Below are 144,179 nucleotides of genomic sequence, written 5' to 3'. Positions count from 1 at the left end.
AGCTGGCAAGTGACCGGGCCAACGCGTCGAGCGCACACAAGCAGAAGGGCCCCACGCAGCACTCAGCGAGTGTGGAGGGGTGAGCTTTGGTGCAAGTGGAGCTCGGGGCTGGGGCTTCTCAAACCCCGGTGTACAGCTTCGAGGGTCACTCGTGGGCCGCACGGTCAGCGTCTCGTGGCCTTTTCAAGATGGCGTGCCCCACGCTTCCGGTCGCCTCCACGGGTCTCAGCTCTGCAGGGACTGTGGATCGGGCAGGTAGAAGGCAGGCAAGCTTGATCTCGTCGATCTCTGTCGCTCGAGTTCCGGCGGGAACTGCAACAAAGCAAGGGTCGAGGGCTGGATGGTGCCTGTTTGCACAGGGTGGTCACTCCTTGACCACAAGGGAGATTCTTCAGTCTTCTCACGTCGTGTAGAAAGTCGAAGGGTCCAGATTTCGTTTCTTATGTTTCTTCAGGATGATCTGAGGTCCGTTGGGACTGCTCCCCCTCTTATTCGAATCTAGGGGGTTGGACATCCTGCTAGGTCCCCTCCTATGGGTGGGACCCAGGAGGGGGGTGGTTACACCCCTCTCCTTTGATCCTGGCCGCGCTGGGACAGGGGCTGGGAGGCCCCAGAACCGGTTTGGCCGGATCCTGCAAGGGGCAGCCTTGTGCTCCCCAGGCAGTGTCTGGTTTCATTGAAACCTCCCTACTCCAATCCACTATCTCCTGTCTGGGGTGGTTTGACACCGCCCTGTGACAGGAAACTCTTTGTCCAGGCCTCCTCTGCCGGGTTTCGGTCAGCAGCAGGAGGTCAGACCCGTGTCTGTGGCAGGGGCATCCATTTTGTGGATCTGAGGCTCATTTTAAATCAACCGCGTTTCAGTAAAGTAACATGTCTTCTCCCTCTAGAAGGGTGGAATGCTATCCCCGTCGCCAGAACTGGCGAGGGGATAGTATTCCAATTCGTATGACACCTTACACGACATGTTTTGATAAAGCCAAACCAAAGTTGCTATATAACCGCGAGGATTATAATGCGCTTAAGAGTATATGGTATGGCATTATCCCGGATCAGCTTAGGGAGTTGTTCCCGACAGCTGCAGACAGGCTCAGCTCATGCCAGAGCACCATCTCACATAAAACCACGCACTCTGCCTCCAGGATTGATGAGGCCTTCCATAGGAGTGGCTTACAGGCTATATATGTGTCCAGATATAGGTTTAGATATAGGTATACTATATCTAAGCAAGGGGTGATTACACCCACTTGCCCCAGCTGAGTGATCAGCCAGTTGTGTCAATTTAAGAACCAGCCAGGGGTGGCAAAAGCTATGCTTCAGCCCCTGGTAGGCCTTGGTGGCACCTATGCCCTGGGCACCTATAGTGCATGGTACAGGGGCTGACAAGGAGTCCATTTCCAATTGTGGTATGTACCTATAGCACATGTATTACAAATTTAGAGAGAGAACAGCAGGCTGGGGGTCTGATTAGCAGGCCCACAGCCTCAGTAAGTCGTAAACCAGTGAAGCAAAAAGCAAAAATTGGGGTGACCATAGGATAGCAGACCCTACTCTCCTACAATGACACATGACAACACATGACACATGATGACACATGACACCACATGACACATGACAACACATTACGACACATGACAACACATGATGACACGTGACACCACATGACACATGATGACACATGATGACAAATGACACATGACGACACACCACATGACACCACAAGATACCACATGACACATGATAACACATGACACCACATGACACCACATGACACATGACACCACATGACACCACATGACAAGACATGACACATGATGACACATGATGACACATGACACCACATGATGAGACATGATGACACATGACACCACATGAAACCACATGACACCACATGACACCACATGACACCACATGACCACATGATGACACATGATGACACATGACGACACATGACACATGATGACACATGACACCACATGACAAATGACACCACATGACGACACATGATGATACATGACGACACATAATGACTCATGACGACACATGACACATGATGACACATGACACCACATGACACATGCCAACACATGACGACACATGACGATACATGATGACACGTGACACCACATGACAAATGGCACCACATGACGACACATGATGATACATGATGACACATGACGACACATGACGACACATGACACATGATGACACATGATACCACATGACACACAATGACACATGATGACACATGACACCACATGACTACACATGACGACACATGCCGACACACGACAACACATGACACCACATGACACATGATGACACATGACGACAAATGACACATGACTACACAACACCACATGACACCACAAGATACCACATGACACATGATAACACATGACACCACATGACACATGACACCACATGACACAACATGACACATGATGACACATGATGACACATGATGACACATGATGACACATGATGACACATGATGACACATGATGACACATGACACCTCATGACCCACATGACACATGATGACACATAATGACACATGACACCACATGACCCACATGTCCCACAAGACACATGATGAAACCACATGACGCATGACAACACACGACGACACATGATGACACATGATGACACATGACACCACATGACAAATGACACCACATGACGACACATGATGATACTTGACGACACATGACAACACATGACGACACATGACACATGATGACACGTGATACCACATGACACATGATGACACATGATGACACATGACAACACATGACAACACATGACACCACATGACACATGATGACACATGACGACAAATGACACATGACACAACACCACATGACACCAAAAGATACCACATGACACATGATAACACATGCCACCACATGACACCACATGACACATGACACCACATGACACCACATGACACATGATGACACATGACGACACATGACACCACATGACACCACATGACACCACATGACACCACATGACAACACATGATGACACATGATGACACATGACGACACATGACACATGATGACACATGACACCACATGATAAATGACACCACATGACGACACATGATGATACATGATGACACATGATGACACATGACGACACATGACACATGATGACACATGACACCACATGACACATGACAACACATGACGACACATGACGACACATGACGACACATGATGACACGTGACACCACATGACAAATAGCACCACATGACGACACATGATGATACATGATGACGCATGACGACACATGATGACACATGACACATGATGACACATGATACCACATGACACATGATGACACATGACACCACATGACGACACATGACAGCACATGCCGACACATGACAACACATGACACCACATGACACCACATGACACATGATGACACATGACGACAAATGACACATGACGACACAACACCACATGACACCACAAGATACCACATGACACATGATAACACATGACACCACATGACACCACATGACACATGACACCACATGACACCACGACACCACATGACACATGATGACACATGACACCACATGATGACACATGATGACACATGACACCACATGAAACCACATGACACCACATGACACCACATGACACCACATGATGACACATGACACATGATGACACATGACACCACATGATACCACATGATGACACATGACACCACATGAAACCACATGACACCACATGACACCACATGACACCACATGATGACACATGATGACACATGACAACACATGACAACAAATGACACACGATGACACATGAAACCACATGACACCACATGATACCACATGACACCACATGACACATGATGACACATGATGACACATGATGACACATGATGACACATGACACCTCATGACCCACATGACACATGATGACACATGATGACACATGACACCACATGACCCACATGACCCACAAGACACATGATGACACATGACAACACATGACACATGGTGACACATGACACCACATGACGCATGACAACACACGATGACACATGATGACACATGATGACACATGACACCACATGACAAATGACACCACATGACGACAAATGATGATACTTGACGACACATGACAACACATGACGACACATGACACATGATGACACATGATACCACATGACACATAATGCCACATGATGACACATGATGACACATGACACCACATGACGACACATGACGACACATGACAACACATAACAACACATGACACCACATGACACATGATGACACATGACAACAAATGACACATGACACAACACCACATGACACCACAAGATACCACATGACACATGATAACACATGCCACCACATGCCACCACATGCCACCACATGACACATGATGACACATGACGACACATGACACCACATGACACCACATGACACCACATGACACCACATGATGACACATGATGACACATGACGACACATGACACATGATGACACATGACACCACATGACAAATGACACCACATAACGACACATGATGATACATGACGACACATGATGACACATGACACCACATGACACATGACAACACATGAAGACACATGAAGACACATGATGACACGTGACACCACATGACAAATGGCACCACATGACGACACATGATGATACATGATGACACATGACGACACATGACGACAAATGACACATGATGACACATGATACCACATGACACATGATGACACATGATGACACATGACACCACATGACGACACATGACGACACATGCCGACACATGGCAACACATGACACCACATGACACCACATGACACCACATGACACATGATGACACATGATGACAAATGACACATGACGACACAACACCACATGACACCACAAGATACCACATGACACATGATAACACATGACACCACATGACACCACATGACACATGACACCACATGACACCACATGACACATGATGACACATGATGACACATAACACCACATGATGACACATGATGACACATGACACCACATGAAACCACATGACACCACATGACACCACATGACACCTTATGATGACACATGATGACACATGACGACACATGACACATGATGACACATGACACCACATGACAAATGACACCACATGACGACACATGATGATACATGACGACACATGTTGACACATGACGACACATGACACATGATGACATATGACACCACATGACACATGACAACACATGACGACACATGACAACACATGATGACACGTGACACCACATGACAAATTGCACCACATGACGACACATGATGATACATGATGACACATGACGACACATGACGACACATGACACATGATGACACACGATACCCCATGACACATGATGACACATGATGACACATGACACCACATGACGACACATGATGACACATGACAACACATGCCGACACATGACAACACATGACACCACATGACACATGATGACACATGACGACAAATGACACATGACGACACAACACCACATGACACCACAAGATACCACATGACACATGATAACACATGACACCACATGACACCACATGACACATGACACCACATGACACCACATGACACCACATGACACATGATGACACATGATGACACATGATGACACATGACACCTCATGACCCACATGACACATGATGACACATGATGACACATGACACCACATGAGCCACATGACCCACAAGACACATGATGACACATGACAACACATGACACATGATGACACATGACACCACATGATGCATGACAACACACGACGACACATGACGACACATGATGACACATGACACCACATGACAAATGACACCACATGACGACACATGATGATACTTGATGACACATGACAACACATGACGACACATGACACATGATGACACGTGATACCACATGACACATGATGACACATGATGACACATGATGACGCATGACACCACATGACGACACATGACGACACATGACATAATCTGTTTCTGGCCCCTACCTTGCACTGTAATTCAGGAATCACCACCGCTGTTTGGCGGGTCCGGGTTACCGGGAGGTTGTGGGTTCAGTGCCATCTTAGTTTGGGAGGAAGCGCGAGCGCCATCTTTGAGCGTCCAGGTCACCTGGGACGCCGAGACAACGCTATTTAGGGCGAGCTGACCGGAAAGTGAGCCTGCTTAGTGTCCTTGAGGGCGAGAATTTCACTGGTGCCTCGCTGCTGTTCGCGCTGGTCGCGCGCTATTCTGCCCAGTTAATTTTTAACATTTCCCGTTTTTCGGATTTTTGTTACTTTTAATTTTTGCCTTCTTCCCTGCTTTTAATCTGTTTCTGGCCCCTACCTTGCACTGTAATTCAGGAATCACCACCGCTGTTTGGCGGGTCCGGGTTACCGGGAGGTTGTGGGTTCAGCGCCATCTTAGTTTGGGAGGAAGCGCGAGCGCCATCTTTGAGCGTCCAGGTCCCTGGGACGCCGAGACGACGCTATTTAATGCTCGCTGGTAGCGCGCAGCGGTAACGTGCAGCGGAGCGCCTTCCCTGCGCCTGAGTCGTGCCAGAGTCCTGCCCGTCTGCGCTCGTCCGCGTCTCGGAGGCGGACGAGGCCGGACTCTGGCTCTTGGCTCCATCATCTTGTACTGGGTCCCTGCTGTCTGCCTGCCTAATGGTTGACTTCCAGCTGTTCCAGGATGATTTCGTATAGCGCTGCTACCTTGTTTGCTTTGCGCCCCCCACGCTCTGACTGTTTGTCTCTTTTCCCCGGTGGTCGCCGACTAGGCAAGGGTTGCCCCGTGTGCAACTGGCGCCCTACTTTAACATCTATTCGTGTTCTATCTACCCCTCCTTTGCATTGTCATTGCGCGTTGCTTAATACTAGGTCCCTACCTCACCATACCTCGGACATATGGGATCTTCTCGCGCACTCCAAGACCTCTTGCTTATTCTTAACGGAGACTTGGTTGGGAGTGGGTTCGGAACCCGATATTGCCTGTGCTATTCCGCCTAATTATTCCATCTTAAGTAAGGATAGAACTGAGGGAAGAGGAGGCGGGGTGGCTCTGATAGTGGACAAGGCCTTTGATTGCTCCTCCTTTACGGTGGACAACATTGCCGGATGTGAAGCCTTAGGTTTTACGCTCCGCCTATCGGCGTCTCAGACCTGTACCGGGATTCTCCTCTACAGACCCCCTGGACCCATCGGGTCCTTTTTTGAGGATCTACAGTCGGCTTTATCAGTACCATGCATGCGTTCTGTTCATTGCTTGCTATTAGGTGATTTAAATCTGCACATGGACTGTCTAACCAATGCTGAAGCCGCCAAGCTCCGAGACATCATGGCGATGTTAGGGCTAGCCCCTTTTATTCACAGCCCCACTCACGTGAAAGGCCACACATTAGGTGTGATCTTTTCCTCCATGCCTATTGAGGTGTCCCCCCCACTCCCGGTCCTTTGGTCAGATCATTATCTTATAAACTTTGCCTTAGTGCTTGAGTCTAAGCCTAGCCAAAGGGCTCTGAAGGAAGGGTCCCGGCAATCTAGAGCCTTCCACCTAGTGACAGCAGATATGCTTTCTGATGCTCTCTGCCAATACCCGTGTCAACTGACAGGGGTTCTGGAACCCGACTTAATCCTGGTCCAGAACTGGATGCAGGCAAGATTCGAGGAGCTGGCCCCATTGAGGTCAGCTAGAACAGCCCCTCATCTTGATTCTGCTCCTTGGTTTTCCTCCACTCTACGCACAATGCGACAAGACTGCAAAAAGTTGGAAAGGCGTTGGCGGCGCAAGTACGATCTTGTGGAGAAAACGAAATACCGCAACGCTATAAAGTCATACCATAAACAGATTGCTGCAGCTAAAAAGAACTATCTCGAGCAGAGAATTGACAAAGCCGATAATACGAGCCGGGAACTCTTTAGGATTGTGAAGGAGTTTGTCAATCCTGTCGTAGGAACCCCTGTTCATTCACATACTGAAGAATGGATCAAACAGCTTGCAGACTTTTTTGTGGCTAAAATCTTAAAGATTCAGGACACTTTCCCATCTGTGGATCCTCGAACGGCTGACGCTGTTTCAGGGGGTAAGTCGAACCATATAGCTCCCTTACAAGCTGAATCCGGGCCCTTACTATCTGTCTTTCCCCAGTTGTCCTGTGAAACATCGCTCGAGCTGCTATCCCGGCTGCAATCTTGCTCGCCTCTGGATGCCTTTCCGGCGAAATGCTTGGGCAGGGTGGCCTCAGCTGTGAACAGCTTGCTGAACCCCCTGCTTAATCTATCATTGAGCTCAGGGGTGGTTCCGCGACAATGGAAACACGCACTTATTCTGCCGTTGATTAAGAAGCCTCTGCTCGACCCCCTGCAGTGGGCTAACTACAGACCGATCTCCCTCCTCCCTGCTCTGGCGAAGGTGTTGGAGAAACATGTTCAGCATACTCTGACCACCTTTATTGAGAACAACAAACTGCTGCATGACTCCCAGTCTGGCTTTCGTGCAAACTACAGCACGGAGACAGCTCTGGTAGAGGTCACCGACGCCATCAGGGAGACGCTCGATCACGGGGGAAAGGCTATGTTAGTCATGTTGGACCTGTCGGCGGCGTTCAACACCGTCCCACACGCAGGTCTCCTTTCAAGACTCAGGGAGATTGGTCTGCGAGGGACGGTGTTGGACTGGTTTCAATCCTTTCTTGCCGACCGCCGACAGGTGATCTGGGCTCCGCCGTTCTCGGCTGAAATGCCTTCGCTGGAGGTGGGGGTGCCTCAAGGCTCTATCTTGAGCCCCACCATCTTCAACATATATATGGCTCCTCTAGCAGAGGTAGCGGAGGCGTTTGGGGCCCGGGTCATCTCATACGCTGATGACACCCAGCTCCTGTTCACCTGCAGGAAGGGAGAGGTCTTCAACGGCGGCAGAATCAAAGACTGTCTGAGTGCAGTCTTTGCGTGGTTTCAGCGGCACAGCCTGAAATGCAACTCAGACAAGTCTGAGCTGCTCTTTTTCGGCTGTGCCCCTGATCCGGGTTGGAAGACTTGGTGGCCCCAGGACATGTTCCCCCCAGAGAAACCATCTTCTCAGGTAAAAAATCTTGGAGTGGTGTTTGACGATGATCTTTCTTTCTGTCCACACATTCTGGGATTATCAGGGAAATGCTTCGGCATCCTTAAGATGCTTAGGAAATTCCTCCCTCTGCTTTCATTGCAGTATCGTAGGAATGTAGTCCAGGCGCTTGTGGGATCCCGCCTGGACTATGCAAATGCGCTTTTTGCAGGCCTACCTAAGTATCTGTTATCCAGACTGCAAATTGTCCAGAATTCGGCGGCCAGAGCCATCTATGGCCTGCCCAGGAGCGCCAGCGCCTCTGCGCTACTAGCTAGGTTGCACTGGCTGCCAATCTCTGGTAGAATCAGATTTAAACTCCTCACTCTGGCGTTTAAAGCCCTTCATGCGATTGGTCCCAACTATCTTAGGAAGCGTATTGCTTTCTATGTGCCACGGAGGTCGCTGCGGTCAGCGGACTTGGCCAAAATGGAGGTGCCTGTGGTCAAACGTGTCCGGATGGGAGGCCGATCCTTCCAACACGTGACAGCTTGTTTGTGGAACGAGCTCCCACTTTCTCTTCGGAAAGCGAACCACCTCCTGGCTTTTAGGAAGGAGTTGAAGACTCTGCCCTTCACTAAGTAATCCACTGCGACTGTAGTGTGTATGGCTTTGGTTTCTTGTCTCTCTGGGCCTCTTTGCTAAAGCGCCGGGACACCCTTTTGGGGTAGCCGTGCGCTCAAAAAGTACGGCTTAACATTAACATTAACATTAACATGACAACACATGACACCACATGACACATGATGACACATGACGACAAATGACACATGACACAACACCACATGACACCACAAGATACCACATGACACATGATAACACATGCCACCACATGACACCACATGACACATGACACCACATGACACCACATGACACATGATGACACATGACGACACATGACACCACATGACACCACATGACACCACATTACACCACATGACACCACGTGATGACACATGATGACACATGACGACACATGACACATGAGGACACATGACACCACATGACAAATGACACCACATGACGACACATGATGATACATGACGACACATGATGACACATGACACCACATGACGCATGACAACACATGACGACACATGATGACACGTGACACCACATGACAAATGGCACCACATGACGACACATGATGATACATGATGACACATGACGACACATGATGACACATGACACATGATGACACATGATACCACATGACACATGATGACACATGATGACACATGACACCACATGACGACACATGACGACACATGACAACACATGACACCACATGACACCACATGACACATGATGACACATGATGACAAATGACACATGACGACACAACACCACATGACACCACAAGATACCTCATGACACATGATAACACATGACACCACATGACACCACATGACACATGACACCACATGACACAACATGACACCACATGACACATGATGACACATGATGACACATGACACCACATGATGACACATGATGACACATGACACCACATGAAACCACATGACACCACATGATACCACATGACACCACATGATGACACATGACGACACATGACACATGATGACACATGACACCACATGATACCACATGACACCACATGCCACCACATGATGACACATGATGACACATGACGACACATGACACACGATGACACATGAAACCACATGACACCACATGATACCACATGACACCACATTACACATGATGACACATGATGACACATGATGACACATGACACCTCATGACCCCCATGACACATGATGACACATGATGACACATGACACCACATGACCCACATGACCCACAAGACACATGATGACAAATGACAACACATGACACCACATGACCCACATGACACATGATGACGCATGACAACACATGGCGACACATGACGACACATGACGACACATAATGACACATGACACCACATGACAAATGGCACCACATGATGACACATGATGATACATGACGACACATAATGACACATGATAATACATGACACATGACGAAACATGACACCACATGACACATGATGACACATGACACCACATGACAACACATGATGACATATGACAAAACATGATGACACATAACACCACATGTGTGAGAAGTTGGCCTGATATGTAGTGTTTCCAATTCTGGAACCACTTGGTATAAGTCCAAACAAACCCCAAAGATGTCTGGTTGTAAGTCAACCTTGTTAGACAAGCTATCCTAGTGGTAGCATGGACTAAGCAGCCTTAAAGGCTAAACTTAAGAGGTTGTGTTATGCGAGCTGTTTTACCACATACAATCCTGCAATCAAATGAAAGGACACCACACAAGTATATATTATAAAAATATATGTATTTATTTCTAAATTACTCCCCAGTACTCTTTATGAGGAAAGGGGCACAAGCGTTAAATCAAAAGCACAGTATAACATACAAAGTTGCACAATTTTGGATGAGGGCCGGTGGCCACTTAAACCATATACTAAAAAAGTGGTATAAGAGATACCAATCGAACAGTGGTTAGGCCTAGGGCCTAGTGAATCGCTGGGAGCAGTCAGGACTAGCAATGCTGAAGTCGGGAGTAGCCCACAGGACTCGGGTGCAGCACGGAAAGTGCGGCTTGCACCAATGCAATGTCAATGGTGCGTAAAAGTTACACAAAGTTAGTTTAAGGACACTTCCGCTGAACCTAGAGGAACAAAACTTAAGACACAGACCCTAGAGGTGTGGACCAGTGTAAGAACACAGGCGTTGCAATGTTACCTCACCCACAGGAAGTGGGTGCACAGGGTCGAAGTGGCGTCGGGTTTTGACACGCAGGTTCTTGGCGCTTGAAGCTGAAGATGCTGCAGGCGATGTGAAGGAGAAGTGTCCGGTGGATCCAAGGGTGGATCTGAAGTGGTGAAGACCTGAAAGCAGAGGGGACAATGTTCAAAGTCACTGACCAGTGACCACCGTGGAACCAGATTGGAACCAGGCAAAGTCGGGTGCAAACAGGTGATGAGGTGTTGCTTCTCTCTGCAGCCACGTGGACACGAAGAGGTCAAGGACGTCCAGGAGTCGATCACGAGCTGTACCTCGAAGGCTCTAGCTGATGGCGGTGTCAACATCTCGATTGAAGCAAACAAGCCTTGGCTAATGCAAGCCACGGGGAAAGTGAAAAAGGCTTATTACTCAAACCAGCAAGGTCAGAGTGGGTACTCCTTTCTACAGGAGCGAGGGCAGGTCTGGAGCAACCAGACCCACAGTGTAAATCGTAGGTTTTGTTGCCAAGATGGCCGCTGACCACGTGACCAGCGGCCAGGATGGCGAGTCGAGTGGCACAAAACAAAAGGGCGCCACGCAGATCGTGGAGATGCTGGAGGGCCGATCTTTGGTGCAAATGCTGCTCGGTTGTGGGGCTTCTTAAACCCCAAAGCACAGAGTCGAGGGTGCCTCGGGTGCTGCGCAGTCAGCGTCTCGGGGGTCTTTCAAGATGGCCGCTCCCACGTCTCTCGGTGCCTCCACGGGTGCCTTCTTTGCAGGGACTGTGAATCGGGCTGGGAGAAGTCTGAGAAGCTGGGTCTTGTCAGGCTCTGCACTCAGGCTCTGGCGGGAGGCGGCGGCAAAGCAGACGACGAGGTGCTGGGTGATGCCTGTGTTCACAGGGTGGCCCCTCCTAGGCCACAAGGGAGATGCTCTTCAGTCTTCTGTTCATCAGAATGTCGAAGTCCAGTCGTCTTCTTAGTTTAAAGTTGATTTCTGGATGATCTGAGTTGCATTGGCACTGCTCCCACTCTTATTCCAATCTGAGGGGTGGATCTCCTGCTAGGTCCCTCCCCTATGGGTGGGACCAGGAAGGGGGGTGGTTATACCCCCTTTCCTTTGTCCAGGTCTCACTGGAGCTGGGGCTGGGCTGCCCCAGAACCGGTTTGACCGGATTATGCAAGGGGAAGCCCTGTGCTCCCCAGGCACTGTCTGGTTTCATTCAAACCTCCCTGCTACAATCCACTATCTCCTGTCTGGGGTGGTGTCACACCTCCCTGTGACAGGAAATCCTTTGTCCAGGCCTCCTCTGCTGAGTTTCGGTCAGCAGCAGGAGATCAGACATGTGTCTGTGGCAGAAGCATCCATTTTGTGGATCTGAGGCTCTTTTAAAAATCAACCGCGTTTTAGCAAAAGTAACATGTCGTCCCCTCTAGAGGGGTGGAATGCTACCCCCGTCGCCAGGACTGGCGAGGGGGTAGTATTCCAAATCGTATGACACCTTACACGACATGTTTTGATAAAGCCAAACCAAAGTTGACATATAACCGCGAGGATTATAATGCACTTAATAGTATATGGTTTGGCATTATCCCGGAACAGCTAAGGGAATTGGTCCCGACAGCTGCAGACAGGCTCAGCTCATGCTAGAGCACCATCTCACATTAAACCACGCACTCTGCCTTCAGGATTGTTAAGGCCTGCCATAGGAGTGGCTCACAGGTTTATATGTGTCCAGATAGGTTTAGATATAGGCATACTATATCTAAGCAAGGGGTGATTACAACACCTTGCCCCAGCTGAGTGATCAGCCAGTTGTGTCAATTTTAGATAGCCAGCCAGGGGTGGCAAAAGATATGCTGCAGCCCCTGGTAGGCCTTGGATGCACCTATGCCCTGGGCACCTATAGTGCTCTGTACAGGGGCTGATAAGGTGACCCAAGCCAATCTAGTTATGCACCTAGGGTACATGGAATCCATTTTACAGAGAGAGCAGATAGCCTGGGGCCCTGATTAGCAGGGAACGAGGCCAACTAAGTCGAAAACCAGCTAAACACAAGGCAAAAAATCTGGGGTAACCATAGTCAGGTAGCCACCTTCCTACACAACCCCCCCCCCCCCCAAACGAAAGGAGATAAGGCTATCCTTGTCCAGGTAAGCCTTTATTGCCTGAGTGGCCATATAAGGAAGTACCTGCACTAGCATGGGTACCCCCTGTCTCATGGTCCACTAAGCAGTCCCTCACCCTTGGGGTATCAGAGGGTCTCCACCACAGGGAATCACTACCTTGGGTGTGTCTTTGCAAGTTAGAAGGCTGGTTTGGATATGGAGTTTTGAAGTGAGGCTCCACTAATTTAGGACTCAGCTTCCTCCAATTATCTTCCACCATGTGTGCCCTTCTCTCTTCAACTGAGTTGCACTGTGCTCTCAGGGTCAACCTCTGGCTACCTAAAGCTGGAGGCTGGGTCCCTCTGTTTGGCTTGCTGGAAGGACAGTTCAGTTTTGGGCCCTTTGGGTCCCAGGTTTGGCTGTGCCTAACAGAATCCATCTGTGGGAGGTCCCTAACTACTTTTAAGGGGGCTCCCTCAGGAGTTTTTAAAGTTTTCACCTCACTAGGCCTACTAGTTTTGGTGCCCCTAATCTGTTGATGGGGGTGCTTTATTTGACAGGGGGCCCTCTGGGTCTCACTGTCCTTCTTGTCCTCTGCAGCCCTGGGCTGACTAAGGCAAGGTAGAGAGGGGCAGGTTACCTGCTCCAGACGACTGGATCCCACCTGGGAAGGGTCCACTGCCATCAGATGCTCTGTCAGGCCAGGCCTAACAACCTCTGGGGCAGTTCCTTCATCAGGGGTAAGATCAGTTCCCTGAGGAGGCTGATCCTGTCCTACTGTCTGGTGAGGGGGAGATTTCTCTTCCTCCTCCATGCTCTCAGTTTGGGTGGAGTGATCCATCATTTCAGGCTTCACAACACACATATCTGTTTGAGTTTGGGCTGTGGCCATCACAGCCCCACCAACCTTTTCAGGAGGAGACTCAGTTTGGGTTTCTGCTGTTATCATAACAGCTTTGCTATTCTGTTTTGGAAGAGCTTCTGGTAAAGATGGGGCAGAGAGTTGCTCAGCCCTACCAACCCTTTCAGGAAGGACATCTTGGGTTGGGGCTGTAGCTATTACAGCCCCACTAACCTTTCCATTGGAGTTTACCATTCTAGAATGGATTTCCTGTTCAACCTCAGCCCAGGCTGAGATTTCTAAATCATTACCCAGTAGACAGTCTACAGGCAAGTTTGGTGACACTGCCACTCTCTTTGGGCCAATGACACCTCCCCAGCTGAGACTTACGACTGCCATGGGATGATTTGTTTGGATGCCATCAATGTTTGTTACCTGGTGTGAGAAGTTGGCCTGATATGTAGTGTTTCCAATTCTGGAACCACTGGGTATCAGTCCAAACAAACCCCAAAGATGTCAGGTTGTAAGTCAACCTTGTAGACAAGCTATCCTAGTGGTAGCATGGACTAAGCAGCCTTAAAGGCTTAACTTAAGAGGTCGTGTTAAGCGAGCTGTTTTACCACATACAATCCTGTAATCAAATGAAAGGACACCACACAAGTATATATTATAAAAATATATGTATTTATTTCTAAATTACTCCCCAGTACTCTTTATGAGGAAAGGGGCACAAGCGTTAAATCAAAAGCACTGTTACACATATAAAGTTGCACGTTTATGGATGAGGGCGGGTGGCCACTCAGACCATATATTAAAAAAGTGGTATAAGTAACACTTATCGAACAATGGTTAGGCCTAGGGCCTAGAGATTCGCTGGGAGCAGTCAGGACAAGCAATGAAGAAGTCGGGAGTAGCCCACAGGAGACGGGTGCAGCACGGAAAGTGCGGCGCGCACCAATGCACTGTCAATGGTGCGTAAAAGTCAGTTAAAGTGAATTAAAAGATACTTCCGCTGAACCTAGGAACACAAAACTTTAGACACAGACCCTAGAGGTGTGTACCAGTGTAAAGACACCGGCGTTGCAAAGTTACCTCACCCACAGGCCGTGGGTGCACAGGGTCGAAGTGGCGTCGGGTTCTGTCACGCAGGTTCTTGGTGCTTGGAGCTGTTGCAGCTGCAGGCGCTGTGAAGCAGAAGTGTCCGGTGCGATCCAAGGGTGGATCGAAGTAGAAAAGTACCTGAAAGCAGAGGGGACAGAGTCTGGGTCACTCAGCAGTGACCAGGGTGGAACCAGGACGGAACCAGGCAATGTCGGGCGCAATCAGGCGGTTGTCGATAGGCTTCTCTCCGCTGTCACGTGGGCTCTGGGGCATCTGCGACGTCCAGGAGCAGGTCACGATCTGTCCCACGTAGGCTCTCGCCGTCAGCACCATCGGCTTCAAGATTGCAGCAAACAGCACTTGGCAAAAGCAATCCACGCGGAACCGGGAGATTGCTTATCACTCGAACCAGGAGGGTCAGAGTGGGTGCTCCTTTTTACAGGAGCTGGTGCAGATCTGGAGCAACCAGAAAAGCAAGTCGGATTTCAAAGTTCGTCGGCACAGGGGCCACAAGCCAGCTGGCAAGTGACCGGGCCAACGCGTCGAGCGCACACAAGCAGAAGGGCCCCACGCAGCACTCGTCGAGTGTGGAGGGGTGAGCTTTGGTGCAAGTGGAGCTCGGGGCTGGGGCTTCTCAAACCCGGGTGTACAGCTTCGAGGGTCACTCGTGGGCCGCACGGTCAGCGTCTCGTGGCCTTTTCAAGATGGCGTGCCCCACGCTTCCGGTCGCCTCCACGGGTCTCAGCTCTGCAGGGACTGTGGATCGGGCAGGTAGAAGGCAGGCAAGCTTGATCTCGTCGATCTCTGTTGCTCGAGTTCCGGCGGGAACTGCAACAAAGCAAGGGTCGAGGGCTGGATGGTGCCTGCTTGCACAGGGTGGTCACTCCTTGACCACAAGGGAGATTCTTCAGTCTTCTCACGTCGTGTAGAAAGTCGAAGGGTCCAGATTTCGTTTCTTATGTTTCTTCAGGATGATCTGAGGTCCGTTGGGACTGCTCCCCCTCTTATTCGAATCTGGGGGATTGGACATCCTGCTAGGTCCCCTCCTATGGGTGGGACCCAGGAAGGGGGTGGTTACACCCCTCTCCTTTGATCCTGGCCGCGCTGGGACAGGGGCTGGGAGGCCCCAGAACCGGTTTGGCCGGATCCTGCAAGGGGCAGCCTTGTGCTCCCCAGGCAGTGTCTGGTTTCTTTGAAACCTCCCTACTCCAATCCACTATCTCCTGTCTGGGGTGGTTTGACACCGCCCTGTGACAGGAAACTCTTTGTCCAGGCCTCCTCTGCCGGGTTTCGGTCAGCAGCAGGAGGCCAGACCCGTGTCTGTGGCAGGGGCATCCATTTTGTGGATCTGAGGCTCATTTTAAATCAACCGCGTTTCAGTAAAGTAACATGTCTTCTCCCTCTAGAAGGGTGGAATGCTACCCCCGTCGCCAGAACTGGCGAGGGGGTAGTATTCCAATTCGTATGACACCTTACACGACATGTTTTGATAAAGCCAAACCAAAGTTGCTATATAACCGCGAGGATTATAAGGCGCTTAAGAGTATATGGTATGGCATTATCCCGGATCAGCTTAGGGAGTTGTTCCCGACAGCTGCAGACAGGCTCAGCTCATGCCAGAGCACCATCTCACATAAAACCACGCACTCTGCCTCCAGGATTGATGAGGCCTTCCATAGGAGTGGCTTACAGGCTATATATGTGTCCAGATATAGGTTTAGATATAGGTATACTATATCTAAGCAAGGGGTGATTACACCCACTTGCCCCAGCTGAGTGATCAGCCAGTTGTGTCAATTTAAGAACCAGCCAGGGGTGGCAAAAGCTATGCTTCAGCCCCTGGTAGGCCTTGGCGGCACCTATGCCCTGGGCACCTATAGTGCATGGTACAGGGGCTGACAAGGAGTCCATTTCCAATTGTGGTATGTACCTATAGCACATGTATTATAAATTTAGAGAGAGAACAGCAGGCTGGGGGTCTGATTAGCAGGCCCACAGCCTCAGTAAGTCGAAAACCAGTGAAGCAAAAAGCAAAAATTGGGGTGACCATAGGATAGCAGACCCTACTCTCCTACATAACCCCCCCCCAAACGCAGGGACATTAAACTTAACCTTGACCAGATAAGTCTTCATGTTCTAAGTGGAAGTACCTGGAGAGACCATCTGCATTACCATGGTCAGTCCCTGGGCGGTGCTCCACTGTAAAGTCCATCCCCTGTAGGGAAATGGACCACCTGAGCAGTTTGGGATTTTCACCCTTCATCTGATTTAGCCACAAGAGGGGCTTATGGTCTGTCTGAATTAGGAAGTGAGTACCAAACAAGTATGGCCTCAACTTCTTCAGGGCCCAAACCACAGCAAAGGCCTCCCTCTCAATAGCTGACTGTAGGAAGGTGGCTACCTGACTATGGTTACCCCAGATTTTTGCCCTGTGTTTAGCTGGTTTTCGACTTAGTTGGCCTGGTTCCCTGCTAATCAGGGCCCCAGGCTATCTGCTCTCTCTGTAAAATGGATTCCATGTACCCTAGGTGCATAACTAGATTGGCTTGGGTCACCTTATCAGCCCCTGTACAGAGCACTATAGGTGCCCAGGGCATAGGTGCATCCAAGGCCTACCAGGGGCTGCAGCATATCTTTTGCCACCCCTGGCTGGCTATCTAAATTGACACAACTGGCTGATCACTCAGCTGGGGCAAGTGGGTGTAATCACCCCTTGCTTAGATATAGTATACCTATATCTAAACCTATATCTGGACACATATATAGCCTGTAAGCCACTCCTATGGAAGGCCTCATCAATCCTGGAGGCAGAGTGCGTGGTTTTATGTGAGATGGTGCTCTGGCGTGAGCTGAGCCTGTCTGCAGCTGTCGGGAACAACTCCCTAAGCTGATCCGGGATAATGCCATACCATATACTCTTAAGCGCATTATAATCCTCGCGGTTATATAGCAACTTTGGTTTGGCTTTATCAAAACATGTCGTGTAAGGTGTCATACGAATTGGAATACTATCCCCTCGCCAGTTCTGGCGACGGGGATAGCATTCCACCCTTCTAGAGGGAGAAGACATGTTACTTTACTGAAACGCGGTTGATTTAAAATGAGCCTCAGATCCACAAAATGGATGCCCCTGCCACAGACACGGGTCTGACCTCCTGCTGCTGACCGAAACCCGGCAGAGGAGGCCTGGACAAAGAGTTTCCTGTCACAGGGCGGTGTCAAACCACCCCAGACAGGAGATAGTGGATTGGAGTAGGGAGGTTTCAATGAAACCAGACACTGCCTGGGGAGCACAAGGCTGCCCCTTGCAGGATCCGGCCAAACCGGTTCTGGGGCCTCCCAGCCCCTGTCCCAGCGCGGCCAGGATCAAAGGAGAGGGGTGTAACCACCCCCTTCCTGGGTCCCACCCATAGGAGGGGACCTAGCAGGATGTCCAACCCCCTAGATTCGAATAAGAGGGGGAGCAGTCCCAACGGACCTCAGATCATCCTGAAGAAACATAAGAAACGAAATCTGGACCCTTCGACTTTCTACACGACGTGAGAAGACTGAAGAATCTCCCTTGTGGTCAAGGAGTGACCACCCTGTGCAAACAGGCACCATCCAGCCCTCGACCCTTGCTTTGTTGCAGTTCCCGCCGGAACTCGAGCGACAGAGATCGACGAGATCAAGCTTGCCTGCCTTCTACCTGCCCGATCCACAGTCCCTGCAGAGCTGAGACCCGTGGAGGCGACCGGAAGCGTGGGGCACGCCATCTTGAAAAGGCCACGAGACGCTGACCGTGCGGCCCACGAGTGACCCTCGAAGCTGTACAACGGGGTTTGAGAAGCCCCAGCCCCGAGCTCCACTTGCACCAAAGCTCACCCCTCCACACTCGCTGAGTGCTGCGTGGGGCCCTTCTGCTTGTGTGCGCTCGACGCGTTGGCCCGGTCACTTGCCAGCTGGCTTGTGGCCCCTGTGCCGACGAACTTCGAAATACGACTTGCTTTTCTGGTTGCTCCAGATCTGCACCAGCTCCTGTGAAAAGGAGCACCCACTCTGACCCTCCTGGTTCGAGTGATAAGCAATCTCCCGGTTCCGCGTGGATTGCTTTTGCCAAGTGCTGTTTGCTACAATCTTCAAGCCGACGGCGCTGACGGCGAGAGCCTACGTGGGACAGATCGTGACCTGCTCCTGGACGTCGCAGATGCCCCAGAGCCCACGTGACAGCGGAGAGAAGCCTATCGACAACCGCCTGATTGCGCCCGACATTGCCTGGTTCCGTCCTGGTTCCACCCTGGTCACTGCTGAGTGACCCAGACTCTGTCCCCTCTGCTTTCAGGTACTTTTCTACATCGATCCACCCTTGGATCGCACCGGACACTTCTGCTTCACAGCGCCTGCAGCTGCAACAGCTCCAAGCACCCAGAACCTGCGTGACAGAACCCGACGCCACTTCGACCCTGTGCACCCACGGCCTGTGGGTGAGGTAACTTTGCAACGCCGGTGTCTTTACACTGGTACACACCTCTAGGGTCTGTGTCTAAAGTTTTGTGTTCCTAGGTTCAGCGGAAGTATCTTTTTATTCACTTTAACTGACTTTTACGCACCATTGACAGTGCATTGGTGCGCGCTGCACTTTCCGTGCTGCATCCGTCTCCTGTGGGCTACTCCCGACTTCTTCATTGCTTGTCCTGACTGCTCCCAGCGAATCTCTAGGCCCTAGGCCTAACCATTGTTCGTAAAGTGTTACTTATACCACTTTTTTGGATATATGGTCTGAGTGGCCCCCCCGCCCTCAGCCATAATTGTGCCAACTTTCTATGTGTAACAGTGCTTTTGATTTAACGCTTGTGCCCCTTTCCTCATAAAGAGTACTGGGGAGTAATTTAGTAATAAATACATATATTTTTATAATATATACTTGTGTGGTGTCCTTTCATTTGATTACAGGATTGTATGTGGTAAAACAAGCTCGCTTAACACGACCTCTTAAGTTAAGCCTTTAAGGCTGCTTAGTCCATGCTACCACTAGGATAGCTTGTCTACAAGGTTGACTTACAACCTGACATCTTTGGGGTTTGTTTGGACTGATAACCAGTGGTTCCAGAATTGGAAACACTACCTATCAGGCCAACTTCTCACATTGGTGTGCAGCGGTGCGGATTTGAGCTTGCTGTTTGTTTTACCATTGCAATCTTTATCAAATTGAAAGATCACATCAAGTACCTCTAGGTACATATAAATCAAAAGCTTAGCATATTAAGTTCTACTGAACTTAGTAGTTGTAGATTAAAGGGATTAGCACACCCTGACTACAACTCACTAGCAAGGTACAGTAGGAAACCACTTAGTGTAGGTAAGTGCACCACTTACACCTCACTAGCAGTCATGTCTGATACAGAAAGAGCCTCAGGCTCTGCTCCTGTAATAGTTGATCCTATAGGGACAACATCCAGATATGACAACCTTAGCCACAAAGACCTGAGTGCCTTGTGCACAGCCAGGGGGCTAAAAAAGGGCAGAGGCCCTACCATTCCTTCCCTAATAGCTCTCCTAGAAAAGGATGACCTAGACAAGGTGAGTCAGACTCCCTTAGAAACAGAGGAAGGGATAAACTCCCCTGAGAATGAGGATCTTCAAGAAGATGTAGTGGAGGAGGAAGAAGAAGAGGAAGGCTCTGATGTAGATGAGCCTGAAGATCAGGATCAGGTGGGAAACCAGGTACAGGTTGCCAGGCTTAACCAGGCCAACTTGGACCTACATGGGAATGGAGGGGGCCAGCACCACTCCAGATCTCATAACCAAATTCTCCCAGGTAATAGAAGGGAGAGATCTCTGTCAAGGGACTCTCACCTTTCTAGTGCCTCAAGAGAATCTCAAAGAGGGATGACTCCCTCCCAGAGAAAAGAGCATAGGGCCAGGATGAGGGCTGTCCAACTCCAAATAGAAAGGGAAGAGGTAGCCTTGGCTCAAGCTAAACTTGCTTTAGCAAGAGAAAAAAAATTGTGTGGCTTAGATGCCACTGGTGGCAGCAAAGTTCCTAAAGAAAAAGCCAGGTCCTATGATAGTAGAAACCTGACAAAGATTGTGCCCCCCTATCAGGAAGGGGATGACATCCACAAATGGATGACTGCTCTGGAGAGAGCCTGCATGGTACAGCAGGTTCCTGAGGAACAGTGGGCAGCAATCTTATGGTACTCCTTTTCAGAGAAAGGGAGGGATAGGCTCCTCACTGTCAGACATGAGGATGCCAGCAATTACAAAGTCCTGAAGAGTGTTCTGATAGATGGGTTTGGCTTAACCACTGAACAATACAGGTTAAAGTTCAGAGATACCCAGAAGACACAGACTCAGGACTGGACTGATTTTGTTGATTGTGCAACTAAGGCTCTGGAGGGTTGGCTGAATGGCAGCAAAGTACATGACTTTACAGGATTGTATAATTTGATTATGAGGGAGCAGATCCTTAGTAATTGTCAGAACCAGCTCTTACACCAGCACCTGGTGGACTCAGATTTGACCTCTCCCCAAGAATTGGGAAAGAGGGCAGATAAATGGGTCAGAACCAGGATTAGGCCTAAGAATCAGGACAATAACCAGAAGAAGGAGTCTACCAAGCCTCAAGATAAGGGTGGGGATAAAAGTAAAGAAAACACTTCCCCAGGGCCCCAAAACTCCAAGAAGGGGGGTGGGTCCCAAGACACTTCTTCAACAGAGAAAAAGCCTTATTGCCATGCCTGTAAACAGGTTGGGCATTACAAAACAGACAGCTGTTGTCCCAAGAATGGCAATAAAGAAAACATACCTCCAAAGCCAGCTCCAACACCTCCTGTTACTGTCAGCAGTAATACCCCAGGAAGTGGGAGCACACCCAGGAATCTGGGTGGGTTTACTTTTGGAGCCCAGGAGGACCCTGGCCTATCCAGGTCCCCATCCCCAAATAATCTTGTCTATGAGACTGGCATGGGGTTTGCCAACTTCTCTGTTTGCCCAAATACCTTGAGCAAATATAGACAGGAACCCATCATCAATGGTTTGAAAGTTGAAGCTTTTAGAGACACAGGGGCTAGCATCACCATGGTGGCTGACTGTATAGTCCCCTCTAAGCAACTTTTACCAGGTGCCACATACCAGGTAACAAACATTGATGGCATCCAAACCAATCATCCCATGGCAGTAGTAAGTCTCAGCTGGGGAGGTGTCATTGGCCCAAAGAGAGTGGCAGTGTCACCAAACTTGCCTGTAGACTGTCTACTGGGTAATGATTTGGAAATCTCAGCCTGGGCTGAGGTTGAACAGGAAATCCATTCTAGAATGGTAAATTCCAATGGAAAGGTTAGTGGGGCTGTACTGGCTATGGCCCCAATTCAAGATGTCCTTCCTGAAAAGGTTGGTAGGGCTGAGCAACTCTCTGCCCCATCTTTACCAGAAGCTCTTCCCAGACAGAATAGCAAAGCTGTTATGATAACAGCAGAAACCCAAACTGAGTCTCCTCCTGAAAAGGTTGGTGGGGCTGTGATGGCCACAGCCCAAACTCAAACAGATATGTGTGTTGTGAAGCCTGAAATGATGGATCACTCCACCCAAACTGAGAGCATGGAGGAGGAAGAGAAATCTCCCCCTCACCAGACAGTAGGACAGGATCAGCCTCCTCAGGGAACTGATCTTACCCCTGATGAAGGAACTGCCCCAGAGGTTGTTAGGCCTGGCCTGACAGAGCCTCTGATGGCAGTGGACCCTTCTCAGGTGGGATCCAGTCTGGAGCAGGTAACCTGCCCCTCTCTACCTGGCCTCGGTCAGCCCAGGGCTGTAGAGGACAAGAAGGACAGTGAGACCCAGAGGGCCCCCTGTCAAATAAAGCACCCCCATCAACAGATTAGGGGCACCAAAACTAGTAGGCCTAGTAAGGTGAAAACTTTAAAAACTCCTGAGGGAGCCCCCTTAAAAACAGTTAGGGACCTCCCACAGATGGATTCTGTTGGGCACAGCCAAACCTGGGACCCAAAGGGCCCAAACCTGAACTGTCCCTCCAGCAAGCCAAACAGAGGGACCCAGCCTCCAGCTTTAGGTAGCCAGAGGTTGACCCTGAGAGCTCAGTGCAACTCAGTTGAAGAAAGAAAGGCACATATGGTGGAAGATAATTGGAGGAAGTTGAGCCCAAAATTAGTGGAGCCACACTTCAATACTCCATATCCAAACCAGCCTTTAACTTTGCATAAACACACCCAAGGTAGTGATTCCCTATGGTGGAGACCCTCTAATACCCCTAGGGTGAGGGACTGCTTAGTGGACCATGAGACAGGGGGTACCCATGCTAGTGCAGGTACTTCCTTATATGGCCACTCAGGCAATAAAGGCTTACCTGGCCAAGGAGAGCCTTATCTCCTTTCGTTTGGGGGGGGGTTATGTAGGAAGGTGGCTACCTGACTATGGTTACCCCAGATTTTTGCCCTGTGTTTAGCTGGTTTTCGACTTAGTTGGCCTGGTTCCCTGCTAATCAGGGCCCCAGGCTATCTGCTCTCTCTGTAAAATGGATTCCATGTACCCTAGGTGCATAACTAGATTGGCTTGGGTCACCTTATCAGCCCCTGTACAGAGCACTATAGGTGCCCAGGGCATAGGTGCATCCAAGGCCTACCAGGGGCTGCAGCATATCTTTTGCCACCCCTGGCTGGCTATCTAAATTGACACAACTGGCTGATCACTCAGCTGGGGCAAGTGGGTGTAATCACCCCTTGCTTAGATATAGTATACCTATATCTAAACCTATATCTGGACACATATATAGCCTGTAAGCCACTCCTATGGAAGGCCTCATCAATCCTGGAGGCAGAGTGCGTGGTTTTATGTGAGATGGTGCTCTGGCGTGAGCTGAGCCTGTCTGCAGCTGTCGGGAACAACTCCCTAAGCTGATCCGGGATAATGCCATACCATATACTCTTAAGCGCATTATAATCCTCGCGGTTATATAGCAACTTTGGTTTGGCTTTATCAAAACATGTCGTGTAAGGTGTCATACGAATTGGAATACTATCCCCTCGCCAGTTCTGGCGACGGGGATAGCATTCCACCCTTCTAGAGGGAGAAGACATGTTACTTTACTGAAACGCGGTTGATTTAAAATGAGCCTCAGATCCACAAAATGGATGCCCCTGCCACAGACACGGGTCTGACCTCCTGCTGCTGACCGAAACCCGGCAGAGGAGGCCTGGACAAAGAGTTTCCTGTCACAGGGCGGTGTCAAACCACCCCAGACAGGAGATAGTGGATTGGAGTAGGGAGGTTTCAATGAAACCAGACACTGCCTGGGGAGCACAAGGCTGCCCCTTGCAGGATCCGGCCAAACCGGTTCTGGGGCCTCCCAGCCCCTGTCCCAGCGCGGCCAGGATCAAAGGAGAGGGGTGTAACCACCCCCTTCCTGGGTCCCACCCATAGGAGGGGACCTAGCAGGATGTCCAACCCCCTAGATTCGAATAAGAGGGGGAGCAGTCCCAACGGACCTCAGATCATCCTGAAGAAACATAAGAAACGAAATCTGGACCCTTCGACTTTCTACACGACGTGAGAAGACTGAAGAATCTCCCTTGTGGTCAAGGAGTGACCACCCTGTGCAAACAGGCACCATCCAGCCCTCGACCCTTGCTTTGTTGCAGTTCCCGCCGGAACTCGAGCGACAGAGATCGACGAGATCAAGCTTGCCTGCCTTCTACCTGCCCGATCCACAGTCCCTGCAGAGCTGAGACCCGTGGAGGCGACCGGAAGCGTGGGGCACGCCATCTTGAAAAGGCCACGAGACGCTGACCGTGCGGCCCACGAGTGACCCTCGAAGCTGTACAACGGGGTTTGAGAAGCCCCAGCCCCGAGCTCCACTTGCACCAAAGCTCACCCCTCCACACTCGCTGAGTGCTGCGTGGGGCCCTTCTGCTTGTGTGCGCTCGACGCGTTGGCCCGGTCACTTGCCAGCTGGCTTGTGGCCCCTGTGCCGACGAACTTCGAAATACGACTTGCTTTTCTGGTTGCTCCAGATCTGCACCAGCTCCTGTGAAAAGGAGCACCCACTCTGACCCTCCTGGTTCGAGTGATAAGCAATCTCCCGGTTCCGCGTGGATTGCTTTTGCCAAGTGCTGTTTGCTACAATCTTCAAGCCGACGGCGCTGACGGCGAGAGCCTACGTGGGACAGATCGTGACCTGCTCCTGGACGTCGCAGATGCCCCAGAGCCCACGTGACAGCGGAGAGAAGCCTATCGACAACCGCCTGATTGCGCCCGACATTGCCTGGTTCCGTCCTGGTTCCACCCTGGTCACTGCTGAGTGACCCAGACTCTGTCCCCTCTGCTTTCAGGTACTTTTCTACATCGATCCACCCTTGGATCGCACCGGACACTTCTGCTTCACAGCGCCTGCAGCTGCAACAGCTCCAAGCACCCAGAACCTGCGTGACAGAACCCGACGCCACTTCGACCCTGTGCACCCACGGCCTGTGGGTGAGGTAACTTTGCAACGCCGGTGTCTTTACACTGGTACACACCTCTAGGGTCTGTGTCTAAAGTTTTGTGTTCCTAGGTTCAGCGGAAGTATCTTTTTATTCACTTTAACTGACTTTTACGCACCATTGACAGTGCATTGGTGCGCGCTGCACTTTCCGTGCTGCATCCGTCTCCTGTGGGCTACTCCCGACTTCTTCATTGCTTGTCCTGACTGCTCCCAGCGAATCTCTAGGCCCTAGGCCTAACCATTGTTCGTAAAGTGTTACTTATACCACTTTTTTGGATATATGGTCTGAGTGGCCCCCCCGCCCTCAGCCATAATTGTGCCAACTTTCTATGTGTAACAGTGCTTTTGATTTAACGCTTGTGCCCCTTTCCTCATAAAGAGTACTGGGGAGTAATTTAGTAATAAATACATATATTTTTATAATATATACTTGTGTGGTGTCCTTTCATTTGATTACAGGATTGTATGTGGTAAAACAAGCTCGCTTAACACGACCTCTTAAGTTAAGCCTTTAAGGCTGCTTAGTCCATGCTACCACTAGGATAGCTTGTCTACAAGGTTGACTTACAACCTGACATCTTTGGGGTTTGTTTGGACTGATAACCAGTGGTTCCAGAATTGGAAACACTACCTATCAGGCCAACTTCTCACACTGACCAACGTTTCTCCCTGGGGGTCAGCCTTCTGCTAATAAAAGCAATGGGCTGGTCTTGACCATCTTGATTAAGTTGTGAAAGCACAGCTCCCACCCCCAACTCAGAAGCATCTGTCTGTACAATGAACTGTTTGGAGTAGTCAGGACTCTTCAGGATAGGTGCAGAGCACATGGCCTTCTTCAGGTCATCAAATGCCTTTTGACAGCTAACTGTCCACTGAACCTTTTTGGGCATCTTCTTGGATGTCAAGTCATTCAATGGTGTCACAATGGACCCATAGTTCTTTACAAATTTTCTGTAATACCCAGTCAGGCCCAAGAAGGCTCTGACTTGTGTCTGGGTAGTTGGAGGAGTCCAGTCCTGTATGGTCTGGATCTTGCTCTCCAGTGGTTGAACTTGACCCCCACCTACTAGGTGGCCCAAGTACACAACCTTGCTCTGCCCTATCTGGCACTTAGTAGCCTTGATAGTCAGGCCTGCCTTTTGCAGGGCCTCCAGAACCTTCTTCAGGTGGATCAGGTGATCCTCCCAGGTGGAGCTAAAGACAGCAATATCATCTAGATATGCTGCGCAAAAGTCATCCAACCCAGCAAGGACTTGGTTCACCAACCTTTGGAAAGTGGCAGGTGCATTCTTCAAACCAAAGGGCATTACCACAAACTGATAATGTCCACTAGGGGTAGAGAATGCTGTTTTGGCTTTTGACTCTTCAGCTAGTCTGATTTGCCAGTAGCCAGCTGTCAAATCAAATGTGCTCAGAAACTTGGCAGAAGCCAATTTATCAATGAGCTCATCTGCTCTTGGAATGGGATGAGCATCTGTCCTAGTGACAGCATTGAGACCTCTGTAGTCCACACAAAACCTCATTTCTCTCTTCCCATCTTTGGTATGAGGTTTTGGCACAAGGACCACTGGGCTAGCCCATGGGCTCTCTGATGGCTCAATCACTCCAAGCTCCAACATCTTTTGCACCTCAGCCTTTATACAATCCCTGACATGGTCAGGTTGCCTGTAGATCTTATTCTTCACAGGCAGATTGTCACCAGTATCCACCTCATGGGTGCACCAGTTAGTCTGACTGGGTGTGAGTGAAAACAAATGTCTGTGGGCCTGCAACACCTGTCTGCAGTCCACCTGTTGCTGCTCAGTGAGGCTGCCTGCCAAGGCTACTCCATCAACTGAACCATCATCAGGGTTCTGGGAAAGCAGGTCTGGGAGAGGGTCACTCTCTTCCTCCTGTTCCCCATCTGTGGCCATGAGGAGACTCATGTCCTCCCTGTCAACAAATGCTTTCAAACGATTGACATGGAGCACCCTGTGGGGGCTCCTAGGGGTGCCAAAGTCAACCACATAGGTGACTTCTCCCTTTTTCTCAATGATAGGGTAGGGTCCAGTCCATTTGTCCTGGAGAGCTGCTGGCCCCACTGGGTCCAACACCCACACCTTCTGCCCTGGCTGGTACTCAACCAGAACAGCCTTTTGGTCATGCCAGGCTTTCTGTAATTCCTGACTTGCCTCAAGGTTTTTGGATGCTCTCTCCATGTATTCAGCCATCCTGGAGCGGAGACCAAGTACATAGTCCACAATGTCTAGTTTAGGCTTTTTGAGAGGTAACTCCCATCCTTCCTTCACCAAACTCAATGGACCTCTTACAGGGTGGCCAAACAAAAGTTCAAAAGGGCTGTAGCCAACCCCCTTCTGTGGGACCTCTCTGTAAGCAAAGAGCAAGCAGGGTAAAAGGATGTCCCATTTCCGCCTAAGCTTCTCTGGTAAACCTTTTATCATTCCCTTTAGGGTCTTGTTGAATCTTTCCACAAGCCCATTGCACTGTGGATGGTAGGGTGTGGTAAATGTAGGAGAGTAGGGTCTGCAATCCTATGATCACCCAGATTTTTTGCTTTTGTTTCACTGGTTTACGACTTTCTCTGGCTGTGGGCCTGCCATTCAGACCCACAGCCTGGCTGTTCTCTTTCTAAATTACGAGATGTACCCTAGGTGCATTTACCAATTGGTACTGGGCCACCTTATCAGACCCTGTAACCCAGGGCGTAGGTGTACCCAGGGCCGCCAGGGGCTGCAGCATGTATTGTGCCACCCCTGGCTGGCCTCCTAAATTTGACACAACTGGCTGCATGACAGCTGGGGCAAAGTCGTGTAATCACCCTTTGCTTTAGATATAGTAGCTCTATATCTAACCCTCCAATGGACACCCGAGTTCCTATCAGTCACTCCTATGGCAGGCCTTGACAATCCTGAAGGCAGAGTGCATGGGCTCGTGCGAACTAAGCTCTGGCCCGAGCCGAGCCCGGTTGCAGCTTGCGGAATCAAGACCCAATGGCTGTTCCATGATAACGCGTACCATATCAGTAAACTTCGGTGTCGCGTTATCAAGACATGTCGAGTAAGGTGTCATACGAATCGGGATGCTGCCCTCTCACCAACTCTGGCGACGAGGTTAGCATTCCGCCCTTCTAGAGGGACGCGACATGTACGTAACTGTGAACCCCGGTTAAAGTTAACGAAAGCCTCAGCTCCACAAAATGGATGCTGCCACCACAGACACAAGTCTGACCTCCTGCTGCTGGGAGTCCTTCCAGCGAGGAGCACTTGGACAAAGGGTTTCCTGTCGAGGGCGGTGTTCGCACCGTCCCAGACAGGGTTTGTGTATTCTGGGTAGGTAGGGCTTTTGCGAGAAGGTGACTGCGGAGTGGCACCCCGGTGCTCACTACGCATCTGCCGGTTAGAACCAGTTCCAGGGGCGACAGCCCTGGCCTGGGGAAAGTCCGGCAGGGGAGAGGGGTGTAACTACCCCCCTTCCTGGTCCCACCCTTAGGGCAGGACCTAGTCATGTACCCACCCCTTTCTTTAGGATAAAGGCCGGAGCGGGGACCCTTCCAAATTAGATCATCTTTGAATCAAGAATACTTTCTACGAAAGGACTTCAAGACTCTTCTTAAGATTTCTCCCTTGTGACTAAGGAGTAGTCACCCTGCATCAGCGGGCACCATCTAAGAACTCTGCGGTTTGCTGTAAGTCCTTCCTCAAGGAATCCGACGGCCCAGCTCGACGAGAAACCGGCTTCCCTGGCACCTCTGACCTCTACCCACGTCATCAGCTCAGCTGTGATCTGTGGGTGCGACGAGACCTCGAGGGACCGGCCATCATCAGAACCTGCACGCTCTTAAAAACCAGCACGACCATCGAGGTAACTCTCTGGTGAGTGCTCTGGGGTCCGAGAAGCCCCGACCCTGAGCCGCTCTAGCACCGAAGTGCAGTCTCCCAGCATCTCCACGATCTGCGTGGGGCCCTTCTGCTCGCTGCTCAGCACGTTGTCTGGTCACTAGCCGCTGGCTTGTGCCCTTCTGTGACGACGACCAAGAATCAACACTGCCGGTCTGGTTGCTCCGGACTGGCCCCTGCTTCCATCTTTTGAGAAGCACCCCGGACCCTCCTGGTCCACCCAAGACGCCGACAGCGACATCCGTCGTGGGACAGCTCGCACCTCCACCGTGGTCGCCGACAACGCCTCCTGGTCCGTGAGACTGCAGAGCCTAGCGTCGCCCACTCACCTGGTCGAGGTGACGGCCAACTGGTGCCTTCCTGGTACCCTCTGACTACTGGCTAGTAGTACGAACTTGGTCCCCTCTGCTTTCAGGTTTCATCAATCTCTACGAACTATACACCACTGGTTGCCGGCCAGCAACTCCTTTTCTTCCGGCTCCTGGCTCGTCAGCGAAGACCCCGACGCCTGTAAGACTTGTGCAGCCGCAGCCCTCGTGGCTAGGTAACTCGGCATTTCGGTGCCTGCATAGCCTCCTTACTCTAGGGTCCCGAGTCCCTCGCTTCCGACTTGCCTTAACCTTTCCGTGTCCTCGGACACTTGTCTTTAAACTGTGCACTTGAAGTATTTGCTAAAGAGATTTGGTTTGTGCTTAGTACCCTGTCCTCATAAAGAGTACAGGGCTGTTGTGATTCTTAATAAATATACTGTTTATTTTCATAACACTTGTGTGGTGTCCTTTCACTGGGTGTTCAAGGGGTACATGTGTGGTAAACAGCTGGCTTAACGCGCCCTCTCGAGTCTTTAGCCTTAGACTGCTCGTATCCACGCTACTAGGATAGCTGGTCTATAGGTTGACTTACAACCAAACACCATAAGGGTCGTTGGAACGATACATAGCGGTCGCTAGAATAGCGAACGTTGCATATCGGGCCAACTTCTCACATTGGTGAGCAGCGGTTGGGATTTGAGCTTGCTGTTGTTTTACCACACGTATCCTGAGAATATCTTGTTGAAAGATCGCACAAGTACTGTTAGTACATATAACTAAAGCTTAGAATACTCTGAGTTCTACTGAACCAGCTGTTGTAGCTCCTCAAGGCTTAGCACACCTTGGCTACAACTCTTAGCAAGGGAAAAGTAGGTAAACACATAGTGTAGGTAGGTGCATCACTTACACCACACTAGAAGCAGTATGTCGGTCACAGGAGGAAACATCGAGTCTCCCCTGGTGTCAGTTGACCCTCCACAGGTCATCCCGTCAAGATATACTGCGCTTAACTTCCATGAGTTACGACAAGTATGTACCTCTAGGAAAATTAAGCAAGGGGCTAACCCCACCACCTCCTTTCTGATTGGTCTCCTAGAGACTTATGATGCCAGGAAGGCTGAGAAGCTTCTTAGCCCTTCTAATCCAGAAGGAGACATGCCTCCCCTCGAGGGAACCCGGGACGATCCTGACCTCATTCACCTCGCAACCGAGAACGGGGATGTGGAGGAGGATGAGGATGAGGATCTCTCTGGGGACGAGGCAGATAAGGGACAGGTAGAAGTCGTCAGACTAACACGGTCCAACTTAAGCAGACACGATAGTAGTACTGGGGGAACCCCGGCGCTACTGTCGGTTCCGCTTAACATGGGGAATGGACGAGCCAGATCTCTATCAAGAGGCTCTGGCAGATCCCTTCATACCAACGGCTCTCACAACTCTTCTCAAAGAGGGATGACGTCCCCTCAGAGGAGAGTGTACGAAGCGAAGGAAAGGGCAGCTAATCTACGGATCGAAAGGGAAGAACTTGCCCTGGCCAAGGAAAAGCTTGCTTTTGCTAGAGAGCAACAGTTAAGTGGGGCAGTCCCCACTGGTGGCAGCAATGTACCTAGTAATAGGGAAAAGAGTTTTGATACGAAGCACCTTGGGAAGATAGTGCCCCCCTTTAAACAAGGGGATGACATCCACAAATGGATTACTGCTTTGGAGAGGGCTTGCACTGTGCAAGGCGTTCCCCAGAGTCAGTGGGCAGCTATCTTGTGGCTCTCCTTTGAAGGTAAAGGAAGAGACAAGCTCCTCACCACAAGGGTAGAGGACGCTAACAATTACCAAGTCTTGAAGAATACACTCGTTGAAGGGTTCGGCCTAACCACTGAGCAGTACAGGGTGCTGTTCAGGGATACCCAGAAAACGCAGTCTCAAGATTGGTCTGATTTTGTCGATTGTGCCACTAAGGCTTTTGAGGGCTGGTTGCTGGGCAGTAAGGTTACTGATTACAAAGGATTGTATAATTTGATGATGAGAGAACAAATTTTAAACAATTGTCAGAACCAGTTGTTGCATCAGCATCTTGTCGACTCGGATCTGACCTCTCCTCAAGAATTGGGGCAGAAGGCAGACAAATGGGTTCGTACGAGAGTTAAACAGAACCAGGGCCAGAATCAAGGTGGTCAGAAGAAAGCAGACCAGAAGGGTAAAGATTCTAAGGGGGAACAAAATGACCAGAAGTCTTCGACAGGTCCCCAACAACCCAAAGAGGGTGGGGGTCAGGCTCCCCAAAAGAAGAAAGAAGGCCAATCCAAACGATGGTGCCAGTACTGTAAAAGTAAATCTCACTGGTTTAGTGAGTGCACCAAGAAAGGAGGAGGGCAGACTCCTGCCACTGCAGCCCCTAAGGCACCTGTGCCCCCTAGTACAGTCAGCAGTGGTAGTGCGCCTCCCAAGGGTTTAGTAGGGTTAACCCTGGGTTCTGAGGGGCGTGACAACTTAGTTGGCACACTCACTCAGGCTGTCCTTGTCAGTACAGGGGACGTGGACGTGTCCCCTGACGTAAGCCCCAATACTTTGGGCAAATACCGACAGACGCCTTTTATCAATGGAAAGATGGCTCAGGCCTATAGGGACACTTGTGCCAGCGTCACCATGGTGACGCCTAACTTCGTGGACCCTGGACAGATCATGCCAGGTACAGAATTCCTGGTGACCAATGCCAGCAATGTCACTACCAATCACAGTATGGCAATTGTAGCTTTCTCCTGGGGAGGGGTAACTGGCCAAAAGAAGGTTGTAGTTAGTCCAGACCTCCCAGTGGATTGTTTGTTGGGCAATGATTTGGAGTCATCACAATGGTCAGAAGTGGAGCACCGGACTCACATGGAAATGTTAGGGTTGCCAGCACATGTGTTCGCTGTGACTAGGTCACAGGTCAGGAAATGCCCCACTGAACAGGTGCTGGATCCTGGAACAACGGACCAGACACCTACCAAGAAAAAGAGCAGTAGGGTTAAGGCGGCGCCTTCCCCCTTGCCCCAGGTCGAGGATCAAGTCTCAGAGGAGGCTGACCTACAGGAATTGAGAGAAACTGAGCCGAGGGAGTTCGAACTTGATCAAGTTGAATTCTTGGGCTCAGGGGGACCCTCAAGGGAAGACCTGGGGAAGGACCAGTTAGACTGCCCTTCTCTTGAACCCCTCAGACAGCAGGCTGCTGCTGAGGCTGCTGGGAACGCCACAGGTACCCACAAGGTATACTGGGAAGATGGACTCCTGTACACTGAGTCAAGAGACCCCAAGCCTGGCATGACCAGGAGGCTGGTCGTCCCCTTGTCTCAGCGTGGTTTCCTACTTACCTTGGCCCACGAGATTCCCTTAGCAGGTCACTTAGGCCAGACGAAAACGTGGGACAGGCTTGTCTCGCACTTTCACTGGCCTCACATGAACGAAGATACCAAGGAGTTTTGCCGCTCCTGTGTCACTTGCCAAGCCAGTGGTAAGTCAGGTGGCACGACAAAGGCCCCCCTTATACCAATGCCTGTGGTGGGGGTGCCCTTTGAACGGGTGGGGATCGACATCGTCGGTCCCATGGAACCACCGACAGCATCAGGGCACAAGTTTATACTGGTGGTAGTGGATCATGCCACCAGGTATCCTGAAGCTATTCCCCTTAGGACCACTACAGCACCTGTCGTGGCAAGAGCCCTAGTTGGAGTGTTCTCCAGGGTGGGCTTTCCTAAGGAGGTCGTCTCTGACAGAGGTGCAAACTTTATGTCGAGCTACTTAACTGCTATGTGGAAGGAATGTGGTGTCAACTACAAATTCACTACACCCTATCATCCACAATGCAATGGGCTTGTTGAGAGATTCAACAGGACCCTAAAAGGGATGATTCATGGACTACCGGAAAAGCTTCGGCGTAGATGGGACGTCCTGATCCCCTGCCTCTTGTTCGCCTACAGAGAAGTCCCACAAAAGGGGGTTGGCTACAGCCCTTTTGAACTTTTGTACGGGCATCCTGTAAGAGGACCCCTGTGTTTGGTGAAGGAAGGATGGGAGAGACCTCTCAAAAAGCCGGCAACCAACATAGTGGACTATGTGCTCGGTCTCCGCTCGCGGATGGCTGAGTACATGGAAAAGGCATCCGAAAACCTTAAGGCCAGCCAAGAACTCCAAAAAGCTTGGCATGACCAAAAGGCTGTCTTGACTGTTTACCAGCCCGGACAGAAGGTGTGGGTGTTGGAGCCAGTGGCCCCAGCAGCACTCAAGGACAAATGGTCCGGGCCCCACACCATCCTGGAGAAAAAGGGAGAGGTCACCTACCTGGTCGACCTGGGAACTCCCCGGAGCCCCCACAGGGTGCTTCATGTCAACAGGTTAAAAGCATATGTCGACAGGAAGGACATGAGTTTGCTCATGGCCATAGATAAAGGACAGGAGGAGGAGAGTGACCCTCTCCCCGACCTGCTCTCTCAGAATCCTGACGATGGCTCGGTAGATGGTGTTGTCTTTTGCGGCAGCCTCTCCGACCATCAGCAGAGCGACTGTAAACAGGTTCTTCAGTCGTTCCGACATCTGTTTTCTCTGACACCCAGTCAGACCGATTGGTGCACCCATGAGGTCGACACTGGTGACAGCTTGCCCGTAAAGAGTAAAATCTACAGGCAGCCTGATCACGTCAGAGACTGCATCAAAAGTGAAGTGCAGAAAATGTTGGAGCTGGGAGTCATTGAACCCTCGGATAGCCCTTGGGCTAGTCCCGTAGTTCTAGTGCCGAAACCTCACACCCAGGGTGGTAAGAGAGAGATGCGGTTTTGCGTAGACTACAGGGGTCTCAATGCAGTCACTAAGACTGACGCCCACCCAATACCAAGGGCAGACGAGCTTATCGATAGATTGGCTTCGGCCAACTACTTAAGTACGTTTGACCTGACAGCTGGGTATTGGCAAATCAGGTTAGCTGAGGACGCCAAGCCTAAGACAGCATTTTCAACCCCTGGTGGGCATTACCAGTTCGTGGTGATGCCTGAAAAATGCACCTGCCACCTTCCAACGGTTGGTGAATCATGTCCTTACTGGGCTGGATGACTTCTGTGCGGCATATCTTGACGATATTGCTGTCTTTAGCTCCACCTGGGAGGATCACCTGGTCCACCTGCGGAAGACGTTAGAGGCACTGCAAGCAGCAGGTCTCACTATCAAGGCCACCAAGTGCCAGATAGGGCAGACACAGGTTGTATACCTGGGCCACCTTGTCGGTGGAGGTCAGGTTCAGCCACTGGAGAGCAAGATACAGTCAATCAGGGACTGGGCTCCTCCAACCACCCAGACTCAGGTTCGAGCTTTCTTGGGCCTGACTGGTTACTACAGGAAGTTTGTCAGGAACTATGGTTCCATCGTGACACCATTAAACGAACTGACAAGTAAGAAAATGCCAAAAAAGGTTCAGTGGACAGCGAGCTGTCAAAAAGCATTCGATGACCTAAAGCAGGCCATGTGCACGGCACCTATCCTCAAGAGTCCGGACTACTCCAAACCATTCATTGTCCAAACAGATGCTTCTGAGTTGGGTGTGGGAGCTGTTCTTTCTCAACTGAATTTTGATGGTCAAGACCAGCCCATTGCTTTTATAAGCAGACGGCTGACCCCTAGAGAGAAGAATTGGTCAGCTATTGAGAGGGAGGCCTTTGCTGTGGTTTGGGCCCTGAAGAAGCTGAGGCCATACTTGTTTGGCACTCACTTCAAGATTCAGACCGACCATAAGCCCCTCTTGTGGCTAAATCAGATGAAGGGTGAAAACCCCAAACTGCTTAGGTGGTCCATTTCCCTACAGGGGATGGACTTCACAGTGGAACATAGACCTGGTACTGATCATGGCAATGCCGATGGGCTCTCCAGATATTTCCACTTAGAACAAGAAGACTTACCTGGTCAAGGTTAGTTAGTTGTTCCGACGTTTGGGGGGGGGTCATGTAGGAGAGTAGGGTCTGCAATCCTATGATCACCCAGATTTTTTGCTTTTGTTTCACTGGTTTACGACTTTCTCTGGCTGTGGGCCTGCCATTCAGACCCACAGCCTGGCTGTTCTCTTTCTAAATTACGAGATGTACCCTAGGTGCATTTACCAATTGGTACTGGGCCACCTTATCAGACCCTGTAACCCAGGGCGTAGGTGTACCCAGGGCCGCCAGGGGCTGCAGCATGTATTGTGCCACCCCTGGCTGGCCTCCTAAATTTGACACAACTGGCTGCATGACAGCTGGGGCAAAGTCGTGTAATCACCCTTTGCTTTAGATATAGTAGCTCTATATCTAACCCTCCAATGGACACCCGAGTTCCTATCAGTCACTCCTATGGCAGGCCTTGACAATCCTGAAGGCAGAGTGCATGGGCTCGTGCGAACTAAGCTCTGGCCCGAGCCGAGCCCGGTTGCAGCTTGCGGAATCAAGACCCAATGGCTGTTCCATGATAACGCGTACCATATCAGTAAACTTCGGTGTCGCGTTATCAAGACATGTCGAGTAAGGTGTCATACGAATCGGGATGCTGCCCTCTCACCAACTCTGGCGACGAGGTTAGCATTCCGCCCTTCTAGAGGGACGCGACATGTACGTAACTGTGAACCCCGGTTAAAGTTAACGAAAGCCTCAGCTCCACAAAATGGATGCTGCCACCACAGACACAAGTCTGACCTCCTGCTGCTGGGAGTCCTTCCAGCGAGGAGCACTTGGACAAAGGGTTTCCTGTCGAGGGCGGTGTTCGCACCGTCCCAGACAGGGTTTGTGTATTCTGGGTAGGTAGGGCTTTTGCGAGAAGGTGACTGCGGAGTGGCACCCCGGTGCTCACTACGCATCTGCCGGTTAGAACCAGTTCCAGGGGCGACAGCCCTGGCCTGGGGAAAGTCCGGCAGGGGAGAGGGGTGTAACTACCCCCCTTCCTGGTCCCACCCTTAGGGCAGGACCTAGTCATGTACCCACCCCTTTCTTTAGGATAAAGGCCGGAGCGGGGACCCTTCCAAATTAGATCATCTTTGAATCAAGAATACTTTCTACGAAAGGACTTCAAGACTCTTCTTAAGATTTCTCCCTTGTGACTAAGGAGTAGTCACCCTGCATCAGCGGGCACCATCTAAGAACTCTGCGGTTTGCTGTAAGTCCTTCCTCAAGGAATCCGACGGCCCAGCTCGACGAGAAACCGGCTTCCCTGGCACCTCTGACCTCTACCCACGTCGTCAGCTCAGCTGTGATCTGTGGGTGCGGCGAGACCTCGAGGGACCGGCCATCATCAGAACCTGCACGCTCTTAAAAACCAGCACGACCATCGAGGTAACTCTCTGGTGAGTGCTCTGGGGTCCGAGAAGCCCCGACCCTGAGCCGCTCTAGCACCGAAGTGCAGTCTCCCAGCATCTCCACGATCTGCGTGGGGCCCTTCTGCTCGCTGCTCAGCACGTTGTCTGGTCACTAGCCGCTGGCTTGTGCCCTTCTGTGACGACGACCAAGAATCAACACTGCCGGTCTGGTTGCTCCGGACTGGCCCCTGCTTCCATCTTTTGAGAAGCACCCCGGACCCTCCTGGTCCACCCAAGACGCCGACAGCGACATCCGTCGTGGGACAGCTCGCACCTCCACCGTGGTCGCCGACAACGCCTCCTGGTCCGTGAGACTGCAGAGCCTAGCGTCGCCCACTCACCTGGTCGAGGTGACGGCCAACTGGTGCCTTCCTGGTACCCTCTGACTACTGGCTAGTAGTACGAACTTGGTCCCCTCTGCTTTCAGGTTTCATCAATCTCTACGAACTATACACCACTGGTTGCCGGCCAGCAACTCCTTTTCTTCCGGCTCCTGGCTCGTCAGCGAAGACCCCGACGCCTGTAAGACTTGTGCAGCCGCAGCCCTCGTGGCTAGGTAACTCGGCATTTCGGTGCCTGCATAGCCTCCTTACTCTAGGGTCCCGAGTCCCTCGCTTCCGACTTGCCTTAACCTTTCCGTGTCCTCGGACACTTGTCTTTAAACTGTGCACTTGAAGTATTTGCTAAAGAGATTTGGTTTGTGCTTAGTACCCTGTCCTCATAAAGAGTACAGGGCTGTTGTGATTCTTAATAAATATACTGTTTATTTTCATAACACTTGTGTGGTGTCCTTTCACTGGGTGTTCAAGGGGTACATGTGTGGTAAACAGCTGGCTTAACGCGCCCTCTCGAGTCTTTAGCCTTAGACTGCTCGTATCCACGCTACTAGGATAGCTGGTCTATAGGTTGACTTACAACCAAACACCATAAGGGTCGTTGGAACGATACATAGCGGTCGCTAGAATAGCGAACGTTGCATATCGGGCCAACTTCTCACAGTAAACTTATAGTTTACTCCACACTCTTTCCACATTGCTTTTAAGTATCCAGACATAAAGTTGGCACCTCTGTCTGAAAGAACCTCCTTTGGAAAGCCCACTCTTGAGAAAACTGCAATGAGGGCCTTTGCCACCACAGGAGCTGTGGTGGTCCTCAGGGGAATTGCTTCTGGGTACCTGGTGGCATGATCCACTACCAGCAGTATAAATCTGTGCCCAGATGCTGTTTGAGGATCCATGGGACCCACAATGTCTATTCCAACTCTTTCAAAGGGTACCCCCACCACAGGTAGTGGTATCAGGGGGGCCTTTGTTGTGCCACCTGACTTGCCACTGGCTTGGCAAGTGACACAGGAGCGACAAAACTCCTTGACATCTTCTGACATGTGAGGCCAGTGAAAGTGTGGAACAAGCCTGTCCCAAGTCTTGTTCTGGCCTAAGTGTCCTGCAAGGGGAATATCATGGGCCAAGGTAAGAAGGAAGCCCCTAAACTTCAAAGGTATAACCAACCTCCTGGTTGTGCCAGGCTTGGGGTCTCTAGCCTCTGAATAAAGGAGTCCTTCATCCCAATACACTCTATGGGTACCTTGAGCATTCCCTGCAGCCTCAGCAGCAGCTTGCTGTCTGAGGGGTTCAAGTGAAGGGCAATCTAATTGGGCCTGCCCCAGGTCTGCCCTTGAGGGTCCCCCTGTCCCCAGAAACTCAACCTGATCAGGTTCAAGCTCCTCTGAGACAGTCTCCTCTTGGACTGCAGAATCAGTTTCCTGTGAAACCTGATCCTCAACCTGGGGCAAGTGGGAAGGCACAGCCTTAACCCTCTTGCTCCTTCTCTTGGGTTGTGGTTGGTCTATTGTTTCAAGATCCACCACTGGTTCAGGAAGGCACTTCTTAGCCTGAGACCTTGTCACTGCAAGGACATGAGCTGAAATCCCTAGCATTTCTGCATGAGTCCTGTACTCCACTTCTGACCAAACTGAGCTTTCAAGATCATTGCCTAACAGACAGTCTACTGGGAGGTCTGCACTCACAACAACTTTCTTTAGGCTATCTACCCCTCCCCAGGAGAAGTTCACAACAGCCACACTATGGGAAGTAGTGGAGTTGCTTGCATTGGTCACTAGGTAACTTTCACCTAGTACAATCTGTCCAGGGTCCACAAAGCCAGGTGTCACCATTGTGACACTGGCACAAGTGTCCCTGTAGGCCTGAGCCAGTTTCTCATTAATTAAGGGAGTCTGCCTATATTTGCCCAGGTTACTGGGGCTTACTGCAGTGGGCAAAGATAAGTCCACATCATATAGGAGAACTGCCTGTGTGGGGATTCTGACTAGGCCAGATTCCACCTCAGTACCCAGGGTCAACCCTACTAAACCCTTTGGCTGTGTACCACCACTGCTGACTGTACTAGGGGGTGCAGTTGCTTTAGGAGCTGCAGTGGTGGGGACTGGATTTTTCTTAGTGCATTCACTGCCCCAGTGTGAAACTGATTTGCAGGTATTACACCAAGGTTTCTTTGGGCCATCATTCTTCTTTTTCTTGTTTCCATTTTGGGAACCCCCCTCCTTATTGCTAGTTTGGGGGCCTGAAGACTTCTGGTCCTTTTCTTTATCTTTCTGATTCCCACCCTTCTGGTCTGTTTTCTTCTGGTCACCTTGGTTCTGGTTTTTCTGCTTAATCCTTGTTCTGACCCATTTGTCTGCCTTCTTTCCCAATTCTTGGGGAGAGGTCAAATCAGAGTCAACAAGGTATTGATGCAACAGCTGGTTCTGACAGTTATTAAGGATCTGCTCTCTCATCATAAGATTGTACAATCCTGTATAGTCTGAAACTTTACTTCCCTGCAGCCAACCCTCCAGAGCCTTAGTGGCACAATCTACAAAATCAGTCCAGTCCTGAGTCTGTGCTTTTTGGGTGTCTCTGAACAACAACCTGTATTGCTCAGTGGTTAGGCCAAACCCTTCAATAAGAGCACTCTTCAGAACAGAGTAGTTTTTGGCATCCTCAGGTCTAACAGTGAGGAGCCTGTCCCTCCCTTTCTCAGAAAAGGAGTACCATAAAATTGCTGCCCACTGATCCTCAGGGACCTGCTGTACCATGCAGGCCCTCTCAAGAGCAGTCATCCATTTGTGGATATCATCCCCTTCCTTGTAGGGGGGTACAATTTTTGTCAGGTTTCTATTATCATAGGCCCTGTCTTTTTCTTTAGGAACTTTGCTGCCACCAGTGGCATCTAAGCCACACAATTTTTTCTCTCTTGCTAAAGCAAGTTTAGCTTGAGCCAAGGCTACCTCTTCCCTTTCTATTTGGAGTTGGACAGCCCTCATCCTGGCCCTATGCTCTTTTCTCTGGGAGGAAGTCATTCCTCTTTGAGATTCTCTTGAGGCACTAGAAAGATGAGAATCCCTTGATAGAGATCTCACCCTCCTATTACCTGGGAGAATTTGGTTATGAGATCTGGAGTGGTGCTGGCCCTCTCCATTCCCATGTAGGTCCAAGTTGGCCTGGTTAAGCCTGGCAACCTGTACCTGGTTTCCCCCCTGATCCTGATCTTCAGGCTCATCTAAATCAGAGCCTTCTTCTTCTTCTTCCTCCTCCACTACATCATCTTGAAGATCCTCATTCTCAGGGGAGTTTATCCCTTCCTCTGTTTCTAAGGGAGTCTGACTCACCTTATCTAGGTCATCCTTTTCTAGGAGAGCTACTAGGGAAGGAATGGTAGGGCCTCTGCCCTTTTTTAGCCCCCTGGCTGTGCACAAGGCACTCAGGTCTTTGTGGCTAAGGTTGTCATATCTGGATGTTGTCCCTATAGGATCAACTATTACAGGAGCAGAGCCTGAAGCTCTACCTGTATCAGACATGACTGCTAGTGAGGTGTAAGTGGTGCACTTACCTACACTAAGTGGTTTCCTACTGTACCTTGCTAGTAAGTTGTAGTCAGGGTGTGCTAATCCCTTTAATCTACAACTACTAAGTTCAGTAGAACTTAATATGCTAAGCTTTTGATTTATATGTACCTAGAGGTACTTGATGTGATCTTTCAATTTGATAAAGATTGCAATGGTAAAACAAACAGCAAGCTCAAATCCGCACCGATGCACACCAATGTGAGAAGTTGGCCTGATATGTAGTGTTTCCAATTCTGGAACCACTGGGTATCAGTCCAAACAAACCCCAAAGATGTCAGGTTGTAAGTCAACCTTGTAGACAAGCTATCCTAGTGGTAGCATGGACTAAGCAGCCTTAAAGGCTTAACTTAAGAGGTCGTGTTAAGCGAGCTGTTTTACCACATACAATCCTGTAATCAAATGAAAGGACACCACACAAGTATATATTATAAAAATATATGTATTTATTTCTAAATTACTCCCCAGTACTCTTTATGAGGAAAGGGGCACAAGCGTTAAATCAAAAGCACTGTTACACATATAAAGTTGCACGTTTATGGATGAGGGCGGGTGGCCACTCAGACCATATATTAAAAAAGTGGTATAAGTAACACTTATCGAACAATGGTTAGGCCTAGGGCCTAGAGATTCGCTGGGAGCAGTCAGGACAAGCAATGAAGAAGTCGGGAGTAGCCCACAGGAGACGGGTGCAGCACGGAAAGTGCGGCGCGCACCAATGCACTGTCAATGGTGCGTAAAAGTCAATTAAAGTGAATTAAAAGATACTTCCGCTGAACCTAGGAACACAAAACTTTAGACACAGACCCTAGAGGTGTGTACCAGTGTAAAGACACCGGCGTTGCAAAGTTACCTCACCCACAGGCCGTGGGTGCACAGGGTCGAAGTGGCGTCGGGTTCTGTCACGCAGGTTCTTGGTGCTTGGAGCTGTTGCAGCTGCAGGCGCTGTGAAGCAGAAGTGTCCGGTGCGATCCAAGGGTGGATCGAAGTAGAAAAGTACCTGAAAGCAGAGGGGACAGAGTCTGGGTCACTCAGCAGTGACCAGGGTGGAACCAGGACGGAACCAGGCAATGTCGGGCGCAATCAGGTGGTTGTTGATAGGCTTCTCTCCGCTGTCACGTGGGCTCTGGGGCATCTGCGACGTCCAGGAGCAGGTCACGATCTGTCCCACGTAGGCTCTCGCCGTCAGCACCGTCGGCTTCAAGATTGCAGCAAACAGCACTTGGCAAAAGCAATCCACACGGAACCGGGAGATTGCTTATCACTCGAACCAGGAGGGTCAGAGTGGGTGCTCCTTTTTACAGGAGCTGGTGCAGATCTGGAGCAACCAGAAAAGCAAGTCGGATTTCAAAGTTCGTCGGCACAGGGGCCACAAGCCAGCTGGCAAGTGACTGGGCCAACGCGTCAAGCGCACACAAGCAGAAGGGCCCCACGCAGCACTCGTCGAGTGTGGAGGGGTGAGCTTTGGTGCAAGTGGAGCTCGGGGCTGGGGCTTCTCAAACCCCGGTGTACAGCTTCGAGGGTCACTCGTGGGCCGCACGGTCAGCGTCTCGTGGCCTTTTCAAGATGGCGTGCCCCACGCTTCCGGTCGCCTCCACGGGTCTCAGCTCTGCAGGGACTGTGGATCGAGCAGGTAGAAGGCAGGCAAGCTTGATCTCGTCGATCTCTGTCGCTCGAGTTCCGGCGGGAACTGCAACAAAGCAAGGGTCGAGGGCTGGATGGTGCCTGCTTGCACAGGGTGGTCACTCCTTGACCACAAGGGAGATTCTTCAGTCTTCTCACGTCGTGTAGAAAGTCGAAGGGTCCAGATTTCGTTTCTTATGTTTCTTCAGGATGATCTGAGGTCCGTTGGGACTGCTCCCCCTCTTATTCGAATCTGGGGGGTTGGACATCCTGCTAGGTCCCCTCCTATGGGTGGGACCCAGGAAGGGGGTGGTTACACCCCTCTCCTTTGATCCTGGCCGCGCTGGGACAGGGGCTGGGAGGCCCCAGAACCGGTTTGGCCGGATCCTGCAAGGGGCAGCCTTGTGCTCCCCAGGCAGTGTCTGGTTTCTTTGAAACCTCCCTACTCCAATCCACTATCTCCTGTCTGGGGTGGTTTGACACCGCCCTGTGACAGGAAACTCTTTGTCCAGGCCTCCTCTGCCGGGTTTCGGTCAGCAGCAGGAGGCCAGACCCGTGTCTGTGGCAGGGGCATCCATTTTGTGGATCTGAGGCTCATTTTAAATCAACCGCGTTTCAGTAAAGTAACATGTCTTCTCCCTCTAGAAGGGTGGAATGCTACCCCCGTCGCCAGAACTGGCGAGGGGGTAGTATTCCAATTCGTATGACACCTTACACGACATGTTTTGATAAAGCCAAACCAAAGTTGCTATATAACCGCGAGGATTATAAGGCGCTTAAGAGTATATGGTATGGCATTATCCCGGATCAGCTTAGGGAGTTGTTCCCGACAGCTGCAGACAGGCTCAGCTCATGCCAGAGCACCATCTCACATAAAACCACGCACTCTGCCTCCAGGATTGATGAGGCCTTCCATAGGAGTGGCTTACAGGCTATATATGTGTCCAGATATAGGTTTAGATATAGGTATACTATATCTAAGCAAGGGGTGATTACACCCACTTGCCCCAGCTGAGTGATCAGCCAGTTGTGTCAATTTAAGAACCAGCCAGGGGTGGCAAAAGCTATGCTTCAGCCCCTGGTAGGCCTTGGTGGCACCTATGCCCTGGGCACCTATAGTGCATGGTACAGGGGCTGACAAGGAGTCCATTTCCAATTGTGGTATGTACCTATAGCACATGTATTATAAATTTAGAGAGAGAACAGCAGGCTGGGGGTCTGATTAGCAGGCCCACAGCCTCAGTAAGTCGAAAACCAGTGAAGCAAAAAGCAAAAATTGGGGTGACCATAGGATAGCAGACCCTACTCTCCTACACCTGGTATGTGGCACCAGGTAAAAGTTGCTTAGAGGGGACTATACAGTCAGCCACCATGGTGATGCTAGCCCCTGTGTCTCTAAAGGCTTCAACTTTCAAACCATTGATGATGGGTTCTTGTCTATATTTGCTCAAGGTGTTTGGGCAAACAGAGAAGTTGGCAAACCCCATGCCAGTCTCATGAACAAGATCATTGGGTGATGGGGACCAGGATAGGCCAGGGTCCCCCTGGGCTCCAAAAGTAAACCCACCCAGATTCCTCGGTGTGCTCCCACTTCCTGGGGGATTACTGCTGACAGTAACAGGAGGTGTTGGAGCTGGCTTTGGAGGTATGTTTTCTTTATTGCCATTCTTGGGACAACAGCTGTCTGTTTTGTAATGCCCAACCTGTTTACAGGCATGACAATAAGGCTTTTTCTCTGTTGAAGAAGTGTCGCGGGGCCCACCCTTTTCATTGGAATTTTGGGGCCCTGGGGAAGTCTTTTCTTTACTTTTATCCCCACCCTTATCTTGAGGCTTGGTAGACTCCTTCTTCTGGTTATTGTCCTGATTCTTAGGCCTAATCCTGGTTCTGACCCATTTATCTGCCCTCTTTCCCAATTCTTGGGGAGAGGTCAAATCTGAGTCCACCAGGTGCTGGTGTAAGAGCTGGTTCTGACAATTACTTAGGATCTGCTCCCTCATAATCAAATTATACAATCCTGTGAAGTCATGTACTTTGCTGCCATTTAGCCAACCCTCCAGAGCCTTAGTTGCACAATCAACAAAATCAGTCCAGTCCTGAGTCTGTGTCTTCTGGGTGTCTCTGAACTTTAACCTGTACTGTTCAGTGGTTAAGCCAAACCCATCTATTAGAACACTCTTCAGGACTTTGTAATTACTGGCATCCTCATGTCTGACAGTGAGGAGCCTATCTCTCCCTTTCTCTGAAAAGGAGTATGTAGGAGAGTAGGGTCTGCTATCCTATGGTCACCCCAATTTTTGCTTTTTGCTTCACTGGTTTTCGACTTACTGAGGCTGTGGGCCTGCTAATCAGACCCCCAGCCTGCTGTTCTCTCTCTAAATTTATAATACATGTGCTATAGGTACATACCACAATTGGAAATGGACTCCTTATCAGTCCCTGTACCATGCACTATAGGTGCTCAGGACATAGGTGCCACCAAGGCCTACCAGGGGCTGAAGCATAGCTTTTGCCACCCCTGGCTGGTTCTTAAATTGACACAACTGGCTGATCACTCAGCTGGGGCAAGTGGGTGTAATCACCCCTTGCTTAGATATAGTATACCTATATCTAAACCTATATCTGGACACATATATTGCCTGTAAGCCACTCCTATGGAAGGCCTCATCAATCCTGGAGGCAGAGTGCGTGGTTTTATGTGAGATGGCGCTCTGGCATGAGCTGAGCCCGTCTGCAGCTGTCGGGAACAACTCCCTAAGCTGATCCGGGATAATGCCATACCATATACTCTTAAGCGCCTTATAATCCTCGCGGTTATATAGCAACTTTGGTTTGGCTTTATCAAAACATGTCGTGTAAGGTGTCATACGAATTGGAATACTACCCCCTTGCCAGTTCTGGCGACGGGGGTAGCATTCCACCCTTCTAGAGGGAGAAGACATGTTACTTTACTGAAACGCGGTTGATTTAAAATGAGCCTCAGATCCACAAAATGGATGCCCCTGCTACAGACACGGGTCTGGCCTCCTGCTGCTGACCGAAACCCGGCAGAGGAGGCCTGGACAAAGAGTTTCCTGTCACAGGGCGGTGTCAAACCACCCCAGACAGGAGATAGTGGATTGGAGTAGGGAGGTTTCAATGAAACCAGACACTGCCTGGGGAGCACAAGGCTGCCCCTTGCATAATCCGGCCAAACCGGTTCTGGGGCCTTCCAGCCCCTGTCCCAGCGCGGCCAGGATCAAAGGAGAGGGGTTTAACCACCCCCTTCCTGGGTCCCACCCATAGGAGGGGACCTAGCAGGATGTCCAACCCCCGAGATTCGAATAAGAGGGGGAGCAGTCCCAATGGAAAGCAGATCATCCTGAAGAAACATAAGAAACGAATTCTGGACCCTTCGACTTTCTACACGACGTGAGAAGACTGAAGAATCTCCCTTGTGGTCAAGGAGTGACCACCCTGTGCAAACAGGCACCATCCAGCCCTCGACCCTTGCTTTGTTGCAGTTCCCGCCGGAACTCGAGCGACAGAGATCGACGAGACCAAGCTTGCCTGCCTTCTACCTGCCCGATCCACAGTCCCTGCAGAGCTGAGACCCGTGGAGGCGACCGGAAGCGTGGGGCACGCCATCTTGAAAAGGCCACGAGACGCTGACCGTGCAGCCCACGAGTGATCCTCGAAGCTGTGCACAGGGGTTTGAGAAGCCCCAGCCCCGAGCTCCACTTGCACCAAAGCTCACCCCTCCACACTTGACGAGTGCTGCGTGGGGCCCTTCTGCTTGTGTGGTCTCGACGCGTTGGCCCGGTCACTTGCCAGCTGGCTTGTGGCCCCTGTGCCGACGAAACTTGAAATACGACTCGCTTTTCTGGTTGCTCCAAATCTGCACCAGATCCTGTGAAAAGGAGCCCCTACTCTGACCCTCCTGGTCCGAGTGATAAGCAATCTCCCGGTTCCGCGTGGATTGCCTTTGCCAAGTGCTGTTTGCTGCAATCTTGAAGCCGACGGTGCTGACGGCGAGAGCCTACGTGGGACAGATCGTGACCTGCTCCTGGACGTCGCAGATGCCCCAGAGCCCACGTGACAGCGGAGAGAAGCCTATCGACAACCGCCTGATTGCGCCTGACATTGCCTGGTTCCGTCCTGGTTCCACCCTGGTCACTGCTGAGTGACCCAGACTCTGTCCCCTCTGCTTTCAGGTACTTTTCTACTTTGATCCACCCTTGGATCGCACCGGACACTTCTGCTTCACAGCGCCTGCAGCTGCAACAGCTTCAAGCACCAAGAACCTGCGTGACAGAACCCGACGCCACTTCGACCCTGTGCACCCACGGCCTGTGGGTGAGGTAACATTGCAACGCCGGTGTCTATACACTGGTACACACCTCTAGGGTCTGTGACTAAAGTTTTGTGTTCCTAGGTTCAGCGGAAGTATCTTTTAATTCACTTTAACTGACTTTTACGCACCATTGACAGTGCATTGGTGCGCGCCGCACTTTCCGTGCTGCACCCGTCTCCTGTGGGCTACTCCCGACTTCATCATTGCTAGTCCTGACTGCTCCCAGCGAATCTCTAGGCCCTAGGCCTAACCATTGTTCGATAAGTGTTACTTATACCATTTTTTTAGTATATGGTCTGAGTGGCCACCCGCCCTCATCCATAATTGTGCAACTTTATATGTGTAACAGTGCTTTTTGATTTAACGCTTGTGCCCCTTTCCTCATAAAGAGTACTGGGGAGTAATTTAGAAATAAATACATATATTTTTATAATATATACTTGTGTGGTGTCCTTTCATTTGATTACAGGATTGTATGTGGTAAAACAGCTCGCTTAACACGACCTCTTAAGTTAAGCCTTTAAGGCTGCTTAGTCCATGCTACCACTAGGATAGCTTGTCTAACAAGGTTGACTTACAACCAGACATCTCTGGGGTTTGTTTGGACTGATACCAAGTGGTTCCAGAATTGGAAACACTACATATCAGGCCAACTTCTCACATTGGTGTGCAGCGGTGCGGATTTGAGCTTGCTGTTTGTTTTACCATTGCAATCTTTACATCAAATTGAAAGATCACATCAAGTACCTCTAGGTACATATAAATCAAAAGCTTAGCATATTAAGTTCTACTGAACTTAGTAGTTGTAGATTAAAGGGATTAGCACACCCTGACTACAACTCACTAGCAAGGTACAGTAGGAAAACACTCAGTGTAGGTAAGTGCATCACTTACACCTCACTAGCAGTCATGTCTGATACAGGTAGAGCCTCAGGCTCTGCTCCTGTAATAGTTGATCCTATAGGGACAACATCCAGATATGACAACCTTAGCCACAAAGACCTGAGTGCCTTGTGCACAGCCAGGGGGCTAAAAAAGGGCAGAGGCCCTACCATTCCTTCCCTAGTAGCTCTCCTAGAAAAGGATGACCTAGATAAGGTGAGCCAGGCTCCCTTAGAATCAGGTGAAGGAATAAACTCCCCTGAGAATGAGAATCTTCCAGATGAAGTAGTAGAGGAGGAGGAGGAAGAAGAAGACTCTGATTTAGAAGAGCCTGAAGATCAGGATCAGGGGGGAAACCAGGTACAGGTTGCCAGGCTTAACCAGGCCAACTTGGACCTATATGAGAATGGAGAGGGCCAGCACCACTCCAGATCTCATAACCAAATTCTCCCAGGCAACAGGAGGGTGAGATATCTATCAGGGGACTCTCATCTTTCTAGTGCCTCAAGAGAATCTCAAAGAGGGATGACTTCCTCCCAGAGAAAAGAGCATAGGGCCAGAATGAGGGCTGTCCAACTCCAGATAGAGAGGGAGGAGGTAGCTCTGGCTCAAGCTAAACTTACCTTGGCTCAAGCTAAACTTACCTTGGCTAGGGAACAGAAATTAAGTGGCTTAGATGCCACTGGTGGCAGCAAAGTTCCTAAAGAAAAAGACAGGGCCTGTGACAATACAAACCTGACAAAAATTGTGCCCCCCTACAAGGAAGGGGATGATATCCACAAATGGATGACTGCTCTTGAGAGGGCCTGCATGGTACAGCAGGTCCCTGAGGATCAGTGGGCAGCAATTTTATGGTACTCCTTTTCTGAGAAAGGGAGGGACAGGCTCCTCACTGTTAGACCTGAGGATGCCAAAAACTACTCTGTTCTGAAGAGTGCTCTTATTGAAGGGTTTGGCCTAACCACTGAGCAATACAGGTTGTTGTTCAGAGACACCCAAAAAGCACAGACTCAGGACTGGACTGATTTTGTAGATTGTGCCACTAAGGCTCTGGAGGGTTGGCTGCAGGGAAGTAAAGTTTCAGACTATACAGGATTGTACAATCTTATGATGAGAGAGCAGATCCTTAATAACTGTCAGAACCAGCTGTTGCATCAATACCTTGTTGACTCTGATTTGACCTCTCCCCAAGAATTGGGAAAGAAGGCAGACAAATGGGTCAGAACAAGGATTAAGCAGAAAAACCAGAACCAAGGTGACCAGAAGAAAACAGACCAGAAGGGTGGGAATCAGAAAGATAAAGAAAAGGACCAGAAGTCTTCAGGCCCCCAAACTAGCAATAAGGAGGGGGGTTCCCAAAATAGAAACAAGAAAAAGAAGAATGATGGCCCAAAGAAACCTTGGTGTAATACCTGCAAATCAGTTTCACACTGGGGCAGTGAATGCACTAAGAAAAATCCAGTCCCCACCACTGCAGCTCCTAAAGCGCCTGCACCCCCTAGTACAGTTAACAGTGGTGGTACACAGCCAAAGGTTTTAGTAGGGTTGACCCTGGGTACTGAGGTGGAATCTGGCCTAGTCAGAATCCCCACACAGGCAGTTCTCCTATATGATGTGGACTTATCTTTGCCCACTGCAGTAAGCCCCAGTAACCTGGGCAAATATAGGCAGACTCCCTTAATTAATGAGAAACTGGCTCAGGCCTACAGGGACACTTGTGCCAGTGTCACAATGGTGACACCTGGCTTTGTGGACCCTGGACAGATTGTACTAGGTGAAAGTTACCTAGTGACCAATGCAAGCAACTCCACTACTTCCCATAGTGTGGCTGTTGTGAACTTCTCCTGGGGAGGGGTAGATGGCCTAAAGAAAGTTGTTGTGAGTGCAGACCTCCCAGTAGACTGTCTGTTAGGCAATGATCTTGAAAGCTCAGTTTGGTCAGAAGTGGAGTACAGGACTCATGCAGAAATGCTAGGGATTTCAGCTCATGTCCTTGCAGTGACAAGGTCTCAGGCTAAGAAGTGCCTTCCTGAACCAGTGGTGGATCTTGAAACAATAGACCAACCACAACCCAAGAGGAGGAGCAAGAGGGTTAAGGCTGTGCCTTCCCACTTGCCCCAGGTTGAGGATCAAGTTTCACAGGAAACTGATTCTGCAGTCCAAGAGGAGACTGTCTCAGAGGAGCTTGAACCTGATCAGGTTGAGTTTCTGGGGACAGGGGGACCCTCAAGGGCAGACCTGGGGCAGGCCCAATTAGATTGCCCTTCACTTGAACCCCTCAGACAGCAAGCTGCTGCTGAGGCTGCAGGGAATGCTCAAGGTACCCATAAGGTGTATTGGGATGAAGGACTCCTTTATTCAGAGGCTAGAGACCCCAAGCCTGGCACAACCAGGAGGTTGGTTATACCTTTGAAGTTTAGGGGATTCCTTCTTACCTTGGCCCATGATATTCCCCTTGCAGGACACTTAGGCCAGAATAAGACTTGGGACAGGCTTGTTCCACACTTTCACTGGCCTCACATGTCAGAAAATGTCAAGGAGTTTTGTCGCTCCTGTGTCACTTGCCAAGCCAGTGGTAAGTCAGGTGGCACAACAAAGGCCCCCCTGATACCACTACCTGTGGTGGGGGTACCCTTTGAAAGAGTTGGAATAGACATTGTGGGTCCCATGGATCCTCCAACAGCATCTGGGCACAGATTTATACTGGTGGTAGTGGATCATGCCACCAGGTATCCAGAGGCAATTCCCCTGAGGACCACCACAGCTCCTGTGGTGGCAAAGGCCGTCATTGCAGTTTTCTCAAGAGTGGGCTTTCCAAAGGAGGTTCTTTCAGACAGAGGTACTAACTTTATGTCTGGATACTTAAAAGCAATGTGGAAAGAGTGTGGAGTAAACTATAAGTTTACCACACCCTACCATCCACAGTGCAATGGGCTTGTGGAAAGGTTCAACAAGACCCTAAAGGGAATGATAAAAGGTTTACCAGAGAAGCTTAGGCGGAAATGGGACATCCTTTTACCCTGCTTGCTCTTTGCTTACAGAGAGGTCCCACAGAAGGGGGTTGGCTACAGCCCTTTTGAACTTTTGTTTGGCCACCCTGTAAGAGGTCCATTGAGTTTGGTGAAGGAAGGATGGGAGTTACCTCTCAAAAAGCCTAAACTAGACATTGTGGACTATGTACTTGGTCTCCGCTCCAGGATGGCTGAATACATGGAGAGAGCATCCAAAAACCTTGAGGCAAGTCAGGAATTACAGAAAGCCTGGCATGACCAAAAGGCTGTTCTGGTTGAGTACCAGCCAGGGCAGAAGGTGTGGGTGTTGGACCCAGTGGGGCCAGCAGCTCTCCAGGACCAATGGACTGGACCCTACCCTATCATTGAAAAGAAGGGAGAAGTCACCTACTTGGTTGACTTTGGTACCCCTAGGAGCCCCCACAGGGTGCTCCATGTAAATCGTTTGAAAGCATTTGTTGACAGGGAGGACATGAGTCTCCTCATGGCCACAGATGGGGAACAGGAGGAAGAGAGTGACCCTCTCCCAGACTTGCTTTCCCAGAACCCTGATGATGGTTCAGTTGATGGAGTAGCCTTGGCAGGCAGCCTCACTGAGCAGCAACAGGTGGACTGCAGACAGGTGTTGCAGGCCCACAGACATTTGTTTTCACTCACACCCAGTCAGACTAACTGGTGCACCCATGAGGTGGACACTGGTGACAATCTGCCTGTGAAGAATAAGATCTACAGGCAACCTGACCATGTCAGGGATTGTATAAAGGCTGAGGTGCAAAAGATGTTGGAGCTTGGAGTGATTGAGCCATCAGAGAGCCCATGGGCTAGCCCAGTGGTCCTTGTGCCAAAACCTCATACCAAAGATGGGAAGAGAGAAATGAGGTTTTGTGTGGACTACAGAGGTCTCAATGCTGTCACTAGGACAGATGCTCATCCCATTCCAAGAGCAGATGAGCTCATTGATAAATTGGCTTCTGCCAAGTTTCTGAGCACATTTGATTTGACAGCTGGCTACTGGCAAATCAGACTAGCTGAGGAGTCAAAAGCCAAAACAGCATTCTCTACCCCTAGTGGACATTATCAGTTTGTGGTAATGCCCTTTGGTTTGAAGAATGCACCTGCCACCTTCCAAAGGTTGGTGAATCAAGTCCTTGCTGGGCTGGATGACTTTTGTGCAGCATATCTAGATGATATTGCTGTCTTTAGCTCCACCTGGGAGGATCACCGGATCCACCTGAAGAAGGTTCTGGAGGCCCTGCAAAAGGCAGGCCTGACTATCAAGGCTACTAAGTGCCAGATAGGGCAGAGCAAGGTTGTGTACTTGGGCCACCTAGTAGGTGGGGGTCAAGTTCAACCACTGGAGAGCAAGATCCAGACCATACAGGACTGGGCTCCTCCAACTACCCAGACACAAGTCAGAGCCTTCTTGGGCCTGACTGGGTATTACAGAAAATTTGTAAAGAACTATGGGTCCATTGTGACACCATTGAATGACTTGACATCCAAGAAGATGCCCAAAAAGGTTCAGTGGACAGTTAGCTGTCAAAAGGCATTTGATGACCTGAAGAAGGCCATGTGCTCTGCACCTATCCTGAAGAGTCCTGACTACTCCAAACAGTTCATTGTACAGACAGATGCTTCTGAGTTGGGGGTGGGAGCTGTGCTTTCACAACTTAATCAAGATGGTCAAGACCAGCCCATTGCTTTTATTAGCAGAAGGCTGACCCCCAGGGAGAAACGTTGGTCAGCTATTGAGAGGGAGGCCTTTGCTGTGGTTTGGGCCCTGAAGAAGTTGAGGCCATACTTGTTTGGTACTCACTTCCTAATTCAGACAGACCATAAGCCCCTCTTGTGGCTAAATCAGATGAAGGGTGAAAATCCCAAACTGCTCAGGTGGTCCATTTCCCTACAGGGGATGGACTTTACAGTGGAGCACCGCCCAGGGACTGACCATGGTAATGCAGATGGTCTCTCCAGGTACTTCCACTTAGAACATGAAGACTTATCTGGTCAAGGTTAAGTTTAATGTCCCTGCGTTTGGGGGGGGGGGTTATGTAGGAGAGTAGGGTCTGCTATCCTATGGTCACCCCAATTTTTGCTTTTTGCTTCACTGGTTTTCGACTTACTGAGGCTGTGGGCCTGCTAATCAGACCCCCAGCCTGCTGTTCTCTCTCTAAATTTATAATACATGTGCTATAGGTACATACCACAATTGGAAATGGACTCCTTGTCAGCCCCTGTACCATGCACTATAGGTGCTCAGGGCATAGGTGCCACCAAGGCCTACCAGGGGCTGAAGCATAGCTTTTGCCACCCCTGGCTGGTTCTTAAATTGACACAACTGGCTGATCACTCAGCTGGGGCAAGTGGGTGTAATCACCCCTTGCTTAGATATAGTATACCTATATCTAAACCTATATCTGGACACATATATAGCCTGTAAGCCCCTCCTATGGAAGGCCTCATCAATCCTGGAGGCAGAGTGCGTGGTTTTATGTGAGATGGCGCTCTGGCATGAGCTGAGCCCGTCTGCAGCTGTCGGGAACAACTCCCTAAGCTGATCCGGGATAATGCCATACCATATACTCTTAAGCGCCTTATAATCCTCGCAGTTATATAGCAACTTTGGTTTGGCTTTATCAAAACATGTCATGTAAGGTGTCATACGAATTGGAATACTACCCCCTCGCCAGTTCTGGCGACGGGGGTAGCATTCCACCCTTCTAGAGGGAGAAGACATGTTACTTTTCTGAAACGCGGTTGATTTAAAATGAGCCTCAGATCCACAAAATGGATGCCCCTGCTACAGACACGGGTCTGGCCTCCTGCTGCTGACCGAAACCCGGCAGAGGAGGCCTGAACAAAGAGTTTCCTGTCACAGGGCGGTGTCAAACCACCCCAGACAGGAGATAGTGGATTGGAGTAGGGAGGTTTCAATGAAACCAGACACTGCCTGGGGAGCACAAGGCTGCCCCTTGCATAATCCGGCCAAACCGGTTCTGGGGCCTTCCAGCCCCTGTCCCAGCGCGGCCAGGATCAAAGGAGAGGGGTGTAACCACCCCCTTCCTGGGTCCCACCCATAGGAGGGGACCTAGCAGGATGTCCAACCCCCGAGATTCGAATAAGAGGGGGAGCAGTCCCAATGGAAAGCAGATCATCCTGAAGAAACATAAGAAACGAATTCTGGACCCTTCGACTTTCTACACGACGTGAGAAGACTGAAGAATCTCCCTTGTGGTCAAGGAGTGACCACCCTGTGCAAACAGGCACCATCCAGCCCTCGACCCTTGCTTTGTTGCAGTTCCTGCCGGAACTCGAGCGACAGAGATCGACGAGACCAAGCTTGCCTGCCTTCTACCTGCCCGATCCACAGTCCCTGCAGAGCTGAGACCCGTGGAGGCGACCGGAAGCGTGGGGCACGCCATCTTGAAAAGGCCACGAGACGCTGACCGTGCAGCCCACGAGTGATCCTCGAAGCTGTGCACAGGGGTTTGAGAAGCCCCAGCCCCGAGCTCCACTTGCACTAAAGCTCACCCCTCCACACTCGACGAGTGCTGCGTGGGGCCCTTCTGCTTGTGTGGTCTCGACGCGTTGGCCCGGTCACTTGCCAGCTGGCTTGTGGCCCCTGTGCCGACGAAACTTGAAATACGACTCGCTTTTCTGGTTGCTCCAGATCTGCACCAGCTCCTGTGAAAAGGAGCCCCTACTCTGACCCTCCTGGTCCGAGTGATAAGCAATCTCCCGGTTCCGCGTGGATTGCCTTTGCCAAGTGCTGTTTGCTGCAATCTTGAAGCCGACGGTGCTGACGGCGAGACCCTACGTGGGACAGATCGTGACCTGCTCCTGGACGTCGCAGATGCCCCAGAGCCCACGTGACAGCGGAGAGAAGCCTATCAACAACCGCCTGATTGGGCCCGACATTGCCTGGTTCCGTCCTGGTTCCACCCTGGTCACTGCTGAGTGACCCAGACTCTGTCCCCTCTGCTTTCAGGTACTTTTCTACTTCGATCCACCCTTGGATTGCACCGGACACTTCTGCTTCACAGCGCCTGCAGCTGCAACAGCTTCAAGCACCAAGAACCTGCGTGACAGAACCCGACGCCACTTCGACCCTGTGCACCCACGGCCTGTGGGTGAGGTAACATTGCAACGCCGGTGTCTATACACTGGTACACACCTCTAGGGTCTGTGACTAAAGTTTTGTGTTCCTAGGTTCAGCGGAAGTATCTTTTAATTCACTTTAACTGACTTTTACGCACCATTGACAGTGCATTGGTACGCGCCGCACTTTCCGTGCTGCACCCGTCTCCTGTGGGCTACTCCCGACTTCATCATTGCTAGTGTTGACTGCTCCCAGCGAATCTCTAGGCCCTAGGCCTAACCATTGTTCGATAAGTGTTACTTATACCATTTTTTTAGTATATGGTCTGAGTGGCCACCCGCCCTCATCCATAATTGTGCAACTTTATATGTGTAACAGTGCTTTTTGATTTAACGCTTGTGCCCCTTTCCTCATAAAGAGTACTGGGGAGTAATTTAGAAATAAATACATATATTTTTATAATATATACTTGTGTGGTGTCCTTTCATTTGATTACAGGATTGTATGTGGTAAAACAGCTCGCTTAACACGACCTCTTAAGTTAAGCCTTTAAGGCTGCTTAGTCCATGCTACCACTAGGATAGCTTGTCTAACAAGGTTGACTTACAACCAGACATCTCTGGGGTTTGTTTGGACTGATACCAAGTGGTTCCAGAATTGGAAACACCACATATCAGGCCAACTTCTCACAGAGTACCATAGGATTGCTGCCCACTGTTCCTCAGGAACCTGCTGTACCATGCAGGCTCTCTCAAGAGCAGTCATCCATTTGTGGATGTCATCCCCTTCCTTGTAGGGGGACACAATCTTTGTCAGGTTTCTACTATCATAGGACCTGGGTTTTTCTTTAGGAACTTTGCTGCCACCAGTGGCATCTAAGCCACTCAATTTCTGCTCCCTTGCCAAGGTAAGTTTAGCTTGAGCCAAGGTAAGCTTAGCTGGAGCCAGGGCTACCTCCTCCCTCTCTATCTGGAGTTGGACAGCCCTCATTCTGGCCCTATGCTCTTTCCTCTGGGAGGGAGTCATCCCTCTCTGAGATTCTCTTGAGGCACTAGAAAGATGAGAGTCCCCTGATTGAGATCTCACCCTCCTGTTACCTGGGAGAATTAGGTTATGAGATCTGGAGTGGTGCTGGCCCTCTCCATCCCCATGTAGGTCTAGGTTGGCCTGGTTAAGCCTGGCAACCTGTACCTGGTTTCCCCTCTGATCCTGATCTTCAGGCTCTTCTACATCTGAGCCTTCCTCTTCCTCTTCCTCCTCCTCTTCTTCTTCATCTGGAAGATACTCATTCTCAGGGGAGTTTTGTCCTTCTCCTGACTCTAAGGGAGCCTGACTCACCTTATCTAAGTCATCCTTTTCTAGGATAGCTATTAGGGAAGGAATGGTAGGGCCTCTGCCCTTTTTTAGCCCCCTGGCTGTGCACAAGGCACTCAGGTCTTTGTGGCTAAGGTTGTCATATCTGGAAGTTGCCTTGGTAGGGTCAACTATCACAGGGGCAGAGCCTGAAGCTCTTCCTGTGTCAGACATGGCTGCTAGTGAGGTGTAAGTGATGCACTTACCTACACTAAGTGTTTTCCTACTGTACCTTGCTAGTGAGTTGTAGTCAGGGTGTGCTAATCCCTTTAATCTACAACTACTAAGTTCAGTAGAACTTAATATGCTAAGCTTTTGATTTATATGTACCTAAGGTACTTGATGTGATCTTTCAATTTGATGTAAAGATTGCAATGGTAAAACAAACATCAAGCTCAAATCCGCACCGCTGCACACCAATGTGAGAAGTTGGCCTGATATGTAGTGTTTCCAATTCTGGACCCACTTGGTATCAGTCCAAACAAACCCCAAAGATGTCTGGTTGTAAGTCAACCTTGTTAGACAAGCTATCCTAGTGGTAGCATGGACTAAGCAGCCTTAAAGGCTAAACTTAAGAGGTCATGTTAAGCGAGCTGTTTTACCACATACAATCCTGCAATCAAATGAAAGGACACCACACAAGTATATATTATAAAAATATATGTATTTATTTCTAAATTACTCCCCAGTACTCTTTATGAGGAAAGGGGCACAAGCGTTAAATCAAAAGCACAGTATAACATACAAAGTTGCACAATTTTGGATGAGGGCCGGTGGCCACTTAAACCATATACTAAAAAAGTGGTATAAGAGATACCAATCGAACAGTGGTTAGGCCTAGGGCCTAGTGAATCGCTGGGAGCAGTCAGGACTAGCAATGCTGAAGTCGGGAGTAGCCCACGGGACTCGGGTGCAGCACGGAAAGTGCGGCTTGCACCAATGCAATGTCAATGGTGCGTAAAAGTTACACAAAGTTAGTTTAAGGACACTTCCGCTGAACCTAGAGGAACAAAACTTAAGACACAGACCCTAGTGGTGTGGACCAGTGTAAGAACACCGGCGTTGCAATGTTACCTCACCCACAGGAAGTGGGTGCACAGGGTCGAAGTGGCGTCGGGTTTTGACACGCAGGTTCTTGGCGCTTGAAGCTGAAGATGCTGCAGGCGATGTGAAGGAGAAGTGTCCGGTGGATCCAAGGGTGGATCTGAAGTGGTGAAGACCTGAAAGCAGAGGGGACAATGTTCAAAGTCACTGACCAGTGACCACCGTGGAACCAGATTGGAACCAGGCAAAGTCGGGTGCAAACAGGTGATGAGGTGTTGCTTCTCTCTGCAGCCACGTAGACACGAAGAGGTCAAGGACGTCCAGGAGTCGATCACGAGCTGTACCTCGAAGGCTCTAGCTGATGGCGGTGTCGGTAACTCGATTGAAGCAAACAAGCCTTGGCTAATGCAAGCCACGGGGAAAGTGACAAAGGCTTTTTACTCAGACCAGCAAGGTCAGAGTGGGTACTCCTTTCTACAGGAGCGAGGGCACGTATGGAGCAACCAGACCCACAGTGTAAATCGTAGGTTTTGTTGCCAAGATGGCCGCTGACCATGTGACCAGCGGCCGAGATGGCGAGTCGAGTGGCACAAAACAAAAGGGCCCCACGCAGATCGTGGAGATGATGGAGGGCTGATCTTTGGAGCAAATGCTGCTTGGTTGTGAGGCTTCTTAAACCTCAAAGCACAGAGTCGAGGGTGCCTCGGGTGCTGCGCAGTCAGCATCTCGGGGGTCTTTCAAGATGGCCGCTCCCACGTCTCTCGGTGCCTCCACGGGTCCCTTCTTTGCAGGAACTGTGGATCGGGCTGGGAGAAGTCTGGGAAGCTGGGTCTTGTCAGGCTCTGCACTCAGGCTCCGGCGGGAGGCCGCGGCAAAGCAGACAACGAGGTGCTGGGTGATGCCTGTGTTCACAGGGTGGCCCCTCCTAGGCCACAAGGGAGATGCTCTTCAGTCTTCTGTTCATCAGAATGTCGAAGTCCAGTCGTCTTCTTAGTTTAAAGTTGATTTCTGGATGATCTGAGTTGCATTGGCACTGCTCCGACTCTTATTCCAATCTGAGGGGTGGATCTCCTGCTAGGTCCCTCCCCTATGGGTGGGACCAGGAAGGGGGGTGGTTATACCCCCTTTCCTTTGTCCAGGTCTCACTGGAGCTGGGGCTGGGCTGCCCCAGAACCGGTTTGACCTGATTATGCAAGGGGAAGCCTTGTGCTCCCCAGGCACTGTCTGGTTTCATTCAAACCTCCCTGCTACAATCCACTATCTCCTGTCTGGGGTGGTGTCACACCTCCCTGTGACAGGAAATCCTTTGTCCAGGCCTCCTCTGCTGAGTTTCGGTCAGCAGCAGGAGGTCAGACATGTGTCTGTGGCAGAAGCATCCATTTTGTGGATCTGAGGCTCTTTTAAAAATCAACCGCGTTTTAGCAAAAGTAACATGTCGTCCCCTCTAGAGGGGTGGAATGCTACCCCCGTCGCCAGGACTGGCGAGGGGGTAGTATTCCAAATCGTATGACACCTTACACGACATGTTTTGATAAAGCCAAACCAAAGTTGACATATAACCGCGAGGATTATAATGCACTTAATAGTATATGGTTTGGCATTATCCCGGAACAGCTAAGGGAATTGGTCCCGACAGCTGCAGACAGGCTCAGCTCATGCTAGAGCACCATCTCACATTAAACCACGCACTCTGCCTTCAGGATTGTTAAGGCCTGCCATAGGAGTGGCTCACAGGTTTATATGTGTCCAGATAGGTTTAGATATAGGCATACTATATCTAAGCAAGGGGTGATTACAACACCTTGCCCCAGCTGAGTGATCAGCCAGTTGTGTCAATTTTAGATAGCCAGCCAGGGGTGGCAAAAGATATGCTGCAGCCCCTGGTAGGCCTTGGATGCACCTATGCCCTGGGCACCTATAGTGCTCTGTACAGGGGCTGATAAGGTGACCCAAGCCAATCTAGTTATGCACCTAGGGTACATGGAATCCATTTTACAGAGAGAGCAGATAGCCTGGGGCCCTGATTAGCAGGGAACCAGGCCAACTAAGTCGAAAACCAGCTAAACACAAGGCAAAAAATCTGGGGTAACCATAGTCAGGTAGCCACCTTCCTACAACATGACACATGATGACACATGACGCCATATGACAAATGATGACACATGACACATGATGACACATGACACCACATGACACTTGACACATGATGACACATGACACCACATGACTCCACATGATACATGACAACACATGGCAACATATGATGACACATGATGACGCATGGCACATGACACCACATGACACAACATGACACCACATGACACTTGACACATGATGACACATGACACCACATGACTCCACATGATACATGACAACACATGGCAACATATGATGACACATGATGATGCATGGCACATGACACAACATGACACCACATGACACCACAACACTTGATGGCACATGACATACCCTTTGGAAATCGACCCTCCAAATTCTAATGATGTCCTCCCTTCATTCGCAGGGTCGCTCTGCCTCACTAGGCATTTGGCCATCACGCTCGCTGCATGAACCCCACCGGCATGATCTACCCCGGTGATCCTCCCCATCTCCATCCTCCCCCACTGCGCTGTGAAAATTGACACTTTTGCAAAATATCAAGTGGATTGTCCTATGTCACAGCATGCTCATTTAGTATATCCATCCTCCCCCCACTGCGCCGTGAAAATTGACACTTTCGCCGAATATCGAGTGGATTGTCCTATGTCACAGCATGCTCATTTAGTATACTTAGTGCACTCCGGTCTCATCGAAATGCGCTGCCCGCACAACCGGCTCTTCCTTAGTCTAGGATTCTTTACATAGGTAATCACTTCAACGGACAAGCCTCATTGTACCTATGTAGAACAGAGTACATTTCTCCCCTTCCTTCCGACGTTTTCTGTTCACTCTGAAATGACTATTTATTATCACGACCCCCTGTACAGAGCTGGAATTGAGTAGCTAACTCTACTCCTACAGGAACCCACTGATCACCTCCACATTGATCCACCTGATGCCACACACACCTCGTTGTGCGTTTTAAATCATAGATAGGTTCACCTTCACTCAGTCACCATTACAATAGGAAAATTTGTTATGTACATGTCCACCACTAAATGTATGTATGCCTTCTCTCTCCTCCCTTCCTTAGGCACTAGAGGCTTACAACCATAAGGCATTTATTAAATGTCCTGATGATGGTCTCCATTGTTAAGTAGTAGGACCAAAACACCGTCAACCTGTTGTGCACCTTATACAAAAACTTGATCCATATGTTATTTATATGTAATAGTACGTGCCTGATATTTCTGTACATACAATTTTTACAGAAACTGATGCTTTTGCCTTAACAAGCCCTGCTTTGTCTTCTGTCAACCTTCGGTACTGATCCGTGTTTGGGTACAGGCTTGTGCCCCAAACTGGTGATTTGTTGATGGTATTCCTTTTGTATAAAACTTTCAATTGAGTAAAAAATTGAAGACCTCTGTCCGGCTGGACATGTCGCTCCAAATATAGAATTGATTTTGTCTATATTCATTGTCTCACATATATTTCCTATGCATGGGACCGTTGTTTTTTTACAAAAAAAACACATGACACATGACGACACATAACACCACATGAAATGTGATTACACATGACAACACATGACACGACACCAAATAACACCACTTGACACATGACACCACATGTGACTACATGACAAATGACTGACACCACATGATGACACATGACACCACATGACACCACATGACACCACGTGACACCACATGACACATGACACCACATGACACCACATGAAACCACATGACACCACATGACACCACATGATACATGACTACACATGGCGACACATGGCGACACATGGCGACACATGGCGACACATGGCGACACATGACACCACATGACCCACATGACAACACATGACAACACATAACACATAACACCACATGACACCACATGACACCACATGACACATGACACCACATGACACATGATAACACATGACACCACATGACTACATGACACCACATGACCCACATGACCCACATGACACATGATGACACATGACAACACATGACACCACATGACCCACATGACATGATGACGCATGACAACACATGACACCACATGACCCACATGATGACACAGGACACCACATGAGGACACATGAGGACACATGATGACACATGACAGCACATGACCCACATGACCCACATGACAAATGATGACACATGACAACACATGACACCACATGACCCACATGACAAATGGTGACACATGACACCACATGACACCACATGACCCACATGACACATGATGACGCATGACAACACATGACACCACATGACCCATATGAAACCACATGACACATGAAACCACATGACGACACATGACAACACATGACAACACATGATGATACATGATGACACATGACACCACATGACACATGATGAAACATGACACCACATGACACATGATGACACATGATGACACATTACACCACATGACACCACATGATGACACATGACACCACATGACACCACATGACACCACATGACCCATATGACACATGATGACACATGACACCACATTAAACATTAAACCACATGACACCACATGATGACACATGACGACACATGACACTGCATGACACCACATGACACCACATGACCCATATGACACATGATGACACATGACACCACATTAAACATTAAACCACATGACACCACATGACACATGACGACACATGACAACACATGACGACACATGACACATGATGACACATGACACCACATGACACATGATGACACATGACACCTCATGACAACACATGATGACACATGACACCACATGACACCACATGACACCACATGACACATGACGACAAATGACACATGACGACACGACACCACATGACACCACAAGATACCACATGACACATGACACCACATGACACCACATGACACCACATGACACATGATGACACATGACGACACATGACACAACATGATGACACATGATGACACATGACACCACATGAAACCACATGACACCACATGACACCACATGACACCACATGATGACACATGATGACACATGACGACACATGACACATGATGACACATGACACCAGATGATACCACATGACACCACATGGCACCACATGATGACACATGATGACACATGACAACACATGACAACAAATGATACATGATGACACATGAAACCACATGACACCACATGATACCACATGACACCACATGACACATGATGACACATGATGACACATGATGACACATGACACCTCATGACCCACATGACACATGATGACACATGATGACACATGACACCACATGACCCACATGACCCACAAGACACATGATGACATATGACAACACATGACACATGGTGACACATGACACCACATGACGCATGACAACACACGATGACACATGACGACACATGATGACACATGAGACCACATGACAAATGACACCACATGACAACACATGATGATACTTGACGACACATGACAACACATGATGACACATGACACATGATGACACATGATACCACATGACACATGATGACATATGATGACACATGATGACACATGACACCACATGACGACACATGACAACACATGATACCACATGACACCACATGACACATGATGACACATGACGACAAATGACACATGACACAACACCACATGACACCACAAGATACCACATGACACATGATAATACATGCCACCACATGACACCACATGACACATGACACCACATGACACCACATGACACATGATGACACATGACGACACATGACACCACATGACACCACATGACACCACATGACACCACATGATGACACATGATGACACATGACAACACATGACACATGATGACACATGACACCACATGATAAATGACACCACATGACGACACATGATGATACATGATGACACATGATGACACATGACGACACATGACACATGATGACACATGACACCACATGACGCATGACGACACATGATGATACATGATGACACATGATGACACATGACGACACATGACACATGATGACACATGATACCACATGACACATGATGACATATGATGACACATGACAGCACATGACGACACATGACAACACATGCCGACACATGACAACACATGACACCACATGACACCACATGACACATGATGACACATGACGACAAATGACACATGACGACACAACAACACATGACACCACAAGATACCACATGACACATGATAACACATGACACCACATGACACACCATGACACATGACACCACATGACACCGCGACACCACATGACACATGATGACACATGATGACACATGACACCACATGATGACACATGATGACACATGACACCACATGAAACCACATGACACCACATGACACCACATAACACCACATGACACCACATGAAATGTGATTACACATGACAACACATGACACGACACCAAATAACACCACTTGACACATGACACCACATGTCACTACATGACAAATGACTGACAGCACATGATGACACATGACACCACATGACACCACATGAAACCACATGACACCACATGACACCACATGATACATGACTACACATGGCGACACATGGCGACACATGGCGACACATGGCTACACATGACGACACATGGCAACACATGACACATGACACCACATGACCCACATGACAACACATGACAACACATAACACATGACACCAAATGACACATGACACCACATGACACCACATGACACATGACACCACATGACACATGATAACACATGACACCACATGACTACATGACACCACATGACCCACATGACCCACATGACACATGATGACACATGACAACACATGACACCACATGACCCATATGACATGAAGACGCATGACAACACATGACACCACATGACCCACATGATGACACAGGACACCACATGAGGACACATGAGGACACATGATGACACATGATGACACATGACAACACATGACCCACATGACCCACATGACAAATGATGACACATGACAAAACATGACACCACATGACACCACATGACCCACATGACAAATGATGACACATGACACCACATGACACCACATGACCCACATGACACATGATGACGCATGACAACACATGACACCACATGACCCATATGAAACCACATGACACATGAAACCACATGACGACACATGACAAAACATGACAACACATGATGATAGATGATGACACATGACACCACATGACACAGGATGACACATGACACCACATGACACATGATGACACATGATGACACATTACACCACATGACACCACATGACGACACATGACACCACATGACACCACATGACACCACATGACCCATATGACACATGATGACACATGACACCACATTAAACATTAAACCACATGACACCACATGACAACACATGACGACACATGACAACACATGACGACACATGACACATGATGACACATGACACCACATGACACATGATGACTTATGACACCACATGACAACACATGACGACACATGACACCACATGACACCACATGACACCACATGACACATGACGACAAATGACACATGACGACACGACACCACATGACACCACAAGATACCACATGACACATGACACCACATGACACCACATGACACATGATGACACATGACACCACATGAAACCACATGACACCACATGACACCACATAACACCACATGACACCACATGAGATGTGATTACACATGACAACACATGACACGACACCAAATAACACCACTTGACACATGACAACACATGTCACTACATGACAAATGACTGACACCACATAATGACACATGACACCACATGACACCACATGAAACCGCATGACAACATATGACACCACATGATACATGACTACACACGGCGACACATGGCGACACATGGCGACACATGGCGACACATGACGACACATGGCGACACATGACACATGACACCACATGACCCACATGACAACACATGACAACACATAACACATGACACCAAATGACACATGACACCACATGACACTTGACACCACATGACACATGATAACACATGACACCACATGACTACATGACACCACATGACCCACATGACCCACATGACACATGATGACACATGACAACACATGACACCACATGACCCATATGACATGATGATGCATGACAACACATGACACCACATGACCCACATGATGACACAGGACACCACATGAGGACACATGAGGACACATGATGACACATGATGACACATGACAACACATGACCCACATGACAAATGATGACACATGACAAAACATGACACCACATGACACCACATGACCCACATGACAAATGATGACACATGACACCACATGACACCGCATGACCCACATGACACATGATGACGCATGACAACACATGACACCACATGACCCATATGAAACCACATGACACATGAAACCACATGACAACACATGACAAAACATGACAACACATGATGATACATGATGACACATGACACCACATGACACATGATGACACATGACACCACATGACACATGATGACACATGATGACACATTACACCACATGACACCACATGACGACACATGACACCACATGACACCACATGACCCATATGACACATGATGACACATGACACCACATTAAACATTAAACCACATGACACCACATGACGACACATGACAACACATGACAACACATGACGACACATGACACATGATGACACATGACACCACATGACACATGATGACTTATGAAGCCACATGCCAACACATGACGACACATGACACCACATGACACCACATGACACCACATGACACATGACGACAAATGACACATGACGACACGACACCACAAGATACCACATGACACATGACACCACATGACACCACATGACACATGATGACACATGACGACACATGACACCACATGATGACACATGATGACACATGACACCACATGACCCATATGACATGAAGTCGCATGACAACACGTGACACCACATGACCCACATGATGACACAGGACACCATATGAGGACACATGAGGACACATGATGACACATGATGACACATGACAACACATGACCCACATGACCCACATGACACATGATGACACATGACAACACATGACACCACATGACCCATATGACATGAAGACGCATGACAACACATGACACCACATGACCCACATGATGACACAGGACACCACATGAGGACACATGAGGACACATGATGACACATGATGACACATGACAACACATGACCCACATGACCCACATGACAAATGATGACACATGACAAAACATGACACCACATGACACCACATGACCCACATGACAAATGATGACACATGACACCACATGACACCACATGACCCACATGACACATGATGACGCATGACAACACATGACACCACATGACCCATACGAAACCACATGACACATGAAACCACATGACGACACATGACAAAACATGACAACACATGATGATAGATGATGACACATGACACCACATGACACATGATGACACATGACACCACATGACACATGATGACACATGATGACACATTACACCACATGACACCACATGACGACACATGACACCACATGACACCACATGACACCACATGACCCATATGACACATGATGACACATGACACCACATTAAACATTAAACCACATGACACCACATGACGACACATGACGACACATGACAACACATGACGACACATGATGACACATGACACCACATGACACATGATGACTTATGACACCACATGACAACACATGACGACACATGACACCACATGACACCACATGACACCACATGACACATGACGACAAATGACACATGACGACACGACACCACATGACACCACAAGATACCACATGACACATGACACCACATGACACCACATGACACATGATGACACATGACACCACATGAAACCACATGACACCACATGACACCACATAACACCACATGACACCACATGAAATGTGATTACACATGACAACACATGACACGACACCAAATAACACCACTTGACACATGACAACACATGTCACTACATGACAAATGACTGACACCACATAATGACACATGACACCACATGACACCACATGAAACCACATGACAACATATGACACCACATGATACATGACTACACATGGCGACACATGGCGACACATGGCGACACATGGCGACACATGACGACACATGGCGACAAATGACACATGACACCACATGACCCACATGACAACACATGACAACACATAACACATGACACCAAATAACACATGACACCACATGACACTTGACACCACATGACACATGATAACACATGACACCACATGACTACATGACACCACATGACCCACATGACCCACATGACACATGATGACACATGACAACACATGACACCACATGACCCACATGATGACACAGGACACCACATGAGGACATATGAGGACACATGATGACACATGATGACACATGACAACACATGACCCACATGACCCACATGATGACACAGGACACCACATGAGGACACACGAGGACACATGATGACACATGATGACACATGACAACACATGACCCACATGACCCACATGACAAATGATGACACATGACAAAACATGACACCACATGACACCACATGACCCACATGACAAATGATGACACATGACACCACATGACACCACATGACCCACATGACACATGATGACGCATGACAACACATGACACCACATGACCCATATGAAACCACATGACACATGAAACCACATGACAACACATGACAAAACATGACAACACATGATGATACATGATGACACATGACACCACATGACACATGATGACACATGACACCACATGACACATGATGACACATGATGACACATTACACCACATGACACCACATGACGACACATGACACCACATGACACCACATGACCCATATGACACATGATGACACATGACACCACATTAAACATTAAACCACATGACACCACATGACGACACATGACAACACATGACAACACATGACGACACATGACACATGATGACACATGACACCACATGACACATGATGACTTATGAAGCCACATGACAACACATGACGACACATGACACCACATGACACCACATGACATCACATGACACATGACGACAAATGACACATGACGACACGACACCACATGACACCACAAGATACCACATGACACATGACACCACATGACACCACATGACACCACATGACACATGATGACACATGACGACACATGACACCACATGATGACACATGACACCACATGAAACCACATGACACCACATGACACCACATGACACCACATGATGACACATGATGACACATGACGACACATGACACATGATGACACATGACACCACATGATACCACATGACACCACATGGCACCACATGATAACACATGATGACACATGACAACACATGACAACAAATGACACACGATGACACATGAAACCACATGACACCACATGATACTACATGACACCACATGACACATGATGACACATGATGACACATGATGACACATGACACCTCATGACCCACATGACACATGATGACACTTGATGACACATGACACCACATGACCCACATGACCCACAAGACACATGATGACACATGACAACACATGACACATGGTGACACATGACACCACATGACGCATGACAACACACGATGACACATGATGACACATGATGACACATGACACCAAATGACAAATGACACCACATGACGACACATGATGATACTTGACGACACATGACAACACATGACAACACATGACACATGATGACACATGATACCACATGACACATAATGACACATGATGACACATGATGACACATGACACCACATGACGACACATGACGACACATGACAACACATGACACCACATGACACCACATGACACATGATGACACATGACGACAAATGACACATGACACAACACCAAATGACACCACAAGATACCACATGACACATGATAACACATGCCACCACATGCCACCACATGACACCACATGACACCACATGACACATGATGACACATGACGACACATGACACCACATGACACCACATGATGACACATGATGATACATGACGACACATGACACATGATGACACATGACACCACATGACAAATGATACCACATGACGACACATGATGATACATGACGACACATGATGACACATGACGACACATGACACATGATGACACATGACACCACATGACACATGACAACACATGACGACACATGAGGACACATGATGACACGTGACACCACATGACAAATGGCACCACATGACAACACATGATGATACATGATGACACATTACGACACATGACGACACATGACACATGATGACACATGATACCACATGACACATGATGACACATGATGACACATGACACCACATGACGACACATGACGACACATGACGACACATGCCGACACATGACAACACATGACACCACATGACACATGATGACACATGATGGCAAATGACACATGATGACACAACACCACATGACACCACAAGATACCACATGACACATGACAACACATGACACCACATGACACCACATGACACATGACACCACATGACACCACATGACACATGATGACACATGATGACACATGACACCACATGATGACACATGATGACACATGACACCACATGAAACCACATGACACCACATGACACCACATGACACCACATGACACCACATGATGACACATGATGACACATGACGACACATGACACATGATGACACATGACACCACATGACAAATGACACCACATGACGACACATGATGATACATGACGACACATGATGACACATGACGACACATGACACATGATGACACATGACACCACATGACACATGACAACACATGACGACACATGACAACACATGATGACACGTGACACCACATGACAAATGGCACCACATGACGACACATGATGATACATGATGACACATGACGACACATGACGACACATGACACATGATGACACATGATACCACATGACACATGATGACACATGATGACACATGACACCACATGACGACACATGACGACACATGACAACACATGCCGACACATGACAACACATGACACCACATGACACATGATGACACATGACGACAAATGACACATGACGACACAACACCACATGACACCACACGATACCACATGACACATGATAACACATGACACCACATGACACCACATGACACATGACACCACATGACACCACATGACACCACATGACACATGATGACACATGATGACACATGATGACACATGATGACACATGATGACACATGATGACACATGACACCTCATGACCCACATGACACATGATGACACATGATGACACATGACACCACATGACCCACATGACCCACAAGACACATGATGACACATGACAACACATGACACATGATGACACATGACACCACATGACGCATGACAACACACGACGACGCATGACGACACATGATGACACATGACACCACATGACAAATGACACCACATTGTGAGAAGGTGGCCTGATATGCAGTGGTCACTATTCTAGTGAACACTACGTATCAGTCCAGCAACCCTTATTGATGATTGGTTGTAAGTCAACCTTATAGACCAGCTATCCTAGTAGCGTGGATACGAGCAGTCTAAGGCTCAAGACTCAAGAGGGCGTGTTAAGCCAGCTGTTTACCACACATATACCCCTTGAATACCAAGTGAAAGGACACCACACAAGTGTTATGAAAATAAACAGTTATTTATTAAAGATCCCAACAGCCCTGTACTCTTTATGAGGACAGGGTACTAAGCACAAACCAAAACTCTTAAAAAAATACTTAAGTTAGCACAGTATATACAAATGCCCGAGGGGCACGGAAAACCATATACTTGAAAAGTGGAATGCGAAATTACTAGCAGGTAAGTACAGTACTAATAGGCTTTGGAATCGCTAGGACTTGACTATAGAATCGTTAGATTACTTCTAGGAGACCCAGGGGACTCGGGTGCAGTGTGTGCACTCTCACGCGAGATGCGGGACAAAGTCTATGGTAGCTAGAAATTGCAAAGTTAGTGTTCTCGGGCGAACCCGACCTGGTAGGGAGAAAACAAAAGTAGATTCTGACCCTTGGATAGTGAGGCTATGCTGGGGCACCGAAATGCCGAAGTTACCTAGCCCAGGGGCTGCAGCTGCATAGGACTCAAAAGACGTCGGGAATCCTCGTTGACGGACCAGGAGCCTGGAAGAAAGAAGTTGCTGGCAGGCGACCAGTGAAGAAAGTTCGGTGGATCCAAGCCTGGATCGATGGAAGATGACACCTGAAAGCAGAGGGGACCAAGTTCGAGACTACTAGCCAGTAGTCAGTGGGCACCAGGAGGGCACCGGATGGTAGCCACCTCGACAAGGTGAGTGGGTGATGCTGTGCTCGGAGATCTCACGGACCAGGAGGCGTTGTCGGCGACCAGGAAGGAGGATCGAGCTGTCCCACGAAGATAGAAGCTGTCGGCGTCGCTGGACCCAGGATTGGGCAACAATGCCTTGGCAAATTCAAGCCCACGCGGTGGACCTAAAATGGCGTCTGGAGTGGACCAGGAGGGTCCGGGGTGCCTCTCTTCAAGAAGGAAGCAAGGGCCAGTCTGGAGCAACCAGACCAGCAGCAGTGATGTCGTCGGGCGTCGTTCAGAAGGCCACAAGCCAGCCGGCTAGTAGCCAAATAACGCGGTGCACAGCAAACAGCAGAAGGGCCCCACGCAGATCGTGGAGATGCAGGGAGGCTGACCTTGGGTGCTGGAGCTGCGCAGGGTCGGGGCTTCTCGGACCCCAAAGCACTCACCCGTGGAGGACACGGTGGGCTTGCAGTAAAGATGTTGTGCAGTCTTGGCGATCGTCGGTCCCTCGAGGTCTCGTCGCACTCACGGTTCTCAGCTTAGCTGTAGAGGTGAGTAGAGGTCAGAGGTGCCAAGGAAGCCGGGTCTCGTCGAGCTGGGTCGTCGGATTCGTGATGAAGGACTTGCAGCAGACCGCAGTGTTCTTTAGGATGGTGCCTGCTTGATGCAGGGTGACTACTCCTTAGCCACAAGGGAGAATCTTGATGAAGAAATCGTGAAGTCCTTTCGAAGAAAGTCGTGTCTTGATTCCAAAGATGATCTAATTTGAACAGGGGGCCCGCTCCCATCTTTATACTAAAAAAGGGGGCTGACCCGGTGACTAGGTCCTGCCTATGGGTGGGACTAGGAGGGGGGTGGTTACACCCCTCTGCCATGCCGGACTTCCCCAGGCCAGGGGCTGGTGTGCCCCTGGAACTGGTTCTGACCGGCCTATGCGTAGTGAGCACCGGGGTGCCACTCAGCAGTCACCTTCCTGAAAAGCCCTGCCTACCCAGGATACACAAAACCACGTCTGGGACGGTGCTAGCACCGCCCCTGACAGGAAACCCTTTGTCCAGGCTCCCCTCGCTGGAAGGACTCCCAGCTGCAGGGGGTCAGACTCGTGTCTGTGGTGGCAGCATCCATTTTGTGGAGCTGAGGCTTCAGTTAACTTTAACCGGGGTTCACAGTTACATACATGTCGTGTCCCTCTAGAAGGGTGGAATGCTAACCCCGTCGCCAGAATTGGCGAGGGGTTAGTATTCCAATTCGTATGACACCTTACTCGACATGTTTTTATAAAGCCATACCAAAGATAGCATTTAACCGCGAGGATTATAATGCACTTAAGAGTATATGGTATGCGATATCATGGAACAGCTATTAGGACTTGGTTCCGCAAGCTGCAGACAGGCTCAGCTCATGCCAGAGCACCATCTCACACGATTCCAAGCACTCTGCCTTCAGGATTGTCAAGGCCTGCCATAGGAGTGACTGATAGGAATCTGTGTGTCCATTTTAGGGTTAGGTATAGGTATACTACACCTACAGCAAAGAGTGATTACACGACTTTGCCCCAGCTGTCATGCAGCCAGTTGTGTCAAATTTAGGAGGCCAGCCAGGGGTGGCATAATACATGCTGCAGCCCCTGGCAGCCCTGGGTACACCTATGCCCTGAGTTACAGGGTCTGATAAGGTGGCCCAGTACCAATTGGTAAATGCACCTAGGGTACATGTCGTAATTTAGAAAGAGAACAGCCAGGCTGTGGGTCTGATTGGCAGGCCCACAGCCAGAGAAAGTCGTAAACCAGTGAAACAAAAGCAAAAAATCTGGGTGATCATAGGATTGCAGACCCTACTCTCCTACATGACCCCCCCAAACTTTGGGACAATAAGCTAACCTTGACCAGGTGAGTCTTCTTGTTCTAAGTGGAAATATCTGGAGAGCCCATCGGCATTGCCATGATCAGTACCAGGTCTATGTTCCACTGTAAAGTCCATCCCCTGTAGGGAAATGGACCACCTAAGCAGTTTGGGGTTTTCACCCTTCATCTGATTTAGCCACAAGAGGGGCTTATGGTCGGTCTGAATCTTGAAGTGAGTGCCAAACAAGTATGGCCTCAGCTTCTTCAGGGCCCAAACCACAGCAAAGGCCTCCCTCTCAATAGCTGACCAATTCTTCTCTCTGGGGGTCAGCCTTCTGCTTATAAAAGCAATGGGCTGGTCTTGACCATCAAAATTCAGTTGAGAAAGAACAGCTCCCACACCCAACTCAGAAGCATCTGTTTGGACAATGAATGGTTTGGAGTAGTCTGGACTCTTAAGGATAGGTGCTGTGCACATGGCCTGCTTTAGGTCATCGAATGCTTTTTGACAGCCTGCTGTCCACTGAACCTTTTTTGGCATTTTCTTACTTGTCAGTTCATTTAATGGTGTCACAATGGAACCATAGTTCCTGACAAACTTTCTGTAGTATCCAGTCAGGCCCAAGAAAGCTCGAACCTGAGTCTGGGTGGTTGGAGGAGCCCAGTCCCTGATTGACTGTATTTTGCTCTCCAGTGGCTGAACCTGGCCTCCACCTACAAGGTGGCCCAGGTATACAACCTGTGTCTGCCCTATCTGGCACTTGGTGGCCTTGATAGTGAGGCCTGCTGCTTGCAGAGCCTCTAACACTTTCCTCAGGTGGACCAGGTGATCCTCCCAGGTGGAGCTAAAGACAGCAATATCATCTAGATATGCTGCACAGAAGTCATCCAGCCCAGTAAGGACTTGATTCACCAACCTTTGGAAGGTGGCAGGTGCATTTTTCAGACCAAAGGGCATTACCACAAATTGATAATGCCCACCAGGGGTTGAAAATGCTGTCTTGGGCTTGGCATCCTCAGCTAACCTGATTTGCCAATACCCAGCTGTTAAGTCAAATGTGCTTAAGTAGTTGACAGAAGCCAATCTATCTATCAGCTCATCTGCCCTTGGTATTGGGTGGGCATCAGTCTTAGTGACTGCATTGAGACCCCTGTAGTCTACGCAAAACCTCATCTCTCTCTTACCACCCTGGGTGTGAGGCTTTGGCACTAGAACTACTGGACTAGCCCAAGGGCTATCTGAGGGTTCAATGACTCCCAACTCCAACATTTTCTGCACTTCAGTTTTTATGCAGTCTCTAACATGATCAGGCTGCCTGTAGATTTTACTCTTAACTGGCAGACTGTCACCAGTGTCAACCTCATGGGTACACCAATTGGTCTGACTGGGTGTCAGAGAAAACATATGTCTGAAAGACTGAAGAACCTGTTTACAGTCTTTCTGTTGATGCTCAGAGAGGCTGCCACAAAAGACAACACCATCTACTGACCCATCATCAGGATTCTGAGTGAGCAGGTCTGGGAGAGGGTCACTCTCTTCCTCATGTCCCTCATCTATGGCCATGAGCAAGCTCATGTCCTTCCTGTCGACATATGCTTTGAGCCTGTTGACATGGAGCACCCTGTGGGGGCTCCTGGGAGTTCCAAGGTCCACCAGGTAGGTGACCTCTCCCTTTTGCTCAAGAATTGTGTGGGGCCCAGACCATTTGTCTTTGAGTGCTGCTGGGGCCACTGGCTCCAACACCCACACCTTCTGTCCAGGCTGGTAAACAGTCAGGACAGCCTTTTGGTCATGCCAAGCTTTTTGAAGTTCTTGACTGGCCTTAAGGTTTTCAGATGCCTTCTCCATATACTCAGCCATCCTGGAGCGGAGACCAAGTACATAGTCCACTATGCTGGTTGCAGGCTTTTTGAGAGGTCTCTCCCATCCTTCCTTCACCAAACACAGGGGGCCTCTCACAGGATGCCCATACAAAAGTTCAAAAGGGCTGTAGCCAACCCCCTTTTGTGGGACCTCTCTGTAAGCAAACAGAAGGCAGGGAATCAGGACATCCCATCTACGCCTGAGCTTTTCAGGTAGTCCATGAATCATCCCTTTTAGGGTCCTGTTGAACCTTTCAACAAGCCCATTGCATTGTGGATGATAGGGTGTAGTGAATTTGTAATTGACACCACATTCCTTCCACATAGCAGTTAAGTAGCTTGACATGAAGTTTGCACCTCTGTCAGAGACAACCTCCTTAGGGAAGCCCACTCTGGAGAACACTCCAACTAGGGCCCTTGCCACCACAGGTGCTGTGGTGGTCCTAAGTGGAATAGCTTCAGGATACCTGGTGGCATGATCCACTACCACCAGTATAAACTTGTGCCCTGATGCTGTCTGGGTTTCCATTGGACCAACAATGTCAATCCCCACTCTTTCAAAGGGCACCCCCACCACAGGCATTGGTATAAGGGGGGTGTGAGAAGTTGGCCTGATATGTAGTGTTTCCAATTCTGGAACCACTGGGTATCAGTCCAAACAAACCCCAAAGATGTCAGGTTGTAAGTCAACCTTGTTAGACAAGCTATCCTAGTGGTAGCATGGACTAAGCAGCCTTAAAGGCTAAACTTAAGAGGTCGTGTTAAGCGAGCTGTTTTACCACATACAATCCTGTAATCAAATGAAAGGACACCACACAAGTATATATTATAAAAATATATGTATTTATTTCTAAATTACTCCCCAGTACTCTTTATGAGGAAAGGGGCACAAGCGTTAAATCAAAAGCACAGTAAAACATATAAAGTTGCACAATTATGGATGAGGGCGGGTGGCCACTCAGACCATATACTAAAAAAGTGGTATAAGGAACACTTATCGAACAATGGTTAGGCCTAGGGCCTAGAGATTCGCTGGGAGCAGTCAGGACTAGCAATGCTGAAGTCGGGAGTAGCCCACAGGAGACGGGTGCAGCATGGAAAGTGCGGCTTGCACCAATGTAAAGTCAATGGTGCGTAAAAGTTACACAAAGTTAGTTTAAGGGCACTTCCGCTGAACCTAGAGAAACAAAACTTAAGACACAGACCCTAGAGGTGTGGACCAGTGTAGGAACACCGGCGTTGCAATGTTACCTCACCCACAGGAAGTGGGTGCACAGGGTCGAAGTCGCGTCGGGTTCTGACACGCAGGTTCTTGGCGCTTGAAGCTGAAGGTGCTGCAGGCGCTGTGAAGGAGAAGTGTCCGGTGGATCCAAGGGTGGATCTGAAGTGGTGAAGACCTGAAAGCAGAGGGGACAATGTTCAAAGTCACTGACCAGTGACCACCGTGGAACCAGATTGGAACCAGGCAAAGTCGGGTGCAAACAGGTGATCAGGGGTTGCTTCTCTCTGCAGCTGCGTGAACACGAAGAGGTCAAGGACGTCCAGGAGTCGATCACGAGCTGTTTTTAAAAGGCTCTAGCTGATGGCGGTGTCGGCAACTCTATTGAAGCAAACAAGCCTTGGCTAATGCAAGCCACGGGGAAAGTGAAAAAGGCTTATTACTCGGACCAGCAAGGTCAGAGCGGGTACTCCTCTCTACAGGAGCGAGGGCAGGTCTGGAGCAACCAGACCCACAGTGTAAATTGTAGGATTCGTCGCCAAGATGGCCGCTGACCACGTGACAAGCGGCCGGGATGGCGAGTCGAGTGGCACAAAACAAAAGGGCCCCACGCAGATCGTGGAGATGCTGGAGGGCTGATCTTTAGTGCAAAAGCTGCTCGGTTGTGGGGCTTTCCAAACCCCAAAGCACAGAGTCGAGGGTGCCTCGGGTGCTGCGCAGTCAGCGTCTCGGGGGTCTTTCAAGATGGCCGCTCCCACGTCTCTCCGTGCCTCCACGGGTCCCTTCTTTGCAGGGACTGTGGATCGGGCTGGGAGAAGTCTGGGAAGCTGGGTCTTGTCAGGCTCTGCACTCGGGCTCCGGCGGGAGGCGGCGGCAAAGCAGACGTCGAGGTGCTGGGTGATGCCTGTGTTCACAGGGTGGCCCCTCCTAGGCCACAAGGGAGATGCTCCTCAGTCTTCTATTCATCAGAATGTCGAAGTCCAGTCGTCTTCTTAGTTTAAAGTTGATTTCAGGATGATCTGAGTTGCATTGGCACTGCTCCCCCTCTTATTCCAATCTGGGGGGTTGGATCTCCTGCTAGGTCCCTCCCCTATGGGTGGGACCAGGAAGGGGGGTGGTTACACCCCCTTTCCTTTGTCCAGGTCTCACTGGAGCTGGGGCTGGGCTGCCCCAGAACCGGTTTGACCGGATTATGCAAGGGGAAGCCTTGTGCTCCCCAGGCACTGTCTGGTTTCATTCAAACCTCCCTGCTACAATCCACTATCTCCTGTCTGGGGTGGTGTCACACCTCCCTGTGACAGGAAATCCTTTGTCCAGGCCTCCTCTGCTGAGTTTCGGTCAGCAGCAGGAGGTCAGACATGTGTCTGTGGCAGAAGCATCCATTTTGTGGATCTGAGGCTCTTTTAAAAATCAACCGCGTTTTAGCAAAAGTAACATGTCGTCCCCTCTAGAGGGGTGGAATGCTACCCCCGTCGCCAGGACTGGCAAGGGGGTAGTATTCCAAATCGTATGACACCTTACACGACATGTTTTGATAAAGCCAAACCAAAGTTGACATATAACCGCGAGGATTATAATGCACTTAATAGTATATGGTATGGCATTATCCCGGATCAGCTTAGGGAGTTGTTCCCGACAGCTGCAGACAGGCTCAGCTCATGCCAGAGCTCCATCTCACATAAAACCACGCACTCTGCCCCCAGGATTGATGAGGCCTTCCATAGGAGTGGCTTACAGGCTATATATGTGTCCAGATATAGGTTTAGATATAGGTATACTATATCTAAGCAAGGGGTGATTACACCCACTTGCCCCAGCTGAGTGATCAGCCAGTTGTGTCAATTTTAGATAGCCAGCCAGGGGTGGCAAAAGATATGCTGCAGCCCCTGGTAGGCCTTGGATGCACCTATGCCCTGGGCACCTATAGTGCTCTGTACAGGGGCTGATAAGGTGACCCAAGCCAATCTAGTTATGCACCTAGGGTACATGGAATCCATTTTACAGAGAGAGCAGATAGCCTGGGGCCCTGATTAGCAGGGAACCAGGCCAACTAAGTCGAAAACCAGCTAAACACAAGGCAAAAAATCTGGGGTAACCATAGTCAGGTAGCCACCTTCCTACATAACCCCCCCCCCCCCCCCCCAAACGAAAGGAGATAAGGCTATCCTTGGCCAGGTAAGCCTTTATTGCCTGAATGGCCATATAAGGAAGTACCTGCACTAGCATGGGTACCCCCTGTCTCATGGTCCACTAAGCAGTCCCTCACCCTAGGGGTAGTAGAGGGTCTCCACCATAGGGAATCACTACCTTGGGTGTGTTTATGCAAAGTTAAAGGCTGGTTTGGATATGGAGTATTGAAGTGAGGCTCCACTATTTTTGGGCTCAACTTCCTCCAATTATCTTCCACCATGTGTGCCTTTCTTTCTTCAACTGAGTTGCACTGAGCTCTCAGGGTCAACCTCTGGCTACCTAAAGCTGGAGGCTGGGTCCCTCTGTTTGGCTTGCTGGAGGGACAGTTCAGGTTTGGGCCCTTTGGGTCCCAGGTTTGGCTGTGCCCAACAGAATCCATCTGTGGGAGGTCCCTAACTGTTTTTAAGGGGGCTCCCTCAGGAGTTTTTAAAGTTTTCACCTTACTAGGCCTACTAGTTTTGGTGCCCCTAATCTGTTGATGGGGGTGCTTTATTTGACAGGGGGCCCTCTGGGTCTCACTGTCCTTCTTGTCCTCTGCAGCCCTGGGCTGACTGAGGCAAGGTAGAGAGGGGCAGGTTACCTGCTCCAGACTGGATCCCACCTGAGAAGGGTCCACTGCCATCAGAGGCTCTGTCAGGCCAGGCCTAACAACCTCTGGGGCAGTTCCTTCATCAGGGGTAAGATCAGTTCCCTGAGGAGGCTGATCCTGTCCTACTGTCTGGTGAGGGGGAGATTTCTCTTCCTCCTCCATGCTCTCAGTTTGGGTGGAGTGATCCATCATTTCAGGCTTCACAACACACATATCTGTTTGAGTTTGGGCTGTGGCCATCACAGCCCCACCAACCTTTTCAGGAGGAGACTCAGTTTGGGTTTCTGCTGTTATCATAACAGCTTTGCTATTCTGTTTTGGAAGAGCTTCTGGTAAAGATGGGGCAGAGAGTTGCTCAGCCCTACCAACCCTTTCAGGAAGGACATCTTGAATTGGGGCTATAGCCAGTACAGCCCCACTAACCTTTCCATTGGAATTTACCATTCTAGAATGGATTTCCTGTTCAACCTCAGCCCAGGCTGAGATTTCCAAATCATTACCCAGTAGACAGTCTACAGGCAAGTTTGGTGACACTGCCACTCTCTTTGGGCCAATGACACCTCCCCAGCTGAGACTTACTACTGCCATGGGATGATTTGTTTGGATGCCATCAATGTTTGTTACCTGGTATGTGGCACCTGGTAAAAGTTGCTTAGAGGGGACTATACAGTCAGCCACCATGGTGATGCTAGCCCCTGTGTCTCTAAAAGCTTCAACTTTCAAACCATTGATGATGGGTTCTTGTTTATATCTGCTCAAGGTATTTGGGCAAACAGAGAAGTTGGCAAACCCCATGCCAGTCTCATAAACAAGATCATTTGGGGATGGGGACCTGGATAGGCCAGGGTCCCCCTGGGCTCCAAAAGTAAACCCACCCAGATTCCTGGGTGTGCTCCTACTTCCTGGGGGATTACTGCTGACAGTAACAGGAGGTGTTGGAGCTGGCTTTGGAGGTATGTTTTCTTTATTGCCATTCTTGGGACAACAGCTGTCTGTTTTGTAATGCCCAACCTGTTTACAGGCATGACAATAAGGCTTTTTCTCAGTTGATGAAGTGTCTTGGGACCCACCCCCCTTCTTGGAGTTTTGGGGCCCTGGGGAAGTGTTTTCTTTACTTTTATCCCCACCCTTATCTTGAGGCTTGGTAGACTCCTTCTTCTGGTTATTGTCCTGATTCTTAGGCCTAATCCTGGTTCTGACCCACTTATCTGCCCTCTTTCCCAATTCTTGGGGAGAGGTCAAATCTGAGTCCACCAGGTGCTGGTGTAAGAGCTGGTTCTGACAATTACTTAGGATCTGCCCCCTCATAATCAAATTATACAATCCTGTGAAGTCATGTACTTTGCTGCCATTTAGCCAACCCTCCAGAGCCTTAGTTGCACAATCAACAAAATCAGTCCAGTCCTGAGTCTGTGTCTTCTGGGTGTCTCTGAACTTTAACCTGTACTGTTCAGTGGTTAAGCCAAACCCATCTATTAGGACACTCTTCAGGACTTTGTAATTGCTGGCATCCTCATGTCTGACAGTGAGGAGCCTATCTCTCCCTTTCTCTGAAAAGGAGTACCATAAGATTGCTGCCCACTGTTCCTCAGGAACCTGCTGTACCATGCAGGCTCTCTCCAGAGCAGTCATCCATTTGTGGATGTCATCCCCTTCCTGATAGGGGGGCACAATCTTTGTCAGGTTTCTACTATCATAGGACCTGGGTTTCTCTTTAGGAATTTTGCTGCCACCAGTGGCATCTAAGCCACACAATTTTCTTTCTCTTGCTAAAGCAAGTTTAGCTTGAGCCAAGGCTACCTCTTCCCTTTCTATTTGGAGTTGGACAGCCCTCATCCTGGCCCTATGCTCTTTTCTCTGGGAGGAAGTCATCCCTCTTTGAGATTCTCTTGAGGCACTAGAAAGATGAGAATCCCCTGATGGAGATCTCACCCTCCTGTTACCTGGGAGAATTTGGTTATGAGACCTGGGGAGGTGCTGGCCCTCTCCATTCCCATGTAGGTCTAGGTTGGCCTGGTTAAGCCTGGCAACCTGTACCTGGTTCACCCTCTGATCCTGATCTTCAGGCTCTTCTAAATCTGAGCCTTCCTCTTCCTCTTCCTCCTCCTCTTCTTCTTCTGGAAGATTCTCATTCTCAGGGGAGTGTATCCCTTCACCTGATTCTAAGGGAGCCTGGCTCACCTTATCTAGGTCATCCTTTTCTAGGAGAGCTATTAGGGAAGGAATGGTAGGGCCTCTGCCCTTTTTTAGCCCCCTGGCTGTGCACAAGGCACTCAGGTCTTTGTGGCTAAGGTTGTCATATCTGGATGTTGTCCCTATAGGATCAACTTCTACAGGAGCAGAGCCTGAGGCTCTACCTGTATCAGACATGACTGCTAGTGAGGTGTAAGTGATGCACTTACCTACACTAAGTGTTTTCCTACTGTACCTTGCTAGTGAGTTGTAGTCAGGGTGTGCTAATCCCTTTAATCTACAACTACTAAGTTCAGTAGAACTTAATATGCTAAGCTTTTGATTTATATGTACCTAGAGGTACTTGATGTGATCTTTCAATTTGATAAAGATTGCAATGGTAAAACAAACAGCAAGCTCAAATCCACACCGCTGCACACCAATGTGAGAAGTTGGCCTGATATGTAGTGTTTCCAATTCTGGAACCACTGGGTATCAGTCCAAACAAACCCCAAAGATGTCAGGTTGTAAGTCAACCTTGTTAGACAAGCTATCCTAGTGGTAGCATGGACTAAGCAGCCTTAAAGGCTAAACTTAAGAGGTCGTGTTAAGCGAGCTGTTTTACCACATACAATCCTGTAATCAAATGAAAGGACACCACACAAGTATATATTATAAAAATATATGTATTTATTTCTAAATTACTCCCCAGTACTCTTTATGAGGAAAGGGGCACAAGCGTTAAATCAAAAGCACAGTAAAACATATAAAGTTGCACAATTATGGATGAGGGCGGGTGGCCACTCAGACCATATACTAAAAAAGTGGTATAAGGAACACTTATCGAACAATGGTTAGGCCTAGGGCCTAGAGATTCGCTGGGAGCAGTCAGGACTAGCAATGCTGAAGTCGGGAGTAGCCCACAGGAGACGGGTGCAGCACGGAAAGTGCGGCTTGCACCAATGTAAAGTCAATGGTGCGTAAAAGTTACACAAAGTTAGTTTAAGGGCACTTCCGCTGAACCTAGAGAAACAAAACTTAAGACACAGACCCTAGAGGTGTGGACCAGTGTAGGAACACCGGCGTTGCAATGTTACCTCACCCACAGGAAGTGGGTGCACAGGGTCGAAGTCGCGTCGGGTTCTGACACGCAGGTTCTTGGCGCTTGAAGCTGAAGGTGCTGCAGGCGCTGTGAAGGAGAAGTGTCCGGTGGATCCAAGGGTGGATCTGAAGTGGTGAAGACCTGAAAGCAGAGGGGACAATGTTCAAAGTCACTGACCAGTGACCACCGTGGAACCAGATTGGAACCAGGCAAAGTCGGGTGCAAACAGGTGATCAGGGGTTGCTTCTCTCTGCAGCTGCGTGGACACGAAGAGGTCAAGGACGTCCAGGAGTCGATCACGAGCTGTCTCTCAAAGGTTCTAGCTGATGGCGGTGTCGGCAACTCGATTGAAGCAAACAAGCCTTGGCTAATGCAAGCCACGGGGAAAAAAAAAAAGGCTTATTACTCGGACCAGCAAGGTCAGAGCGGGTACTCCTTTCTACAGGAGCGAGGGCAGGTCTGGAGCAACCAGACCCACAGTGTAAATCGTAGGATTCGTCGCCAAGATGGCCGCTGACCACGTGACAAGCGGCCGGGATGGCGAGTCGAGTGGCACAAAACAAAAGGGCCCCACACAGATCGTGGAGATGCTGGAGGGCTGATCTTTGGTGCAAATGCTGCTCGGTTGTGGGGCTTTCCAAAACATAAAGCACAGAGTCGAGGGTGCCTTGGGTGCTGCGCAGTCAGCGTCTCGGGGGTCTTTCAAGATGGCCGCTCCCACGTCTCTCGGTGCCTCCACGGGTCCCTTCTTTGCAGGGACTGTGGATCGGGCTGGGAGAAGTCTGGGAAGATGGGTCTTGTCAGGCTCTGCACTCGGGCTCCGGCGGGAGGCGGCGGCAAAGCAGACGTCGAGGTGCTGGGTGATGCCTGTGTTCACAGGGTGGCCCCTCCTAGGCCACAAGGGAGATGCTCTTCAGTCTTCTATTCATCAGAATGTCGAAGTCCAGTCGTCTTCTTAGTTTAAAGTTGATTTCAGGATGATCTGAGTTGCATTGGCACTGCTCCCCCTCTTATTCCAATCTGGGGGGTTGGATCTCCTGCTAGGTCCCTCCCCTATGGGTGGGACCAGGAAGGGGGGTGGTTACACCCCCTTTCCTTTGTCCAGGTCTCACTGGAGCTGGGGCTGGGCTGCCCCAGAACCGGTTTGACCGGATTATGCAAGGGGAAGCCTTGTGCTCCCCAGGCACTGTCTGGTTTCATTCAAACCTCCCTGCTACAATCCACTATCTCCTGTCTGGGGTGGTGTCACACCTCCCTGTGACAGGAAATCCTTTGTCCAGGCCTCCTCTGCTGAGTTTCGGTCAGCAGCAGGAGGTCAGACATGTGTCTGTGGCAGAAGCATCCATTTTGTGGATCTGAGGCTCTTTTAAAAATCAACCGCGTTTTAGCAAAAGTAACATGTCGTCCCCTCTAGAGGGGTGGAATGCTACCCCCGTCGCCAGGACTGGCAAGGGGGTAGTATTCCAAATCGTATGACACCTTACACGACATGTTTTGATAAAGCCAAACCAAAGTTGACATATAACCGCGAGGATTATAATGCACTTAATAGTATATGGTATGGCATTATCCCGGATCAGCTTAGGGAGTTGTTCCCGACAGCTGCAGACAGGCTCAGCTCATGCCAGAGCTCCATCTCACATAAAACCACGCACTCTGCCCCCAGGATTGATGAGGCCTTCCATAGGAGTGGCTTACAGGCTATATATGTGTCCAGATATAGGTTTAGATATAGGTATACTATATCTAAGCAAGGGGTGATTACACCCACTTGCCCCAGCTGAGTGATCAGCCAGTTGTGTCAATTTTAGATAGCCAGCCAGGGGTGGCAAAAGATATGCTGCAGCCCCTGGTAGGCCTTGGATGCACCTATGCCCTGGGCACCTATAGTGCTCTGTACAGGGGCTGATAAGGTGACCCAAGCCAATCTAGTTATGCACCTAGGGTACATGGAATCCATTTTACAGAGAGAGCAGATAGCCTGGGGCCCTGATTAGCAGGGAACCAGGCCAACTAAGTCGAAAACCAGCTAAACACAAGGAAAAAAATCTGGGGTAACCATAGTCAGGTAGCCACCTTCCTACAGGGGGCCTTTGTTGTGCCACCTGACTTACCACTGGCTTGGCAAGTGACACAGGAGCGACAAAACTCCTTGGTATCCTCATTCATGTGAGGCCAGTGAAAGTGTGAGACAAGCCTGTCCCAAGTCTTTGTCTGGCCTAAGTGACCTGCTAAGGGAATCTCATGGGCCAAGGTAAGTAGGAAACCTCTCTGAGACAAGGGTACAACCAGCCTCCTGGTCATGCCAGGCTTGGGGTCTCTTGACTCAGTCTACAGGAGTCCATCTTCCCAGTATACCTTGTGGGTACCTATGGCGTTCCCAGCAGCCTCAGCAGCAGCCTGCTGTCTGAGGGGTTCAAGAGAAGGGCAGCTTAACTGGTCCTTCCCCAGGTCTTCCCTTGAGGGTCCCCCTGAACCCAAGAATTCAACTTGATCAAGTTCAAACTCTCTGGGCTCAGTTTCCCTCAATTCCTGTAGGTCAGCCTCCTCTGAGACTTGATCCTCAACCTGGGGCAAGGGGGAAGGCACAGCCTTAACCCTGCTGCTCTTTTTCTTGGAAGGTGTCTGGTCCATTGTTCCAGGATCCAGCACCTGTTCAGTGGGGCATTTCCTGACCTGTGACCTGGTCACAGCAAACACATGTGCTGGCAAGCCTAACATTTCCATGTGAGTCCTCTGCTCCACTTCTGACCATTGTGATAACTCCAAATCATTGCCCAACAAACAATCCACTGGGAGGTCTGAACTAACAACAACCTTCTTTTGGCCAGTTACCCCTCCCCAGGAGAAAGCTACAATTGCCATACTGTGACTGGTAGTGACATTGCTTGCATTGGTCACCAGGAAATCTGTACCTGGCATGATCTGTCCAGGGTCCACAAAGTTAGGTGTCACCATGGTGACACTGGCACAAGTGTCCCTATAGGCCTGAGCCATTTTTCCATTAATGAAAGGTGTCTGTCTGTATTTGCCCAACGTATTGGGACTTATGTCAGGGGACATATCCATATGCCCTGTACTGACAAGGACAGCCTGAGTGAGTGTACCAACTAAGTTGTCACACCCCTCAGAACCCAGGGTTAACCCTACTAAACCCTTGGGAGGTGCACTACCACTGCTGGCTGTACTAGGGGGCACAGGTGCCTTAGGGGCTGCAGTGGCAGGAGTCTGCCCTCCTCCTTTCTTGGTGCACTCACTAAACCAGTGAGTTTTACTTTTGCAGTATTGGCACCATCTTTTAGATTGGCCTTCTTTCTTCTTTTGGGGAGCCTGACCCCCACCCTCTTTGGGTTGTTGGGGACCTGTCGAAGACTTCTGGTCATTTTGTTCCCCCTTAGAATCTTTACCCTTCTGGTCTGCTTTCTTCTGACCACCTTGATTCTGGCCCTGGTTCTGTTTAACTCTTGTTCTAACCCATCTGTCTGCCTTCTTTCCCAATTCTTGGGGAGAGGTCAGATCTGAGTCAACAAGATGCTGATGCAACAACTGGTTCTGACAATTGTTTAAAATTTGTTCTCTCATCATCAAATTATACAATCCTTTATAATCAGTAACCTTACTGCCCAGCAACCAGCCCTCAAAAGCCCTAGTGGCACAATCTACAAAGTCAGACCAATCTTGAGACTGAGTTTTCTGGGTATCCCTGAACAGCACCCTGTACTGCTCAGTGGTTAGGCCAAACCCTTCAACCAGTGTATTTTTCAAGATTTTGTAATTGTTAGCATCCTCTACCCTTGTGGTGAGGAGCTTGTCTCTACCTTTACCTTCAAAGGAGAGCCACAAGATAGATGCCCACTGACTCTGGGGAACACCTTGCACAGTGCAGGCCCTCTCCAAAGCAGTAATCCATTTGTGGATGTCATCCCCTTGTTTAAAGGGGGGCACTATCTTACCAAGGTGTTTTGTGTCAAAACTCCTTTCCCTATTGCTAGGTACAATGCTGCCACCAGTGGGGACTACCCCACTTAACTGTTGCTTTCTAGCAAAGGCAAGCCTTTCTTTGGCCAGGGCAAGTTCTTCCCTTTCAATCCTTAGATTGGCTGCCCTTTCTTTAGCTTCATACACTCTCCTCTGAGGGGATGTCATCCCTCTTTGAGAAGAGTTGTGAGAGCCATTGGTTTGAAGGGATCTGCCAGAGCCTCTTGATAGAGATCTGGCTCGTCCATTCCCAATGTTAAGCTGACCTGATAGTGGCCCCAGGGGTCCCCCAGGACCACTGTCATGTTTGCTTAAGTTGGACCTGCTTAGTCTAACGACTTCTACCTGTCCCTTATCTGCCTCATCTCCAGAGGGATCCTCATTCTCATCCTCCTCCACATCTTCATTCTCAGCTGAGAGGTGGATGAGGTCAGGGTCTCCTCTGGTTCCCTCAAGGGGAGGCATGCCTCCTTCTGGATTAGAAGAGCTAAGAAGTCTCTCAGCTTTTCTGGCATCATAAGTCTCCAAGAGACCAATCAGAAAGGAGGTGGTGGGGTTAGCCCCTTGCTTAATCTTCCTAGAGGTACATACTTGTCGTAACTCATGGAAGCTAAGCACAGTATATCTTGAAGGGATGACCTGTGGAGGGTCAACTGACACAAGGGGAGATTCAGAGTTTCCTCCTTTGTCCGACATACTGTTTCTAGTGTGGTGTAAGTGATGCACCTACCTACACTATGTGTTTACCTACTGATCCCTTGCTAAGAGTTACAGCCAAGGTGTGCTAAGCCTTGAGGAGCTGCAACAGCTGGTTCAGTAGAACTCAGAGTATTCTAAGCTTAGTTATATGTACTAACAGTACTTATGTGATCTTTCAACAAGATATTCTTAGGATACGTGTGGTAAAACAACAGCAAGCTCAAATCCCACCGCTGCCACCAATGTGAGAAGGTGGCCTGATATGCAGTGGTCACTATTCTAGTGAACACTACGTATCAGTCCAGCAACCCTTATTGATGATTGGTTGTAAGTCAACCTTATAGACCAGCTATCCTAGTAGCGTGGATACGAGCAGTCTAAGGCTAAAGACTCAAGAGGGTGTGTTAAGCCAGCTGTTTACCACACATATACCCCTTGAATACCAAGTGAAAGGACACCACACAAGTGTTATGAAAATAAACAGTTATTTATTAAAGATCACAACAGCCCTGTACTCTTTATGAGGACAGGGTACTAAGCACAAACCAAAACTCTTACAAAAATACTTAAGTTAGCACAGTATATACAAATGCCCGAGGGGCACGGAAAACCATATACTTGAAAAGTGGAATGCGAAATTACTAGCAGATAAGTACAGTACTAATAGGCTTTGGAATCGCTAGGACTTGACTATAGAATCGTTAGATTACTTCTAGGAGACCCAGGGGACTCGGGTGCAGTGTGTGCCCTCTCACGCGAGATGCGGGACAAAGTCTATGGTAGCTAGAAATTGCAAAGTTAGTGTTCTCGGGCAAACCCGACCTGGTAGGGAAAAAACGAAAGTAGATTCTGACCCTTGGATAGTGAGGCTATGCTGGGGCACCGAAATGCCGAAGTTACCTAGCCCAGGGGTTGCAGCTGCATAGGACTCAAAAGACGTTGGGAATCCTCGTTGACGGACCAGGAGCCTGAAAGAAAGAAGTTGCTGGCAGGCGACCAGTGAAGAAAGTTCGGTGGATCCAAGCCTGGATCGATGGAAGATGACACCTGAAAGCAGAGGGGACCAAGTTCGAGACTACTAGCCAGTAGTCAGTGGGCACCAGGAGGGCACCGGATGGTAGCCACCTCGACAAGGTGAGTGGGTGACGCTGTGCTCGGAGATCTCACGGACCAGGAGGCGTTGTTGGCGACCAGGAAGGAGGATCGAGCTGTACCACGAAGATAGAAGCTGTCGGCGTCGCTGGACCCAGGATTGGGCAACAAAGCCTTGGCAAATTCAAGCCCACGCGGTGGACCTAAAATGGCGTCTGGAGTGGACCAGGAGGGTCCGGGGTGCCTCTCTTCAAGAAGGAAGCAAGGGCCAGTCTGGAGCAACCAGACCAGCAGCAGTGATGTCGTCGGGCGTCGTTCAGAAGGCCACAAGCCAGCCGGCTAGTAGCCAAACAACGCGGTGCACAGCAAACAGCAGAATGGCCCCACGCAGATCGTGGAGATGCAGGGAGGCTGACCTTGGGTGCTGGAGCTGCGCAGGGTCGGGGCTTCTCGGACCCCAAAGCACTCACCCGTGGAGGACACGGTGGGCTTGCAGTAAAGATGTCGTGCAGTCTTGGCGATCGTCGGTCCCTCGAGGTCTCGTCGCACTCACGGTTCTCAGCTTAGCTGTAGAGGTGAGTAGAGGTCAGAGGTGCCAGGGAAGCCGGGTCTCGTCGAGCTGGGTCGTCGGATTCGTGATGAAGGACTTGCAGCAGACCGCAGTGTTCTTTAGGATGGTGCCTGCTTGATGCAGGGTGACTACTCCTTAGCCACAAGGGAGAATCTTGATGAAGAAATCGTGAAGTCTTTTCGAAAAAAGTCGTGTCTTGATTCCAAAGATGATCTAATTTGAACAGGGGGCCCGCTCCCATCTTTATACTAAAAAAGGGGGCTGACCCGGTGACTAGGTCCTGCCTATGGGTGGGACTAGGAGGGGGGTGGTTACACCCCTCTGCCATGCCGGACTTCCCCAGGCCAGGGGCTGGTGTGCCCCTGGAACTGGTTCTGACCGGCCTATGCGTAGTGAGCACCGGGGTGCCACTCAGCAGTCACCTTCCTGAAAAGCCCTGCCTACCCAGGATACACAAAACCACGTCTGGGACGGTGCTAGCACCGCCCCTGACAGGAAACCCTTTGTCCAGGCTCCCCTCGCTGGAAGGACTCCCAGCTGCAGGGGGTCAGACTCGTGTCTGTGGTGGCAGCATCCATTTTGTGGAGCTGAGGCTTCAGTTAACTTTAACCGGGGTTCACAGTTACATACATGTCGTGTCCCTCTAGAAGGGTGGAATGCTAACCCCGTCGCCAGAATTGGCGAGGGGTTAGTATTCCAATTCGTATGACACCTTACTCGACATGTTTTGATAAAGCCATACCAAAGATAGCATTTAACCGCGAGGATTATAATGCACTTAAGAGTATATGGTATGCGATATCATGGAACAGCTATTAGGACTTGGTTCCGCAAGCTGCAGACAGGCTCAGCTCATGCCAGAGCACCATCTCACACGATTCCAAGCACTCTGCCTTCAGGATTGTCAAGGCCTGCCATAGGAGTGACTGATAGGAATCTGTGTGTCCATTTTAGGGTTAGGTATAGGTATACTACACCTACAGCAAAGAGTGATTACACGACTTTGCCCCAGCTGTCATGCAGCCAGTTGTGTCAAATTTAGGAGGCCAGCCAGGGGTGGCATAATACATGCTGCAGCCCCTGGCAGCCCTGGGTACACCTATGCCCTGAGTTACAGGGTCTGATAAGGTGGCCCAGTACCAATTGGTAAATGCACCTAGGGTACATGTCGTAATTTAGAAAGAGAACAGCCAGGCTGTGGGTCTGATTGGCAGGCCCACAGCCAGAGAAAGTCGTAAACCAGTGAAACAAAAGCAAAAAATCTGGGTGATCATAGGATTGCAGACCCTACTCTCCTTCATGACCCCCCCCCAAACTTTGGGACAATAAGCTAACCTTGACCAGGTGAGTCTTCTTGTTCTAAGTGGAAATATCTGGAGAGCCCATCGGCATTGCCATGATCAGTACCAGGTCTATGTTCCACTGTAAAGTCCATCCCCTGTAGGGAAATGGACCACCTAAGCAGTTTGGGGTTTTCACCCTTCATCTGATTTAGCCACAAGAGGGGCTTATGGTCGGTCTGAATCTTGAAGTGAGTGCCAAACAAGTATGGCCTCAGCTTCTTCAGGGCCCAAACCACAGCAAAGGCCTCCCTCTCAATAGCTAACCAATTCTTCTCTCTGGGGGTCAGCCTTCTGCTTATAAAAGCAATGGGCTGGTCTTGACCATCAAAATTCAGTTGAGAAAGAACAGCTCCCACACCCAACTCAGAAGCATCTGTTTGGACAATGAATGGTTTGGAGTAGTCTGGACTCTTAAGGATAGGTGCTGTGCACATGGCCTGCTTTAGGTCATCAAATGCTTTTTGACAGCCTGCTGTCCACTGAACCTTTTTTGGCATTTTCTTACTTGTCAGTTCATTTAATGGTGTCACAATGGAACCATAGTTCCTGACAAACTTTCTGTAGTATCCAGTCAGGCCCAAGAAAGCTCGAACCTGAGTCTGGGTGGTTGGAGGAGCCCAGTCCCTGATTGACTGTATTTTGCTCTCCAGTGGCTGAACCTGGCCTCCACCTACAAGGTGGCCCAGGTATACAACCTGTGTCTGCCCTATCTGGCACTTGGTGGCCTTGATAGTGAGGCCTGCTGCTTGCAGAGCCTCTAACACTTTCCTCAGGTGGACCAGGTGATCCTCCCAGGTGGAGCTAAAGACAGCAATATCATCTAGATATGCTGCACAGAAGTCATCCAGCCCAGTAAGGACTTGATTCACCAACCTTTGGAAGGTGGCAGGTGCATTTTTCAGACCAAAGGGCATTACCACAAATTGATAATGCCCACCAGGGGTTCAAAATGCTGTCTTGGGCTTGGCATCCTCAGCTAACCTGATTTGCCAATACCCAGCTGTTAAGTCAAATGTGCTTAAGTAGTTGGCAGAAGCCAATCTATCTATCAGCTCATCTGCCCTTGGTATTGGGTGGGCATCAGTCTTAGTGACTGCATTGAGACCCCTGTAGTCTACGCAAAACCTCATCTCTCTCTTACCACCCTGGGTGTGAGGCTTTGGCACTAGAACTACTGGACTAGCCCAAGGGCTATCTGAGGGTTCAATGACTCCCAACTCCAACATTTTCTGCACTTCAGTTTTTATGCAGTCTCTAACATGATCAGGCTGCCTGTAGATTTTACTCTTAACTGGCAGACTGTCACCAGTGTCAACCTCATGGGTACACCAATTGGTCTGACTGGGTGTCAGAGAAAACATATGTCTGAAAGACTGAAGAACCTGTTTACAGTCTTTCTGTTGATGCTCAGAGAGGCTGCCACAAAAGACAACACCATCTACTGACCCATCATCAGGATTCTGAGTGAGCAGGTCTGGGAGAGGGTCACTCTCTTCCTCCTGTCCCTCATCTATGGCCATGAGCAAGCTCATGTCCTTCCTGTCGACATATGCTTTGAGCCTGTTGACATGGAGCACCCTGTGGGGGCTCCTGGGAGTTCCAAGGTCCACCAGGTAGGTGACCTCTCCCTTTTGCTCAAGAATTGTGTGGGGCCCAGACCATTTGTCTTTGAGTGCTGCTGGGGCCACTGGCTCCAACACCCACACCTTCTGTCCAGGCTGGTAAACAGTCAGGACAGCCTTTTGGTCATGCCAAGCTTTTTGAAGTTCTTGACTGGCCTTAAGGTTTTCAGATGCCTTCTCCATATACTCAGCCATCCTGGAGCGGAGACCAAGTACATAGTCCACTATGCTGGTTGCAGGCTTTTTGAGAGGTCTCTCCCATCCTTCCTTCACCAAACACAGGGGGCCTCTCACAGGATGCCCATACAAAAGTTCAAAAGGGCTGTAGCCAACCCCCTTTTGTGGGACCTCTCTGTAAGCAAACAGAAGGCAGGGAATCAGGACATCCCATCTACGCCTGAGCTTTTCAGGTAGTCCATGAATCATCCCTTTTAGGGTCCTGTTGAACCTTTCAACAAGCCCATTGCATTGTGGATGATAGGGTGTAGTGAATTTTAATTGACACCACATTCCTTCCACATAGCAGTTAAGTAGCTTGACATGAAGTTTGCACCTCTGTCAGAGACAACCTCCTTAGGGAAGCCCACTCTGGAGAACACATGACGACACATGATGACACATGACACCACATGACAAATGACAGTACATGACGACACATGATGATACATGACGACACATGATGACACATGATAATACATGACACAGACAACACATGACACCACAAGACACATGCCGACACATGACAACACATGACACCACATGACACCACATGACACATGATGACACATGACGACAAATGACACATGACACAACACCACATGACACCACAAGATACCTCATGACACATGATAACACATGCCACCACATGACACCACATGACACATGACACCACATGACACCACATGACACATGATGACACATGACGACACATGACACCACATGACACCACATGACACCACATGACACCACATGATGACACATGATGACACATGATGACACATGACACATGATGACACATGACACCACATGACAAATGACACCACATGACGACACATGATGATACATGACGACACATGATGACACATGACGACACATGACGACACATGCCACATGATGACACATGACACCACATGACACATGACAACACATGACGACACATGACAACACATGATGACACGTGACACCACATGACAAATGGCACCACATGACGACACATGATGATACATGACGACACATGATGACACATGACGACACATGACATATGATGACACATGACATATGATGACACATGATACCACATGACACATGATGACACATGACACCACATGACACCACATGACACATGACACCACATGACACCACATGACACCACATGACACCACATGACACATGATGACACATGATGACACATGACACCACATGATGACACATGATGACACATGACACCACATGAAACCACATGACACCACATGATACCACATGACACCACATGATGACACATGATGACACATGACAACACATGACACATGATGACACATGACACCACATGATACCACATGACATCACATGGCACCACATGATGACACAAGATGACACATGACAACACATGACGACACATGACACATGATGACACATGACACCACATGACACCACATGATACCACATGAAACCACATGACACATGATGACACATGATGACACATGACACCACATGACCCACATGACCCACATGACACATGATGACACATGACAACACATGACATCACATGACCCACATGACACATGATGACACATGACAACACATGACATGCCATGGACACATGACCCACATGATGACACATGACAACATATGACACCACATGACTAACATGACACATGATGACACCTCATGACCCACATGACACATGATGACACATGATGACACATGACACCACATGACCCACATGACCCACATGACACATGACAACACATGACACCACATGACCCACATGACACATGATGACACATGAAAACACATGACAATACGTGGACACATGACACATGACCCACATGATGACACATAACACCACATGCCAACACATGATGACACATGACGACACATGACGACACATGATTACACATGACACCACATGACAAATGACAGTACATGACGACACATGATGATACATGACGACACATGATGACACATGATAATACATGACACAGATGACACATGACACCACATGACACATGATGACACATGATGACACATGATGACACATGACACCACATGACGACTTATGACGACAATGACACATGACGACACAACACCACATGACACCACAAGATACCACATGACACATGATAACACATGACACCACATGACACCACATGACACATGACACCACATGACACCACATGACACCACATGACACATGATGGCACATGACGACACATGACACCACATGATGACACATGATGACACATGACACCACATGACACCACATGACACCACATGACACCACATGACACCACATGATGACACATGATGACACATGACGACACATGACACATGATGACACTTGACACCACATGATACCACATGACATCACATGGCACCACATGATGACACAAGATGACACATGACAACACATGACGACACATGACTGTGTCTGTGTCTGTGTCTTAAGTTTTGTTCCTCTAGGTTCAGCGGAAGTATCTTTAAACTCACTTTGTGTATCTTTTACGCACCATTGACATTGCATTGGTGCAAGCCGCACTTTCCATGCTGCACCCGAATTCCGTGGGCTACTCCCGACTTCAGCATTGCTAGTCCTGACTGCTCCCAGCGATTCTCTAGGCCCTAGGCCTAACCATTGTTCGATTGGTATCTCTTATACCATTTTTTTAGTAAATGGTTTGAGTGGCCACCGGCCCTCATCCAAAATTGTGCAACTTTGTATGTTATACTGTGCTTTTGATTTAACGCTTGTGCCCCTTTGCTCATAAAGAGTACTGGGGATTAATTTAGAAATAAACAAATATATTTTTATAATATATACTTGTGTGGTGTCCTTTCATTTGGTATTGCAAGATTGTATGTGGTAAAACAGCTCGCTTAACACGACCTCTTAAGTTAAGCCTTTAAGGCTGCTTAGTCCATGCTACCACTAGGATAGCTTGTCTAACAAGGTTGACTTAAAACCAGACATATTTGGGGTTTGTTTGGACTGATACCAAGTGGTTCCAGAATTGGAACTGTCTCCTCACCCACATACACAAAGCCCTCTACGACCCGAATGCCTCAACATGCGACTATCCTTCTACACCCCCTCCCGCCAACTACGATCGTCCAATCAAGCCCTTGCCACAATTCCGCGCATCCACAGATCCACCATGGGGGGAAGGTCTTTCTCCTACTTGGCGGCCAAAACCTGGAATTCTCTCCCCACCCACCTCCGCCTTACACAGAACCACCTCTCATTCAGAAAGCAACTAAAAACTTGGATATTCGATAAGTAAAGCACCTCCCTCCCTCAAGCGCCTTGAGACCCTATGGGTGAGTAGTTGGAGTTCTGGACTTTTTGGTTCCGTCCAGAGGTGTCAGGGAACAACACCCGAAGACCCCGGAGTTCCACCTGTCTTGGTGCACAAATAAACAGAAACACGGGCTTCTCGATGGTGGCGTCAAAGACCAAAGGTTTATTACTGCAGGGACACAGAAGTCACAGAAACTACGCATGGGCAGTGTCTAGGAGCCTGTTCGATTTATACAAAGAGGGTTGCTCCTTATATACTAAAAATTGGGCTTCAGGCAAATTCTTCACATGTTAGTACATTCCCAAACCTTTGTGTCCTAAACAATAAATATTTGGCGTTGCACAGGAATCGTCGACAATATCTGATGTCAAAACATTACGAACGAGGGGTTCCCACTTTTCCATCATAATCTCATGTCAACTTTTCATTCAAGACCCGGACCGCCTCATCGTAAATTTCGTTACCTCCCCCTAATAAAGGCCCAGAAGGAAAGGAGCAGAGCCAGGTGCAGAAGATAGAAAAGCAGGATAAGGGATGTTTGTGGGTTGTAAATGGGCAAGGCTACCGGCTTCTGCCGCCTAATCATGATCAGGCCAACGACCACAAGAACCAGTATAGCAGGACTGGCCTCGGGCAGAGGAGGCAGCCTTTGTCGAGTCATGCAGCTACAGCGTGTTCTGTTCCAAGGTGCACGTGTCACTAAAGAGGTGAATCGCCGGCTAAGGCTACGTGTCCTTAATCGAAATGAAGTGATCAGAGGTTAATGCGTATGTGAGGGCAAGAAACACAAAATGGATGCCATGATCTAAGATGGATGCCATGGGTAGATCGGAAATGTGTTTGTAACAGGAGTACTCTTGCTCGTAGCATAGCGAAAACACCAGGATATGCTAAATGGATCATTTGCGGTTCGCTGATACCAATATTATATATTTCCGACAATATTGAAAACACAGGTTCAAATTGTCACGGAACCTCAGACCCTCCTTTTGCCCTTACATAGGCAATTACTCAGTCTATGTCAGAGTCTAATTCTATGCTCATCAGGTCAGTGACATGTTGTTGTATCATCATCCTTTCTCGTGCCTTTTCTCCAAACGCAGGTGGTTTCCTAAAACAAGTTGCAGCACAAAGACTACACAGAGCAGGACCACATTGGATAATCAGGCAGCATGAGAATAGGAATACTAAGATGACACCAATGACCATCAGAACCTTCCATCCCCACGCTGATATCAGAGTCCAAAACCACTCCATGAAGGACCAGTTTCCCTTGTCTACGTGTATAGAGTCGGAAATCTTGTGTAGTTTAGAGATCGCCTCATAGACTGTTGGAGCATTATTGGGAATAAAGACACAGCAGCTCGATTGGATCATTCTGCATACCCCACCTCGATCTGCAAGTATTACGTCTAGAACCATACGGTTCTGCAACGTCATGAGTCTATCCGCCTGTAGCTCAGCTGTCAAATTGCTAAGGGCACCAGCAGTTTCGGTAATAGTAGATTCAACTACCCGTGTTAGCTGACGTATGTTTCTACTATTGGCCATAGGCCCCCAGAACGGAAGGAAACCCTTGAAGAAGTCTCCAGCTTCCTGACCAGCGGTGTCTTCCTTGCTGAAAACACCTCTTGCTACTCTGGTCTTGTGATAGTCAGAAGAAGCAGTGTACGTTGGAGGCAACAGTCGAGCAATATAACATGACCCCGAAAAGTCAGCAGGCAACCATGTATACGCTCTGTCTTGACAGATGAAGTAGGTACCCCTAGCAGTAAGAAAAGCAGGGGAAGAGTTAGACGGAAACACGTAAGTCTCTACGCACTCACTCCTCCCTAGCTGAGCTCTCGGATTTCTCCCATTTCCTTGCAAACAGACCTGACCTCGGTGAGGCACGACCCAGATTGGAGTGGAGCTTTTACGCTTGCTTTCTCCCAAACTAAGGCGATACTCTGAAGAATTCCAACTCAAATATACTCGTAATTCATCTCTAGGGTAAGATGGAGTATTATTGACGTCCTTGATCATGTCAATAATTCCCTGGTCTAAAGCTTTGTTGGCAGAGTTATATTTAGTGGAACGTGGTGGACGTGGAGGATAGGTTTCAAGGGCATAAGCAAAGATGGTTTGAAAGGCCTGAAATGATCCATTATAGCTAAAAGGCAAAACCAGATAGGGAATGCCTTTATCCATAGTGTGGGGTATCAAGCCACACACCCAGCAGTCTGTAGTGTTAACTACCAGTTGGTGTTGGTGCAAGAGCTGTACGAAAGTGTTATTGATAAATTCTGAGCGTCGAGCTTGCTCATGTTCAGGAAACGAGTGAAAAGAGTGTATGGAAGAAACAGTAGGGGTAGCAGGATCAAGGGGAGGTACTGTAGTTACTGGCACAAAAATTAAATTTATACCAAAAATGATTCCACCCACCAACGTTATCAAAACAATTAGAAATGTAATAGCACATTGCATCAGAAAACATTTACTATGAAGGATTCTGTAAAGTCTGTTTCTGCGAACATAAATCACATCTTGTTGCAGCGCAGGAAGCTCCATCTTCTACAATCCGCTCGCGACCACTGATGATGTGTACGTAGATGAAAATGCCTCTATCAGCCCTAGGAGTTCCCAGAACTAACAGAAAGATCAACCTTGTGTCTGATCCCCGCAAATTCAACTAGGCACACAGCCACGACCCTACGGCTACCCAGACGGCAAGGCAATTTTTTTTTTTAAAAAAAATAATAAAACAATAGCAAACTTCCTGGCTGATGGCAAAAGTTCAAAATTTCAAATATCACAATAGGCAGTTTCCTGCTTTATTCGTCCATATTACGAGATCGTAAGTTGTATCTTAGTTTTGCAGGAACCGTTTGATCAGGAAACAGTGTGTTGTCAATAGAGTTTGCAATGTTCAAGTTCGCAGATGGCAAAGTTTCTTCTGATGCAGAGGGCAAGTGCTCTGGAGTCAAAGAAGTAGTTTCAGGAGGAGAGTCAGAGTTCGTGGTGTCAGTTATCAATTCGGCATCGCTGAAAGGGATAAACTTGGGTGTTTGCTCGAATTCAGAGGCACCAATTCCCTTCTTCACCCAGTTGTTGTAAGGAAGTGGCAGGGGCACACGTTTGACATGTGTTGCATGTATCCAGTGCTTGCGACCAGCCACACGAACAGCAGTTCTCGTCGCCAATAACACCTGGAAGGGGCCAACAAATCTGGGCTGAAGGTTCTTCGTCCTCGTAAAGTTTCGTACCACAACGTGGTCACCTGGTTTCAGCTGAAGACCTGGACTCTCCGGTGGCTTTGGCAATGCATCGAAAACCTGTTGGTGAATAAGACTCAATTTAGCAGTCAAGTCGTAAAGGTAATCAATCAACATAGGATATTCCAGAGAACAAAATTCCTTTGGCCTTGGCACTCCCCAAACATTAGCAGGACGGCCAAAAACAATTTCGTATGGACTAAGCCCTACTCTAGAATGCACAGTTGCTCTTGTGGATAACAAAGCCAAGGGTAGTGCGTCTGGCCAGGATAAACCCGTGGATGCCTGTATTTTAGCAAGTTTTAGTTTGAGGGTACCATTGTAACCCTCAACTAAACCAGCAGACTGGGGATGGTTTGCACTGTGAAATTTTTGCTTAATACCTAAACCGGCACACACACTCTGCATAACTTTCCCTATAAACTCACTTCCGTTATCTGACCATACAATCCGTGGCATTCCAAACCTAGGGAAATATTCTTTGAGAAGAATTTTGGCAGTGGATAGGGCAGTATTGTCCTTTAGTGGATATGCTTCGATCCATCTGGAGAAAGCACAAACTACCACCAAGACGTATTTTAAGTTATTGCACCGATCCCTGTGAATGAAGTCTAACTGAATTACTTCAAAGGGGCAAGAAGGTGGAGCGAAGTGACCAGCAGGAGTAGAAGTTCCCTTGCCAGGATTATGCATCAGGCATACCATACAATTTTTCACCACTCTCTCTGCACATTTACTAATCCCATCATTCTTCCAGACTGGGGCCAACATTTTACAGATTCCTTTAGAACTTATGTGCGCTACTCCATGTGCCATTGTCACCACTGCAAGCACATACGCATCAGGCAACATCCAACGCTGTTGTTCCGACAAGTCAATCCAACACCCACTCGAATCCAACTTGCCCGTACTTTCTTTCCATGCACGTTTCTCCTCCTCAGTTGCCTCTTTCTGAATCTCTTTCACACTTTCCACTGTATCCTCACACATTCCAGACTCGGAAATCCATCTTGCAGACGTTGCAACATACATTCTACTCATCATATTTCTAGCTGTCTGTTTAGCAGTCTCATCAGCAAAAGCATTCCCACAACCAACATCATCCGTGATTGCTTTATGCGCACTGCATTTCACAATCGCCACTTCAGTCGGCAAGGTTAGAGATTCTAACAAGTCATTAACTAACTGACCATGTTGAATCTTAGTCCCATGGGACGTAATGAAACCTCTTTCTTTCCACAAACGGCCAAAACTATGGGCCACGCCAAACGCGTACTGACTATCTGTGAACACATTCACTCTCTTTCCCTTAGCTAAAACACACGCTCTCGTTAGAGCGATTAACTCTGCAGCTTGGGCAGAATTCTGACTCACTCTTGCAGTCTCCACAATCGTCCTCAAAGTCGTTACTGCGTAGGCAGCTGTCACATCACCATTCTCCAATTTAAAACATGACCCATCAACATACAACGTGCCATCTGGATCGGACAATGGGGTGTCTTTTAAATCAATTCGTCCTTTTGTCTCCTCCTCGGTTCTGAAACAACAATCATGAGGTTCGGAATCACTCGACTCTTGATTAGCCGGCAACAGTGTTGCTGGATTCAATTCATTGCATCTTTTGATCTGAATATGACTCGCTAGCAATGTCAGCTCGTAGCCAGATAATCTCGCACTGGTAAGGTGTTGTGTCTTGGTTCGGTTCATGAGTGTATCCACAGCATGAGGAACCATGACCACTAGCATGTTGTTCATCACCAAACCAGCAGATTGTCGAATGGAAGCCGCAGCTGCCGCTGTAGCTCTCAAACAACTAGGTAACGCTCTAGCTACCGGATCTAATGTTGATGAAAAATACGCACAAGGGCGTTGTTTATCACTGAATTTCTGTGTCAGAACACTCAACGCGCAACCTTCTCTTTCGTGAACGTAGAGCGTGAATGGCTTGCTGTAATCGGGTGTACCCAATACAGGAGCTGAACAAAGTGCATTTCGTAGCTCAGAAAAACTCTGCTGACATTCGGCAGACCATGGCACTGGACTCGGAACATTTTTCCCAGTCAAAGCTACCAACGGTTTTGCTAAAAGAGAAAAATTTGGGATCCACTGCCTACAGTAAGAGGTAATACCTAAAAAGGCACGTACTTCTCTCTGTGTGCGAGGAACGCTCATCTGCGTAATTGCTTTTATTCTCTCTGGGGTCAACTTCCTTCCCTCCTTTGACAAGAGATGACCTAGGTAGGTCACTTCTTGGCAGCAATATTGCAGTTTCGAAGGTGACACCTTGTGATTCAAATTGGACAAATGATGCAATAACGAAATTGTAGCTGCTTTGCAAGTTTCCTTGTCATCGGCAGCCACTAGAAGGTCATCTACATACTGCACTAAAGCAGAACCTGGAGGAAGTACAAAGGAATCTAACTGACTTTTTAATGCCTGACTGTAAATGGATGGGCTCTCACAATAGCCTTGTGGAGCACGTTTAAACCTGAAACTTCGACCTCCTAGACAGAAGCCGAAAATATCTCTACTTTCCTCGGCTATCGGAATGCTGAAAAAGGCATTTTTCAAGTCGATGACTGAAAACCATGTGGCTGTAGCAGGAATCAATGTTAACAAGGCAGTAATGTCTGGAACCACAGGAAACTGCGGAACCACAATCTTATTAACCTCTCTGAGATCAATAACAAACCTATATACTGGAGGCTTTGTAGGATCAGTTCGTTTCAAAATCGGTAATACAGGACTGTTACAGACATTTCCTCTAGTTTCTTCAACCACACCTTTCTTAATCAAATCTTGCACAATCAATAAAAGTGCACGTTCACCTTCAGTAGAGATCTTGTATTGAAGAATTCGTGGAAATTTCACATTTGCTTTCAAAGTGACTACATATGGTGGTATTTCTAAAAGGCCTACATCATTAGGACCATGTTGCATTCATAAAAAAGATACTTCTTTAAGTAAATTAATCCTGTAGACGTTGGTATACTTAAGATGGTATTTATTAATTAAAATAGGTGAAAGGAAGGAAGAAGGAGTAAGGGAGAAGGCCCCACCGGGAGCAGCATCCAGCTGCTCAGCCCACTCAATCAAACTGACCACACATTCAAACCATGCACACAGGAACATTCCAATGACATCACACACACAGGCTGAGCAGCAGGGAAAGAGATGAACAGGATATAACACATCTCCCTCTTTTAAAACAATGAAAACAAAAGAGAGAGGATGAAACTAAATACAGTAAGTCCTGATGGTGACAAAATCAGGATTTCAAATAAACAGTCAACATAGGAAATGAATAACTGTAAATAATATCATGAAATGAACAGTCAACATAGAAAATGAATAACTGTAAATAATATCATGAAATAGCAATATATCATCATGAAAGATACATAGAGAGGAAAAATATCTTTTCGCACAAAACCAGGAATAATATCTTCTCGCACCAAACGGAGAGAGAAATCACATACAACCATCCCCCATCTCAAAGAAAAACCCAAAATATTACCAAAAATCATGCAAGGGAATCAAACTAAGCAAAATAGCGTCCCAATAGAGTAACAATATAGGACACCTAGTGCAAGGGTACATGGCTACCTAACTACCCTCAATAACTGAACACCTCTAGTAGAATAGAGCACTTGCGTGGTTCAGGTAAAAAAAAACAAGAAAAAAAAACAGAAACAAGAAAAGAAAAACAGAACTGAGGCCTCATCCTCATAAGATTTGATAAACACATGGAGCACCTCAAACCATGAGCACTAATGTGGCTCCGCAACTAATCCAAAATACACACTGGCATTGAACTCCTCAAAGTTCAACTAAATACAAGCATTGAACTCCTCAAAGTTCAAGAAAAAAAAAAAACTTCAACATTGAACTCCTCAAAGTTCAAGAAAATACACCATTGAACTCCTCGAAGTTCAAACCATAAATGTAGACTCTTCGCAGAAAAATGTGAACACCTCTATTAAAAATAGAGCACTATTAAATAAGTGGTTCATCAATAAATATCAAAACTTAATGACACCTCAAATTAATTGAGCACCACAAGTGGTTCATTTATATCAATAAATTCAAAGTTTGTCAAAACTAAGCATAGTAAACCTGACCTTAAAATCACCCATTAAAGAAAACACTGTAAATAAATTAATTCATAAATTTCAGCATAAAACAGTTCCAAGTAGTGTAAGAAATTAAGTAAATCACTCAGAACGCAACAAACCAATACCTCAATATCAGTACATAACAGTTCCATAAATCACTTAAAACACAACATGTACATAAATTTATATATAAATAGTGACTGATGGAAAATAAGAAACTAAAATAATAAAAGTAGTCACCGTTGTCATGTCAGATGTTGTGGATAGCGAGACCTGAATAGAAAAAAAACAGTACCTTGTCTCTTGGAATATAAATGAAAAGATCTCAGGGAGTTCATAGCGTGCCAGTCGCTGTGACACGATGATGAAACGATGGCAGAAACCCACAAAAGCAAAGCATTAAGGCAGAGACCCTGTAGAAATGAAAACGTTTGATCCAGGAGCAGCTCAGCGCTTTAAGAACTCATCAAAGTCCTTCACATCAGGAAGCGCTTGGTTAACAACGACAGCATGCAAAAACATCACGCTGTCAGTTACTTCTTCGCCCGATGGCTCACAGAGAAAATGCGCTTCAAACAAGGCGGTGACTCATCAGCGGTGACTCATCGGCTGACGTCAGGAACAGAGCGCGAGGGGAGCTTCACATCGCCAACTCCTCAGAACCTTCTGAAGACGTCATCACACAGCGTGAAGCAGAGGAAGAGGAAGGATCGCTGCAGACCAACTGACAGCTCAACCGCCATCTCCAAACAGGACGGTGAGTGTCAGAGATTTATGTGAAAAGGATTGCCCCAGCTCCGCCAGTTGGGCGCGCTGACACCTGTCAAGTTGATCTCATTGGCACACAGTTTCCTCCTAAACACTGCTCCAAATAACTACTAATTTAAATGAAAACGGAAGTTTATACTGAAGTCTTTAGGGTGGAAAAAAAAACGCACTCTGCACACCCTGCTTGCAGACAGCTTATACGAACCCCGCTCATTTGTTCAGCAGTCACAGTCCACTTGGAAATAGCGCAGTAATAGGTTTCACTCATCTTCAAAGTTTATAAACTGAACAGACGCCTCAGATAAATTACTGAAAGGTAGACATCTTTGCTCGTGCACTATAAATAGACATTTAAGTTGCTGAAAGATTCACATCTTTGCCCTTGAAATGTAAATAGTCATTTTAAATTGGGCTCTGAATATCTTGAGGAAATATATTCACGTTTTCCACCGTTTCTCTCTGACAACAGTCATAAATTGAAATTTTGACGCTCTTGCCAATAACTCTGCCAATTTAAAATTCAATATACTCCATACAGACCAACGCTTGAAACATACCTTTATGGATGTTTCCTGTAGGCTGTCAGATGTGACATGACATCCCACCCTCGTCGCCATTGTTGCATTCATAAAAAAGATACTTCTTTAAGTAAATTAATCCTGTAGACGTTGGTATACTTAAGATGGTATTTATTAATTAAAATAGGTGAAAGGAAGGAAGAAGGAGTAAGGGAGAAGGCCCCACCGGGAGCAGCATCCAGCTGCTCAGCCCACTCAATCAAACTGACCACACATTCAAACCATGCACACAGGAACATTCCAATGACATCACACACACAGGCTGAGCAGCAGGGAAAGAGATGAACAGGATATAACAGACCAGTCGCCCAAAGAGTATCAGGGAGTGAACGCAGCTCTGGCGGTAGTGCATCCATTGACAAGTACATCGGAGAGGTGATTCTTTTACCCAATGTAAGCTGTACTCCTTCCGGAGAACAGTACAATGTCGCATATAGGCGTTTCAACAAGTCTAAACCAAGCAGATTTTCATTACAACCTGTCGTCAAAATCAGGGGTGCTTTCAATTGACACGGTCCAACAGAAATAGCCAAAGGACCAGATACGGGGTTGTAAACAGGGGCGCCTGAAAAACCTACAGAAACATTTGTTAAGCCGGACAAAGGTGCGCCAGGGAGTTTCGCATGCATGATCGAACTTTTTGCGGCACCAGTATCCAACAGAAATGGTTCGACTACACCTGATGTTGCTACTGCGACATAAGGCCCACTCTGATCCACTGGAACTGATACTACTCCCTCTCTCTGTCCATGGCTGTCCTAGTACTCATTTTGTTGAAATCCCTCATCATTTTCACAATAGTCTTCAACATGATACTGTTGAGATCTATTTTGTTGAGCAGACTGTTCATTTCGTTGATCAAAGTGATTGGAAGGGCGATCATTTGTTTGTGGAGGCATAGCACCTCGTCCTCGACCTCTAGAATTCTGCACAAAACCACCACGACCTCTCTGAGCTGCTGCTGCGTTATTTTGCGCTAAGACTGGACATTCATTTTTATAATGACCTTCTTTCTTACAATACGCACACTGATTCCACTGGTATTGTGGCCTAGGTGAACTATAATCTGTCCTTTGATACGATCCTTGCTGTGTATTAGTCTGATTCATGCGAGGCGGATATGCCTGTTGCAAAAGGACTTTACTCTTTAAGTCTTTCGTCTTCTTATCTGATTTCTCTTTCTCCTCTTTTTCCCTGTTTTCATAATACTGTGCAGTTGCAAGTATTTGCGCAGTTGTAGAGACAGCCCACGCACTCTCGGAATCTTTTAATTTATTGCATAGCTCAGGTAGCAGATTGTGTACAAATTTATCGACAAACAATCTCTGTCCTCCTTCTGTGCTCATATCCTGCCCACTATGATCTACAAAAGTCTCTTCGAACCTCGTGAAAAAGTTGGAGACACTTTCGTCTTTCTTCTGCCTGCATGCGGACAACTTGTCCCAATTAACACGTAATGCTGGCATCAGAGTCTTCATTAAGTCGATTATCCTACCTGGAAGATTAGCAATTAGAGGTTCGGGTTTGGAACCACCTATTTGCTGACCATCCGCTGCAACGATAGCTGCCCAATCGCCACCTAGGGCAACTGGATGATTCTCTTTACGTATCTTAGCCCAAATTGGTTGCGGAACTACATTCCCAAATAACATGTCAATGTCCGCTAGATTCATTACACAGGCCTCAACTGTTTGCGCTAATTCCTTATAGTACCCAGCAGGATTCTTACGCGGATCTGGCAAGGCCTGCTTCACTGCTAACACTTCGGCTCGTTTCCACGGAATGTGTATCCACACTCTCTGGAATTGCGCCGGAGCGGCTGCAATACCACGGACTGCATCAGCTTGTACAGCATCGCGCCAAATTGGAGGGACCTCCCTCATTGGATATTGCCGATTCTGCTTCGTAGTCTGCCTTTCTAAATCTCTCGGTGAACGAAGAGATGGATCATTCCTATAACTTAAAATCAGTTCCATCGCTTCTTTTACATTTTGACCTACTATCATTCCTGCAGCAAACTCTTTCTGAACCTTAATCAAGTCTTCTAAATTCAATTCAGAGTCATCTTCTTCTAGTTCCTCACGTAAAAGAGAGCACATCTCATCAAACGCATATCGTTGCGTTGGTTCATTCCACTGCATAAATGTATCTAGTACATCTCTCGTACTATATCTCCTACTTTTCGAAATCCATCTGAGAGCCGTGGAATCTAATATTCCCCGTTCCTCAGTACTTGGGAGCTGACTACGTCTTTGTACAGAGTCAGAAGTAGGAGTCTTAATTAAAGAATTATAGAAAGGAGACAGAATGTTAGAGACAGAATTAGTGATTCTTCGACGAACAGAAAGCGGAGTCAACATACTGGCAGATGCAGAGAACACAGTAGCAGTTGGAACAGATAGCGAGACAGTAGGAGTATCGAGTAAGATAGCTTGTGAAACAGTAGGTGTAAGTGATACAGGTATAGGTAGAGAAGTCGGCAACCCAGGAAGAGGAGGTGCCGTAGGAACGTTTACATTAATCACAGGAGGTACAGGAACTTGATTCTGAGGGGCAGGAGCAGGAATACCAGGTTGTCCAGCAACCGGCAATTGAACATTTGGTACAGGTGGAGCCGTAATACCCTGTGCATACGGTGGTGGTGACCGTAACAAGTAAGACAACAGAGGATCATTTTCAGGATCCTCTACTATCTTAGTCGTACTCGATGGCAAGGCTGGGTAGCATTTATCTATTGCTAAGTTACGCTCTCTAGTAGCTATTTCCATTGCTTTCTCAGACTTGTTATCTTGCAGCTGCTTAGCCGCTTGTTCTAAGGTTAACTCTTGCTCTTTCTGTTCTTTTTTCAACCTTTTAATCTCTCTCTGTTTAGATTCTTTTCGCCAGTAACGGAAAGAATCAAACATTGCCGTCCGGGCTTTCTTCTTAAACAATTTCACTTCTAAATTGTCAAGGATTTCGGGTTCAAAACTACCATGCAGTGGCCAACTAAGGACACCGTCCTTCTCAGTGTATCGGACCCATACCTCATTATAAGATATAGGACCCACACCATGCTTACAGTAAAGATCATATAGAGGAGTCCCAATCGGAGGAACCAGACATGAGTCCTCCAATCGTGAATCACTGTTGCAACCAAAACACGACAACATACAATTTTTCCGACTTACCATTTTGTAATCCGGAACACAGAACAAACAACACAAACAGGAATGTACACTCGAACCAAGAACTTAGGCCTACCAAAAGCGAACAAATGTATCGATACCCAAACTAAACCAAATAGATTATCGTAACCAGAACAACCAGTGATAATCTTACGAAAACAGACCAAACTAAGAACCAAAAAGGATTTTAACAACCCTCACGAAGTAACCAGCTAGCAACCACTAAATACTTAACTGAGGCACCGAAGACATCACCAAGGAGAAACCTGTCACGTTTCGCCGTACTAAGGACTGCACCTCGGGTCCAAGACAGGGCGACGGTCAAGGCAACGGCCCACTGCAGCCGTCCTGAACGGGAACCCTCGTGGAAGAGAACGTCGGGCCACTTTTGCGATATGCCGGGATCGATGAAGTGGGGCGCCTCCCTCAGGAATCTTCACACGAAGCTTCTCGAACTCTTCAGGCTTTTGGACCGGTACCGAATGACGTCGCCCCACGTTGGGCGCCAATTGGAGTTCTGGACTTTTTGGTTCCGTCCAGAGGTGTCAGGGAACAACACCCGAAGACCCCGGAGTTCCACCTGTCTTGGTGCACAAATAAACAGAAACACGGGCTTCTCGATGGTGGCGTCAAAGACCAAAGGTTTATTACTGCAGGGACACAGAAGTCACAGAAACTACGCATGGGCAGTGTCTAGGAGCCTGTTCGATTTATACAAAGAGGGTTGCTCCTTATATACTAAAAATTGGGCTTCAGGCAAATTCTTCACATGTTAGTACATTCCCAAACCTTTGTGTCCTAAACAATAAATATTTGGCGTTGCACAGGAATCGTCAACAATATCTGATGTCAAAACATTACGAACGAGGGGTTCCCACTTTTCCATCATAATCTCATGTCAACTTTTCATTCAAGACCCGGACCGCCTCATCGTAAATTTCGTTACCTCCCCCTAATAAAGGCCCAGAAGGAAAGGAGCAGAGCCAGGTGCAGAAGATAGAAAAGCAGGATAAGGGATGTTTGTGGGTTGTAAATGGGCAAGGCTACCGGCTTCTGCCACCTAATCATGATCAGGCCAACGACCACAAGAACCAGTATAGCAGGACTGGCCTCGGGCAGAGGAGGCAGCCTTTGTCGAGTCATGCAGCTACAGCGTGTTCTGTTCCAAAGTGCACGTGTCACTAAAGAGGTGAATCGCCGGCTAAGGCTACGTGTCCTTAATCGAAATGAAGTGATCAGAGGTTATTGCGTATGTGAGGGCAAAAAACACAAAATGGCTGCCATGATCTAAGATGGATGCCATGGGTAGATCGGAAATGTGTTTGTAACAGGAGTACTCTTGCTCATAGCATAGCGAAAACACCAGGATATGCTAAATGGATCATTTGCGGTTCGCTGATACCAATATTATATATTTCCGACAATATTGAAAACACAGGTTCAAATTGTCACGGAACCTCATAGTGCTCTATACAAATTTTGGAACTTGGACTTGAACCACATGACTCCACATGATACATGACGACACATGATAAATGATGACACATGACACCACATGACACATGATAACACATGACACCACATGACTCCACATGATACATGACAACACATGACACAGGACACCACATGACACATGATGACACATGACACAGGACACCACAAGACACATGATGACACATGATGACACATGTTGACACGTGACTCCACATGACACCGCATGATACCACATGACACATGATGACACATGATGACACCACATGACACCACATGACACATGATGACACATGACACATGATGATACATGACACCACATGACACCACATGACACATGACACCACATAACACCACATGACAATACATGACACTACATGACATAATATGATGTGACATATGAAACCACATGCCATTACATGACAAAACATGACACCACATGACACATGATGACTCATGACATATGCCAACACATTATGACACATTACACCGCATGAACCCACATGACAAAACTTGACACATGACACCACATAATACTTGACACCACATGACAACACATGACACTTGATGGCACATGACACCACTTGACACATGACACCAAGTGACACATGACACCACATGACACCACATGACTCATGATGACACATGATGATACATGATGACACATGACCCATGATGACCCATGATGACCCATGATGACACATGATGACACATGATGACACACAATGACACATGACACATGACACATGATGACACATGACACATGATGACATATGATGATGCATGACACCACATGATACTTGACAGCACATGACAACACATGACACATAACACCACATGGCACCACATGACATATGACACATGACACATGACACCATATGACACCACATGACACATGACATCACATGACATATGGCACATGCCACTACATGACAACACATGACACCACATGCCAACACATGACAGCACATGACACATGACAACATGACACATGATGAATACCACCACATGACAGTAGACACCACATGAAACATGACACATAATGACACATGACACCACATTGCACATGATGATACATGACCGTCGCACTCTCTCTCATGGCCTAAGCACCCGCTTTACTTTACAGGTATCTCCTGACACCACATGACACCACATGACACCACATGGCACCAAATGATGACACATGATGACACATGATGACACATGAAGACACATGACACACAATGACACATGACACCACATGACACCACATGATACCACATGACACCACATGACACATGATGACACAGGACACCACATGATACCACATACCACCACATGGCATCACATGATGACACATGATGACACATATATATCAACAAGGAGAGAGGTAGGGAGAGTCGGGGACACTCTCTTATTCCCCGGTTAAATGTCAAACAACAAAAGAAGAGAGGTCTAGTCTGGTTATGCACAAGGGTACCAGAAATTAGGAGCGAGAAGATAGGTGGGTAGTATAGATCACAGTCACTCTAATTCAGTGGGATCACAGTCACTCTATTTGAGTAGGAAAGCCCTCACACACCGACCTGGTCAGTGTCATGCTTCATCATCGGGCCCCACCGAAGAGACCGAGTGTCTCTTCGGTGTGCTGCGACGCCAGAAAGACTGCGGAGCTGGTCGTGTGGGGAGGACGTGTTGTGAAAATTATAAATTAAAAGTGACTTACAGGGTATCAAAAAAACTTTAATGAGTGATCCCTAAGGCACGTGTAGGTGGTATATGTGTCTGAATTTAAGAGCCAAGGTTATTAGGATTTTGTTTAAATTCAGCTAGATACCACGAGTTTAAAATAATCAGTCAACATGTTTCTGCCTTTGATGTGGTATATATTCACCATGGCATTCTTCAGGACTAAAACCCCGGCGGTATGGACACTCTAATAGTCCACCCTAACCTGGGGACGTGAAAGTGAAAAAGAAAAAGGTGAAAAAGTGCTTAAAAATAAGGAGAGCAAATCGCTCAATCCAAAAAACTCCCAAATTCAGGGATGTATCAGCACTTTAAAAATGGGCGCTACTTGCACCATGGGTCTCGGGAGGGGGGTTGGAGCGCGCTTGGCACATCGCCCTCAGCGCTCAAAACCCGCTTGTCAACCTGCAAGAACCCTCTGGACCGGACCCCGACGATGACACATGACAACACATGACGACACATGACACGTGATGACACATGACACCACATGACATCACATGATACCACATGACACCACATGACACATGATGACACATGATGACACATGATGACACATGACACCTCATGACCCACATGACACATGATGACACATGATGACACATGACACCACATGACCCACATGACCCACATGACAAATGATGACACATGACAACACATGACACCACATGACACCACATGACCCACATGACACATGATGACGCATGACAACACATGACACCACATGACCCACATGAAACCACATGACACATGAAACCACATGACGACACATGACAACACATGACAACACATGATGATACATGATGACACATGACACCACATGACACATGATGACACATGACACCACATGACACATTACACCACATGACACCACATGATGACACATGACACCACATGACGACACATGACACCACATGACACCACATGACACCACATGACCCATATGACACATGATGACACATGACACCACATTAAACATTAAACATTAAACCACATGACACCACATGATGACACATGACGACACATGATGACACTTGACACATGATGACACATGACACCAAATGACACATGATGACACATGACACCACATGACAACACATGACGACACATGACACCACATGACACCACATGACACCACATGACACCACATGACACATGACGACAAATGACACATGACGACATGACACCACATGACACTACAAGATACCACATGACAAATGACACCACATGACACCACATGACACCACATTACACATGATGACACATGACGACACATGACACCACATGATGACACATGATGACACATGACACCACATGAAACCACATGACACCACATGACACCACATGACACCACATGATGACACATGATGACACATGACGACACATTACACATGATGACACATGACACCACATGATACCACATGACACCACATGGCACCACATGATAACACATGATGACACATGACGACACATGACGACAAATGACACACAACACATGAAACCACATGACACCACATGATACCACATGACACCACATTACACATGATGACACATGATGACACATGATGACACATGATGACACATGACACCTCATGCCCCACATGACACAAGATGACACATAATGACACATGACACCACATGACCCACAAGACACACGATGACACATGACAACACATGACACATGATGACACATGACACCACATGACGCATGACAACACACGACGACACATGACGACACATGATGACACATGACACCACATGACAAATGACACCACATGACACATGATGACACATGATGACACATGACACCACATGACCCACATGACACCACATGACACATGATGGCACATGACAACACATGACATCACATGACATCACATGACACATGATGACACATGACAACACATGACATGACATGGACACATGACCCACATGATGACACATGACAACACATGACACCACATGACCAACATGACACATGATGACACCTAATGACCCACATGACACATGATGACACATAATGACACATGACACCACATGACCCACATGACCCACATGACACATGACAACACATGACACCATATGACCCACATGACACATGATGACACATGACAACACATGACAATACGTGGACACATGACACATGACCCACATGATGACATATAACACCACATGCCAACACATGATGACACATGACGACACATGACGACACATGATGACACATGACACCACATGACAAATGACAGCACATGACGACACATGATGATACATGACGGCACATGATGACACATGATAATACATGACACATGACGACACATGACACCACATGACACATGATGACACATGACACTACATGACAACACATGATGACACATGATGACACATGACACCACATGATACCACATAACACCACATGACACCACATGATGACACATGATGAAACATGACGACACATGACGACACATGAAGACACATGATACGCGATGACACATGACACCACATGACACCATATGATACCACATGACACCACATGACACATGATGACACATGATGACACATGATGACACATGATGACACATGACAACACATGATGACACATGATGACACATGACACCACATGACACATGACACCACATGACACCACATGACACATGATGACACATGACGACACATGACGACACATGATGACACCACATGATGACACCACATGATGACACATGACACCACATGACACCACATGACACCACATGACACCACATGATGACACATGACACATGATGACACATGACACATGATGACACATGACACCACATGACGACACATGACGACACAGGACGACACATGCCAACACATGACACCACATGACACCACATGACACATGATGACACATGACGACAAATGACACATGACAACACAGCACCACATGACACCACAAGATACCACATGACACATGATAACACATGACACCACATGACATCACATGACACATGATACCACATGACACCACATGACACATGATGACTGTTAGACCTGACATCTTTTGGCGTGATTACCCCTATCTTTTTGCCTCTGCCTCCTGTATTTTTCGATGCTGTGCTGGATTCGTTTTGCTGGTTTAGATGCTTTGGACACTCTGCCGCTGCTGATCAGTGCCAGAGTGTAAGTGCTCCCTATGTAAATTGTTATCATGATTGGATATCCATGTTTGGCATATTTGTATCACCACGAAGTCCCTTGTAAAGTGCACAGGGTGTGCCAGGGCCGGTGATGACGAATGCTACTAGTGGGCCTGCAGCACTGCTTGTGCCACCCACAGGAGTAGCTCTAAAATGGTGTCTCGGGCCTGCCACTGCAGCGCCTACGGGCAGTTTAGGACTGCCATGTCCTCCTGGTCCGCGTCCCCGCTGACCAGGCCAACCCTTCCCTTTTCGTGCACATCAGTCACCCCTATGGAAGGCCCAAGGTACCCCCCTGGGCAGGGTGCCGTGTATGAAAAAGGTAGAGCATGTACTGGTGCAGGTACCATGCTCTGGTAGTGAATTACCACCATTTTCGTTATTCACTATTGTAAGGCTATCTCGCTCCATAGGTTAACATGGGGGATGCCGGCTACAGTGGTCAACGGCATTTCTTCCCATAGGAGCAAGATAGGACATAAGTATTTAGTATCCCTGAACTCAGAATTTAATAACGCATCTTTTAGGAAAGGTGGTTTTTAGATCCTGTGTTTGAGGACAGCACTTTAGAAAGTTGCTGTTCTCTTGTCTGACCCTTCTGTGTGCCTGAGACTGTTTGTGTATTGGCTGTCTGGTTTGCGAGTGACAGGAGCCGGGGAATGCCCCCGAGGCTGGATGAGTCAGCACTAGGCTGAATGGAGCAATTGCGACCTGAGTGGTGGGAGGAGTTGGCACCTGGGCTGAATAGGGCTGTGCCTGCCTGCCACAATGCTGGCTCCACCTCCTGCGCGGCGGCTGAGGACTCTGCCCCTCACTCTGAAAGGAAAGACGCAGCCAACACATTTAGGTGCTCAGGATCCACCCAGAACTGGTTCAGAGCGGGCTCAGGGCCCACATGCACAGAGAGAACAAAGACTTTAGGGGTATAAGTACAGGACCCCTGACAACAGAAAATTAGATCATCCTGGAAAGCAAGAAGGAACCTCTGCCAAGGAGAAAGCTGACGTGGAAGAAGGAAGATTGTCCCGCTGTTGCTCTGCTGGACTGACCTGCTGTTGCTTTGCTGCCAAGGGGAGGGGAAGGACTTTGCTGTGAGCTGTGTCCCCTGTCTTGTAAGGAATCTCCAAGGGCCCAAGAAGAGCTGGCTCCCTGTTTCCGAAGTCCCAGGAACAAAAGGACTTCACCCCCAGTCTCCCTGAACTCTGCTGAGAGAGTTCTGTCCTTCGTAGAGCGCTTGATCCAGTTGTGGGGCCTCTAGAAGTTGAACCCGAGCTGGGAAGCTTGAGACTAAGCTGAGAACTTGTGAAGCTTGAGAAGTGTCGCCTCGCTCGCTTGCGGAGCGCATCCCCGACAGTGCGAGAAGTTTCCCGCCGCTACGAAGGTCGAGATCGGCGCAGCACCTGACATCGCTGCCGAGGCCGTTGCACCCTTCGTTTGCGGGACGCACCAGACCGGTGCGGGAGAATCGAACATCGCTGCGAGTGTCGTCGCAGAGCCTGTCGTCTGGGTGAGATCGCTGCACCGCTTGCTTGCGGACCGCATCACGTCGCTGCGAACATCGTCGCAGAAAGTCATCACATCGAGGAGCTGCGAGAGAGAGGGTCACCGCTGGTCTGCGCATCGTCGCCCCGGAGATCGTCGCAGCCCCTACGAGATCATCGCATCGTGCCTTGCCGAGAACAGACTTCCCACGGAACCTACGCACCGGAATCTACGCAAGCTGCCTTCCTCCCCTTACAGATCGGATTCGTCGCCGCACGCCCGCTGCTGCAGCGGGGCTGTCGCATCGCCTCCCCAGGGTCTCAGGAGTAACGCACCGCTTGTTTCCACCGCACCAGCTTCCTACTTGTGGAACTTTGTTGCATCTAAAAGGTACTGTGAGTAAACGTGACGCAACTGTGAACTTTTCACGCATCTGTGGATCATAGGATCCCAACGTAAAGAACTTTGATTACAACCTGAAGAACTCATTTGAAACCATAACCTTGCATTGTGTATGTTGGATTTTTGACGCTTTTGGTCTTGTGTAGTTTAGAATAAATATCTTTATTTTCCTAAACTGTTGTGGAATCAGTTTGTGGTGTTTTCACTGTGTTACTGTGAGTGTTGGTACAAATACTTAACGCATTGCCTCTGGTTAGCCTCGACTGCTCAGGCCAAGCTACCTTGAGGGCGAGCAGGGGTTATCTGAGAGGGTTATCTCCTTGTCCTGACTAGAAGCAAGGGTCCCTATTTGGACAGTGGTACCTACCTCTGCCAACTAGAGACCCCCAGTTCTAACATTGGTGGTCAGGCGGTGGGATTTGAACTTGTATTTGTACTTGACCCACAGTAATTGGTGTACATCACTAGTGAGTGCAGACCATTACGCCACCGCATACTACTGGTTTTTTGAGTTTTTGAATTCTGTTGTTGAGTAACTCTTCGAAAAGCATCATGTCTCAGAATGGGAAGGCGCCCAGTGAGGAGGCAGAGATAGATTTGGAATTCTCGATTGGAGATCTGTACTCCTACCCGGTAAAGCATCTTAGGTACTTCTGCCAGCAGTTTGAGTGCCCCATAAAGAGCGCCTACAGGAAAGAGGAGCTGCAGAAAATCTTGAAAGCCCATTGGGAGGTGTAGGAAGGTGGCTACCTGACTATGGTTACCCCAGATTTTTTGCCTTGTGTTTAGCTGGTTTTCGACTTAGTTGGCCTGGTTCCCTGCTAATCAGGGCCCCAGGCTATCTGCTCTCTCTGTAAAATGTATTCCATGTACCCTAGGTGCATAACTAGATTGGCTTGGGTCACCTTATCAGCCCCTGTACAGAGCACTATAGGTGCCCAGGGCATAGGTGCATCCAAGGCCTACCAGGGGCTGCAGCATATCTTTTGCCACCCCTGGCTGGCTATCTAAAATTGACACAACTGGCTGATCACTCAGCTGGGGCAAGGTGGTGTAATCACCCCTTGCTTAGATATAGTATGCCTATATCTAAACCTATCTGGACACATATAAACCTGTGAGCCACTCCTATGGCAGGCCTTAACAATCCTGAAGGCAGAGTGCGTGGTTTAATGTGAGATGGTGCTCTAGCATGAGCTGAGCCTGTCTGCAGCTGTCGGGACCAATTCCCTTAGCTGTTCCGGGATAATGCCAAACCATATACTATTAAGTGCATTATAATCCTCGCGGTTATATGTCAACTTTGGTTTGGCTTTATCAAAACATGTCGTGTAAGGTGTCATACGATTTGGAATACTACCCCCTCGCCAGTCCTGGCGACGGGGGTAGCATTCCACCCCTCTAGAGGGGACGACATGTTACTTTTGCTAAAATGCGGTTGATTTTTAAAAGAGCCTCAGATCCACAAAATGGATGCTTCTGCCACAGACACATGTCTGACCTCCTGCTGCTGACCGAAACTCAGCAGAGGAGGCCTGGACAAAGGATTTCCTGTCACAGGGAGGTGTGACACCACCCCAGACAGGAGATAGTGAATTGTAGCAGGGAGGTTTGAATGAAACCAGACAGTGCCTGGGGAGCACAAGGCTTCCCCTTGCATAATCCTGTCAAACCGGTTCTGGGGCAGCCCAGCCCCAGCTCCAGTGAGACCTGGACAAAGGAAAGGGGGTGTAACCACCCCCCTTCCTGGTCCCACCCATAGGGGAGGGACCTAGCAGGAGATCCACCCCTCAGATTGGAATAAGAGGGGGAGCAGTGCCAATGCAACTCAGATCATCCTGAAGAAACATAAGAAACGAAATCTGGACCCTTCGACTTTCTACACGACGTGAGAAGACTGAAGAATCTCCCTTGTGGTCAAGGAGTGACCACCCTGTGCAAACAGGCACCATCCAGCCCTCGACCCTTGCTTTGTTGCAGTTCCCGCCGGAACTCGAGCGACAGAGATCGACGAGATCAAGCTTGCCTGCCTTCTACCTGCCCGATCCACAGTCCCTGCAGAGCTGAGACCCGTGGAGGCGACCGGAAGCGTGGGGCACGCCATCTTGAAAAGGCCACGAGACGCTGACCGTGCGGCCCACGAGTGACCCTCGAAGCTGTACACCGGGGTTTGAGAAGCCCCAGCCCCGAGCTCCACTTGCACCAAAGCTCACCCGTCCACACTCGCTGAGTGCTGCGTGGGGCCCTTCTGCTTGTGTGCGCTCGACGCGTTGGCCCGGTCACTTGCCAGCTGGCTTGTGGCCCCTGTGCCGACGAACTTTGAAATTCGACTTGCTTTTCTGGTTGCTCCAGATCTGCACCAGCTCCTGTAAAAAGGAGCACCCACTCTGACCCTCCTGGTTCGAGTGATAAGCAATCTCCCGGTTCCGCGTGGATTGCTTTTGCCAAGTGCTGTTTGCTACAATCTTCAAGCCGACGGTGCTGACGGCGAGAGCCTACGTGGGACATATCGTGACCCGCTCCTGGACGTCGCAGATGCCCCAGAGCCCACGTGACAGCGGAGAGAAGCCTATCGACAACCGCCTGATTGCGCCCGACATTGCCTGGTTCCGTCCTGGTTCCACCCTGGTCACTGCTGAGTGACCCAGACTCTGTCCCCTCTGCTTTCAGGTACTTTTCTACATCGATCCACCCTTGGATCGCACCGGACACTTCTGCTTCACAGCGCCTGCAGCTGCAACAGCTCCAAGCACCAAGAACCTGCGTGACAGAACCCGACGCCACTTCGACCCTGTGCACCCACGGCCTGTGGGTGAGGTAACTTTGCAACGCCGGTGTCTTTACACTGGTACACACCTCTAGGGTCTGTGTCTAAAGTTTTGTGTTCCTAGGTTCAGCGGAAGTATCTTTTAATTCACTTTAACTGACTTTTACGCACCATTGACAGTGCATTGGTGCGCGCCGCACTTTCCGTGCTGCACCCGTCTCCTGTGGGCTACTCCCGACTTCTTCATTGCTTGTCCTGACTGCTCCCAGCGAATCTCTAGGCCCTAGGCCTAACCATTGTTCGTAAAGTGTTACTTATACCACTTTTTTGATATATGGTCTGAGTGGCCACCCGCCCTCATCCATAAACGTGCAACTTTATATGTGTAACAGTGCTTTTGATTTAACGCTTGTGCCCCTTTCCTCATAAAGAGTACTGGGGAGTAATTTAGAAATAAATACATATATTTTTATAATATATACTTGTGTGGTGTCCTTTCATTTGATTACAGGATTGTATGTGGTAAAACAGCTCGCTTAACACGACCTCTTAAGTTAAGCCTTTAAGGCTGCTTAGTCCATGCTACCACTAGGATAGCTTGTCTACAAGGTTGACTTACAACCTGACATCTTTGGGGTTTGTTTGGACTGATAACCAGTGGTTCCAGAATTGGAAACACTACCTATCAGGCCAACTTCTCACATTGGTGTGCAGCGGTGCGGATTTGAGCTTGCTGTTTGTTTTACCATTGCAATCTTTATCAAATTGAAAGATCACATCAAGTACCTCTAGGTACATATAAATCAAAAGCTTAGCATATTAAGTTCTACTGAACTTAGTAGTTGTAGATTAAAGGGATTAGCACACCCTGACTACAACTCACTAGCAAGGTACAGTAGGAAACCACTTAGTGTAGGTAAGTGCACCACTTACACCTCACTAGCAGTCATGTCTGATACAGGTAGAGCCTCAGGCTCTGCTCCTGTAGAAGTTGATCCTATAGGGACAACATCCAGATATGACAACCTTAGCCACAAAGACCTGAGTGCCTTGTGCACAGCCAGGGGGCTAAAAAAGGGCAGAGGCCCTACCATTCCTTCCCTAGTAGCTCTCCTAGAAAAGGATGACCTAGATAAGGTGAGTCAGACTCCCTTAGAAACAGAGGAAGGGATAAACTCCCCTGAGAATGAGGATCTTCAAGATGATGTAGTGGAGGAGGAAGAAGAAGAGGAAGGCTCTGATGTAGAAGAGCCTGAAGATCAGGATCAGGTGGGAAACCAGGTACAGGTTGCCAGGCTTAACCAGGCCAACTTGGACCTACATGGGAATGGAGAGGGCCAGCACCACTCCAGATCTCATAACCAAATTCTCCCAGGTAATAGAAGGGAGAGATCTCTGTCAAGGGACTCTCACCTTTCTAGTGCCTCAAGAGAATCTCAAAGAGGAATGACTTCCTCCCAGAGAAAAGAGCATAGGGCCAGAATGAGGGCTGTCCAACTCCAGATAGAGAGGGAGGAGGTAGCTCTGGCTCAAGCTAAACTTACCTTGGCTCAAGCTAAACTTACCTTGGCTAGGGAACAGAAATTAAGTGGCTTAGATGCCACTGGTGGCAGCAAAATTCCTAAAGAGAAACCCAGGTCCTATGATAGTAGAAACCTGACAAAGATTGTGCCCCCCTATCAGGAAGGGGATGACATCCACAAATGGATGACTGCTCTGGAGAGAGCCTGCATGGTACAGCAGGTTCCTGAGGAACAGTGGGCAGCAATCTTATGGTACTCCTTTTCAGAGAAAGGGAGGGATAGGCTCCTCACTGTCAGACATGAGGATGCCAGCAATTACAAAGTCCTGAAGAGTGTTCTGATAGATGGGTTTGGCTTAACCACTGAACAGTACAGGTTAAAGTTCAGAGACACCCAGAAGACACAGACTCAGGACTGGACTGATTTTGTTGATTGTGCAACTAAGGCTCTGGAGGGTTGGCTAAATGGCAGCAAAGTACATGACTTCACAGGATTGTATAATTTGATTATGAGGGAGCAGATCCTAAGTAATTGTCAGAACCAGCTCTTACACCAGCACCTGGTGGACTCAGATTTGACCTCTCCCCAAGAATTGGGAAAGAGGGCAGATAAGTGGGTCAGAACCAGGATTAGGCCTAAGAATCAGGACAATAACCAGAAGAAGGAGTCTACCAAGCCTCAAGATAAGGGTGGGGATAAAAGTAAAGAAAACACTTCCCCAGGGCCCCAAAACTCCAAGAAGGGGGGTGGGTCCCAAGACACTTCATCAACTGACAAAAAGCCTTATTGTCATGCCTGTAAACAGGTTGGGCATTACAAAACAGACAGCTGTTGTCCCAAGAATGGCAATAAAGAAAACATACCTCCAAAGCCAGCTCCAACACCTCCTGTTACTGTCAGCAGTAATCCCCCAGGAAGTGGGAGCACACCCAGGAATCTGGGTGGGTTTACTTTTGGAGCCCAAGGGGACCCTGGCCTATCCAGGTCCCCATCCCCAAATGATCTTGTTTATGAGACTGGCATGGGGTTTGCCAACTTCTCTGTTTGCCCAAATACCTTGAGCAAATATAGACAAGAACCCATCATCAATGGTTTGAAAGTTGAGGCTTTTAGAGACACAGGGGCTAGCATCACCATGGTGGCTGACTGTATAGTCCCCTCTAAGCAACTTTTACCTGGTGCCACATACCAGGTAACAAACATTGATGGCATCCAAACAAATCATCCCATGGCAGTAGTAAGTCTCAGCTGGGGAGGTGTCATTGGCCCAAAGAGAGTGGCAGTGTCACCAAACTTGCCTGTAGACTGTCTACTGGGTAATGATTTGGAAATCTCAGCCTGGGCTGAGGTTGAACAGAAAATCCATTCTAGAATGGTAAATTCCAATGGAAAGGTTAGTGGGGCTGTACTGGCTATAGCCCCAATTCAAGATGTCCTTCCTGAAACGGTTGGTAGGGCTGAGCAACTCTCTGCCCCATCTTTACCAGAAGCTCTTCCAAGACAGAATAGCAAAGCTGTTATGATAACAGCAGAAACCCAAACTGAGTCTCCTCCTGAAAAGGTTGGTGGGGCTGTGATGGCCACAGCCCAAACTCAAACAGATATGTGTGTTGTGAAGCCTGAAATGATGGATCACTCCACCCAAACTGAGAGCATGGAGGAGGAAGAGAAATCTCCCCCTCACCAGACAGTAGGACAGGATCAGCCTCCTCAGGGAACTGATCTTACCCCTGATGAAGGAACTGCCCCAGAGGTTGTTAGGCCTGGCCTGACAGAGCCTCTGATGGCAGTGGACCCTTCTCAGGTGGGATCCAGTCTGGAGCAGGTAACCTGCCCCTCTCTACCTTGCCTCAGTCAGCCCAGGGCTGCAGAGGACAAGAAGGACAGTGAGACCCAGAGGGCCCCCTGTCAAATAAAGCACCCCCATCAACAGATTAGGGGCACCAAATCTAGTAGGCCTAGTAAGGTGAAAACTTTAAAAACTCCTGAGGGAGCCCCCTTAAAAACAGTTAGGGACCTCCCACAGATGGATTCTGTTGGGCACAGCCAAACCTGGGACCCAAAGGGCCCAAACCTGAACTGTCCCTCCAGCAAGCCAAACAGAGGGACCCAGCCTCCAGCTTTAGGTAGCCAGAGGTTGACCCTGAGAGCTCAGTGCAACTCAGTTGAAGAAAGAAAGGCACACATGGTGGAAGATAATTGGAGGAAGTTGAGCCCAAAATTAGTGGAGCCTCACTTCAATACTCCATATCCAAACCAGCCTTTAACTTTGCATAAACACACCCAAGGTAGTGATTCCCTATGGTGGAGACCCTCTAATACCCCTAGGGTGAGGGACTGCTTAGTGGACCATGAGACAGGAGGTACCCATGCTAGTGCAGGTACTTCCTTATATGGCCACTCAGGCAATAAAGGCTTACCTGGCCAAGGATAGCCTTATCTCCTTTCGTTTGGGGGGGGGGTTATGTAGGAAGGTGGCTACCTGACTATGGTTACCCCAGATTTTTTGCCTTGTGTTTAGCTGGTTTTCGACTTAGTTGGCCTGGTTCCCTGCTAATCAGGGCCCCAGGCTATCTGCTCTCTCTGTAAAATGGATTCCATGTACCCTAGGTGCATAACTAGATTGGCTTGGGTCACCTTATCAGCCCCTGTACAGAGCACTATAGGTGCCCAGGGCATAGGTGCATCCAAGGCCTACCAGGGGCTGCAGCATATCTTTTGCCACCCCTGGCTGGCTATCTAAAATTGACACAACTGGCTGATCACTCAGCTGGGGCAAGGTGGTGTAATCACCCCTTGCTTAGATATAGTATGCCTATATCTAAACCTATCTGGACACATATAAACCTGTGAGCCACTCCTATGGCAGGCCTTAACAATCCTGAAGGCAGAGTGCGTGGTTTAATGTGAGATGGTGCTCTAGCATGAGCTGAGCCTGTCTGCAGCTGTCGGGACCAATTCCCTTAGCTGTTCCGGGATAATGCCAAACCATATACTATTAAGTGCATTATAATCCTCGCGGTTATATGTCAACTTTGGTTTGGCTTTATCAAAACATGTCGTGTAAGGTGTCATACGATTTGGAATACTACCCCCTCGCCAGTCCTGGCGACGGGGGTAGCATTCCACCCCTCTAGAGGGGACGACATGTTACTTTTGCTAAAATGCGGTTGATTTTTAAAAGAGCCTCAGATCCACAAAATGGATGCTTCTGCCACAGACACATGTCTGACCTCCTGCTGCTGACCGAAACTCAGCAGAGGAGGCCTGGACAAAGGATTTCCTGTCACAGGGAGGTGTGACACCACCCCAGACAGGAGATAGTGGATTGTAGCAGGGAGGTTTGAATGAAACCAGACAGTGCCTGGGGAGCACAAGGCTTCCCCTTGCATAATCCTGTCAAACCGGTTCTGGGGCAGCCCAGCCCCAGCTCCAGTGAGACCTGGACAAAGGAAAGGGGGTGTAACCACCCCCCTTCCTGGTCCCACCCATAGGGGAGGGACCTAGCAGGAGATCCACCCCTCAGATTGGAATAAGAGGGGGAGCAGTGCCAATGCAACTCAGATCATCCTGAAGAAACATAAGAAACGAAATCTGGACCCTTCGACTTTCTACACGACGTGAGAAGACTGAAGAATCTCCCTTGTGGTCAAGGAGTGACCACCCTGTGCAAACAGGCACCATCCAGCCCTCGACCCTTGCTTTGTTGCAGTTCCCGCCGGAACTCGAGCGACAGAGATCGACGAGATCAAGCTTGCCTGCCTTCTACCTGCCCGATCCACAGTCCCTGCAGAGCTGAGACCCGTGGAGGCGACCGGAAGCGTGGGGCACGCCATCTTGAAAAGGCCACGAGACGCTGACCGTGCGGCCCACGAGTGACCCTCGAAGCTGTACACCGGGGTTTGAGAAGCCCCAGCCCCGAGCTCCACTTGCACCAAAGCTCACCCCTCCACACTCGCTGAGTGCTGCGTGGGGCCCTTCTGCTTGTGTGCGCTCGACGCGTTGGCCCGGTCACTTGCCAGCTGGCTTGTGGCCCCTGTGCCGACGAACTTTGAAATTCGACTTGCTTTTCTGGTTGCTCCAGATCTGCACCAGCTCCTGTAAAAAGGAGCACCCACTCTGACCCTCCTGGTTCGAGTGATAAGCAATCTCCCGGTTCCGCGTGGATTGCTTTTGCCAAGTGCTGTTTGCTACAATCTTCAAGCCGACGGTGCTGACGGCGAGAGCCTACGTGGGACAGATCGTGACCCGCTCCTGGACGTCGCAGATGCCCCAGAGCCCACGTGACAGCGGAGAGAAGCCTATCGACAACCGCCTGATTGCGCCCGACATTGCCTGGTTCCGTCCTGGTTCCACCCTGGTCACTGCTGAGTGACCCAGACTCTGTCCCCTCTGCTTTCAGGTACTTTTCTACATCGATCCACCCTTGGATCGCACCGGACACTTCTGCTTCACAGCGCCTGCAGCTGCAACAGCTCCAAGCACCAAGAACCTGCGTGACAGAACCCGACGCCACTTCGACCCTGTGCACCCACGGCCTGTGGGTGAGGTAACTTTGCAACGCCGGTGTCTTTACACTGGTACACACCTCTAGGGTCTGTGTCTAAAGTTTTGTGTTCCTAGGTTCAGCGGAAGTATCTTTTAATTCACTTTAACTGACTTTTACGCACCATTGACAGTGCATTGGTGCGCGCCGCACTTTCCGTGCTGCACCCGTCTCCTGTGGGCTACTCCCGACTTCTTCATTGCTTGTCCTGACTGCTCCCAGCGAATCTCTAGGCCCTAGGCCTAACCATTGTTCGTAAAGTGTTACTTATACCACTTTTTTGATATATGGTCTGAGTGGCCACCCGCCCTCATCCATAAACGTGCAACTTTATATGTGTAACAGTGCTTTTGATTTAACGCTTGTGCCCCTTTCCTCATAAAGAGTACTGGGGAGTAATTTAGAAATAAATACATATATTTTTATAATATATACTTGTGTGGTGTCCTTTCATTTGATTACAGGATTGTATGTGGTAAAACAGCTCGCTTAACACGACCTCTTAAGTTAAGCCTTTAAGGCTGCTTAGTCCATGCTACCACTAGGATAGCTTGTCTACAAGGTTGACTTACAACCTGACATCTTTGGGGTTTGTTTGGACTGATAACCAGTGGTTCCAGAATTGGAAACACTACCTATCAGGCCAACTTCTCACAGGAGGCACAAGAAGGAGATGACGATGTGGATGTAGAGAATGCTTTTCAAGGCACAGATCTGCCAGTGGGCAGAGTAGGCTCAGGAGCTGGCAGCAACCACTCCAGTAGGGGCCTCACCCCAGAAGAGTTACAGGAAAATCAAAGAATAAGAGAATATGACTTGGAAGTCATGAAAATGAAAATGAGGCAATTGGAAGTCGAGAAGGCGGCGGAGGAAAGCAAGGATGCCCGCGCCTTGGAAGAGAAGAAATTGCTTCTGGCTCATGAATTGAGAATAAAAGAGCTGGATCTGAAAAACAAGGAGGTGGATGCCAGTTCTAATGGTGGCAGCGCACAGCCAGTGCATGGGGGTAAGGTATATATTCCCAAAGACCTGGTGCAGAATTACCATAGGAGTGAGGATATTTATGCCTGGTTCACTTCGTATGAAATTGCATTGAAGATGAATGATGTGCCTGACAAGTATTGGGGGGCGGGCCTGTGGAAACATTTTGAGGCGTCTGGGAGGAGTGCTCTAGAGCCTTTAGAGTTGACAGGTGCCATGACCTACCCCAATATGAAGGAGGCCTTATGTCTCAGGTATGGCCTTACTCCAGAGCAGTACAGACTGCAGTTTAGAAACTCCAAGAAGAAAGAGTCTGAGACTTGGATGGAGTGTGTGAATGGGTACTCGCGTGCACTGGAAGGTTGGATGAAGGGCAGTAAAGTAACTGATTTGAAGGGGTTGTTGCATTTAATCAGTTGGGAGCACTTGAGTAGTCTTTGTGTTCCAGAGCTGCGCCAGCATCTTTTAGACAGCAAGCTGACAGACCCCATTGAGCTTGCTAAGGAGGCGGACCGCTGGACCAGTACCAGGGTCCACAAAGGAATTGTGGGTACCACAGCCAAAGGTGGGCAGGGTCCCCAGCAGAAGAGTGGGGGGGACAAGGGTAACCAAAAGGAGTTCTCACAAGGGCCCCAAAGTAGTTCCCAGGAAAAGGATTCCCAACCCCCCAAGCCTAAACAGCCATGGCCCTCTAAGAGTAGGCGGGACAAGAGAAATAACCAGGGTCCCCCTACCTGCTATCACTGCAACGAGGTGGGCCATATTGCTCCGAAGTGTCCCAAAAAGAAGCCCGCACCCACTGGTGCTCCCGCCCCAGCGTTAGCTAGTGTAGCTTTGGGTGGGGATTTGGTTTCTAGTGATTGGGGAGAGCTAGCAGTCATGACCCTTGTCTCGTTAGGAGACCGAGAGATGGTCCCGGAAACCTTACTGCCCTCTAACACTAAGAAATATGGGCAGAAGGTGACCATCAACGGGAGGGAGGTTGAAGCTCTGAGAGACACCGGAGCCAGTGTGACATCCGTGAGGTGTCAGTGGGTGTCGGACGAGCAGATCATCCCTGGCGTACTCCGCCCTGTAGTGGCCGCTGACAGCTCAGTGCGTCTCTGCAAGTTAGCGAAGGTTTCCTTTGAATGGGGAGGAGTCTCTGGTCTTTTGGAGGTAGTTGTCAGTGATGCCTTGCCTGTGGATTGTCTGTTAGGTAACGACCTGGAGAGTTCTCCATGGAAAGACATAGAACACCGAACTCACTTGGAGATGTTGGGTCTGCCTGCGTGGATCTGCGTGACCACGCGTGCTATGGCAGCCAGTAAGGGTGAATCAGCAGAACTGGAGCCTGAAACAGTGGCCCAGAGACCTGCCAGGAGAGGAAGAGGCAGAGGGCGCGGGAAACCAGCCCCAGCCGTTCCCACGGTCCAGGAGGAAGCAGAACCTGAGGGGGATGCCCTGGAACCTACAGGGGAACAGGTAGCCGAACTGGGAGACCTACCTGAGCTGACCCATTGGCAGCAAGAAGGTGGTCCCTCCAGGGAGGAGTTCTGCCAGGCGCAGAAGGAATGCCCTTCCCTCGTTGGTCTGCGGCAACAGGCTGTAGACCAGGCGGCAGGTGGAGAAGTCAAAGATCACTATGTCTACTGGGAAGGTGACCTACTTTATAGCGAGCCTAAGTTTGCTGAGCCCGGTGCAGCCCGTGTGCTGGTGGTACCCGAGCGCTTCAGAAACTTCCTAATGGGTCTGGCTCATGACGTGCCTCTCGCAGGACATCTGGGGCAAGACAAGACCCTACACCGGCTTGTCACCCACTTCCACTGGCCCCAGATGAGGAAGCACGTCGGTTCCTTTTGCAGATCTTGCCAAACCTGTCAAGCTAGTGGCAAGACTGGAATGAAGTTGAAGGCCCCCCTTCAACCCTTCCCAGTGGTGAGCACCCCTTTCGAGCGGGTGGGCATAGATATCGTAGGGCCCCTGGACCCCAAGACAGCCTTAGGCAACAGGTTCATCCTGGTCTTGGTGGACCATGCCACCCGGTACCCGGAAGCAGTCCCTCTCAGGACAATCACAGCACCCGTGGTGGGCCGTGCATTGATGGGGATCTTTTCCCGTGTGGGGTTCCCCAGAGAGGTGGTCTCCGACCGGGGTACCAACTTCATCTCTCGGTACATGAAGTCTCTATGGGAGGAGTGTGGGGTAACTTATAAGTTCACCACTCCTTACCATCCTCAAGGAAATGGGCTGGTTGAAAGGTTCAACCGGACCCTGAAAGGTATGATTATGGGCCTAGCGGAGCCCATGAGACGTAAGTGGGACGTCTTGTTACCATGCCTTTTGTTTGCCTACAGGGAGGTGCCTCAGAAGTCCTTAGGGTTCAGTCCCTTCGAACTCCTGTATGGCCACCCTGTCAGAGGACCTCTCTCGCTGGTGAAGGAGGGTTGGGAAAAGTCCCGGGGAAAAACCCCCCAGGATGTGTTCAGCTATGTGCTGGCCATCCGCAACCAGACACAACGCTTCAGGAAACTCGCTCAGGCGAACCTGGAAGCAAGCCAGGAGGAAATGAAAAGATGGTACGACCAGAATACCACTCTGGTCGAATTTCAACCTGGGCAGAAAGTGTGGGTGATGGCGCCAGTGGAGCCTTGCGCGCTCCAAGACAAATGGTCTGGGCCATACGAGGTGGTGGAAAGGAAGAGTGAGGTAACCTACCTGGTTAACCTGAAGACTCCCAGGCAGCCCCTGAGAGTTTTGCACGTGAACCGCCTCAAACCACACTTTGAGAGGTCTGAAGTAACCATGCTCATGGCTACAGATGCAGGAATGGAAGAGGATAGTGATCCTCTCCCTGACCTCCTGGCAGTTAAGGAGCACGATGGGTCAGTGGATGGTGTGGTCCTCTCGCCCACCCTGACCCCAGAACAGCAGAATGACTGTCGCCAAGTGTTGGGTCAGTTCTCCTCTCTGTTCTCCCTGACCCCAGGAGTCACCAATTGGTGCGTCCATGATGTGGACACTGGAGACAGTCTGCCGGTAAAACAGAAGTTTTACAGGGTAGCCGACAAGGTCAGGGCCAGCATCAAGGAAGAGGTCTCCAAGATGTTGGCGCTAGGGGTGATTGAGCCCTCCAGCAGCCCCTGGGCTAGCCCAGTGGTCTTGGTCCCCAAGAAAGCTGCTACTCCCGGTGGCCCGCCAGAACTCCGGTTTTGCGTGGACTATCGTGGGCTCAATGCGGTCACGAAGACTGACGCACACCCTATCCCCAGAGCTGATGAGCTCGTAGATCGGTTGGGAGCTGCCAAGTACCTCAGTACGTTCGATTTGACTTCGGGGTACTGGCAGATCGCCTTAACTGACGGGGCCAAAGAGAGGTCGGCATTTTCAACGCCAGAGGGGCACTTCCAGTTCCGTGTCATGCCCTTTGGGTTGAAGAATGCCCCTGCCACGTTCCAGAGACTGGTTAACCAGGTACTGTCCGGGCTGGAGGAATTCAGCGCCGCATACCTGGATGACATTGCTGTGTTCAGCTCCACGTGGGAAGAACACTTGCGACACCTCTGCGAAGTGTTGAAGGCTCTGCAAAAGGCAGGCCTCACTATCAAGGCCAGCAAGTGCCAGATAGGGCAGGGATCGGTGGTGTATTTGGGACACCAGGTGGGGAGCGGCCAGGTGGCGCCCCTACAGGCTAAGATCGATACCATTCTGGCTTGGGAGCCCCCCAAGACCCAGACAGAGGTGAGAGCATTTCTAGGACTCACCGGGTATTACAGACGGTTTGTCAAGGGATATGGCACCATTGTCGCCCCCTTGACAGAACTCACTTCCAAGAAGTTGCCCAAAAGAGTTGACTGGACTGACGCCTGCCAAACTGCTTTTGAGGCCCTGAAGACTGCGATGTGCACAGCACCGGTGCTCAAGGCACCTGACTTTTCCAGTGAGTTCATAGTTCAGACGGACGCTTCAGAGCATGGTGTGGGAGCAGTACTCTCACAAGCCACTGAGGAGAATGGAGACCAGCCAGTAGCTTTCATCAGTCTGAGGCTACTCCCCAGGGAACAGAAGTGGAGTGCGATTGAAAGGGAGGCTTTTGCTGTGGTCTGGGCTCTGAAAAAGTTGAGGCCCTACCTGTTTGGGACTCACTTTCGTGTTCAGACCGACCACAGGCCCCTCAGGTGGTTAATGCACATGAGGGGTGAAAATCCAAAACTGTTGAGGTGGTCCATCTCCCTACAGGGAATGGACTTTACGGTGGAACACCGCCCTGGTACAGAACACGCCAACGCTGATGGTCTGTCCAGGTTTTTCCGCCTTAGTGAAGAGAACTCCCAAGAGGGTGGGTAGTTCTCCCCACTTTCAGCTGGAGGGGACACGTGTTAGACCTGACATCTTTTGGCGTGATTACCCCTATCTTTTTGCCTCTGCCTCCTGTATTTTTCGATGCTGTGCTGGATTCGTTTTGCTGGTTTAGATGCTTTGGACACTCTGCCGCTGCTGATCAGTGCCAGAGTGTAAGTGCTCCCTATGTAAATTGTTATCATGATTGGATATCCATGTTTGGCATATTTGTATCACCACGAAGTCCCTTGTAAAGTGCACAGGGTGTGCCAGGGCCGGTGATGACGAATGCTACTAGTGGGCCTGCAGCACTGCTTGTGCCACCCACAGGAGTAGCTCTAAAATGGTGTCTCGGGCCTGCCACTGCAGCGCCTACGGGCAGTTTAGAACTGCCATGTCCTCCTGGTCCGCGTCCCCGCTGACCAGGCCAACCCTTCCCTTTTCGTGCACATCAGTCACCCCTATGGAAGGCCCAAGGTACCCCCCTGGGCAGGGTGCCGTGTATGAAAAAGGTAGAGCATGTACTGGTGCAGGTACCATGCTCTGGTAGTGAATTACCACCATTTTCGTTATTCACTATTGTAAGGCTATCTCGCTCCATAGGTTAACATGGGGGATGCCGGCTACAGTGGTCAACGGCATTTCTTCCCATAGGAGCAAGATAGGACATAAGTATTTAGTATCCCTGAACTCAGAATTTAATAACGCATCTTTTAGGAAAGGTGGTTTTTAGATCCTGTGTTTGAGGACAGCACTTTAGAAAGTTGCTGTTCTCTTGTCTGACCCTTCTGTGTGCCTGAGACTGTTTGTGTATTGGCTGTCTGGTTTGCGAGTGACAGGAGCCGGGGAATGCCCCCGAGGCTGGATGAGTCAGCACTAGGCTGAATGGAGCAATTGCGACCTGAGTGGTGGGAGGAGTTGGCACCTGGGCTGAATAGGGCTGTGCCTGCCTGCCACAATGCTGGCTCCACCTCCTGCGGGGCGGCTGAGGACTCTGCCCCTCACTCTGAAAGGAAAGACGCAGCCAACACATTTAGGTGCTCAGGATCCACCCAGAACTGGTTCAGAGCGGGCTCAGGGCCCACATGCACAGAGAGAACAAAGACTTTAGGGGTATAAGTACAGGACCCCTGACAACAGAAAATTAGATCATCCTGGAAAGCAAGAAGGAACCTCTGCCAAGGAGAAAGCTGACGTGGAAGAAGGAAGATTGTCCCGCTGTTGCTCTGCTGGACTGACCTGCTGTTGCTTTGCTGCCAAGGGGAGGGGAAGGACTTTGCTGTGAGCTGTGTCCCCTGTCTTGTAAGGAATCTCCAAGGGCCCGAGAAGAGCTGGCTCCCTGTTTCCGAAGTCCCAGGAACAAAAGGACTTCACCCCCAGTCTCCCTGAACTCTGCTGAGAGAGTTCTGTCCTTCGTAGAGCGCTTGATCCAGTTGTGGGGCCTCTAGAAGTTGAACCCGAGCTGGGAAGCTTGAGACTAAGCTGAGAACTTGTGAAGCTTGAGAAGTGTCGCCTCGCTCGCTTGCGGAGCGCATCCCCGACAGTGCGAGAAGTTTCCCGCCGCTACGAAGGTCGAGATCGGCGCAGCACCTGACATCGCTGCCGAGGCCGTTGCACCCTTCGTTTGCGGGACGCACCAGACCGGTGCGGGAGAATCGAACATCGCTGCGAGTGTCGTCGCAGAGCCTGTCGTCTGGGTGAGATCGCCGCACCGCTTGCTTGCGGACCGCATCACGTCGCTGCGAACATCGTCGCAGAAAGTCATCACATCGAGGAGCTGCGAGAGAGAGGGTCACCGCTGGTCTGCGCATCGTCGCCCCGGAGATCGTCGCAGCCCCTACGAGATCATCGCATCGTGCCTTGCCGAGAACAGACTTCCCACGGAACCTACGCACCGGAATCTACGCAAGCTGCCTTCCTCCCCTTACAGATCGGATTCGTCGCCGCACGCCCGCTGCTGCAGCGGGGCTGTCGCATCGCCTCCCCAGGGTCTCAGGAGTAACGCACCGCTTGTTTCCACCGCACCAGCTTCCTACTTGTGGAACTTTGTTGCATCTAAAAGGTACTGTGAGTAAACGTGACGCAACTGTGAACTTTTCACGCATCTGTGGATCATAGGATCCCAACGTAAAGAACTTTGATTACAACCTGAAGAACTCATTTGAAACCGTAACCTTGCATTGTGTATGTTGGATTTTTGACGCTTTTGGTCTTGTGTAGTTTAGAATAAATATCTTTATTTTCCTAAACTGTTGTGGAATCAGTTTGTGGTGTTTTCACTGTGTTACTGTGAGTGTTGGTACAAATACTTAACGCATTGCCTCTGGTTAGCCTCGACTGCTCAGGCCAAGCTACCTTGAGGGCGAGCAGGGGTTATCTGAGAGGGTTATCTCCTTGTCCTGACTAGAAGCAAGGGTCCCTATTTGGACAGTGGTACCTACCTCTGCCAACTAGAGACCCCCAGTTCTAACAATGACACATGATGACACATGACACCACATGACGACACATGATGACACATGACAACACATGACACCACATGACACCACATGGCACATGATGACACATGACACCACATGACACATGATGACACATGACACCACATGACAACACATGACGACACATGACATCACATGACACCACATGACACCACATGACACATGACGACAAATGACACATGCGACACGACACCACATGACACCACAAGATACCACATGACACATGACACCACATGACACCACATGACACCACATGACACATGATGACACATGATGACACATGACACCACATGATGACACATGATGACACATGACACCACATGACACCACATGACACCACATGACACCACATGATGACACATGATGACACATGACGACACATGACACATGATGACACATGACACCACATGATACCACATGACACCACATGGCACCACATGACACATGAAACCACATGACGACACATGACAACACATGACAACAAATGATGATACATGATGACACATGACACCACATGACACATGATGACACATGACACCACATGACACATGATGACACATGATGACACATTACACCACATGACACCACATGACGACACATGACACCACATGACACCACATGACACCACATGACCCATATGACACATGATGACACATGACACCACATTAAACATTAACCCACATGACCCCACATGACGACACATGATGACACATGACAACACATGACGACACATGACACATGATGACACATGACACCACATGACACATGATGACACATGACACCACATGACAACACATGACGACACATGACATCACATGACACCACATGACACCACATGACACATGACGACAAATGACACATGACGACATGACACCACATGACACCACAAGATACCACATGACACATGACACCACATGACACCACATGACACCACATGACACATGATGACACATGATGACACATGACACCACGTGATGACACATGACACCACATGACACCACATGACACCACATGATGACATATGATGACACATGACGACACATGACACATGATGACACATGACACCACATGATACCACATGACACCACATGGCACCACATGATGACACATGATGACACATGACAACACATGATAAGAAATGACACACGATGACACATGATACCACATGACACCACATGACACATGATGACACATGATGACACATGATGACACATGACACCTCATGACCCACATGCCACATGATGACACATGATGACACATGACACCACATGACCCACATGACCCACAAGACACATGATGACACATGACAACACATGACACATAATGACACATGACACCACATGACGCATGACAACACACAACACATGACGACACATGAGGACACATGACACCCCATGACAAATGACACCATGACGACACATGATGATACTTGACGACACATGACAACACATGACGACACATGACACATGATGACACATGATACCACATGACACATGATGACACATGATGACACATGATGACACATGACACCACATGACAACACATGACGACACATGACAACACATGACACCACATGACACCACATGACACATGATGACACATGACGACAAATGACACATGACACAACACCACATGACACCACAAGATACCTCATGACACATGATAACACATGCCACCACATGACACCACATGACACATGACACCACATGACACCACATGACACCACATGACACATGATGACACATGACGACACATGACACCACATGACACCACATGACACCACATGACACCACATGATGACACATGATGACACATGATGACACATGACACATGATGACACATGACACCAAATGACAAATGACACCACATGACGACACATGATGATACATGACGACACATGATGACACATGACGACACATGCCACATGATGACACATGACACCACATGACACATGACAACACATGACGACACATGACAACACATGATGACATGTGACACCACATGACAAATGGCACCACATGACGACACATGATGATACATGACGACACATGATGACACATGATGACACATGACATATGATGACACATGACATATGATGACACATGATACCACATGACACATGATGACACATGACACCACATGACACCACATGACACATGACACCACATGACACCACATGACACCACATGACACATGATGACACATGATGACACATGACACCACATGATGACACATGATGACACATGACACCACATGAAACCACATGACACCACATGATACCACATGACACCACATGATGACACATGATGACACATGACACATGATGACACATGACACCACATGATAACACATGACACCACATGGCACCACATGATGACACATGATGACACATGACGACACATGATGACACATGACACACGATGACACATGAAACCACATGACACCACATGATACCACATGACACCACATGACACATGATGACACATGATGGCACATGACACCACATGACCCACATGACCCTCAAGACACATGATGACAAATGACAACACATGACACCACATGACCCACATGACACATGATGACGCATGACAACACATGACGACACATGACGACACATGATGACACATAATGACACATGACACCACATGACAAATGACACCACATGACGACACATGATGATACATGACGACACATGATGACACATGATAATACATGACACATGACGAAACATGACACCACATGACACATGATGACACATGACACCACATGATGACACATGATGACACATGATGACACATGACAAAACATGATGACACATAACACCACATGACACATGATGTCACATGACGCCATATGACAAATGATGACACATGATGACACCTGATGACACATGACACCACATGACACTTGACACATGATGACACATGACACCACATGACTCCACATGATACATGACAACACATGGCAACATATGATGACACATGATGACGCATGGCACATAACACCACATGACACAACATGACACCACATGACACTTGACAAATGATGACACATGACACCACATGACTCCACATGATACATGACAACACATGGCAACATATGATGACACATGATGATGCATGGCACATGACACAACATGACACCACATGACACCACAACACTTGATGGCACATGACATACCCTTTGGAAATCGACCCTCCAAATTCTAATGATGTCCTCCCTTCATTCGCAGGGTCGCTCTGCCTCACTAGGCATTTGGCCATCACGCTCGCTGCATGAACCCCACTGGCATGATCTACCCAGGTGAGCCTCCCCATCTCCATCCTCCCCCACTGCACTGTGAAAATTGACACTTTTGCCGAATATCAAGTGGATTGTCCTATGTCACAGCATGCTCATTTAGTATATCCATCCTCCCCCCAAAGCGCAGTGAAAATTGACACTTTTGCCGAATATCGAGTGGATTGTCCTATGTCACAGCATGCTCATTTAGTATACTTAGTGCACTCCGGTCTCATCTAAATGCGCCGCCCGCACAACCGGCTCTTCCTTAGTCTAGGATTCTTTACATAGGTAATCACTGCCCGGGCAGGTCTCATTGTACCTATGTAGAACAGAGTACATTTCTCCCCTTCCTTCCGACGTTTTCTGTTCACTCTGAAATGACTATTCATTATCACGACTCCCTGTACAGAGCTGGAATTGAGTAGCTAACTCTACTCCTATAGGAACCCACTGATCACCTCCACATTGATCCACCTGATGCCACACACACCTCGTTGTGCGTTTTAAATCATAGATAGGTTCACCTTCACTCAGTCACCATTACAATGGGAAAATTTGTTATGTACATGTCCACCACTAAATGTATGTATGCCTTCTCTCTCCTCCCTTCCTTAGGCACTAGAGGCTTACAACCATAAGGCATTTATTAAATGTCCTGATGATGGTCTCCATTGTTAAGTAGTAGGACCAAAACACCGTCGACCTGTTGTGCACCTTATACAAAAACTTGATCCATATGTTATTTATATGTAATAGTATGTGCCTGATATTTCTGTACATACAATTTTTACAGAAACTGCTGCTTTTGCCTTAACAAGCCCTGCTTTGTCTTCTGTCAACCTTTGGTACTGATCCGTGTTTGGGTACAGGCTTGTGCCCCAAGCTGGTGATTTGTTGATGGTATTCCTTTTGTATAAAACTTTCAATTGAGTAAAAAATTGAAGCTCCTCGTCTGGCTGGACATGTCGCTCCAAATATAGAATTGATTTTGTCTATATTCATTGTCTCACATATATGTCCTATGCATGGGACCGTTGTTTTTTTACAAAAAAAACACATGACACATGACGACACATTACACCACATGAAATGTGATAACACATGACAACACATGACAGAACACCACATAACACAACTTGACACATGACACCACATGTCACTACATGACAAATGACTGACACCACATGATGACACATGACACCACATGACACCACATGACACCACATGACACCACATGACACCACATGACACATGATGACACATGACAACACATGACAACACATGACAACACATGACACCACTTGATGCATGATGACCACAACACATGTTGACACACCACATAACATATGACACCACATATGACCCACATGACACATGATGGCACATGATGACACATGACACCACATGACCCACATGACCCACAAGACACATGATGACACATGACAACACATGACACCACATGACCCACATGACACATGATGACGCATGACAACACATGACGACACATGACGACACATGATGACACATGACACCACATGACAAATGACACCACATGACGACACATGATGATACATGATGACACATGATGACACATGATAATACATGACACATGACGAAACATGACACCACATGACACATGATGACACATGACACCACATGATGACACATGATGACACATGACAAAACATGATGACACATAACACCACATGACACATGATGACACATGACGCCATATGACAAATGATGACACATGACACATGATGACACATGACACCACATGACACTTGACACATGATGACACATGACACCATATGACTCCACATGATACATGACAACACATGGCAACATATGATGACACATGATGACGCATGGCACATGACACCACATGACACAACATGACACCACATGACACTTGACATATGATGACACATGACACCACATGACTCCACATGATACATGACAACACATGGCAACATATGATGACACATGATAATGCATGGCACATGACACAACATGACATCACATGACACCACAACACTTGATGGCACATGACATACCCTTTGGAAATCGACCCTCCAAATTCTAATGATGTCCTCCCTTCATTCGCAGGGTCGCTCTGCCTCACTAGGCGTTTGGCCATCACGCTCGCTGCATAAACCCCACCGGCATGATCTACCCCGGTGAGCCTCCCCATCTCCATCCTCTCCCCTTCCTTCCGACGTTTTCTGTTCACTCTGAAATGACTATTCATTATCACGACCCCCTGTACAGAGCTGGAATTGAGTAGCTAACTCTACTCCTACAGGAACCCACTGATCACCTCCACATTGATCCACCTGATGCCACACACACCTCGTTGTGCGTTTTAAATCATAGATAGGTTCACCTTCACTCAGTCACCATTACAATAGGAAAATTTGTTATGTACATGTCCACCACTAAATGTATGTATGCACATGATGACACATGACGACACATGACAACACATGATGATACATGATGACACATGACACCACATGACACATGACACCACATGACACCACATGACACATGATGACACATGACGACACATGACGACACATGATGACACCACATGATGACACCACATGATGACACGTGACACCACATGACACCACATGACACCACATGACACCACATGATGACACATGACACATGATGACACATGACACATGATGACACATGACACCACATGACGACACATGACGACACAGGACGACACATGCCAACACATGACACCACATGACACCACATGACACATGATGACACATGACGACAAATGACACATGACAACACAGCACCACATGACACCACAAGATACCACATGACACATGACAACACATGACACCACATGACATCACATGACACATGATACCACATGACACCACATGACACATGATGACACATGACACCACATGACAACACATGATGACACATGACACCACATGACGACACATGATGACACATGACCCATATGACACATGATGACACATGACACCACATTAAACATTAACCCACATGACCCCACATGACGACACATGACGACACATGACAACACATGACGACACATGACACATGATGACACATGACACCACATGACACATGATGACACATGACACCACATGACAACACATGACGACACATGACATCACATGACACCACATGACACCACATGACACATGATGACAAATGACACATGACGACATGACACCACATGACACCACAAGATACCACATGACACATGACACCACATGACACCACATGACACCACATGACACATGATGACACATGATGACACATGACACCACATGATGACACATGATGACACATGACACCACATGACACCACATGACACCACATGATGACACATGATGACACATGACGACACATGACACATGATGACACATGACACCACATGATACCACATGACACCACATGGCACCACATGATGACACATGATGACACATGACAACACATGATAAGAAATGACACACGACACATGAAACCACATGACACCACATGATACCACATGACACCACATGACACATGATGACACATGATGACACATGATGACACATGACACCTCATGACCCACATGCCACATGATGACACATGATGACACATGACACCACATGACCCACATGACCCACAAGACACATGATGACACATGACAACACATGACACATAATGACACATGACACCACATGACGCATGACAACACACAACACATGACGACACATGATGACACATGACACCCCATGACAAATGACACCACATGGCGACACATGATGATACTTGACGACACATGACAACACATGACGACACATGACACATGATGACACATGATACCACATGACACATGATGACACATGATGACACATGATGACACATGACACCACATGACAACACATGACGACACATGACAACACATGACACCACATGACACCACATGACACATGATGACACATGACAACAAATGACACATGACACAACACCACATGACACCACAAGATACCTCATGACACATGATAACACATGCCACCACATGACACCACATGACACATGACACCACATGACACCACATGACACCACATGACAAATGATGACACATGACGACACATGACACCACATGACACCACATGACACCACATGACACCACATGATGACACATGATGACACATGATGACACATGACACATGATGACACATGACACCAAATGACAAATGACACCACATGACGACACATGATGATACATGACGACACATGATGACACATGACGACACATGCCACATGATGACACATGACACCACATGACACATGACAACACATGACGACACATGACAACACATGATGACACGTGACACCACATGACAAATGGCACCACATGACGACACATGATGATACATGACGACACATGATGACACATGATGACACATGACATATGATGACACATGACATATGATGACACATGATACCACATGACACATGATGACACATGACACCACATGACACCACATGACACATGACACCACATGACACCACATGACACCACATGACACCACATGACACATGATGACACATGACACCACATGATGACACATGATGACACATGACACCACATGAAACCACATGACACCACATGATACCACATGACACCACATGATGACACATGATGACACATGACACATGATGACACATGACACCACATGATAACACATGACACCACATGGCACCACATGATGACACATGATGACACATGACGACACATGATGACACATGACACACGATGACACATGAAACCACATGACACCACATGATACCACATGACACCACATGACACATGATGACACATGATGACACATGATGGCACATGACACCACATGACCCACATGACCCACAAGACACATGATGACAAATGACAACACATGACACCACATGACCCACATGACACATGATGACGCATGACAACACATGACGACACATGACGACACATGATGACACATAATGACACATGACACCACATGACAAATGACACCACATGACGACACATGATGATACATGACGACACATGATGACACATGATAATACATGACACATGACGAAACATGACACCACATGACACATGATGACACATGACACCACATGATGACACATGATGACACATGATGACACATGACAAAACATGATGACACATAACACCACATGACACATGATGTCACATGACGCCATATGACAAATGATGACACATGATGACACCTTATGACACATGACACCACATGACACTTGACACATGATGACACATGACACCACATGACTCCACATGATACATGACAACACATGGCAACATATGATGACACATGATGACGCATGGCACATAACACCACATGACACAACATGACACCACATGACACTTGACAAATGATGACACATGACACCACATGACTCCACATGATACATGACAACACATGGCAACATATGATGACACATGATGATGCATGGCACATGACACAACATGACACCACATGACACCACAACACTTGATGGCACATGACATACCCTTTGGAAATCGACCCTCCAAATTCTAATGATGTCCTCCCTTCATTCGCAGGGTCGCTCTGCCTCACTAGGCATTTGGCCATCACGCTCGCTGCATGAACCCCACTGGCATGATCTACCCAGGTGAGCCTCCCCATCTCCATCCTCCCCCACTGCACTGTGAAAATTGACACTTTTGCCGAATATCAAGTGGATTGTCCTATGTCACAGCATGCTCATTTAGTATATCCATCCTCCCCCCAAAGCGCAGTGAAAATTGACACTTTTGCCGAATATCGAGTGGATTGTCCTATGTCACAGCATGCTCATTTAGTATACTTAGTGCACTCCGGTCTCATCTAAATGCGCCGCCCGCACAACCGGCTCTTCCTTAGTCTAGGATTCTTTACATAGGTAATCACTGCCCGGGCAGGTCTCATTGTACCTATGTAGAACAGAGTACATTTCTCCCCTTCCTTCCGACGTTTTCTGTTCACTCTGAAATGACTGTTCATTATCACGACCCCCTGTACAGAGCTGGAATTGAGTAGCTAACTCTACTCCTATAGGAACCCACTGATCACCTCCACATTGATCCACCTGATGCCACACACACCTCGTTGTGCATTTTAAATCATAGATAGGTTCACCTTCACTCAGTCACCATTACAATGGGAAAATTTGTTATGTACATGTCCACCACTAAATGTATGTATGCCTTCTCTCTCCTCCCTTCCTTAGGCACTAGAGGCTTACAACCATAAGGCATTTATTAAATGTCCTGATGATGGTCTCCATTGTTAAGTAGTAGGACCAAAACACCGTCGACCTGTTGTGCACCTTATACAAAAACTTGATCCATATGTTATTTATATGTAATAGTATGTGCCTGATATTTCTGTACATACAATTTTTACAGAAACTGCTGCTTTTGCCTTAACAAGCCCTGCTTTGTCTTCTGTCAACCTTTGGTACTGATCCGTGTTTGGGTACAGGCTTGTGCCCCAAACTGGTGATTTGTTGATGGTATTCCTTTTGTATAAAACTTTCAATTGAGTAAAAAATTGAAGCTCCTCGTCTGGCTGGACAGATCGCTCCAAATATAGAATTGATTTTGTCTATATTCATTGTCTCACATATATGTCCTATGCATGGGACCGTTGTTTTTTTACAAAAAAAACACATGACACATGACGACACATTACACCACATGAAATGTGATAACACATGACAACACATGACAGAACACCACATAACACAACTTGACACATGACACCACATGTCACTACATGACAAATGACTGACACCACATGATGACACATGACACCACATGACACCACATGACACCACATGACACCACATGACACCACATGACACATGATGACACATGACAACACATGACAACACATGACAACACATGACACCACTTGATGCATGATGACCACAACACATGTTGACACACCACATAACATATGACACCACATATGACCCACATGACACATGATGGCACATGATGACACATGACACCACATGACCCACATGACCCACAAGACACATGATGACACATGACAACACATGACACCACATGACCCACATGACACATGATGACGCATGACAACACATGACGACACATGATGACACATGATGACACATGACACCACATGACAAATTACACCACATGACGACACATGATGATACATGACGACACATGATGACACATGATAATACATGACACATGACGAAACATGACACCACATGACACATGATGACACATGACACCACATGATGACACATGATGACACATGACAAAACATGATGATACATAACACCACATGACACATGATGACACATGACGCCATATGACAAATGATGACACATGACACATGATGACACATGACACCACATGACACTTGACACATGATGACACATGACACCATATGACTCCACATGA

This window comes from Lissotriton vulgaris, chromosome 2_2, assembly GCF_964263255.1.
Source record: "Lissotriton vulgaris chromosome 2_2, aLisVul1.2, whole genome shotgun sequence".
Lineage (NCBI taxonomy): Eukaryota > Metazoa > Chordata > Amphibia > Caudata > Salamandridae > Lissotriton > Lissotriton vulgaris.
The sequence above is the reverse complement of the archived record's forward strand: the minus strand, read 5'-3'. Positions refer to the sequence as shown.